Genomic DNA, 124,637 nt, shown 5'->3' with positions numbered 1-124,637 from the left:
ACACACACACCAGCACCCATTTCGTTATCTACCCCCATACACACAGAGCTCTGAAGTCATTTCATTATCTACCCCAACTCCACAAACGCACATCTCTACACCCATTTCATTATCTACCCCTCATGCCCACAGGTCTGCACCCATTTCATTATCTACTCCACCCAAGGACAACCACAGCTCTGCACTCATTTCATTATCTACCCCACCCCAACACCCACAGATCTGCACCCATTTCAACATCTGCCACCCCGATCCACAGCTCAGCACCTGTTTCATTATCTACCCCACCCCTCACATGCACAGCTCTGTACCATTTCATTATCTACCCCACCCTCACACACCCACAAATCAGCACCCATTTCATTATCTACCCCACCTCCAACACACCCACAGCTCTGCACCCTTTTCATTATCTAAGCCACACCCACAACTCAGGACCCATTTCAACATCTACCTCCCACACACCCACAGCTCTTCACCGTTTCATTATCTACCCCCCCACAGCTCCACATCCATTTCATTATTTCTCCCACCCCCAACACTGCACTCATTTCATTATGAACCCCACTCTGCACCCCCACAGCTCTGCATCCATTTAATTATCTATCCCGCCACACACCCAAAGCTCAGCACCCATTTCATTATCTACCCCATCCCCACATGCTCAGCTCTGCACCCATTTGATTATTTACCCCACCCCCAGCATACTCCCAGCTCTGCACCTGTTTCATTATCTACCCCACCCGCACACAACAACAGCTCTATATGCATTTGATTATCTACCCCACCCTCAACACACGCCCAGCTCTACACCCATTTCATTATGAACCACACCCCCCACAGCCAAAACTTTGCACCCATTTCGGTATCTAAGCCACCCCGCACATAGCTCTGCGCCCGTTTCATTATCTACCCCACCCCCAACATACACCCTGAAGGAACAGAAATGGACACCGTGTCAAGTCAAGCACAAGGGTTTGTTACGCACAGCGCTGGTGGAGTGTCACTTTGCTTATTGGGCTCAGAGACACTGCAAAACAATTGATTACAATAGATTATATAGGGGGCTCATTGGGCGGAGAGAAGCGACAGGGTGGGAATTCCCGAGCCCCTGGATAGGTTCTAGCAGCAAAACAAGATAAGCACAATAAGCCAATAGTCTAAAAGATTACATAATGGCACCATCCATGGCTCAGGTTAATATGTTGCTAATACACAGGTAATTTCACTCAAACTATTCCTATTGAAGTGTATAGGTTAAATCCTAATTTTGGGGTCCAGGGGAATGAGGTAGCAGCTCTCCCAGTTGACCAACAGGTAGATTTCTGGAGATTTAAAGCAAACGACAGTGATTAGTATGCAACAATAACAATTGTTTATAGTTTTATAGTTTTACCCTTGCATTGCTGTGAACTAGGATTGGCATCCATGAAGGAGGGTATACCTGTGAAGGGGGAGGATGTCCTATCTCATACTGACATGTTTGGCCTCTCCCTGGACTCTAGTGGGCATGTGGGGCGGGGGGAGTATTCGCTATCTCCTTCCTGCTCTGGGGAGTAGACTTTGAGGCCCTTCTCAACGATTGTGCGTCTGTAACTCACGATAAGGACACCCAATTACGGCTCACCATCTGGCGTTATGCTGACTCCACTCATCTAGTAGAAACAAAGCAAGGTTGTCTCCTGTTTTATTCAGTTTTTCTTAGTTAGTATTGTTCATTGTTAACTAGGCTCCAGATCACGCAGTGGAATTCGGGCCAATGTGAAAAGTTCTTAGCAGAGACTAGTATCAGAGGGGTAGCTGTGTTAGTCTGAATCTGTAAAAAGCAACAGAGGGTCCTGTGGCACCTTTAAGACTAACAGAAGTATTGGAGCATAAGCTTTCGTGGGTGAATGCCCACTTCATCAGACGCAAGACTGATGAAGTGGGCATTCAGTCTGATGAAGTGGGCATTCACCCACGAAAGCTTATGCTCCAATACTTCTGTTAGTCTTAAAGGTGCCACAGGACCCTCTGTTGCCTTTTAGCAGAGACTGTGTTTAAGATTTTCTGTACACATTAAATGGATATTGGCCCTTCACTCCCACAATTCTGCACCTACTTCATAATCTACCCCACCTCACATAACCACAGCTCTGCACCCATTTCATTATCTACCCCTCCACTCAAAAAGCTCTGCACCCATTTCAACATCTCCCTCCACACATGCTCTTCACCCATTTCATTATTTACCCCACCCTCACACACCCACAGCTCAGCACACATTTCATCATCTACCCCCCAAACCCACAGCTCTGCACTCATTTCATTATGTACTACACGCCCAGCTCTGCACCCTTTTAATTATCTAAGCCACCACCCACACATTTTCACCCAATTCATTATCTACCCCCACACCCACAGCTCAGCACCCATTTCATTAGTTACCTCCCAAAACTGTCCCCAACACTGCACCCATTTCATTTACCCCCCCCAAACTCCCCCAGCTTTGGACCCATGTCATTATTTACCCCACCCCAACACACGCCCAGCACTGCACCCATTTCATTATCTGCACCCCCACCCCACCCCCGAGCCCTGAACCCATTTCATTATCTACCCCCGCCCACAACCCTGCACCCATTTCATTATTTACCCCACATACACAGCTCAGCACTGTACCCATTTCATTATCTACCCACCACACCCACAGGTCTGTACCCATTTTATTATCTACCCCTCACACCCACAGCTCTGCACCCATTTCATGATCTGCCCCACCCCCCACACCCACAGCTGTGCATGCATTTCATTATCTACCCCATCCCCAACACACATCCACAACTCTGAACCCATTTCATAATCTACCCCTGTCAGGGTCCCCCCCACCACCACTCTGAACTCTGGGGTACATATGTGGGGACCCGCATGAAAGACCCCATAAGCTTATATTCTACCAGCTTAGGTTAAAAACTCTCCAAGGCATACATTTCTTTCCTTGTCCTTGGACGGTATTGCTGCCACCACCAAGTGATTTGCACAAAAATTCAGGGAAGGGTCACTTGGAATCCCTATCCCCCCAAAATATGCCCCAAGCCCTGCACCCCCTTTCCTGGGGAGGCCTGAGAATAATATACCAACCAGTTGCCTTAGCAATGTGAGCACAGACCAGACCCTTTGTCTTCAGGACACTAAAAATCGATCAGGTTCTTCAAAGAAGAACTTTAAATAAAGAAAAAGTTAAAGAATCACACCTGCAAAATCAGGATGGAAGGTAACTTTACAGGGTAATACAAAGATTTAAAACACAGAGGATTCCCCTCTGGGCTCAGCTTCACAGTTACAAAAACAGGAATGAAACTACCTCTGTAGCATAGGAAAATTCATACAAGCCAAAACAAAAGATAACCTAATGCATTTCCTTGCTATTACTTACCATTTCTGTGGTTTTAGATCTATTATTCCAGGTATATTTTCAGGAGATTTTGTATCTGCTTGATCTCTCCCTCCGTCCGGAGGGGGAACAACAAAGAGAGAGCACAAACAAAACCTCCCCCGCTCCAGATTTGAAAGTATCTTCTTTCCTCATTGGTCCTTCTGGTCAGGTGCCAACTAGGTTATTGAACTGTTTAACCCCTTACAGTTAAGGCAATTCAGTACAGCTGCCAAGGAGGGATTTTATGCTACTCTTTCCTCTATATTTATGACACCCCCCCCCCCAATCACAGACAGTGCTGGACAGCCTGTTCCATACTGGCTGTGATTTCTTCCTGGAGCTCTAGGAGAAAACAGAGTTAATAAGACACATGCACCTCTAGACATACTACTGATTATATAAGAACTAACAGTATTTTCCACATTTTAAGAACGATTTTAACCAGTTGATTCTGGGAAACTTTCACGGGAGAGTGCATCAGCCACTTTGTTAGAAGCCCCTGAAATGTGTTGTATTTTAAAATTAAAATCTTGGAGAACTAAACTCCACCAAAGAAGTTTTTTGTTATTTTCCTTGACGGTATGAAGCCACTTTAGCGCAGCATGGTTGGTTTGCAAGAGGAAACGCCGTCCCCAAACGTATGGGCGTAGCTTCTCCAGAGCATACACAACGGCGTAACATTCCTTCTCTGTGATTGACTGGTGGCTTTCCCTCTGACAGTTTTTTGCTGAGAAACACGACAGGATGGAATTCTTGATCAGGTCCTTCTTGCATTAAAACTGCTCCCACACCATGCTTGGACGCATCTGTGGTTACTAGGAAAGGTTTGTCAAAATCTGGGGCCCTTAGCACAGGGTCAGACATGAGTGTTGCTTTAAGCTGGCTAAAGGCCTTTTGACACTCTTCAGTTCACTGAAGTGTATTTGGCTGTTTCTTTTTGGTCAGGTCTGTCAGTGGGGCAGCAATTTGGCTGTAGTGTGGTACAAATTGCCTGTAATAGCTGGCCAAGCCCAAGAAGGATTGGACCTGTTTCTTTGACTTTGGGACAGGCCACTTTTGGATAGCATTCACTTTGGCCTGTAGGGGGTTGATAGTTCCTTGACCCACCTAGCGTTCAAGGTATGTTACTCTGTTTAGAACTAGTTGACACTTTTTAGCCTTAACAGTTAGTTCTGCCTCCCTTATGCGCTCAAAGACGTTTCGTAGATGCTCCAGGTGTTTTGCCCATGAATCAGAAAATATAGTGGCCACATTGTCAAGGTGGGAGACTGCAGATTCTCCCAATCCCGCTCGGAGACTATCTACAAGTTTCTGGAAGGTGGTGGGTGTATTTCGCAGCCTGAAAGGGAGCACCTTAAATTCATACAGCCCCTTAGGTGTAATGAATCCGCCAAGAAAGGTCAGCCTTCATCTAGCGCAGGGGTCGGCAACCGATGGCATGCAAGCCGATTTTTAATGGCATGCTCCTGCCTGCTGGGGTCCCGGCCACCGGCCCCGCTCAGCCTGCTGCCAGCTGAGCGGGGCCAGCAGCTGGGACCCCAGCAGGCAGCAGCGTGCCATTAAAAATCCTGCCTGGCCCTCTCTTCTCCGCCCCTCCTGCCGGCATTTGCACATGCTTTGCTGACCTCTGTCACTTCCGGCAGGAGGTTGTGTTTCCGGGTTAGCATGTCTGGGAAGCAGCCCCGCCGGTGTGGGCAAGAAGAGGGACCCGGCCCCACAGGAGTTGCAGCACCTGCGAGGTCTGTAAGTGGGTCCCAGCTGCGCCGTGTGCCCACCCATCCCGAACACGACCAGCCCCGCTCCCTGGACTCAGGCAGGCTGCCCCGGGGTTGGAGCCCCGGTGCCAGGATGAGCTCGGCTCTGTACTGCGGCAGGCTGCGTCCCACAGCCCGAACCCAAGCCCAGGGGCTGCGGCTTGCCACCTGCTGGACCCTGGGAACAGCTGGGTCGTGCCTCTTTCACCACCCCAGGTCACTGGACCCCGCTCCCCTCCGGCATCGAGGGCAGAACCCAGAAGTCAGGAGTCCGGAGCCCTAGTCTCCGTCTGACCCCCAGCCCCTCAAACAACTAGAGCCCAGCTGAAAACCTAGGAATCCAGAGTCCTCACTCCCAGCACTCCTCCCCCCGAGCGTCAGACACCAGCCCCTTCCTGGAGCCCAGGAGTCCCAACTCCCACCCTGCTCCCCGCACTACCCCCCCTCACACACCCGCAGCCCTCTGCCCTGACCCCTGCACTCCCCCATGATCCCAGCCCTGACTCCAGCACCCCCACACATACCCAGCCTCCCCACACCCCATGCCCTGACTCCTGCACCCCCTCACACACACCCAGCACCCTGCCCTGACTCCTGCACCCCCACACATACTCAGCCCCCACACACCCCATGCCCTGACTCTTGCACCCCCCACATCCCCACCCCCACCCTAAGCACCACATGGGAGCTCCTGCACCACCCCCTCCCCCACATTCCCACCTGCATCCCTTGCACCAAATGGGAGCTGCCCAAGTAAGCACTCCACACCCAAACCTTCTGCCCCAATCCTGAGTCCCCTCCTTCATTCTAGCTCCTGGCCAGACCCTACACCCCAACCCCCAGCCCTGAGCTCAGTGCACTCCCACCCTCCGCTCAGTGCAGAGAGAGAGGAAGAAAATGGGCTAAAACCAGGGAGAAGGTAGGTACCCACTCTATGTGGGCAGAGCCGGGACCCCAGACCGGCAGTGGGCTGAGCGTCGTGCTCTCTTATTTGTCAGTGTTTGATTTGGCAAAGGGACACATTTCTGTTTAGCCAAAGTGAGCAGAGATGCCTCGTACTTGTGTGAGCAGTGCAGATAACTTCTGCTATGTTTGTGGCGAAGTGGCTTTTGCATCACAAAAGCGCAGCATAACCACTATAGTTAAGAAAGCCTATCACCTTTATTTTGTGTGCAAAATTGGAGATCAGGACAAGAGGTGGGCCCCACACCTCTGCTGCAACACTTCTGCAACAAATCTTCGCCAGTGGTTGAACAGGAAAAGGAAATCTATATCTTTTGCAGTGCCAATGATTTGGAGAGAGCCAACAGATCATACCAGCAATTGTTACTTCTGCATGGTGCCTCCAGTTGGGAAAGGTGTGTCAAAGAAGAAAAAGTGGACTGTGCATTATCCAAACATTCCATCAGCTATACGCCCAGTATCCCACGGAGAAGGACTGCCGGTTCCTGATGCACCAGAATCATTCTCACTTGAGTCAGACGAGGAAGAGGCAAAGGATGAAACTTCTGGTCCTGAACCATCAATGTCACAGGACCCACATTTTCTCCCATCCTCCTCCTCTGAACCACACCTCATAACACAAGGTGAACTGAATGACCTTGTCAGGGATTTGGAACTACCCAAGAGTAAGGCAGAGCTGTTGGGCTCCAGACTACAGCAGTGGAATCTCCTGGCAGGTGATGTTAGGGTTTCCATGTTCCGTGACCGTCAAAAGGATCTTATCCCATTCTTCTTCATGGAAGGTGATCTTGTAGCCTGCAACAACATCGATGGTGTGATGGCAGCCCTCAACATCGTTCACGATCCAGATGAGTGGAGACTGTTCATTGATTCATCGAAGACGAGTCTTAAAGCTGTTTTACTGCATAATGGCAATGTTTTGCCATCAATTCCAGTTGGTCATGCAGTCCATATGAAGGAAACCTATGACAACATGAAACAACTTTTGAGGTGCATAAACTATGACCAACATCAGTGGCAGCTTTGTGGCGATTTGAAGGTTGTTGCTCTCTTGCTTGGTCTGCAGACTGGATACACAAAGTACTGCTGTTTTCTCTGCGAATGGGATAGCCGTGCAAGAGATTGCCACTACATCAAGAAAGATTGGCCACTCCGACAGTCATTGGAGCCTGGGAGGAAAAGTGTTCAGCATCCACCACTTGTTGAATCAAGGAAGATTTTGTTACCACCCTTACACATCAAACTGGGTCTGATGAAGAACTTTGTCAAGGCCATTGACAAAACACAAGCAGCTTTCAAGTACCTCTGTGGAAAATTTCCAAGGTTAAGTGAAGCTAAGATAAAGGAAGGTGTCTTTGTTGGTCCTCAGATTCGTGAACTTCTTCGAGATGATGCATTTGACCATGCACTGCGTGGCAAGGAAAAGATGGCATGGAAAGCCTTCCAGTTAGTGGCAATACATTTTCTCGGAAACAACAAGGCAGACAACTACAGGTTGTTGGTGGAAAACCTCCTCAAGCATACAAAAGCCTTGGTTGCAACATGTCACTAAAGATACATTTTTTGCATTCTCATCTAGATTTTTTTCCACCGAACTGCGGAGCAGTGAGCGACGAGCACGGCGAGCGATTTCACCAGGACATTGCAACAATGGAGAAACGCTATCAGGGCAATGCTTGCAGACTATTGCTGGACAGTGACAAGAGATGCTCCATTTAATGAATACAAGAGACAAGCCAAGAAGCACCGAGTAGACACTGAATAGGACTAAACTATGTACATAATAGTTTTTTGCCTTTTGATTCATAATAAATGTTATTTATATAACCCTTTTGCTGATTTTTAAAGTGTTACATAAACAGGACAGGTGAAATATTATCATGTAAAGCAACCATAAACACATGAAAAGACCCAGGTTTACAATTTATGATTAAAACTCTACTATCTACACAATATACATAGACATAAAATGTAAAAACTTAAATATCTTAGAAACAGTAGCCAATCAGTTGTTTTAATTGTCACATTTGAATTCAGCACATCAAAATACATAATAAATAGCACATTTTATCTCTGAAGCAGATGACTTCTCAAATTGTAGACCAGTGTAATGAAATGGGTGCAGAGCTCTGGGTACATGGAGGTGGGGTAGATAATGAAATGGATGCAGAGCTGTGGGGATGGGGTAGATAATGAATCGGGTTCAGAGCTGTGCCCCAAAATTCATATTCCAAGTGAACTGGTGGATGTGTGCATGGTTTGTGCATAGATTGGGGTGCACTGGCAGAGTTGTGGGGTTCATGATGTTGGGGTGCATTATATCCACCTTATAGTCCATTCATCCAATCCATACTTCTTTAACTTGGTGGCAAGAATACTGTGGGAGACCGTATCAAAAGCTTTGCTAAAGTCAAGGAATAACAAGTCCACTGCTTTCCCCATATCCATAGAGCCAGTTATCTCATCAAAGAAGGCAATTAGGTTAGTCAGGCATCACTTGCCCTTGGTGAATCCATGCTGACTGTTCCTGATCACTTTCCTCTCCTCTCAGTGCTTCAGAATTGATTCCTTGAGGACCTGCTCCATGACTTTGCCAGGAACTGAAGTGAGGCTGACCGGTCTGTAGTTCCCCGGGTTCTCTTTCTTCCCTTTTTAAAATATGGGCACTATATTTGCTTTTTTCCAATCGTCCAGGACCTCCCCCAATCGCCACAAATTTTCAAAGATAATAGCCAATGGCTCTGCAATCACATCAGCCAACTCCCTCAGCATTAGATCTGGACCCATGAACTTGTGCATGTCCAGCTTTTCTAAATAGTCCTTAACCTGTTCTTTTACCACTGAGGGCTGCTCACCTCCTCCCCAGGGCCGGCTCTAGGCATCAGCAAAGCAAGCAGGTGCTTGGGGCGGCAAATTTGCAGAGGCGCAAGAATCCAGCATGAGAGCTGAGAACCAACAGGGATCCCTGGGAGCTGTAGTTCCTTGGTTAGTTCCCTGCCTATAGAGCCAGCCCCGGAGCAGGGAAAGAACTACATTTCCCAGCATTCCCTCAGCCGCAATTAACAGGAAAGGGATGGGAAAGGAGTGTAGAACTGAAACCTCATGCTGCAGCTTGCTGTACATGGTAGGGACAGAGCCAGCTCTAGGTTTTTTGCCGCCCCCCACCTCAGCCCTGGGCTCCCCCTGCACCGCTGTGTTGCCCCAGCCCTGGACTCTCCCTCGCCCACACCCCCTGCTGCCCCAGCTCTGGCCCCCACCTGCACCCCCCTGCTGCTCCAGCCCTGGGCTCTCCCCCCACCCGCATCTCCTGCCACCCAGCCCTGGGCTCTTCTCCCCCCCCCCCCCGCACCTCCTGCTGCCCAGCTCTGGCCCCCACCTGCACCCCCCTGCTGCCCCAGCCCTGGGCTCTCCCCCCACCCGCATCTCCTGCCACCCCAGCCCTGGGCTCTTCTCCCCCACCCCCCGCACCCGCAATTCCTGCTGCCCCAGATCTGGCCCCCACCTGCACCTCCTGCCGCCCCAGCCTGGGCTCTTCCCCCCCCCTGCACCCGCACCCCGCACCTCCTGCCGCCCCAGCCCTGGGCTCTCCCCAAAGAAAGAATTGAGTGGACTAAATGGACATTGCACCTCTCTGTCTGAAGCCTAGCAAGGCAGGTACGTGGATCCCACTAGAATTTAAAATGAAAAGTAAGGGAGGGGAGGCTCTACTAGACTGGGCAGCTTTAGATACAGTACCAGGCACATAGAGGATTTACACTCTGAGCCATGGAAGCAGAAATTGACTTTCCAGATTTAGCTAATATTCAGAAAGGGAATCCAGCACCTGCCTTCCAGATTTGAACACCCTCAAAATTCAGGAGTGCTCAAGCTCAATTTGGGCAGCTGTTACTTCATTTCTCCCAAATCAAATATACTGATCCACTGTAATTTGCTATAGGAAAAAGTAGAATAAATTGAGCAAGAAATGCTTCCAGTGGTTATTAGGACTGAATTGCTATTTTCAACAGCCATTGCTTTTATTATTATTATTTTTTATTAAGTTTTAGTTTTATTTGTTTAAAAGAAGACAGTGATATTGCATTGGCAAATTCCCCATAGAAACAAAGAATGGAACAAAAGAATAATAAGGCACCTCAACTTTTCCTCATTTATGTAGGACAGTCTTAGAATATGCATCCAGATAGCCTTCAATCACACAAGCTGAAAATTGTTCCACTTTACTGCAGTTCTGTAACCATATGGGAACCAATCCTGTCTGTGTTCTGTGCACATCCAACATTCCTGCTGAATGACCCGCCCTGGGAGCGAGTTACCAGTGACCCAGGGCTGGGGTGGCAGGAGGGTGCATGGGTGTGTGTTGGGGGGGCAGCAAAAAAATCTAGAGCCGGCCTTGCTCCTCCCTATACTGTGTTGCCCAGTGCAGCAGTGTGGGAGCTGACTGTCTGTGAAGACCAAGGCAAAAAGACATTACATACTTCAGCTTTTTCCACACGTTGCCTCCCTCATTCAGTAAGGAGCCCACACTTTCCATGACTTTCTTCTTGTTGCTAACATACCTGAAGAAACCCTTCTTGTTACTCTTTTAACAATCTCTTGCTAGCTGCAACTGCAACTGTGATTTGGCCTTTCTGATTTCACTCCTGCATGCCTGAGCAATATTTTTATACTCTCCCTAGTCATCTGTCCATCTTCCACTTCTTGTAAGCTTCTTTTTGTGTTTAAGATCAGCAAGGATTTCACTGTTAAGCCAAGCTGGTTGCCTGCCATATTTGCTATTCTTTCTGCGCAGCGGGATGGTTTGTTCCGTGCTCTCATAGGCTTCTTTAAAATACAGCCAGCGCTCCTGGACTCCTTGCCCCCTCATATTAACCTCCCAGGGGTTCCTGCTCAATCAGTTCCCTAAGGGAGTCTAAGTCGCTTTCTGAAGTCCAGGTCCGTATTTTGCTACTCTCCTTTCTTCCTTTGTCAGGATCCTGAACTCAACCATCTCATGGTCACTGCTGCTGAGGGTGCCACCAACTTCTACTTCCCCTACCAATTCTTCCCAGTTTGTAAGCAGCAGATCAAGAGAGCATGGCCCCTAGTTGGTTCCTCCAGCACTTGTACCAGGAAGTTGTCCCCACACTCTCCAAAAACTTCCTGAATTGTCTGTGCATTGTTGTATTGCTCTCCCAGCAGATGTCAGGGTGATTGAAGTCCCCCATAGAACCAGGGCCTGTGATCTGGAAACTCAGTTAGTTGTCCGGAAAGAAAGTCTTAGTCTACCTCATCTTTCTGATCCGATGGTCTATAGCAACACAAACCCACCATGACACTAACACATTGTTGCTCTCGCCTCTAAACTATAACCCAAAGAATCTCAGAGGCTTTTCTCCGTTTACATACTGGAATCTCTGAGCAATCATACTGCTCTTACATACAATGAAACTCCTCCACCTTTCCTCCCGTATCCTTTCTTTCCTGAACACATATACCCATCCATGACAGTGCTCTAGCCCCACTCTAGCCCCACCAAGTTTCTGTTATTCCAATCACATCATAGTTCCTTGACTGTTATCTGTTATCTACAGCCAGGCATTCAGATAGCATAGAATATGCTTTGAAGAAAAATTCACTGAACGCACTTAAAATCACTTTCTCCAAACAAGAACACTCCACCAGAGATGTAGGGTGCACCATGGAACAGACCACCCAACGGAGAAAACGCTTCAATATAGAGGGGCGGGGGGGGGGGGAACATCTGATCATACACCCCTAGTTGTCAGCTACTGCCCCACACTGGAACCCGTACTGGGTATAGTGACAGACCCAGACCAGTGGGGTACAGGAGTCTGGTAGAGGGCAAATATACTGGTCACTGAATGAGTAGTTTTCTGTTCCCTGAGTGACCAGAGCAGGGGCTGCACTAGAGTAATCAGGAACCTGCTAGAACCAGTTAAGACAGGCAGGCTAATTAGGACACCTGGAGTCAATTAAGAAGAAGCTGCTAGAATCTATTAAGGCAAGCTAATCTGGGCACCTGGGCTTTAAGAAGGAGCTGACTTCAGTTTGTGGGGCGAATGTGAGGAGCTGGGAGCAAGAGGTGCAAGGAGCTGAGAGTGAGAGGGTGTGCTGCTGGAGGACTGAGGAGCACAAGCGTTATCAGACACCAGGAGGAAGGTCCTGTGGTGAGAATAAGGAAGGTGTTTGGAGGAGGCCATGGGGAAGTAGCCCAGGGAGTTGTAGCTGTCATGCAGCAGTTACAGGAGGCACTATAGACAGGTGCAGTCCACAGGGCCCTGGGCTGGAACCCGGAGTAGAGGGCAGGCCTGGGTTCCCCCCAAACCTCCCAATTAACCTGGACTGTGGGTTCTTCCAAAGGGGAAGGTCTCTGGGCTGTTCCCCAACCCACATGGTGAATCTCTGAGGCAGGAAAATCCGCCAATAAGTGCAGGACCCACCAAGATAGAGGAGGAACTTTGTCACAACTGGTGTCAGGGGTGGGATCTTGGTGTGCACAGCACAGCAGAAGAAGGAGGGTGATTTAAAAAAAAAAAAAAAAGGGAGAGGGTTTATTTATTTATTTTTTTCATCACAATGGATGACGTAGTGCGGGCACTGATACAAGCCACAGTGGCCCAGCAGGAGGCTACCCGTGTCCAGGCAGCCACCCAACAGGAGGCAGTGTGGCTGCAGCAAGAGACTAATCGCCTGCTGATGGACCAGGCTGCCCAAGGCCGAGCTATGTTGCGGGAACTGGTAAACCAGGTAAAGACCCTTACAGAGCTGAACCGCGGCCATGATGGGACGCGGCTCATACGGGCCAGCCATTGGCTGCAGAAAATGATGCGGGAGGATGATGTAGAGGCATACCTTCTAGCCTTTGAGAGGACAGCCCTACGGGAGGCCTGGCCTCGAGATCAGTGGTCTGGCATCCTTGCCTCAGTCCTGTGTGGGGAGGCCCAAAAGGCCTACCATGATCTGCCTGAAGAGGCTGCAGCAGACTACCCCCTGCTGAAAGCAGAGATCCTGGCCAGATCTGGGGTAACAACCGCAGTGCGGGCCCAGCGGTATCACGGTTGGAGGTACCAGGAAGACAAAACCCCGCGATCCCAATTGTATAACCTCATCCATCTCGCACGAAAGTGGTTGCAAACAGAGTCCTGGAGTCCGGAAGAGATCCTAGAGGTTCTGGTCATCGACCGATACTTGAAGGGACTACCACCAGACCTTTGTGCCTGGGTAAGCCAGAATGAATCCGCCATCTATGACTAGGTTGTTGCTCTCGTAGAGAGGTAAAGGACAGCGAGGGAGCTGACCCGACCAATTAAGGAAGAGGCACCCCGGGTTAAACTAGCAGCACCAAGCCCTAAACTAGCAGCACCAAGCCCTAATGAAGGCCCATCAGAGGCCACAAAGAGTCGGAGCACTGAGGGAGAAGAGGATCGTGATGTTAGACTGCCCAAACCAAGAGACCGGGGAACGCCTAGGGCTCCATACAGATGTTATGCCTGCGGGGAGTGGGGACACATAGCTGCACAGTGTCCCAATGCGGAGGAGCCTATGCAGTGTAACCTGGGGAACTGGGCAGATCCATGCTCCCTAATCCACCTTGTGGGGGTCTCACTAACCCCACATATGAATACCAGACCAGTGAAACTAAATGGGGTAGGGACCACGGCACTGGTTGATTCTGGGAGTGGTATCACGCTTATCTCAGGGAAGCTTGTGAAGCGTAGTCAGCTGCTGCAGTCTAAATGTATGGGGATAACATGTGTCCATGGGACAGTTAGTTACTACCCCACCATCCCAGTAAAAATCGAGATCCAAGGGAACACTACTGAGGTAACAGCAGGTGTAGTCCCTAAACTCCCATACCCGGTGCTCATAGGGAGGGACTTCCCAGGGTTTGGAAACTTACTCCCAGTAGGGGGATTGGAGAAAGATGGGGACCCTAAAATTGATGAGGCATCCACAGCAGACTGTCAACCCCCAATCTTCTCTGAAATATCCCCAGATTTGTTCTCCACTCCCAGACAGGGTAGAAAGACAAAAAGGGAAAGAAGGACAGCTAAGGCCTTGGGAACCCGAATACTGACCCAAAGCCAGAGGGTCGCTCTTGTAGGTAGGCGGACCCACGCAGCTGAAAAGGAGGCCACACAGGAGGGAGAAGCACCTGAGTCTGACCCCCACCCTAATGCTTCTGAACCAGTAGAGGCAACAGAGACTGGGCCCCTAGCTCTTGGGCAGATTAGCCACAGGAGAGGAAATTTTGGACGGGACCAGGCAGAAGACCCAAGGTATGACAACATTAGGAAGGAGGTGACTGAAATAGATGGGGTCCCCGTGGAAGGGAAAACCCAGGGACCAGGACCCTACTTCATAATGAAGAAGGATCTCTTATACCGGGTTGCACCAGTACAGGAGCAGAAGGTACAGCAGATCCTAGTACCTCAAAAACACCAGAACACTGTATTAAGTCTTACTCATAGTCATCTTTTTGGGGGGCATTTGGGGGTAGAGAAGACCCTGGCACAAGTCCTACGACGGTTCTTCTGGCCCGGAGTACATGAAGAAGTGCAGAAGTACTGTGCCTCCTGCCCGGAGTGTCAGCTGCACAGTCCCCATCCCCACTTGAGGGCACCTTTAGTACCCCTTCCCATCATAGAGGTCCCCTTCGAGCGAATAGCCATGGACCTAGTGGGACCCCTGGAGAAGACGGCTTGGGGCCACCAATATATACTTGTTGTTTTGGACTATGCTACTCGCTACCCAGAAGCCGCTACCCAGAAGCCACACCCCTGCGGAACACGGCCTCTAAAACTATAGCCAAAGAGCTGGTGGGGATCTTTGCCCGAATGGGGCTACCGAAGGAGATATTAACCGACCAAGGAACCCCATTTATGTCGAAGCTAATGAAGGACCTCTGTACGCTGCTCCATATACATACCCTGAGAACTTCGGTCTACCATCCACAGACTGATGGGTTGGTAGAAAGGTTTAACCGAACCCTCAAGGCTATGATAAGGAAGGGGTAAGTCGGGATGGGAAGGATTGGGACACCCTACTACCCTACCTTATGTTCGCTATCCGGGAGGTACCACAGGCCTCAACTGGGTTTTCCCCCTTGGAGTTATTATACGGGTGTCACCCCTGTGGCATACTAGATATCACCAAAGAGATCTGGGAAGAGGAACCGAATGAGGGGAGAAATATAATAGAGCATGTAATGTAGATGCGAGACCGGATAGCCTGGGTTACCCCTATTGTACGGGAACATTTGGAGAAGGCACAGGAGGCCCAGCGAACCCATTACAATCACCAGGCAAAAGTGCGACAGTTCCAACCAGGGGATCGGGTTATGGTGTTGGTACCCACAGCAGAAAGCAAGCTTCTGGCCCAATGGCAGGGGCCCTGTGAGGTGGTTGAACCCGTGGGGGAAGTAACCTACAAGGTGCGGCAGCCAGGACGCAGAAAACAAGAACAGATTTATCACGTTAACCTTCTGAAACCCTGGCATGCACAAGAGGCATGCACAACGGTCCAAAAAGATCTAACCCAGGAAAACAAGCCTTCCAAACAGGTGAGTGTCTCCCGATTTAACACCAGACCAGAAGAATGAGGTGTCTGAGATGATCTTCCGGAACCAAGATGTGTTCTCGACAAAACCGGGTCGAACAACCGAGACATATCACCACATCGTCACGAACCCTGGGGCCAGAGTAACAATGAGGCCCTATCGGGTGCCAGCAGCAAAAAGGGAGGAAATAAAAGCAGAAGTAAAAAAAATGTTGGAGTTGGGGATCATCGAAGAATCCCACAGTCAGTGGTCCAGCCCAATCGTGCTGGTGCCCAAACCTGATGGCACCACAAGATTTTGCAACGACTTCTGGCGACTAAACGAAGTATCCCAGTTCGTCGCGTACCCCATACCTCGCATAGATGAGCTAGTGGACCGTCTGGGTAATGCCCGGTACTTGACTACCCTAGACTTGACAAAGGGGTACTGGCAGATTCCCCTTGTAGAAGACGCAAAAGAAAAGACTGCATTCTCTACACCAGAGGGTCTTTTTCAATATACTGTCCTCCCTTTTGGACTACATGGGGCCCAAGCTACCTTCCAGCGCCTCATGAACAAGCTATTACGCCCGCATAACAGTTATGCTGCTGCCTACTTGGACGATGTGGTCATTCATACCCCAGACTGGGAAACCCACCTAGAGAAGGTGGAGGCAGTCCTCGATACCTTCAGGCGAGCTGGCCTTACAGCAAACCCTGCCAAGTGCGCTGTAGGGTTTACAGAGGCCAAATATCTTGGCTACATTGTGGGAAAAGGTCTGGTAAAACCCCAAGTGAACAAGTTAGAGGCCATCCAAAATTGGCCCCGACCAATTTGCAAGAAACAAGTCCGGGCGTTCCTAGGTGTGGTGGGGTATTACTGACGATTTATCCCCCACTTTGCCACAAGGGCAAGCCCCCTGACAGACCTAGTGAAAGCCCGTGGACCTGATCTGGTGGGATGGTCTGACGCAGCAGAGGAAGCATTCACAGACCTATGGACTGCCCTCTGCAGTAACCCTGTACTGATAGCCCCTGATTTCACCAAGGAGTTTATCCTGCAGACTGATGCATCAGAAGTAGGGTTGGGGGCCATTCTATCACAGATGGTCGGGAGGAGGAACACCCAATTCTATACCTCAGTCGGAAATTCCTTCCAAGGGAACAAAAATATGCAGTGGTGGAGAGAGAATGCCTCGCTGTAAAATGGGCCATGGAAACACTGCGCTACTACCTGCTTGGGCGCAGATTTGTCCTCGTGACCGACCATGTCCCTCTTCAATGGATGCAGCGGAACAAGGAGAACACCACAAGGGTGATCAGATGGTTCTTATCCCTCCAACCTTTCCAGTTCCGTGCGCAACACAGAGCAGGGAGCCATCATGGCCACGCCGATGTTTTGTCACGTGTGCACTGTCTGGCATCCCAAGCTGCCCAACCCCTTGGCGTTGAGCAGGGGGGAGGGATATGTGACAGACCCAGACCAGGGGGGTACAGGAGTCTGGTAGCGGGAAAATATACTGGTCACTGGATGAGTAGTTTTCTGTTCCCTGAGTGACCAGAGCAGGGGCTGCACTAGAGTAATCAGGAACCTGCTAGAACCAGTTAAGGCAGGCAGGCTAATTAGGACACCTGGAGTCAATTAAGAAGAAGCTGCTAGAATCTATTAAGGCAAGCTAATCAGGACACCTGGGCTTTAAAAAGGAGCTGACTTCAGTTTGTGGGGCGAGTGTGAGGAGCTGGGAGCAAGAGGTGCAAGGAGCTGAGAGTGAGAGGGTGTGCTGCTGGAGGACTGAGGAGCACAAGCGTTATCAGACACCAGGAGGAAGGTCCTGTGGTGAGAATAAGGAAGGTGTTTGGAGGAGACCATGGGGAAGTAGCCCAGGGTGTTGTAGCTGTCATGCAGCACTTACAGGAGGCACTATAGACAGCTGCAGTCCACAGGGCCCTGGGCTGGAACCCGGAGTAGAGCGCGGGCCCGGGTTCCCCCCAAACCTCCCAATTAACCTGGACTGTGGGTTCTTCCAGAGGGGAAGGTCTCTGGGCTGTTCCCCAACCCACATGGTGAATCTCTGAGGCAGGAAAATCCGCCAATAAGCGCAGGACCCACCAAATAGAGGAGGAACTTTGTCACAGTATCATTAAGCAATTACAACCCATAATTTATGGGGACCACATCCTGAAAGAAATCTTTCCCAAACCCCCCCTTCTGGCCTTCAAGCAACACCGCATCCTCACCATGCTCATCATCAGAAGCAAGCTCCCCAGGATACACCAACTCAAAGCAGCATCACACCCTGCAACAACAGATGCAAAACCTGCAGATATATCTCCACTGCTGCAATGATCAATACCACCCACAACACACCTTTCAAGATCAAAGGGTCCTACACGTGTCTATCACATGTGTTGTACCTGATCCAGTGCACTAAATTCCCCAACAACTAGGTGGGTGAAGTGAGACAATCAGTAGGCTCTCAAATGAAGTCTCACAAAAAATGATAAAAGATAGGATGTTTTTGTCACTTGGGGGTGAACACTTTTTACAAAACAATTATTACCCGCACACTTTAGAGTACCCTATATTTACACCTCCATGGGCTCAAGGCATAACCCAGTTAATTTAGGCTATGTCTACACTGTACTTTTGTTAACTTTTGTCATTTGGGATGTTTTTTTTCCCCCCACACCCAAGTGACAAAAATTTTTTAATGATGAAAAGCGCCCGGGTGGACAGTGCTTCATTGGTGGGAGTCGCTCTCCCGCCAACGAAGCTACCACCCCTTGTTGCCATCAGGAGAGCTCTCTCCAGGCAATAAAGAGCGGCTACACTGCGTACCTTACGACAATGCGGTTGTAGCGGCACAGCCGTGCCATTGTAAGGTTCATAGTGTAGACATAGCCTTAGGCACCCCTACTTTCCCAGTTCCCAGTGCTTGGGGCAAAAGATGCACCCACCCTTACCCAGTTCCTAGGGCTCAGGGTGTAATCTTTTGTGGGTTTGCAGGGCCTTTTACCAGTGAAAGAGCCTTACACAGTAATATACTTAACCTCCATTTATTAACAGTTACCAAAACACAATACACTTGCTAAGCATACAATGCTCAACATTCCCAATAAGGCAGACTAACTTTTCTTGGTGGCCAGTTAAGATTAGATCGTCCTGGGCTCCAGCTTCTGCACAGTATGATTGGCAGGATGTTGAGGTCTGGCGACTCTGATCTTGGGCTATGTCCTGGAGTTAGGTTCCAAAGAACTTCCTTTTTGACCCCAATTTATCTCGCTAAAACTTGGGGCCTACTTAGCTGTACCTTAACCAATCATTTTAAACTGAAGTACTACAAAACTATTTTTCACCAATCCTAGCCCATTATGAAACGATTCTTTAACCAATCAGATCCCACCACCTTAGCTGATTTAAATTTTGACAAAAACAAATTAAAGAACAGAAAGTGATAACTATAGGTAAACAAATGGAAGTATTACAAATTAAAGAACATACAAAAGCAATCAATGATATCTTTTCAACCAAAACTTCTGGTAAGTGGTTTTGCCAAACAGAGTGTTATCTTGCAAAGTTCTGTTTACACATTTTAAGATTTGTCTGTTTGGTTACTATTGGTGCTATTAGGGCAGAAATGCTTCTTAACAACCCAATATAATATTTTGGTGCAGTTTAGATGGGACATCATGTGACTCCCTGCTTCTTAGCTCATGGCTGCTGCTGCCCTACTATCTTACTGCAGAAAGCCCTTCTCTTGCAACAATCACTCTGTATCTGACCTCTCAGTTCTCATATCAAAGGAAACCTGCAAAACCCCTTGAATAGATGAGCCTGGGAGCTTAAATTCATAACTTAGCTAGACACTAAAAATCATGGACACAATAAAAACACTGGGTTTATGGCTCATTACAACAATTTGTAACCCACTAACCCTCCTCTGTCCTATGACTGCAGAGGTGTTAACTGCACACTTCACTTTGAATAGTCTCTTTGCAACATGTTAACTCCTGATCTGTTCCACCTTGTCTTTAGCTGTGACACTGAAGGCAAGTCTACACTTTAAAGGCTGCATTGGTGTAGCTGCACCACTGTAGCACTTTAGTGAAGACACTCTAAGCCAGTGGTTTTCAAACATTTTTTCTGGCAATCCAATTGAAGAAAATTGTTGATGCCCACAACCGAACAGAGCTGGGGGTAAGGGATTGGAGGGGCTCAGGGCAGGAGCAGAGGATTGGGGCGCAGGCTTACCTCAGGTGGCTCCCAGTCAGCGGCACAACAGGGGTGCTAAGGCAGGCTTCCTGCCTGTCCTGGCATCGCAGACCATGCTGCACCCTGGAAGTGGCCAACAGCAGGTCCGGCTGCTGGACAGAGGTGCTGCTCTTGCCCGCAGGCATTGCCCCCCCAGCTCCGGTGCTCGGGGCGGGGGCAGTGCACGGAGCCCCATGGCCCCCCTGTCAAGGAGCTGGACCTGCTGCCGGCTGCTTCCAGGGTGCAGCATGGTGTCAGAGCAGGTAGGGACTAGCCTGCCTTACCCGGGCAGCACTGCTGACGTGGCAGTGGTGCTGACCAGAGCCACCGCAACCCAGTGTCTTACATTCCACGAATCAGTACTGGGTCGTTTCTCACAGTATGAAAACCACTGCTCTAAACTAACAGGAGAGAGCTCTCCTGTCAGTTTAGTTAATCCACCTCCACACCAACATAGTGCTGTCTACATGCGGGGTTAAGTTGGTATAACTATGTTGCTCGGGGGTATGAAAATGTGGATTTTCACATCCCTGAGCAACATAGTTATACAGATATAGGTCTGTAATGTAGACCAGACCTGCGTACCTTTGCCAGACCTGAAGAAGAGCTCTGTATAAGAGAAAAAGCTTGTCTCTTTCACCAACAGAAGCTGGTCCAATAAACAATATTACCTCATCCATCTTGTCCCTCTAATATGCTGGGACCAACATGGCGACAGCAACACTGCAAATGGTAACTAATTGACATATATGGAAATTATTGTGATGTAAATGGGTATTAAACCAATCAGCAGTGGGAACCCTCAAGAGAAGTGGGGTTAAAAATACAGATAAGGAAAAGACGTGAAAACCATTAGAAATACGTGCAAGCTAAAGTGGGTGTTAGCATAACACAATAGGCATGAGTGCTCAGAGATGCTATGATAAACACATACTGACTCTTGGGTATCTCCACAAAGGATGGTGTGAGGCAGGGATCGGCAACCTTTGGCATGTGGCTCGCCAGGGTAAGCACCCTGGCGGGCCGGGTCGGTTTGTTTACCTGCCGCATCTGCAGGTTCGACTGATCGCGGCTCCCACTGGCCACGGTTCACCATCCCAGGACAATGGGGGCTGCAGGAAGCGGCATGGGCTGAGGGATGTGCTGGCTGCCGCTTCCCACCAGTGGGAGCCATGATCAGCCGAACCTGCGGTCGCAGCAGATAAACAAACCAGCCCGCCCCGCCAGGGTGCTTACCCTGGTGAGCCGCGTGCCAAAGGTTGCCGATCCCTGGTGTAAGTAATGCAAGCGCTGGATATCTGACAGTATCTTTCTATTTTTTGCTCTATTGCAGAGAGTGTATTTTAGGGGGCTGGAGCACATGACTTATGAGGAGAGGCTGAGGGAACTGGGATTGTTTAGTCTGCAGAAGAGAAGAGTGAGGGGGGATTTGATAGATGCTTTCGACTACCTGAAAGGGGATTCCAAAGAGGATGGATCTAGACTGTTCTCAGTGGTACCAGATAACAGAACAAGGAATAATGGTCTCAAGTTGCAATGGAGGAGGTTTAGGTTGGATATTAAGAAAAACTATTTCACTAGGAGGGTGGTGAAGCATTGGAATGGGTTACCTAACAAGGTGGTGGAATATCCTTCCTTAGAGGTTTTTAAGGTCAGGCTTGACAAAGCCCTGGCTGGGATGATTTAGTTGGGGATTGGTCCTGCTTTAAGCAGGGAGTTGGAGTAGATGACCTCCTGAGGTCCCTCCCAACCCTGATATTCTATGATTCTATGATTTTTGCCTGGCTAGGTAATACAATTATTATGTAATCAAAGAGTAGTGTGATGTCCCTGCTGTGTATTTTGGGATCCTCATTGTGATGACAAGTTCTTTACAGTAGCTGATCTTGGGGCTGACCCCTCCCAGACCACTACATTTTAAATCTGGGGAGATTAACAAATTAAGCTGCATACTACCAAAGAAACTGGAGGACTCTCTCTTGAGGTCTCCAAATTAAGACTGGATGCCTTTCTGGAAGATAAACTTTAGTCAAGTTATTGGGCTCTGTAACAGAGTGAAATTTAATGGCCTGTGATTTACAAGGGGTTAGACTAGATCAGGGATCGGCAACCTTTGGCACGCGGCTCGCCAGGCCAAGCACCCTAGCAGCCAGGCCGTTTGTTTACCTGCTGCTCCCTCGGCCCGCGCCGCTTCCCACAGCCCCCATTTGCCTGGGATGGCGGACTGCGGCCAGTGGGAGCCTCAATTGGCCAAACCTGCGGACGCGGCAGGTAAACAAACCGTCCCGGCCTGGCCCGCCAGGATGCTTACCCTGGCGAGCCGCATGCCAAAGGTTGCCAATCCCTGGACTAGATGATTCCCACTAGATGGTCCCTTCTAGCCTTAACCTCTACGAACTAGGAATATTATCAAAGCACTATACAACAGTGTTAAAAACCATATTCAAACCACGCTGGGTTTCTGTTTAATATGTCTCAGTTTACATCACTTGCTGTATTTGTAGTGTGAAGTGGGTTTTACAGCAGGGATTAAAAATCATACTGTTCCAAGATCTAAGACTGGCCACATTCGGCCCAAGACCAGTGCTCAAGCAGTGCTGCTGCTGTGAGTGCCCAGTGACTGGTTTAAGGTCTAATACCTTAATATCTCAGGTCTTGAAGGCAAGAAGTTGAAATGTGACATGCAAATCATTAAATTAAATTTCCTTTTAAACTTCGTTAACGACAAAAAAAGTAAAAACTATGTTTACTGCACTGAGTTTGGTTAATATTTTGGAATAAATCCTCAAGGGACCTCATCAGTTATTTATGTGAAAGTTAACTGAGTAACCGATAAGAGACTGATAATAAGTATATTATTCAGAGAGGCAGACAGTTACATCCTTTGAGGGACAGAGATAATGTAGCTACATATACTTGAGCCTGAAAGGCAAGGCCATTGCCTCCTTCACAATACCAGCAGTTCTTTATTCCATATGAATTTGAAATGCAACATTAAAACTACTAATTTAAGTAGGTACTCACTGGGAGTGGGATTTCAAAGCAGTTGAAGGACAAAGGTAATTAGCCAGTTTTACTATTAGTTCCGATTCTAAAAGGTGCCAAACATCCTCAATTCCCACTGAAATTAATGGGAGTTGTGACTGCTCAGCATCTGCACTTTAAATTAGCTTTATCAACAATACTGTATTATTTCCCAGTAGTCAACTAGACTCCTGTTGACACTATTGGCCCACCATTGCTATCACCATGAATTTTCAGATTTAAATAGCTGAAATCATGAAATGTGCTATTTAAAAAATCCTATTACTGTGAAATTGACCGTGAATTTGGTAGGGCCCTAGACATAGTTTATTGCACTGTTTTTTAAAAATGGCCATGCAAAAATCAAAGTTGGGAGGTTTTTCGTTTGTGAATCAGATCACTTCTGAGAATGGAAATGACTTCCATTCCTTGTTCTGTTTGCAACACGATTACGTTATCTCTGTGGACAACAAAGAATCGTGCTAAAACTTTAGCCTTTCACTTCTGGAAATGAAGATTTTATATATTGTCTTAGATGTCAAGTATTTGGTACTCTTAACTGTATCCTTAGTGAACATTCATCCAAAAAAGTCTAGTACAGTCAGGGCCTTAGATAGAGACTTGTACTGCTACATAACCTCCAGATCATCTATCTCTAAGCCTTCATATCATTAGTTAATAACTGCTTTTTCCTTTCGAGTTCATAATCTTTTACAGTTTCTGCCAATCTCATTACTTCAATGCTCTTCACTCCCAGGTGGATGTTTCTGAATGTTGTTAGAGTATCTACATCAGGGACTTCCAAATGATCATGGTATTTCAAGATGTCCTAAATATTTTGTTGCTAACTTCTACTACAGTAGCCTCAGCTTGAGACTGACATGTACTAGCAGTTTTTAAACTTATCAACAGTCTCATAGAACCCAGGCCTAACTTTCCTGATGCTCATACGTATATGTTGACACTCAAGAGGCATACTATCACCAGCTGATGTTGGAGAGCTGGCAGTCCACGTAGAATATGGACGCTTTCTTTTCCCCTTAGATGAAAAATCTGGAACACCTTCATCCTCCTCCTCTTCTACAACATATGATTCATTTACACTCATACCTTCATCTGACTTCTCATCAGTTTTGTAAGTCTCTTCTTTGACTTCACTTGCTTCTTTTTTTTCTGTAATTTTTCTCAAGTGCTCCAGGCACTGTAGTTTTCTTCTTCCCATCATCTTAATTTCTTTCTTGTCCATGAAATCTTTATGGTACATTTTTCTTTCACTTCTTTGGTTTTCAAGAAATTTCCACTCAACGTCTGTCATTTTTATACCACTGTATTGTTCCAGCTCATTTCTTATCACTGTGTCTGTACAAAATATGTCAAAGAGCTGTTCTGAACTCCTGTTGAATGTGTCGGCCTTCTCTGTAAATGACTGATTTTGTCTCTGCTTTCTGGTTTGATAGAGTTTTGTGAATTCCTCATACATTTTGAGAATATTCTTCTTTATATTTTTTGTTGCTATGGTGTGTAAGTTGCAAAACAACCAGTGTTCCTGCAGAAGTTCAGCAAGCAATTGGGCTGCATCTTCTTTTGATCGTTGTGCTTGCCCAGCTCTTTTGGGTTGCAACAGATACAACATGTTCTGAATGACATCCTTATTTGTAGGCAGAATTCCTTGGGAAAATTCTGATGACTCTACATAGTCAACGTTTCCTAGAGTTTTCTTTGCTTTAGACCCCGTATCCAACGATTCCATCACTACTTTCTTATTGTCTTGTAATTCTGACAACCTGAAAGTAAGATGAAACTCAAAATTACAATTTTTGCAGCAAGAACAAACATCAGAACAGTCTGAGAAAAGGACAAAGTTTACATGAAAAAAGACATTCTAAGATATTCTAGTATACACAGATACTGTTGGATATCTACCTTCGTAGATCAGTCCATCTAGATGTCCGCACAATGAAACTGTCCTGCTAGTCTGTATAACTTCTTTATAGAACGTTAATATTTATTATTTGGTTAGTTTTGTCATTTTTTTGACTGAATTTCTTAAATATTAGCTTTTCAATATTACAAATGCTCAATCCATTGTGCTTCAACTTCTGAAACACAAAGAAAGAGTGTGTTCACACTAGCCACTCTGAAACAGTCTAAGCTTTACCCTGCATCCGCACTAGGGCTGCCTTAAACTGATGCAGGTGTAGTGAATGGGCTGTCATCTCAAAGAAGATCCAACCTCCTCACCCCACCCTTTAAAATGCATCCTGGCCACATCATCCAACAACTGCCCCTAAAGTATCCAATCCCCCTATACAGCTCAAAATACCTACAGGATCTGGTGCTGAACACTCTCAAGTGACACTGTTGAATCCTTTGCAAAAAATTATTCATCATCATCAAAAGATAATGTTGCTCTGTTGGATCTGAACAGCTCTGACAAAGCAGAGCCCTAATGAGGGATGATTGGCACTTTCTTTTGGCCCTGGGGGGGCCCAATGGAGGGGGGTGAGGCAGCTGTCAATGGAATCCAAGCATCCGCATTATTTGGTTCATCAGCTATAAGTCATGATTTGGCACCTGTACTAGCAGCTGGTGAGCCACAGTTGGCTCAGTTTGGGACATCTGGTAGCCAGGACAAGTGGTATGACAGAAGTGGGGGCAGGGCATTTCAGGGATGAGGATTAATAGGGTGGTTCATGGGCAGAGGAGAACATTTGACAGAAGGCCATTGCTAGGAGGGGGACCCCAGAGGGAAATGTGTCAGAAGTTCACAGTTAGCTTAGAATGTGTCTATGCAGGAACCATTAGTTGAGCATTTGGAGGGAGTAATCATGAGTGCGGCACCATTTCTGAGGAGGGGACTCTGAGGAAGTAGCGGTTTGAAAGGGGACTCTTAGCTGTCAAACTAAGGAGGTTCACTGGCTGAAGGGCCTGTCAGCTCTAAGCTGTCAGTCAGTAATGCACAATTGTGCCAATGTACATGCTGGATTGATCTCCAATTGACTGAAGTATTATCCCTAAAATTCCAGGCAGAGTGAGCACCAATTGTTACATAACACTGGTTGAAGCACTTTTGTACATGGACACAAGGTGCTTTTCATTTGATTAAGGGGGAACAATCTACATTAACCCTGGTACATTTTTCTAAAGGTGACAAAACCCGTTTGCGGGTTCGGGTTGCCAGTTTTCTACTCACACAAAACCAAATAGCCTTGCCCTCCCCCACCCCTCCTCCAAGGCTTTGCTCCCACTCACTCCATCCCCCATCCCTCGGTCGCTCACTCTCCCTACCCTCACTCACTCGCCCATTTTCACTGGGCTGGGTCAGGGGGTTGGGGTGTGGGAGGGGGTGAGGGCTCCGTCTGGGGATGCAAGCTCCGGGGTGGGGCTGGAGATGAGGGGTTTGGAGTGCAGGAGGGGGATCCAGGCTGGTGAGGGAGGGAGCCAAGGGGTTCGGAATATGGGAGGGGCCTCTGGGATGAGGCAGGGGGTTGGGGTGTGGAAGGAGGTATGGGCTCTGGGCTGAGGGTGCAGGTTCCGGGGTGGGGCCAGAAATGAGGGGTTCAGGGTGTGGGAGGGGGCTCCGGGCTGGGGTGCAGTGGGGGTGAGGGCTCTGGTTTGGGGCTGGGGATTTAAGGTGCAGGTCATAGACTTTAGGGTCAGAAGGGACCATTATGATCGTCTAGTCCAGGGGAGGGCAACCAACGGCACGTGTGCCAAACACGGCACGCGAGCTGATTTTGAGTGGCACACTGCCTGCCTGGTGAGAGGAGGAGGAGGAGGGGCGGAGGAGCCAGAAAGCGCCACGCTGGGGGAAGAAGCGGGGGAGGGGGGAAGCTTGGCTGCCGCAGGACCAAACTTTTGCCTCCTGCCCCCACAGGGGAGAGTGGTGGGGGGTCCCAACGACCCACCCCACTCAGCCCCACTGCTCTCCCTTGCAGCAGCAAAGCTTCCCCCTCCCCCGCTTCTTCCCACAGCTTGGTGCGTTCCGGCCCCTCCTCCTCCTCCCCCGCCCCCCCCCCCCGGCGATGGCCCTTGCGAGGGGGAGGGGGAGCAGAGCCGAGCGCAGCGTGCTCCCTGCTCCGTAGAGCAGGCAGAGAGGGGTAGGGACGGGCCTTAGGGAATGGGGTGGAACAGGGCATATTCCTCCCAGCCCCCTGCCATGAGCCACTCAGGGCAGGGGGCTGGGAGAACCCCCAAGAGCCGAGCACCCCAGCCTTCTGCCTTGCATCCCCACACCTCCCCCAGCCCTCTGCCCTGAACCCCCCCACACCCAGCCTTGTGCCCTGCACCCCCACACACCCCAGCCCTCTGCCCTGACCTCGAGTTGCCCCCTACACCCAGCCTTCTGCCCTGCACCCCCACACACACCAGCCCTCTGCCCTGACCTCGAGTCGCCCCCCCCACACCCAGCCTTCTGCCCTGCACCCCCACACCTCAGCCCTCTGCCCTGACCTCGAGTCACCCCCAACACCCAGCCTTCTGCCCTGCACCCCCACACCTCCCCCAGCCCTCTGCCCTGACCTCCCCCCACACGCAGCCTTCTGCCCTGCACCTGCACACCCCCCCAGACTTATAGAGAGAGACCTTCTAAAAAACTTTAACATGTATTACCGGCATGCAAAACCTTAAATTAAAGTGAATAAATGAAGACTCGGCACACCACTTCTGAAAGGTTGCTGACCCCTGGTCTAGTCTGACCTCCTGCACAACACAGGCCACAGAATCTAACCCACCTACTCCTGCAGCAAACCCCTAACCTATGTCTAAGCCATTAAAGTCCTCAAATTATGGTTTAAAAACTTCAAGGTGCAGAGAATCCTCCAGTAAGTGACCCGCTGCCCACGCTGCAAAGGAAGGCGAAAACCCCTCAGGGCCTCTGCCAATCTCCCATGGAGGAAAATTCCTTCCCAACTCCAAATATGGCGATCAGCTAAACCCTGGGCATGTGGGCAAGATTCACGAGCCAGACACCCAGGAAAGAATTCTCTGTAGTAACTCAGATTCTACCCCATCTAACATCCCATCACAGGCCATTGGGCATATTTACCACTAATAGTCAAAGATCAATTAATTGCCAAAATTAGGTTCTTTCTCATACCATCCCCTCCATAAACTTATCAAGCTTAGTCTTGAAGCCAGATATGTCTTTTGCTCCCACTACTCCCCTTGGAAGGCTGTTCCAGAACTTCACTCCTCTGATGGTTAGAAACCTTCGTCTAATTTCAATTCTAAACTTCCTGATGGCCAGTTTATATCCATTTGTTCTTGTGTCCACATTGGTATTGAGCTTAAATAATTCCTCTCCCTCCCTGGTATTTATCCCAATGACATATTTATAAAGAGCAATCATATCTCCCCTCAGCCTTCTTTTGGTGAGGCTAAACAAGCAAAGCTCTTTGAGTCTCCTTTCATAAGACAGGTTTTCTATTCCTCAGATCATCCTAGTAGCCCTTCTCTGTACCTGCTCCAGTTTGAATTCATCCTTCTTAAAAACGGGAGAACAGAACTGCACACAGTATTCCAGATGAGGTCTCACCAGTGCCAGGTGGGAGCTCCAGGCTGGGATTGAGGGCAGGAAGGGGATCAGGGCTGGGGCAGGGGGGTTCAGGAGTACTGGGTCTGGGCGGCGCTTACCTCAGGCAGCTCCCAGAAGCAACGGCATGTCCCCCCTCTGGCTCCTAAGCGGAGGCATGGACAGGCAGTTCTGCGCATTGCCCCATCCGCAGGCACCGCCCCCGCAGCTCCCATTGGCCACAGTTCCCAGCCAATGGGAGCTGAGGAACTGGCGCTTGGGGCGGGGGCAGCGCACGGAGCCACTTTGTTGCCACTATGCCTAGAAGTCAGAGGGGGAACATGCCACTGCTTCTGGGAGCTGCACGGAGCCGTGGAGGCAGGGATCCTGCCTTAGCTCTGCTGCGCTGCTGACTGGACTTTTAACAGCCCGGTCAGCAGGGTCCCTTTTCAACCAGGCATTCCAGTTGAAAACCAGACACCTAGCAACCCTAGTGTGGGGGCTGGGAGGGAAGATTGAAAGGGTCAACTACCCTGGCTTTGGTGGAGCCAGGAGTGTAAGTAGGACCCCCCTTGCTACACAAACATTGTTAGCAACTACTGCAATTTTAGTTCAAGTTTTGTGCCTTTTGATGTCCATAAAGTCCCAGCTCCCGGACTCTGGTGATTCCACGAGAACCTGCATTCATTACACACCAAGAACTGTTCTAGAGTGCAACATGCAGAGAAAATCTGCCAGTGTAACAGGAACGCACAAAACCCCAACATCCAGGGGGAAAACAAACTTATTTGTTACTAACATCCAGCTCCTGACTCCTGAGCTCAGAAACCTGGGAACTGGCCCTACGAGAGATTCGGGGGGGGGGGGGGAGGGAAGAATATGGCCCAGGGCCTCTGGAGGCGGGACTCAGGGCAGCCCCATGTTCCTGCCACCCAAAACCTGCCCAGCGCGGCCCTGACACGTCTCCCCCCCAGCTGCTCAGCCCGAACCCCGGAGGACGCTGCTGGCTCTAAGTGTTACAGCCCCCGAGGTTCCTAGGCCCGAGCCGTGTGTCCCTGACCCACCCCGGGCCAGCCCTTCAGCGGATCTCACCGCCATCTTGAAGGGGGCTCTGTGGAGTTTGCGCAGCTCTGGGGAGAGAGGGCCGAGAGCAGGGTTACCTGCGCCATCTTGGAGAGGGGCAGCGCGGGAGCAGCAACACTCCCTTCCTGGAGTTCCGTCCTAGCCTGGCCTCTCTATGGCCTAAACCGGAACTGCTACTCTTGCTGCGTCTGCCCGTCTTGTCTTTCCGCCCGGCCCGACTCTATGACCGGGGTGGATAGCGCGTCTAGTCCAACGTGCGCGAGCTCGGGGTGGGGAAGGGAACGAGTAATAACGGCCTCCTGCGGCAGCTTTTACCCACCCCTGCGATCAGCTCGGCCCAGGCCGCCTTCGGCGTGGGGCGCAGGTAAGGGGGAGAGCAGCCCCTGCCCCAGACAAGGCGATGATTGGTCGGTGCCTGGGTATTAACTGTTGGTAACCAATAGCCACGCCCCAGGCACTGACCAATCAACTCACTGTTGATTCGTCAGTGCCTGGGTATTAGTACTGGTAACCAATGGCTGAAGGACAAAGAGCTGATTGGTTGGTGCTTGGGTATTAATAGTTGGTAACCAGTTGCTGCTGCCTAAGGGCCAGTGTGCTGATTGGCCTGTGCCTGAGTATTAGTGCTGGTAACCAATGGCTGTCCTCTGAAGCATTGGGTGGGAGGGTTCCAGTGGTACCGCCTGATGAGCCAGTGTTGAGCTGGTGTCTGAAGGAGCAGGTGAATGGGAGGAGTTGGACTGAATGAACTGCCCCTGAGATAGGAGCAAGGACTTGCTGCTTCAGGTCTTAAGAGTGGGCTCAGCTGGGCACATGCAGCTCTCCTCTCCCTCACTACACTGTGCTCAGACCCGGTCTGAGGGCAGGATTTAACCACTAGTAGCCATATGGCTCATTGCAGCAGCAATAGCGGTGGTTGGTATCAGTATAGGTGCCGACTCCATGGGTGCTACAGGGTTGACTCTGGCGCCGACTCTGTGGGTGCACTGTTCCTATTTAACATGTGAGCAATCAGAGAGTTCTCTTCTGATCAGGGCTATCAAACGACTAAAAAAAATGATCACAATCGCAAGATTAAAAAAATAGTTACAATTAATCGCAGCTTTAATTGCACTGTTAAACAGTAATAGAATACCAATGTAAGTTTATTATAAATATTTTGGATGTTTTACTACATTTTCAAATATATTGATTTAAATTACAACATGGGATACAAAGGTACAGTGCTCTCTTTATTCTATTATTTTTTATTACAAATATTTGCACTGTAAAAAAATAAAAGAAATAGTATTAAGGTTTAAGAATCTGAAGTGCCTTCCAAAATCTGAGAGAGCTGAAGTGTGGAATATATTGTCAGAAGTCTTAAAAGAGCAACACTCCAATACAGAAACTAAAGAACCCAAATCATCAACAAAGAAAATCAACCTTCGGTTGGTGGCATCTGACTCAGATGGTGAAAATGAAGGTGCATAAGTCCACGCTGCTTTGGATTGTTATCGAGCAGATCCTGTCATCAGCATGGAATCATGTCCTCTGGAATGGTGGTCGAAGCATGAAGGGGCATGGGCCGCGGGTATAATAATGTAGATTAATGAAATCATGGTGGAATTCCTCAAGGGCTTCTTTTCCATGGGTCCAGATGATGAAGATGTCATCAATGTAGCGCAAGTAGAGTAGGGGCGTTAGGGGACGAGAGCTAAGGAAGCGTTGTTCTAAGTCAGACTTAGATCTCTATCAAGCATTCTTAAAACTACAATACCCACCTGCTGAAGTGAAAAACTGACAGAGCCAGACGAGTACCTAGAAGTCACCTCCTACAAGACTGGCCCAACAAAGAAAATAACAGAACACCACTAGCTGTCACCTTCAGCCCCCAACTAAAACCTCTCCAGCGCATCATCAGAGATCTACAACCTATGCTCAAAGATGATCCTTTACTCTCACAGATCTTGGGAGACAGACCTGTCCTCGCTTACAGACAACCCCCCAAACTAAAGCAAATACTCACCAGCACCACACATCACTGAACAAAAACACTGACCCAGGAACCTATCCTTGTAACAAAGCCCGATGCCAACTCTGTCCACATATCTATTCAAGTGACATCATCATAGGACCTAATCACATCAGCCATACCATCAGGGGCTCGTTCACCTGCACATCTACCAATGTGATATATGCCATCATGTGCCAGCAATGCCCCTCTGCCATGTACATTGGCCAAACCGGACAGTCTCTCCGCAAAAGAATTAATGGACACAAATCTGACATCAGGAATCATAATACTCAAAAACCAGTGGGAGAACACTTTAACCTGTCTGGTCATTCTATGACAGACCTGCGGGTGGCTATTTTACAACAGAAAAACTTCAAAAACAGACTCCAACGAGAGACTGCTGAGCTGGAATTGATATGCAAACTAGATACAATCAACTCAGGATTGAATAAGGACTGGGAATGGCTGAGCCATTACAAACATTGAATCTGTCTCCCCTTGTAAGTATTCTCACACTTCTTATCAAACTGTCTGTACTGAGCTAGCTTGATTATCACTTCAAAAGTTTTTTTTTTTCTCTTACTTAATTGGCCTCTCAGAGTTGGTAAGACAACTCCCACCTGTTCATGCTCTCTGTATGTGTGTATATATATATCCTCAATATATGTTTCACTCTATATGCATCCGAAGAAGTGGGCTGTAGTCCACGAAAGCTTATGCTCTAATAAATTTGTTAGTCTCTAAGGTGCCACAAGTACTCCTGTTCTTTTTGCGGATACAGACTAACACGGCTGCTACTCTGAAACCTTAAAAATATAGTTTAGCCTTCTGTATAGAATGAGAAGACATCCTTATTTGTTTGAACTCTGGTGCTTAGGTAGGTATTGCGCTGCCCCACACCACAGACAAGGCTGCTACAGAGTGAAGGATCAGTGGATCGCAGAGTTTCGTAGAAAGTCTCAAAGAATTGTGGGAAAGAATCACAACCACTTTAGAAGGTGAGGATATTTTCACAGATGATATAGGAGAGATGTAGAATGAGAGGGAAGAGAAAGGGTTCCTGATAAAAACCTCCCCAGTCCTTTCTACTAGAGCATTCCTGAATATACACACCATGTGCAAAGTATAAACAAACCTCTGAACCCTTTTATTAAAACTTCACTGGAACGGAGAGGCATAAATAGTAGGCAGAAATGTTACTGTAGAAATACGTTTACTAGGTTACTAGAGAGAATCACCATTCAGCATTTCACCATCTCATCAAGAATTCAGTGATTACTATAAGTTCACATAGAAACTAAAAAATGTTTAGGGAAGAATGAGACAAACTATAGACACTTGTGTTTTATGTAGAAATCATAATATGATCAGGAAACTCGTGTGTGTGTTTGTCAAGCTTAAACTTTTACTGTTCATACTGATCTTGTATATAGATTTCTGCAGAATGGACGGGGACCAAGTGGAAAAAATGGTGCTAACAAAAGATGGGAGAAAAACTGCTGTGGATAAGGAGTGTGATGGAGAAGAAAAAAAATCAGTGGAAAGGTGAGTGAGTGGCTTCTCTATTTTTCCTGGTTTGGAGGGGCGGGGGGGGGGGGAGTGGGAAAGAGAGCATTTTTATAAAACTTAGAAGGTTGAAATTTTTCTGAGTTGCTGGGAAATGTATTCTTAAAATTCATAAGAACAGTAACAGGTCTTAGGCCTAGATATTCGTGTAGGTCATGATTAAGACTCAGCTCAAAATGTCTGACTTAAGATCCAGGTGTGATCTCTTCTGACATGGTGATGGTCAGGGCTGGGATCTCTCTGTTTTTTTGTTTTTTTTTGGAGGGGGGGGAGGTGATCATTCTGCTCTAGTGCTGTGATCTTATTTGAGAGGGGAGGAGGTTAATGCTTGCTCCACATGAAACCTGGTTAAAGCATTACTTTAGTGTAAAGAAGAGCTGTGCTCTCTGATGGAGATGTAACATTCATTGTTTGATCCTGCTGACAGCTGACTCTCTTCCTCCTCTCCTATTCTAACTCTCTCTCTCTGCTTCCTTACCTACAGCAAGGTTTACATGGATTACAATGCAACCACCCCAATGGCACCAGAGGTGATCCAAACTGTAACAGAGGCCATGCATGAGGCCTGGGGTAACCCCAGCAGTTCTTACACAGCAGGTAAGAGCAGCTCTTGAAGGAAGGGAAAGAGGTAATCTCAGGAAGGAGAGGGGCAGTTGGGTTCACAGGCAGTCCTGATCATTATGAATAGAACATTCCACTAGCCGCATAGGCGCCGACTCCGTGGGTGCTCCGGGGCTAGAGCACCCACGGGGAAAAATGGTGGATGCTTAGCATCCACTGGCAGCTCCCTGCCCCACCCCCCCGGCCCAGCTCACCTCCGCTTCTGTTCCGTCTCCTCCCCTGAGCACACCACCACATCCTGTTTCTCCCTCATCCCTCCCAGCCCTGTGCCACAAAACAGCTGTTTCGCGCGGCAAGCGTGGGAGGGAGAGAGGAGGAGGAGGAACGCGGCACGCTTGGGGAAGGAGGGGACGGAGTTGGGGTGGGGCTGGGGGCGGGGGGGTTTGAGCACCCACGGGTGCCAACAAAAGTTGGCGCCTGTGACTAGCCGGAAACCTCTTTGAGATTACTCGTGTGCAAATGTTTGCAGGATTAAAGCCTATTATTGTAGCAAATTCATAGTTACAAATCTGAGCATATGCAGACATGAATTTGAATGCTTTATCCATTCTAACATATGTAAGATTTATGTTCACATTTGGCTAGTGGTACATGCTACATTGAAGCTTACAGTTAGGGACGTCTGGAAGACAAGAATTCCATTTAGTGAAAAATTTCAAAGTTTCGATATTTGCTTCCATTCCAGGGCAGAATGAAACCAAGACTGTTCTAAGTGTTTTGTGGGGAGAAAAAAACAGAGAAAGAGAGAATAGCCAGAATAGTGAAAAGCCTCCAAAGCAGGAATTTGACATTGGGTCTGCCACAACCCTGATAAGTGCCCTAAACACCAGGGTATTGGCTGTCTGGCGTGGGTTGGTTCTCTCTCTCTCTGGCTTTCATCAGAAATTCCATCTTGGACCTGAGAAACCTTCCTGTCACAATTTATATGCTTCCACGACAGGTTTCAGTTTTGATAAATCAGCATTTTCTGACAAAAAAATCTTTTATTGAAAAGTTTCTGACCGACTCTAATTGGAGCCATGCCAAATGTAAATGTTCTGCCATTTTTTAGTTATTTGCCAACAAAAACTTAGAATGTAAGCTTTTCAGGGTGGGAACTGCCTAGCACAATGGAGACCCTAGATGCTAATGCAATGCAAATAAATAATCATACTAATAATTAGTAATAAAGGCTGGACACTTTTTAAAAAGCTGGTGCAGTGTAATTTAACCCACTCCTCTAAATCAAAAATGGCAGAGCTGATTGAATTCAATCACCCTAAAGAGAATTTCACCGTGGACTGAGGCCAAGAGTGATGAGTTTCATATAAAAATTAAAGTTTTTGACAGTCTTCATGAACAGTAGAAAAAAGGGTCATAAAAAAAAAACCTCACCTCAAAAGTCCAGGATTTTCAAAAATGGGTGCCTAAAGATAACCAAATATAGATTTACGAGCCTATCTAAATAAACGTCCTGACTCTCAAAAAACAAACAAAGAACAGTGCTTTCAGCAAGTCTCATTGGTGCTCAGCACTATTAAAAGTCAGGCCACTTATTTAGGTGCCTTAATATGGACTTCAGAGTCTAAACTTTAGGCATCCACTATTGAAAATCTTGGCCCCTAGCTACAGAGTTCATGACCCAGTTAAATTAATAAAAATAAACTTCTGAATAAAAGGAAACTTTCTTACTTTTTCAGATTGGAAAATCAGAGAGTTACAGCCTCTGTTTGGGTGTTCAGTGGAGGTGCTGTTAGGATACCCCTTAGTGAGAAATATAAAGTTCAGGAGGACATTTAAACTTCAGCTGAAAAAAACCAAACCAACTTTCAAGAAGAGTTCCAGGGAAACTCTGCTACTGTGCTAGCTGGCTCTGACTCTGATACAGTCTAGATACCTCCTTTGTCTTTTCTCTCCTTGCTCCTGTCTGCTAACTGATTCTGTTTGAACTGTGATTTATTTTTAGTTCGTTTATATTTTCAGCTATTGAGCAACTGCACTGAACTTGCATGAGGTGGGGGGAAGAGCTTCCTCATAAGTCCCGTGATGGATACATGGGCAAGTGCACATATGAAAGGAATATGTCGGTAGAAAGAAGTACATGCAATTTCAGGAGACAATCCTTTCTTGCTGAGTTCAGGTTCTAACTGTAAATTATGGGGATTTCCAGTGTTTGTAATTGGGAATAGCTTATGTCATCTGTAGGAAAGTGATTTTTGTTTGCTATCACTGTCACCCAAGGACACTCTCTTCTAAACACTTTATTACTTCTCCTTGACCTTTTAATCTTGTAGAGAGAAAATCAAATAAATATGGACAAGAATCCACCTCATACATTAAATCAAACATCTGTGGAAATACATTAAATCCCTTTTAAATGAACCTCTGGTACAGAAATAAACATTCAGTGTTGCATCCTTTCTACAATTTTCTACTGTAAATATGTAATAAAAACAACTTGATCAACTGTGTACATTGATCCTGCAGGTAGAAAGGCCAAGGAGATCATAAATAAAGCTCGGGAGAGCCTGGCCCGGATGGTGGGAGGAAGGCCCCAGGATATCATTTTCACCTCAGGGGGCACAGAGGTGAGCCTCATCCTCCCTGAACAGGACAAGTGCTTATATTATGGTGTTTGAGAGAATAGACAGTAACGGCTCCTCTACATGTGGTGATGCACCTTGCGGAGGGGTGGGGAGTGGCATACTTTCTTAAGTGCACTAAAGTGCTCATTAATTGATCCATGTAGAAAGTGCTGGTGCACAATAATGGTTCTGTAGTACAGTTTAACATTGTACTGTTTCAAACAGCACTGCGTGCTTTTACAAAGACCAATTAATGCCAACTTAACATATAAAATGATGGAGTCTAAATTGGCTGTTACCACTCAAAAAAGAGATCTTGGAATCATTGTGGATAGTTCTCTGAAAACATCCACTCAATGTGCAGCAGCAGTCAAAAAAGCAAATAGAATGTTGGGCATCATTAAAAAAGGGATAGATAATAAGACAGAAAATATCATATTGCCTCTATATAAATCCATGGTACGCCCACATCTTGAATACTGCATGCAGATGTGGTCACCCCATCTCAAAAAAGATATATTGGAATTGGAAAAGATTCAGAAAAGGGCAAAAAAAATGATTAGGGGTATGGAACGGCTTCTGTATGAAGAATAAGACTGGGACTTTTCAGCTTGGAAAATAGACGACTAAGGGGGTATATGATAGAGGTCTATAAAATCATGACTGGTGTGGAGAAAGTAAATAAGGAAGTGTTGTTTACTCCTTCTCATAACACAAGAACTAGGGGCCACCAAATGAAATTAAGGGGCAGCAGGTTTAAAACAAACAAAAGGAAGTATTTTTTCCACACAATGCACAGTCAACCCATGGAACTCCTTGCCAGAGGATGTTGTGAAGGCCAAGACTATAACAGGGTTCAAAAAAGAACAAAATAAATTTATGGAGGATAGGTCCATCAATGGCAATTAGCCAGGATGGGCAGGGCTGGTGTCCCTAGCCTCTGTTTGCCAGAAGCTGGGAATGGGCGACTGGTGATGGATCACTTGATGATTACCTGTTCTGTTCATTCCCACTGGGACACCTGGCATTGGCCACTGTCAGAAGACAGGATACTGGGCTCGATGGACCTTTGGTCTGACCCAGTATGGCCATTCTTATGTTTTTATGTAATGCACAACACATTAGTACACTTGAGAAATGCCGCCCCCACCCCCAATAGAGTTCATTACCCCATTGCATAAACAAGCCCCAAAACAATAACAAACATCTAATCATAGAAGATTAGGGTTGGAAGAGACCTCAAGAGGTCATCTAGTCCAAGCCCCTGCTCAAAGCAGGACCAACGCCAACTAAATCATCCCAGCCTGGACTTTGTCAAGCCGGGCCTTAAAAACCTCTAAGGATGGAGATTCCACCACTTCCCTCGGTAACCCGTTCCAGTGCTTCCCACCCTCCTAGTGAAATAGTTTCCCCTAATATCCAACCTAGACCTCCCCCACTGCAACTTGAGACCATTGTTCCTTGTTTTGTTATTTGCCACCACTGAGAACAGCCTAGCTCCATCCTCTTTGGAATCCCCCTTCAGGTAGTTGAAAGCAGCTATCAAATCCCCCCTCTCTTCTCTTCTGCAGACTAAATATGCCAGTTCCCTCAGCCTCTCCTCATAAGTCATGGGCCCCAGGCCCCTAATCATTTTCATTGCCCTCCGCTGGACTCTCTCCAATTTGTCCACATCTGTAGTGGGGGGCCCAAAACTATACGCAATACTCCCCCCCTGCTCCAGGCCAATGGGGGCTGCGGGAAGCGGCACGGGCCAAGGGATGTGCTGGCCGTGGCTTCCCGCTGCCCCCATTGACCTGGAGCGGCAAACCGCGGCCAGTGGGAGCTGCGATCGGCCGAACCTGCGGACGCGGCAGGTAAACAAACTGGCCCGGCCTGCCAGGGTGCTTACCCTGGCGAGCCGTGTGCCAGAGGTTGCCGACTCCTGTTCTAGGGTGACCAGATGTCTCGATTTTATAGGGACAGTCCCGATATTCGGCGCTTTTTGTTATATAGGTGCCTATTACCCCCCACCCCCGTCACCCTACCCTTTTCCTTATTTATAACTTGTAAATGGGACATGTTTTGAAATGAGACCCTGGAGTGAAAACTGTTACCTAGAGATGATGAACACAAATGACCCCTCCTCTCACAATCTGAAGATGACCCAACGCCCCTGGTTAAAGGACCTGTTAGAGGAGTTCATTTCCCATTGACATTTTCAGTCTGTCCTAACGGTTATGTTTTCACAAAAAGCATTTTAATTTGTTACTTGCATGCAGATAAGTGAGAAATTGAAAGTAAGGGATTCTGCGCCCTACCCAGTGCCCTTGGTTATACCCTGCTCTGGCGATTTCCCTCTTACCTCTCTGCAGGCAAATAATTTAGTTATCCACACGGCACTGAGGCATTTTAGAGAGAGTCAGGTGCTGGGACAGGATGGGCCTGGTGAGGATCACAAAAGGGCTCATTTCATTACATCTAATGTGGAACATGACTCGGTCCGTTTGCCATTGGAGCACCTTGTGAAAGAGCACATGGCAGGTGAGTACATGTGGATTGCAAGGGAGTGTCATTGATATATACTCCCCACCTGCAGGCCCTCTGTTGAGCTGCTTTTCACAGGAGCTTTTGTTTCAAAATAATAAATACAAGTCTCCTTTCTTTGCACACTGGACTTTTCCCAGTGCATGAAATGGAAGGTTCAGAATGGGGTGCTGGCAAAAGCAATCTCAAGCAGTGTAGTCACTGCAGTTATTTTGTCAGATGATTATGATCAGGGTCCTGCAGGGAGCACAGAGTTTGAGGTGCTGATGGTAACACCAAGGTAATTTTCTCTTTTTTTAAACTACAGTGGAAAAGTCCAATGTTTTGTGCTGTTTTCTCCATCCCTCAGTGAAGGGTACATTGCATCTCCCTAACCCTCTGACCTGACCAAGTGTTGCTTTCCCTGGTCAGTAAATGTAGTATTTTAGTGGCAGCTCTGAAGGCTTTAGCTCAACAATCTGGGCCTCTTGCCCCCTTTTCTCTTTGTCCTCTCTATCCTGCATCTGCTGTGTATGGTCAGGAAGGCAAGCAGCCACGAGTTCTGGAAGGACATTCCTCATGTGGCCACTAGCTGGTGTTATAGCATGTGTATTTCACCCATTGCTTAAAAGCTGGGGGCATTATCCTCACATCTAGTCAAGTGTCTCCTTCCTCAAGCTATGACAAGACCCTGAGTAGTTTCTGACATTCCACCCACCTTCCCTGCGCAATATGCAAGCACAGTTTTATCAAGCCAACTGCTAGACTATACTCTTAAGTTCTTGTTGTTGTCTATGAGGTATTAGTCTGTATGATGAATCTAATTGCTTGTGTCTTGCCATGCAGAAGCCACCTTTGTCCCAGTGTCCAAGATCACTGGGCAAGTGGAAGTTGATGATATCATTGCAGCAATCCGTCCAACCACGTGCCTGGTTTCCATCATGCTGGCCAATAATGAGACTGGGGTAATCATGGTTAGTTGGTCCCTGGGTTTTATTTACCATGGATTGGAGGGAAGGGGGATCAAGTCTGTGCTACATACTCTGTTTAACATTTGTTATTTTGGCATCTTCTGTGCATTGAGGTGTTTCCCCTGCCTGGTCTTTTGTCCTGGTCTCTCTTTCCCTATCTCTCTTTTATTTTCTCCCTCTTTGTAACCCCTTTCTCATATCCCTATCTTCTTCTTTGCGCCTTTTCTCCCCTTTTGTCTGTCAGCCTAAAACAGTGGTTCCCAGATTGTGGTAGCTGGAGCATTTTTTGGTGGCCTTCAAAGATTTGGCTGGTCACTTGCTGCTGGCTTCTCCTCCGCTGGCTACACTTCACGTTAGACAAACACCTGTCAGGGTTGGTTTAGGTATACTTAATCCTGGCTCAACCAGAGGATGGACTAGATAACGTCTTGATCCTTCCAGTCCTACATTTCTATGATTCTTTTATTACAAAAGTATTTAAGGTCATTTTTCCATGCAAGCTCTTTCTTTAGGGGGATGTTATGTAATAGTGAATGGAGGGAAGGTGGCCTGCAGGATAGTGAATAGGAAGGGAGGCAGTCACAAATGGGAGGGGAGGTGTTCATGAGACATTCTAACAAGATGTGTTACACAGTGTGAAGAGTTTGAGACCCCAGTCACCTGAGACAGTGTTCTCTCCCGCCAGCCCATCTCAGAGCTCAGCCAGCAGATTCAGATCCTGAATCAGAACAGAATGGCATTAGGCCTGCCCAGGATTTTGATGCACACAGACGCAGCCCAGATGATAGGGAAGGGCCGAGTGGATGGGCAGGATCTGGGAGTGGATTATCTCACCATTGTGGGACACAAGGTATGCCTCTGTTCCCTTTGGATTTCTCTCTTCATCTCACACTGGAGCTGTCCATATATTTAAATCACCTTTCAATACAAGAACCTTCTCTTCTGAATTATTGAATCTTCTGAGTAGAATTCTTCCTATTCTCTGCCTTAGGTCTGGCCAAAGAATGGCTGCTGATAGAAAGCGGTTTTCTAATTTTTTACAAAAGGGAAAGGAAAAGCCAACTTTCTTAGTATAAGTCCGGAGGACAAAAAACATCCTTCAGAGAAGTCTGCATCAGGGCTAGAACATGTTACCCCAACCAATATTGTGGCAGGGGCTTTGGGAATCCAAATGCTGTCCACACGCTCTCTGCTTTTCTGACTCCAAACAAGACATATGGGTGAATGTTCTTCTCTTGTCAAGGTAGTAACTCAGGATTTGGGTTGATCTACTTGTGTATGGCTCACATACAGAGCATCCTCATCTCCCTGTGGCACAGAGAGAGAGGGAATAAGGCAGTCCAGCTAGTCACTCTTTCTACTTTGGAGGATTTAGTGCATTAGACTTTTGTTCAAGTATTAAAGCTTCTCACTAGATGGCACTCTCGAGATAGTCTTTACTGTACCCAGCTGTCTTTTGTACGTGTGTATATATACAATGTGTGCACAGAAGGTGGTACAGTGATGTGCGGACATGGACAATGGACAGCCAGTTATACAGTACTTTACTTTTCTTAAACACTCTGTAACCCTATGACAGACTTGTGTCTGCATAACTATCCTCAGAGCAAGATGGTACAAAAGATGAGAGGGTTCCATGGTTCCTAGGCCATCAGTAAGATGAAGATGGAGGATAAGGCTTTTCTTCTTGATCTGGAGGTATCCTGTTGGCAAAAGAACCACAATGAAGGAGGAACCGGAGTTCGCAACAGTAGAGAATTGACTAGGACTGTGCAGGGCTGTTGTGAGGACTAACTGGAGAGAGATAGTAAATTGTTTGGAATGGAAAAGAATAGAGTATAGGGTATGTGCTGAGTATTATTATTATAAATTGTTGGGAAAGTGAAAGTCGGATCAGAAGGATCAGAATCAGAACGGGTAGAATCCAGAAACCCTCTCCAAGAGGTGCAAAATGAAGTGGGGAGGGGGAATTACGAAGTTTCCTTGAATTCTCTCTTAGAGGTGGTGTTTTTCATTGCAGTTCTATGCCCCACGGATTGGAGCACTGTACGTTCGAGGGCCTGGGGTCACTACTCCTCTGCATCCCATGCTCTTTGGAGGGGGACAGGAGTGGAATTTTCGTCCTGGGTAAGGTGGATGGTCAGATGGGTGAGCAGATGTTTCACTGGGTCCGTACATTTAGAGAACTGGTTAAGCGAGCAGATGGCTGTACTATTTAGTGAATGCACCCTGTGAGTGCTGTGGAGTACTCACTTCCATTGGTCTTTCTGGGGGGACAAGTTGTAAGATGCTTAGAGAAAAAATGAGTTAGTTTGTTAATTGCACTGAAGATGTCAAGTGTCATATAAATACTAAATACAAAATTGTAAGCATTGAAGGCCATCCAGAATTCCATCACTGTGCTCCATGCCACAGTTAGAGCCTCACAGCATCAATGGGGCTAGAACCCAGAACCTCCTGATCCAGCACTTGAGCTGAGAAACTCTGTTACTTGTTAGTTGTGTGGGGCCTGATGTTCAGCTGAGCAATTCTAATCCCTTCCAGTAGAGGGCAAAATGTCAGGTACATGTAGCTACATCCTGCATGAAAGGAAGGCTGCATCCACCCTCAGGACGGTATGTACCTACACAGAGCTGTGAAAGGGGAGCTGCCGGAGCCTTTCCCCACTGCCTCTTCCCTCCCAGATCCTTTTCCTGCTGCTGGAGCCTTTAACTGTGGAGAGAAAAGGTGCTTGTGGAGGGCTGCTGGTGGCTTTCTCTGCTTAAACAAAAGGCTCAGAGCCCTTCCCCATTGCCTTTCCCACTGTTGGAGCCTTTCACTGCAACAGGGAGGTAACGGGACACTACACTGCTAAATACAACAATGTAGACCTGGGAGGCACTGCTTGGGCATGTAAAAAAGAGCCACCGTGGCTTAACAACCATGTAAAAGAAGCAGTGAGAGATAAAAAGACTTCCTTTAAAAAGTGGAAGTCAAATCCTAGTGAGGCAAATAGAAAGGAGCATAAACATTGCCAATTAAGTGCAAGAATGTAATAAGAAAAGCCAAAGAGGAGTTTGAAGAATAGCTAGCCCAAAACTCCAAAGGTAATAACAAAATGTTTTTTAAGTACATCAGAAGCAGGAAGCCTGCTAAACAACCAGTGGGGCCCCTTGAGGATCGAGATACAAAAGGAGCGCTTAAAGACGATAAAGTCATTGCAGAGAAACTAAATGGATTCTTTGCTTCAGTCTTCACAGCTGAGGATGTTAGGGAGATTCCCAAACCTTAGCCAGCTTGTGTAGGTGACAAATCTGAGGAACTGTCACAGATTGAAGTGTCACTAGAGGAGGTTTTGGAATTAATTGATAAACTTAATATTAACAAGTCACCGGGAGCAGATGACATTCACCCAAGAGTTCTGAAAGAACTCAAATGTGAAGTTGCGGAACTATTAACTAAGGTTTGTAACCTGTCCTTTAAATCGGCTTCTGTACCCAATGACTGGAAGTTAGCTAATGTAACACCAATATTTAAAAAGGGCTCTAGAGGTGATCCCGGCAATTACAGACCGGTAAGCCTAACGTTGGTACCGGGCAAATTAGTCGAAACAATAGTTAAGAATAAAATTGTCAGACACATAGAAAAACATAAACTGTTGAGCAATAGACAACATGGTTTCTGTAAAGGGAAATCATGTCTTACTAATCTATTAGAGTTCTTTGAAGGGGTCAACAAATATGTGGACAAGGGGGATCCAGTGGACATAGTGTACTTAGATTTCCAGAAAGCCTTTGACAAGGTCCCTCACCAAAGGCTCTTACATAAATTAAGTTGTCATGGGATAAAAGGGAAGGTCCTTTTATGGATTGAAAACTGGTTAAAAGATAGGGAACAAAGGGTAGGAATTAATGGTAAATTCTCTGAATGGAGAGGGGTAACTAGTGGTGTTCCCCAAGGGTCAGTCCTCGGACCAATCCTATTCAACTAGGCATAAATGATCTGGAGAAAGGGGTAAACAGTGAGGTGGCAAAGTTTGCAGACGATACTAAACTGCTCAAGATAGTTAAGACCAAAGCAGACTGTGACAAACTTCAAAAAGATCTCACAAAACTAAGTGATTGTGCAACAAAATGGCAAATGAAATTTAATGTGGATAAATGTAAAGTAATGCACATTGGAAAAAATAACCCCAACTTTACATACAATATGAAGGGGGCTAATTTAGTTACAACAAGTCAGGAAAAAGATCTTGGAGTCATCGTGAATAGTTCTCTGAAGATTCATAGATTCATAGATTCTAGGACTGGAAGGGACCTCGAGAGGTCATCCAGTCCAGTCCCCTGCCCGCATGGCAGGACCAAATACTGTCTAGACTATCCCTGATAGACATTTATCTAACCTACTCTTAAATATCTCCAGAGATGGAGATTCCACAACCTCCCTAGGCAATTTATTCCAGTGTTTAACCACCCTGACAGTTAGGAACTTTTTCCTAATGTCCAACCTAGACCTCCCTTGCTGCAGTTTAAACCCATTGCTTCTGGTTCTATCCTTAGAGGCTAAAGTGAACAAGTTTTCTCCCTCCTCCTTATGACACCCTTTTAAATACCTGAAAACTGCTATCATGTCCCCTCTCAGTCTTCTCTTTTCCAAACTAAACAAACCCAATTCTTTCAGCCTTCCTTCATAGGTCATGTTCTCAAGACCTTTAATCATTCTTGTTGCTCTTCTCTGGACCCTTTCCAATTTCTCCACATCTTTTTTAAAATGCGGTGCCCAGAACTGGACACAATACTCCAGCTGAGGCCTAACCAGAGCAGAGTAGAGCGGAAGAATGACTTCTCGTGTCTTGCTCACAACACACCTGTTAATACATCCCAGAATCATGTTTGCTTTTTTTGCAACAGCATCACACTGTTGACTCATATTTAGCTTGTGGTCCACTATAACCCCTAGATCCCTTTCTGCCGTACTCCTTCCTAGACAGTCTCTTCCCATTCTGTATGTGTGAAACTGATTTTTCCTTCCTAAGTGGAGCACTTTGCATTTGTCTTTGCTAAACTTCATCCTGTTTACCTCAGACCATTTCTCCAATTTGTCCAGATCATTTTGAATTATGACCCTGTCCTCCAAAGCACTTGCAATCCCTCCCAGTTTGGTATCATCCGCAAACTTAATAAGCATACTTTCTATACCAATATCTAAGTCGTTGATGAAGATATTGAACAGCACCGGTCCCAAAACAGACCCCTGCGGTACCCCACTCGTTATGCCTTTCCAGCAGGATTGGGAACCATTAATAACAACTCTCTGAGTACGGTTATCCAGCCAGTTATGCACCCACCTTATAGTAGCCCCATCTAAATTGTATTTGCCTAGTTTATCAATAAGAATATCATGCGAGACTGTATCAAATGCCTTACTAAAGTCTAGGTATACCACATCCACAGCTTCACCCTTATCCACAAGGCTCGTTATCCTATCAAAGAAAGCTATCAGATTGGTTTGGCATGATTTGTTCTTCACAAATCCATGCTGGCTGTTCCCTATCACCTTACCACCTTCCAAGTGTTTGCAGATGATTTCCTTAATTACTTGCTCCATTATCTTCCCTGGCACAGAAGTTAAACTAACTGGTCTGTAGTTTCCTGGGTTGTTTTTATTTCCCTTTTTATAGATGGGCACTAAATTTGCCCTTTTCCAGTCTTCTGGAATCTCTCCCATCTCCCATGTCCACGCAGTGTGCAGAGGCGGTCAAAAAAGCAGACACGATGTTAGGAATCATTAAAAAGGGGATAGAGAATAAGACTGAGAATATGTTATTGCCCTTATATAAATTGATGGTACGCCCACATCTCGAATACTGCATACAGATGTGGTCTCCTCATCTCAAAAAAGATATACTGGCACTAGAAAAGGTTCAGAGAAGGGCAACTAAAATGATTAGGGGTTTGGAACGTGTCCCATATGAGGAGAGATTAAAGAGGCTAGGACTCTTCAGCTTGAAAAAGAGGAGACTAAGGGGGGATATGATAGAGATATATAAAATCATGAGTGATGTGGAGAAAGTGGATAATGAAAAGTTATTTACTTATTCCCATAATACAAGAACTAGGGGTCACCAAATGAAATTAATAGGCAGCAGGTTTAAAACAAATTCAAGGAAGTTCTTCTTCACGCAGCGCACAGTCAACTTGTAGAACTCCTTACCTGAAGAGGTTGTGAAGGCTAGGACTATAACAGCGTTTAAAAGAGAACTGGATAAATTCATGGTGGTTAAGTCCATTAATGGCTATTAGCCAGGATGGGTAAGGAATGGTGTCCCTAGCCTCTGTTTGTCAAAGGATGGAGATGGATGGCAGGAGAGAGATCACTTGATCATTGCCTGTTAGGTCCACTCCCTCTGGGGCAACTGGCATTGGCCACTGTCGGTAGACAGGATACTGGGCTAGATGGACCTTTGGTCTGACCCAGTACGGCCGTTCTTATGTTCTTATGTAGATATCCTTGTAGGTATACACCCTAGGATTCAGGAGTGTAGGGCACTCTGCTTGCCTAAGCTGTGCCTCAGCATCTACATTGCTGTTTATACCTGTGCTAGCTGGGCATGTGGTGTCTGTACTCTACATGCCACCGCATCAGTAGATGTACCCTAAAAGTCTACATGGTTGGAAGTCTCTCCCCATTGGAAGGAACAGTCTGATCAGCCAGCCAGATTTAGGGTATAATTAGATTGATAATTGAACACATTTCATTTTATTCCCAGCCTGTCTCTCCTGTAAGAACTGTACAAAGGACAGTAAGGTTTCTTGTGGGTGTGGGAGAAGAACTCTGCTGCTGGCATATACACATTGGGGTCTGTTATGCTCTTGACTAAATGCATTCTGAATACAGTATCAATGACTTTGTGTAAGCCACATGTCAAATTTCTTGGGGTCACAAAGAGAAGACCATTTTGAAGTTCTCCTGGATTCCTAAAAGCCATCTGCAGACATCTCAGTGACAGCTTCAAGCTAGTCACTGATTTTTGCAGCCAGAGGTAGAGTTTTCCATGTAGAAAAAGGCAACATCGATTCTCTTGACTAACTGAAAAATATCAGTTTCCTTTACCACAGCTTTGAACAAATAGGGAGTTAAGCACCTAACTGGCCACTTGTGCACACAGTTGTTTGTTGTGGTAATTACCCCACATGTTGCCTTGCAGTTGTGCTCACATTACTTGTGTATGCAAGTGGGGCTACTGCCTTTTAAAAATGGGGCTCTCGGCACCCATTGATTTCCTGGGGAAGATGGAAATAAATAATTTCTGTACAAATGCTTCTCTTTCAGGACAGAGAATACGCCAATGATTGCTGGCCTTGGCAAGGTGAGTTCAGAAGGAATCAAGGGAGAAAAAAGAGTGTGAGTCAAACATTAATGGTGCCTGATAGATAAGTAACTAACTTTTCTGCTGTGCTCCAAGCTCTTTAAAAAAAAACCCTAACTAAAAAAGAAAAGTCAACTTGTAGTAAAACAAGACTGCAGTGTAAACCCTTGTTTTCTGTTATTAGCCACAGGAAATTTTTCAAAGTGGTTCTGGGAGATTTAGCTGAATATCTTCCCATGCCAGTAATGGGAGTCACCCAGCTAAATCTGCACAGTGCTTTGAGGATCTTGGGATAAGTGTGTATTTCACAGGAAGAGGGGAAAGTTGTGTGTGGTGGATATGAGTCTTAGAGTACAGACACTACATGCCCAGCTAGCACAGTTATAACCAGCAATGTAGATGCTGAGGCACAGCTTAGGCAAGCAGAGTGCCCTACACTCCTGAATCCTAGGGTGTATACTTACAAGGCTATCTATATGCCCAAGCAGTGCCTCCCACGACTGCATTGTTATTTTTAGCAGTGTAGTCTTGATCTTGAAAAATGGCCTCTGTAATTCATGAAAGATCTGTAATAAAGCACAGCATGATCTGCTATTCCTTCTACTTCCCCCTCCTTTCCCCTTCTGTGACCTATACAGTTCTGTTCCCCAGCACTCATGTCAAGGTTTGGGGGAAGACTGCTACAACATGTTTGCATTCACTTGTGGAGTAATAGCACATTTGAAAACTATATCACCAAGAAGAGATTTTTTTTTAAAGAGGCCAAAACTACATAGTGGTTTCTGGTGTATGGAGCTCTGATTAGGAAAAGTTAGAGCTAGGGGACTTCCCCGCCCCCTGTGGATCTCTATACCAAGTTTGTGAGACAGGCTGGGGAAAACTAAGAGCCCATGCATGGTTTGATATCCGGGAAGCATTCTTCAGAGCAGGTGAACAAACTGCATAGTGCCTAGCACTGGTTTGGCAAGTCACCAGGAATCTGAAGGCTGCACCAAATTGTCCTATAAATATGCCAAACTAAGGCCAGGACTTTGTAAGGCGCTTAGCTCCTGTTTAGGCATCGAAATAAGGGAACAGATTTTCGAAGTGCTCAGTATGCCGAATGCAGAGCTGTTGTGAAATCTGGCCCCACACCACAGAAATGTGCTGGTACCTGGGTTCTAAAAGTGCCCCTTGGAGGAGAAATGCTGTGAGGGCCCAGAGCATGTGGACTTTGGGCTTCATTTCACCAGACTAGGATTTGTGCCCACTGATGGTACCAGCATCCCCCTCGAGGTGGCTTTCTTCTCCGGATTGGGGGCTAGGCACCTTAAGAACATAAAAACGGCCATACTAGGTTAGACCAAAGGTCCATCTAGCCCAGTATCCTGTCTTCCGACAGTGGCCAATGCAAATTCCACCTTGGTGGAATTAGTTCATATATGAGCCCTTCCACCCCCAAGTGTGCCTCCTATTAGATCAGAAAAGTTGGCTTATATACAGGTACATGAGGCAGAGGAAATGATTCCATTCGGATTGGTTGTTAGTACTTGTACAACCATATCCATAGTTCCTGGTAAAGGTAAAACATACGCCTACCTTGACTTAGACTCAGAAGCTAAGAGTGGATGACACTCAATGATTGCCTGTTCTGTTCATTCCCTCTGAAGCACCTGGCATTGGCCACTATCGGAAGACAGGATACTGGGCTAGATGGACCATTGGTCTGATTCAGTATGGCTGTTTTTATGGTACATTTCCAGGGGATTATTGTTCTTCTCACATGATTGTGACCAGGTCTTGTTTTACAGTTGCTGAGAAATATAGCGTCCGATTTGTTTTTTTCTCTGCACTCAGGCTGCTGAGCTGGTGAACAAGAACTGTGAGGATTATGAGGCTCACATGAAGGAGGTTCGGGATTACTTGGAGAAGAGGCTAGAAGTGAGCATACCTCGTTCCTATCACGTTTATGCCCCTGCTGGAGTCCCTGATCTCTAGGCAGTCTGTACAGCAAGCTTCTTAGAGGAGGAGAAGAAAAGAGCATGTTTTTCAAGAGCACCAGCAATTTGGAAGGACTGTGACAAAAGCATCTGGCAGGGAGACACACAGCGCACACCATCAGTGGGCACTGAAATGGGGGGAGGAAGTAGTTGAGATGTAGCAAGCTGAGCAGGGGAGTGCATATGTGATCACAAAGAAAGAGGGAGGAGGAAATGGACTGAGAAGGGTAGGTGGTCACACACTACATGGGCCAGGTAAGTACCTAGATCAGGGGTGGGCAAACTTTTTGACCCGAGGGCCACATCGGAGTTCTAAAACTGTATGAAGGGCCGGGTAGGGAAGGCTGTGCCTCCCCAAACAGCCTGGCCCCTGCCTCCTATCCGTCCCCTCCCACTTTCCACCCCCTGACTGCCCGCCTCAGAAGCCTCTTCCCATCCTACCCCCCCGCTCCTTGTCCCCGACCACCCCCTCCTGGGACAACCGCCCCCCAGGACTCCCACCCCCATCCAACCCCCCCGCTCCCTGTCCCCTGACTTCCCCGACCCCTATCCACAGCCCCGTCTCCTGACTGCCTCCCCCCCCGAACCTCCACCCCATCCAACCACTCCCTGTTCCCTGACTGCCCTCCAGGACCCCCGCTCCCCACCCACGACCGCTCTCCCAGAACCTCTGCCCCATCCAGCCCCCTGACTCCCACCCCCTTACTATGCCGCTCAGAGCGGCAGGAGCTCGCAGCCTTGCCACCCAGCCAGAGCCAGCTACGCCGGCTGCGCTGCCTGGCAGGAGCGGCGGGCTAGAGCACTGGCGGCGCGGCGCTGTGGGAGAGGGGGAAGAGCTGGGGAGAGGCCAGGGGCTAGTCTCCCCGGCCGGGTGCTCAGGGGCCGGGCAGAACGGTCCCGCGGGCCGTAGTTTGGCCACCTGTGACCTAGAGAATAGATAAAAAAAGGGGTGAAATGGGACTCCCCTCCCCCCTTTCAGATTGTTCAGTTCCTCAGCCAACACTGGCCCTCCCCAGATTTCTTGTAGAAGGAAGTGGCAACCCTTCTCACTGGCTTTCTGTTTGTGGCCATGACTCCTGATTCGGTGGCGTGCGTCCCCACTATTCAGAGATGCTGGATGTTGTTTTGCCTCTGATGCCCCTAACTTGTAGTCCTTCTGTATTGGCCCTTAGGGCCCTCTGAAGGGGTGCAGGAATCTTGGGGAGGCAGGATTGGCCAGGTCACTTCCACAACATGCTACTCACCCACCCTGGAACTCTCCCTGCAGCAGGGCCTCTTGCAATGGCGGTGGGAGTGTAGAGTCAGCAGAGCAGGGTCTGCAGCTTCCTTAGTGTCCTACACTGGTTTATTTCCTGTGGGGGCCTTGGAGCCTCCTTGCACCAGTGTAGCCAGAGCAAAGTGTCCATGGTACAGTGGTGAATTCCCCAGAAACAGTCTAGAGCTGTTTGTCCCAGCCTGCCAGCTCAGTGTTCAAATTACCAATCAGCCTGGGCTGTGTAAGTGTCAAGTCCCAGGAGGTCTCCCCAAAGCCCTAGTGGTGCGTGGGGATGAAGGCTTATAGGGGCTCTAGGGTGTGTTCCTCCTGCCCAGTTTCATCCTACCCAGGGCAGAGCAGTTTGCATTCATGGAGCTGTTAATGTTTATTTTATTTTCCAGGCTTCGTTTGGAAAGCAGAGACTCCACTTTAACAGTCAATTTCCAGGTGCCAAGCGGCTCTGCAACACTTGTAACTTTTCTGTTTGGGGGCCAGGGCTGCAAGGTATCTCTCTTCTATCCTAGCAACGGTCATCCTTTACATCTCTGTCTGGGCCCCCAATTCCCCTTCACTCTAGCCCGCTGCTTCTCCTCCTGTGCTATCAGACTCTGAAGAAGACATATTGCATGGCCACCTCTGCCATGGAGCAGGATGCCAGAAGACCTGCACAAGCCTGAGAGCAGCAGCTCATTGATCTTGCAGGAGGATACCAGGCACAGGGCTGAATCACCAGAGTCCCCTCATCTGTGGAGAAGCATGTCAGGCCTGCCAGGGCCAGGCATGGACCTCTTACCCTGAGCAGAGAGGAAAATGACCCTGCCAAAACATTGCTCAGAGGTTGTGCTGAAAGGGTTGTTTGAAGTGTAGGTTGGTCATTTGTGTATGGGAGGTTTAAAGAAGGGTCCCTGTGCTGTCATTCAGCTTGGTAAGTATTCTGTGCTGAGCGGGGCCTGTGCTTTGTCTCTTCTGCAGGGCGGATGGTGCTGTCTCACTGCAAGACTCTACTCGCCAGTGTTGGTGCTGCATGCCATTCGGAGAAGGGTGACCAGTAAGCAATCTATGTTGTGATACTGAGTCATTCTCCTGGGAGGAGAGAGGTCAAGTTGAAGGGGACTGAGTTTGCACCTTTATGAAATAGTTTCTCATAAACAATTGCTCCTTCAAACAGCTCCTTTGGGATCACACAAGAAGATTAGTGCTTTCCACATGGTCCCAAGTAACCCCCAGGAGTAGGTTGAGGATGTACAGTAAACTATTGAGTCACTGAGTAACAGGGATTAGTGTGACATTGGGTAGTTTCTCACTGAATAGACAGGGCAGTGAGGTGCTCAGGTGGTGACTCGCTCTCCTGCTGTTGTGTGCCATGTCACAGATGGTATGCAGAGAGCACGTGGAAAGCAGGGAAGCTGACCTGAGGAGCTCAGCATTTGCAGGGTCAGAATGAGAGCGGTCAGAATGAGAGCAGTCAGACTGGAAAGATAGGGCACCTCATGACCAGCTGAACCATGAGGCTAGAAGATTTCAGATTGTTCAGAGCTCAAAATTTGAGTAAGAAACCTTGGTGTTTTCATAGAATCATAGAGCTCGAATACCCTGAGTGTCTTTATTTTTAGTGCTATAGACTGCCATGTGGAAGATGGGTTTGATCCCAGTTTGTGGCATGGGTCACTGGCTTACTCCTGGCTGGCTGAAATACTGCAGGCCAAAAGTACTGTGAAATCAGCATGTTTAGCTCCAGTAGGCAGAGGCAAGGGCAAGTATTTCACATGATTGTCTTGACACCTCCATCTGATTAGATTGAACAGCACTGACCAACTTCTAGAAGAATCCAGTGCCTTTCAGCCAGAATGAGGGGGAGAGCATATAATCTGCTTGGAGGAGGGGACTGCCACTGCTCAGACAATTATACTTGTTTTCATTATCATAGTAAATTTTACAGGAGAGGAATGTGTTTTCTTGATGTTTAAAGGGTTAAACCCTGCTTTCATTATGTTGTTTTCCAGGCCCTCCTCTATACTGCTCAGCTGTGGGATTCCCTATGAAGTTGCTCAGAATGCCCTGCGGCTCAGTGTGGGGCGGGACACCACCAAGGAGGATGTGGACGTGATAGTGGAAGATCTGAAGCAGTCTGTGGCTCAGCTAGAACAGAACAGAGTCACTTAGAGATCAGGGATCAGGACGGGGAACTGAGAGGAGAGATTTCCTTGAAAGAAACAGATTCCTGGGGCGTGATTCTCCCCTGCCCTGTACCTGGTGTGTCATTTATTGGGTGTGACAAGCTGTCCAGTCAGAACAGTAATGTTTTACACCTTCCTTGGCTTGGTGTAAATGACTGCAGAAGGTGCAGGGCAACGGAGAATCAGACGTTTAGACTCTTCCCATTCCTGAAGAACTGGCTGTCCTGTGCTGGGAGGACTGCAGCTGTTATTACATGTACATTCCTTTAGGACATCGGAGTGTGGCAAGTAATATCACTGCGTATGTTTGAGGAACTTTTGAATGCTCACTTGTTCTACTGAGCAGTTAAAAACTCTGGGTTTGGGGACTGCATTTGGGTTGGGGGGGTGTTAATGTATTCAGGTGTGCTTGTATCCAGGGGAGCGGCTGTAATTGTGCACAGGTGTGCCTGGGCTAGCACAGAGGAATGAGAGTAGGAGTTTGCATTCAGGAGCACTCTATGAGGGATTAGGAAGGCATGTATGTGTTCCTGGGATACCTGTATTTGCACATAGGAGGCTGTGTCAGAATGCCTACATTTATGCATAGGGTGGTGTATGTATGTCTTAAGGGCGCCAATCTTAGAATGTGTGTGTGCAGTCAGGAGGTAGTTGGGCTAGTGTACAGGATGTGTGTGCATTCAGAGGAAGAGTGAGCATGCATTTTGTCACATCTGGCCAGTCCCACCTTTCTGAGCATCAGAATTGTAGAATCTGTGATGTGCACACACTCTACATGCACATAGTTATGAGCATTAAAGATCTTCGCTTTAACTTCCCCATGAAGGAAACAGGCTTTCCAGGACTAATGGAAATTAGGAAAACTTTTGTTTCAAATCAGTGTCTTTCCAGGAAAGGAGGTTGCCAAACAAGGCTGTTAAAGACATCTCTCAAAGGCAGGAATATAACATTTACTGTACCACATTAGATCCTTGGTACCTTGGCTGGTACCTTGCCTCCGACTGGCCAATACCTGATGTTTCAGAGGATTTGTTGGTACTGAAGGAATTAGAATACTACTTTTAAGTGTTCCTCTAACTCTTTTCTGATCGTCCTTATGGCACCTGCACTGGTTACTCTTGTTGGTGTTGACTGTGCATTCTTCCTATTACTTCTCCTGCCAGAGAGCAGGTCCTGCATTCAGCTGTGAATTCTTTGAAGGGAATGCATTGTCTGCTCCTATGGAGAACAGAACTTGGCCAGTCAGGTGGCTCTTCTATTCCGACTGCTAATCAATGGATTAGAAATAAAATGATAACGCAGTAACTCATCAGGGGGGCAGGGTGAAGTGAGGAGATGGGGAAGGACTAATACGTCTGTGTTCTCACAGATAGTAAAAGTTAACCCTGTTAAACTGAAACGTAATTAAAAGCGCATTTTCCTTCAGAAGTTTCTGTTTTATGTTGGGGACCCAGGAGTTCATGGGACAGTTAGGCTGGCAAGTACCATGGTGAAAGGAGGTGGAAGAGACAACTCTGATTGAGAGCATTTCAAAGGCTGCCATGTCTCTTCACATATGATGACATGATAAGGGTCTGGGGAAAGTATGCATGCCTTTCCAGGTGTGGATAGATGTTTGGCTGCATGTGTGTTCCCTCTGTGTGCCACCCCAGCATGGCAGACCTCAAGTGAACTGCCCAATGACCACAAGATCCATTAAGAGACAAAGGCACCCAGCCAGGTTTATTGTCGACGAAGCATGATACTACTATCCCGCAGACTCTACCAGACCGCTAATAAATGTATGCCCGTAACAATGGACTAGCTCAGTGAATGGCAGGACTTTCCGTTCCTCCCTTGGCCAGACAAAGATACTCCCTCTGAGATACATCTTTATACCCTGATACAAACAAGTTACTACTGCCCCTCTGACATAGTTACTGTAGTTACTGCCCCCTGACGTGGCTAGTTATCACTCATCCTTGTACATAAAGGTTCGATTAAAACATCTCTATTACATACTGTCATCCTGACCTTATCTTTTAGGAGGGATCACTGGGTTCCTGTTATCCTTGGGGAAAGTTTTTGTACCATCCTTGCTATCAGGATGTTCAGGTACCACTTGATATTGGGATGTGTTCACATGAGTATTCTGTGACTAGCATTCCTTAGGAATGTGCATTTCTGCAATATTAGCCCTGTTCTTGCCAGATTCTGTGAACCGGTCCTGCCTCATACCAGGCCTCTGATACAAGGACTTACATCTCAGGCTCTCTTCCTACTACACTAGGTACCACATTTCAGCTTACAGCCACCAACATTTTTTAGAGGGATAACATGAAGCGAGGGTGGCTGTTTCCATGCAACTGGGGATATTAATGGGCAAAGATCCCTTCTGAGCCATATACTCTCCCTTCGGAATTGCTGTGAGATGACTATGAATTGGACATAAATCAGCCATACACGAATGTATCCATTCCAACATGCAGCAGCAGCCATAAACCTCCATGCAAGTTGTGTTTGAATGTAAGATTCCACACAGACTCCTCCTAAACCGCTTAATTACAAAATTAGACTGGAATGAAGTATTTACCGAGTGACTACAGATTAGATCTGAGCATCCTGATAACATTTATCCCCCTGTGCTAATAACATTACTGGTGTCCTGTTTAATTACTATGATTTTATAACCTTGTGACAGAAATCATAGAAACTTTGTGAAACTGTGCAATATGTTAAAAAAGCCGCCCCCATTCCTAAGGCTGCTCCTTGCTGCTGTGGAGTTCTGTGTCAAATACTACAGGGCCATAGTTGCACTCTGGGTGCCTGATTTTGCTGCTATTGAAATCAGTGGCCAAACTTCCATTGACTTCATTTGATCAGGATTGGGGTCAGGAAGGAGCTGTAAGGAAAGGTAAATGTAAATGCTAGTAAGTGCTGAGTGCCCCTTGCCATTTGAAGGGCTAAACCTATAACTACAGTTACTGGATTTTTTTTCATGTCACCTTTAAGAGCAGAATGTAGCTATAAATATCTGCTTATGTTTTTTAAAAATGGCCTCTTTTGGTACCACAATCTTGATTTCTGTCCCTTGAACCATAGGTTTTTTGACATTTGAATTAATTTCACACTAGTGACACATGTAATTAATCCAAAACATGGCTACAAAAAGTGCCCTCCTTGATTATCAATAAACAAACACCGAGAGAAATCCAAGACCCTTAGTCAAGGTGTGGAATGGTCTCATGTGAGATCAAACTTGGAAAACAAATAATTAAGGGAGGGAACAAGATGTCTTGGAGAAATGAGCCTACTGCCTTTCGCTGCTAGATGCCTGGTCTGAATGCAACCCTGGTTGCTCTATGCCATGCCCTGCATACAATGTGATTACACAGTGTTGTCAGTTTGGCTTGCGCGTGCATGTGTTCTTTCAGCATGCTGTTCCAGCTCTGCTCAGACAGCTGGTTTAGCAGACCTCAATAGTACTACCCAGTGTTGATAAGTGCTGAAGGCTGGGACATTATTGCTTTGGTAATGTGGTTTGGGCTGCCCAGTGCTTCTATCCTTGAAGCTTTAGTGCTATTAATAGATAGTGCAGCATGTTAATTCGTCAGACCTTGGTGTTGCTGTGATGGGTTCAGTCACAGAGACTCCCCTCAAGACTGTCACTCGATGAGCTGGGATACCACTGAGAACAACCCTCCTGCCAGAACAGGTGCCCCTCCACTCCTGTCTTGCTGAGTTAGACACTCCAGTCAGCTCCAGCACAGACCCAGAGGTTGGGCCATGCCTCTCTGCAGTTCATTGAAATTGAGAGTCACTCAGCCCAGGAGTCCCTCAGTTAACAGGCACTTTTCCAGCACCCAGTGTTCAGCCTTTTTGGGAGTCTGAACCCCAAATAGATCCACTTTACTCTGTTGAGGGATGTGATCATTCCCCTCTATGCAACATTAGTGAAGTCTCATCTGAAGTACTGTGTTCAGTTTTGGGCCCCACACTACAAGACGGATGTGGAAAAATTGGAAAGAGTCCAGCGGAGGGCAACAAAAATGATTAGGGGTCTGGAGCACATGACTTATGAGGAGAGACTGAGGGAACTGGGATTGTTTAGTCTGCAGAAGAGAAGAATGAGGGGGGATTTGATAGCTGCTTTCAACTACCTGAAAAGGGTTTCCAAAGAGGATGGATCTAGACTGTTCTCAGTGGTAGCAGATGACAGAACAAGGTCTCAAGTTGCAGTGGGGGAGGTTTAGGTTGGATATTAGGAAAAACTTATTCACGAGGAAGGTGGTGAAACATTGGAATGGGTTACCTAAGGAGGTGGTGGAATCTCCTTCCTTAGAGGTTTTTAAGGTCAGGCTTGACAAAACCCTGGCTGGGATGATTTAGTTGGGGATTGGTCCTGCTTTGAGCAGGGGGTTGGACTAGATGACCTCCTGAGGTCCCTTCCAACCCTGATATTCTATGATTCTATAGGGTAAATTCATAAATTGTCAGCCCTCTATAACACTGATAGAGGTATGCACAGCTTTTTTCCCCCTCCCCCCCCCCCCATTAATCACTTACTCTGGGTTAATTAATAAACAAAAGTATTTTATAAAGTATAAAAAGTATGATTTAAGTTGTTTCAAGGAATAACATACAGAAAAAAGCAACAGAGTCCTGTGGCACCTTTAAGACTAACAGATGTATTGCAGCATAAGCTTTCGTGGGTGAGTACCCACTTCGTCAGGTGCCACAGGACTCTCTGTTGCTTTTTACAGATCCAGACTAACACGGCTACTACTCTGATACTAGACAGAAAAAAGTAAGTCACCAAGCAAAATAAAGCAAAAACACGCAAGTCTAAGCCTAATACATTAAGAAACTGATTACAGGTAATATTTCACCCTCAGAGATGTTCCAATAAACTTCTTTCACAGACTAGACTCCTTCCTAGTCTGGGCCCAATCCTTTCCCTGGTACAGTCTTTGTTAGTTCCAGCAGACATCTCAGGTGGTAAGCAGGGGTTTTCTCATGACTGACAGCCCCTTTTGTCCTGCTCCACCCCCTTTTATAGCTTTGGCACAATCTTTTGTCATGCTTGTCCCCAGCCCCACCTCATCAGTGGAAAAGTACAAGGATTAAGATGGATTCCAGTATCATGTGACATGGTCACATGTCACTGTAAGACCCCTAGTCTCCATTCTTCCTGGATTGGCCCACACGTACACAGGAAAGCTTGCAGGTAAATAAACCATTTACAACCAACTGTCCTAGTTAATGGGAGCTATCAAGATCCTATACTATCATTAATGGCCCACACTTTGCATAATTACAATAGGACCTCAGAGTTATACTTCATATTTCTAGCTTCAGATACAAGAAGGATACATGCATACAAATAGGAGGAATAGATTCAGTGGTTTATAACCTTTTTTATGATACCTTACAAGAGACCTTTTGCATAAAACATATTCCAGTTACATCATATTAACACTCATAAGCATATTTCCATAAAACAAATGGAGTGCAATGTCACAGTTACTTATAAAGAAAGACTACAGGCACAGTTCAGTGACATAAGCACTAAGCCAGGTTTATTGGTGTCAAGACACGGTCCTAGCATGCTGGCTCCCTTATAATAATGGAGATATCCCATCTCCTAGAACTGGAAGGGATCTTGAAAGGTCATCAAGTCCAGCCCCCTGCCTTCACTAGCAGGACCAAGTACTGATTTTGCCCCAGATCCCCAAGTGGCCCCCTCAAGGATTGAACTCCCAACCCTGGGTTTAGCAGGCCAATGCTCAAACCACTGAGCTATCCCTCCCCCCCTTGTTACAGGTACGCTAAGACGTGAGTGCCTCGTGGCAAGGAATGGCTCAGTCAGCAGCTGGACTATCTGCTGCTCCTTTGACCAAACAAAGAATTAAGGCGAAGTATCCCTTCTAAAACAAACTAAGACTAAAACAAACAACTAACATATACAATTTCCATACTACCTTATGTATCTCATAACATCTGTTTGTTACCACCCCTTGTTCCTGATTTCTTAGACAAAACATCCCTATTCATTATTTTGTCAAACCATCTTATCTTGTATTAGATTGGGGTGTATCTGTACTAACTAGAATATATTTACATAAATATCTACGGCCTAGTACACTAGCAACAACTTTGCCAAGTTCATGTACTGCACAGTGAACTTGAAAGCATCTGCTTTAATACATGGTCTGATTTTGGTTCACGGTCTCTGGTTCAGGCCTCAGATCTTGCACCAGGACCAGTGCTCCAGGCTCTCTTTATTAGATGTGGCCATGCAAATAGCCACATAAGTGTAGATATTTTAAAGTTGCTGCATAATTATGCTTTAGGTTTTATCTTTGGACACGATCCCCAACTAGTGTAAATGAACACATCTCTACTGAAGCTAATAGAGTTATATCAATTTACACCAGCTTAGGATCTGGCCCTGTAGCTTTATGAGTAGCTTGAAGTAAACATACTGCCTTCCTGGTATGAAATCTCCATGGCAGTTGCTTGCCAGATGGCTGATTTGAAAACCAAAGCCATGAGGTGTCAACTGGGTTATGGCACATTCAGAGCAGTTCAATAGGAAAATAGTTTTTCAGTGGATGAGAATATTGTTGGGAGAGTTTGTAACTCATGAGTCTACCCATATGTTCTGTTAACAATTTGGGACCCAGGGGTTTGTTATATGTTTATTTACAATAACTGTTTAGTTGAGCTTTAACATAGTTTGGGACTGAATGCAAAATTGGGGAGCAAAGCTAGGAAAAGCTTTGTCTATGTAGCAATTCCCCATACAGTTTTGGATCTTATTTGTTCCCAGCTGAGTATGTTTGCTATAATGCAGGTTGCTCGATGGTTAACTCCATTTCCCACCCCAGCTTAGCCCCATCTGCTTTACATATGCCCCCAGCTGTACCTTCTCGGGTAACCAGAGACAGGCTACTTCTGCTCTGCACATAAATCAAGAGACTCAGAGAGAGAGAGGATGGAGCTTCCCATGGAATTTTAGCCACCAAGGAAGGGGATTTGACAAGATTAGAGCAGCTGCACACAGATGGCACTCTGGGCTGGGACATCACAGACTCCTTGGGAGTCGGCCTGGTCCACCATGCCGCAACAGCGAGGAGCTTGGAGTGCCTGAAGTTCCTGGTACTGCAAGCCAAGATTCCAGGGAAACAGAACCAACAACAGTGTGATTCCAGCACACAGTGCAGCATCCATGGGGAACCTAGCAGAGCTGCAGTGGCTGATCAGGGATGGCAGGTACAACTTACAGGTAGGTGATTGGTGGGGAGAATCGGGTTTCAGGAGCACGGGAGCAAGATAGGGGTTTGTTTTAGGGTAATGGCTCGTGTGGCTCTAGTGCTTTACCCAAGGAGCTGTAGGGCAGAGTGAGCAGTGTTCTAAACAGAGTGGGTCAGTAGCACATCTGTACAGTCCTTCAGTTTGAGTTGGCATTGGCGTTTCACCCCAGCACCAGCATGGTGGTCTCTTGTCTCTTTGCAGCATCTTGCTACCAGCACCGGGGAGGAGTTATTGTTATATTACAGTTAAAATTCTCTTTAAGACACTTTTGAGTATGAGAGTTGAATCTAATTTGCTGCCATCTCTTACTGCTTCTAACTTTTCTGAAACTTAATGAATCCAGAAGCTCAGGGTACCTTTATTTCTCAGGCAACTAATGTTCTATTTAAATAAACATACTTGACTACCTTTGCACCGAGAACACACCAGGACAACATGGCAGAGCAAAATGGTACATCCTGCTTTTTTTCTCTTTACTCTTCTGGGCCTAGACACTGGCCCAGATCAGAAGACATCAGATCTGACCATTCCCACCCAGGAATCTTAGGGATGGTAGAATCCAGAACCAGCACCCTGATTTGGGCTTGTCCCTGTCATTTGCCTGAATTGTAACCCCAAATCTAAATCTGCCCAGCATAGGGTAAAGCTTGGATCTGAATCTGAGCTCTAGTTCAGGCCCATCGCCAGTTCTGGTGCAGGTGCTTCTTGGGAAGAATGCTGTTTGTTTATTCAGTATGTACTGACATTGTGATGTAAAGCGTGAGTGACACAGAGGAAGCCATTTGCAGGGCACAAGAAGTTTCACTGGTCCTGCAAAACCCAGGAACTATGCTACAAATTCTTGAGTGTTTTCTGCAGGCCCCTTATCTCTTAACCATTGACTGATATAGAGCTCTTCTGTAGCAGATATTTAGGGGTGGTTTATAGAGAGTGTTACACTTGGTCAATCATGCAGAGGGCCACTAAGCCAGGGCGAGAGACTGCCACAGAGTCAGCGGGCGACACACTGGAACTACTCCATATGAAGCCAGTCAGGACTCTGAGGGAGCATGCCTCCTCTCTCTGAGCATACTGTTGCCAGGACAAGAAGCTTACACAGAAGCTTGAGGAAGCCAGAGGGCCCTGCACCCCAATTCCGCAGTCAGACAGGATCACAGCGTAGGACAGAACTTATTAGCACAGAAATCAGTGACTTTCAGCCAAGTCCATCTTGGGAAGTCCTGGGCTAGAAGCCCTAGACTCCCCCTCTTCCAGTGCCCCCAAGCAGACTGCCAGCTTCCAGCAACCTGACCTCAGACACTCCGTTGTTCCTCCTCCTTGTTTTTATCTCGCTTCCTGGGCAAAGAGTCACCTGGTTATCACCTAGTTGCATCCCCCTCCTATGTCTCAGGTTACAAAGAGCACTGGTCATAGCATATGTATTAGTGCAAAACAATAAAACTCACATTGGCTCAAGAGTAAGACTCACATACAACATGACAAAGTGGGGATTTCCCCTTGTTACATCTCTCCTCCCTTTGAGACTGAACTGAACGGAGTCACTTTAGCCAATGGCCTGGGGAAGTTCGGGCCCCCGTCTCCGGTACAGAGCATTAGCTATAACATTTGCACTCCCTTTAACATGGACCACCTCCATCTCATACTCCTGGAGGGACGGAGTCCACCTCAGAAGCTTGACATTGGCCCCTTGCATCTGGTGCAACCATGGCAGGGCAAGTAGTCAGTGCACACAGTGAAGTGGCGTCCAAATAGATCTGGCAGCAGCCTTTTAAGAGCCCACCCCAGGGCCAGGCATTCCTTCTCTATGATCACATAACTCTGCTCCCGGGGCAGCAACTTCCTGCTCAGGTACATGATGGGGTGTTTCTCCCCCTTTGCATCAGTGTGCATTGGCGCCACACCCAGCCCTGTGTCTGAGGCATCAGTGAACACCATAAAGGGCTTGTCAAAGTCTGGGTTTCCCAGCACCAGGCCTGTGACCAGATCCTCCTTCAGTGCGCAGAGAGTCCTCTGGCACTGCCTCATCCAGACCAGCTTGTCTGGCTTACCCTGCTTGCATAGCTCAGTGATGGGAGCCGACACAGAACTAATGTAGGGCACAAACCTCCGGTAAGCCCCTCCATCCCAATAAAGGCGTGGGCCTGTTTCTTAGTCTGAGGAGCAGGCCAATCTCTGATTGCCTCCACCTTGGCTGAATCTGCCATCCCCACCTTGCACTTGCCAGCTTTTACTGTCAGCCCTGCATCCTGGAGGTGACCCAGACCCCTCTTCATCTATGACACATGGTCCTCCTAGGTCTGGCTAGCGACACAAATATCATCAATGTCCACTAGAGTAAAACTCTCCATCCCTCTCAGTAAATGATCCCCCTGGTGCTGTCAGGTGACCAGCACCTCCTTGAGGCCGAAAGGTAGGACCAGGGATTTGTACAGCCCCAAAGGGGTAACAAAAGCAGGTTTCAACCTGGCATCTGGATCCAAAGGCACCTGCCAGAAGCCTTTGGTGAGATCCCTGGTCGGGGGTAGTGAGTCCCCCCAACTTGTCAAGGATCTCATCAGGCCTAGGCATGGGGCAGGCCTCAGACATGGTGATGGCATTGAGCTTCCGATAGGCCACACAGAATCGGATTGACCCATCTTTCCTGGGGACCAGCACCACAGAAGAGGTCCTGGAGCTGGTGGATGGCTGGATCACCCCTAAAACCAGCATGTCTCTGATCTCTCTCTCCAGGGCCTGGGCTGTGTTCCCAGTTACTCTGAATGGGGAACACCTGGATTAGAGGGCTGGCTCCCATCTCCACCCAGTGGACAGCTCAATTATTGAGCCCAGGCTGGTTGGAAAACAGCTGTTGGTATGAATCTCTGCCTGCTGGGCAGGGGTTAGCTAGTCAGAGAAGGGAATTAATTCCAGCAAGGGGCTGGCTCCTGTCTGAGGGAAGAGACCCACCAGTGGCTCTTCCCCCTTCTCCCACTGGCCATACACAGCCAGTACCAGCCTCTCCCTGTCACAGTACGGCTCCATCATGTTGACCTGGTACCCTTGGTGGCTGTGAGCCCGGCTGGGCAGTTCCACCACATTGTTCTCCTCATTCAGCTGCTTGATGACCTTGAAGGGCCTCTGCCAGGCAGCTTACAGCTTATTCTTCCTCACCGGGATGAGAACCCTTCCCAGGTGCCATAGGCTGAGCGGTCATACCAGACCTTCTGCCTCCCTTGGGCCCTGGCTAGGTTCTCCCTGGCCAGACCCATGAGCTCAGCGAGCTTTTCTCAGAAAGTCAGTACATACTCCACCACTGATTCTCCATTGGGGGAGGCCTTCCCCTACCATCCATCCTTCACCAAGTCCAGGGCCACCTTCTGAAAAGGCTCCTCTATGACAGGCAGGTGTCTCAAGGCTGCTTTACCCTTGTTCCGGGCCTTTTGCACCTCTGGACAAGGCAGCCCTGGTTGGCAGCTGTCCCGCCCTGGCTGTGGTTCCCCATACTCTGCTGGGGTTTCTGATCCCCCTGGGCTCAGCTTTGTCCCTGCTGTCCCAGTGAGGGCAGGCAGCAAGCCCACTGCTTTGCTCACAGCATCAGAGCTAGTGTGAGCCGCCTCCCCCCTGTGCAGGGGGATGGGAAGTATGTCTCTGTCCCACTCAACTGCAGGGCTCTGGTTACAGACAAGCAGGTATCCTGAGCTTAGCAGCTCCTCCGCCCTGCCAGCCAGGTCATTTGCATTTTCACTGACCGCTTCAGTCTCAGCTGATTGGTTTCCTGGATTCAAATTCAAATCCTCGGCCATTACAGGAGCAAAGCCTGGATCCCCTGGATGGGTCCTTCTGCCTCTCAGCTCAGCCACCACCAGTTCATGCTGCCACTGTCTTTCCCGCTGTTCTGCTTCATGCCTTCCTTTTCTCTCATGGTCCTCTGATTCCTTCAATCTTAGCTCCAATCCCATCCATCTCAGATCCACTGATGGGAAACCCAGAGGAGACCCCCTGCTGGTTGGAAGTGTCAGGGACGCCCGGCTGCTCCCAGCCTCTCTCATGGCCCCAGCTGGGTCAGAAGCCAATGCGGGCCCGGGGGCTGCCTGGCTGCTCCCAGCCTCTCTCATGCCCCCAGCTGGGTCAGGACACAATGTGGGCCCTGGGGCTGCCTGGCCGCTCCCAGCCTCTCTCATGCCCCCAGCTGGGTCAGGAACCAGCTCCTTAGAGCGATCATTCTCCTCCAACTGAACAATTAGCTGTGCCTTGGTGAGCTTTCCAATGTGCAGCTCCCCCCACCCCCCACACAGCTCTATAATGTCCTTTTTAAGGAGATAGTTATAGGATATCTCCACACTGTTCCCAAGTGGTCACGGATTCACAGGTCTGTGCTCTCTCAGCTCCCCTCGGTCCCTGGGAGGAAACCCTTCAGTGCAACAGCCCTTCTCGGGGTCCAATCTCTCTTGGGGTTAAGCCATAGGCTCCTCCACCTACTGGAACAGTGCCTCTTGGAGCCTTCAGCACACCCGTCTCTCACTAATTCCCCTTCTTCTACTGCAGGACACTCTGTCCATGGGGTGCAGTTTATCCCACGATTGCCACCAGTTGTCATGGAGTCACCGGGCGACACTCTGGAATTACTCCATATGAAGTCAGTCTGGGGGAGCATGCCTCCTCTCTCTGAGCATATTGTCGCCAGGGCAAGAAGCTTACATAGCTTCGATCTTCCTGAGTCTGGCCTCGGAGCATCCCCTTCCACACCGTGTGATTCCTGTAGTGAGTCCACCCAGGCAGGGCTCCTGGGGAAGCCAGAGGACCCTGCACCACAACTCTGCAGTCAGATGTGACTCTCAGCCAGCTGGTAGAACAGAAGGTTTATTAGTTGACAGGAACACAGTGTAGGACATAACTTGTTAGCACAGAAATCAGTGACTTTCAGTCAAGTCCATCTTGGGGAGTCCTGGGCCAGAAGCCCTGGAATCCTCCTCTTCCAATGCCCCCAGGCAGGCTGCCAGCTTCCAGCTGGCCCAACCTCAGACCCCCCGTTGCTCCTCCTCCTTGTCTTTGTTTCGCCGGGCAAAGAGTCACCTGGTCATCACCTGGCTACATCTCCCTCCTGGGTCTCAGGTTACGAAGGGCACCAGTCATAGCATATGTGCAGGCAGCTGGAGCAGCCTCACCTGCCCCAGAGGTCTCAGCCAATGTCACACATCCTTATTCCTACCACCAAGGCATTGGTGCAGCACACAGGGAAACTGCGGCGCACACAGTATTCATGCAAAACAGTAAGACTCACATAGAACATAATAAGGGAAAATCCTCGCTTCATTACAGAGAGAAAACCATGGGAAGAGTGTAAATAGGGTGAGGAGAATTAGAGCTGAATCCAGAATATCAAGGCTGTTTAGAGGCAGCACGATGGGAAGGATGAGCAGCTCAGTGCGCTTGCATTTTGTTCCGAGCCAAGGGCTCTGGAGATAATACCGAATTGTGTAATTGTTTTGAGCAGACTCCCAAATCCCTCCACTCCCCCCAAACAGCTTATTGACAAAAAGTTTTGCCAATAATCTTGCAGGGACTTTCAGTATTGAAGAAAATGAGGTGTAGCAAGTGTCAAAGCAAAGTAACTTTTTATACTGTATTTTTATAACTGAATTTGTTCAGAACTAATAGTATCACTGTTGTGACCATGTTTAGTTGGGGGCTGCAATGTCTCATAACGAGCTGCTAATGCAGGTCAGTGTCACTATTCATCAACAAAGAGCAGAGTGCTCTTTCTCTGAGACCCACTTTATAAGAGTCCTCTCATGATATGCCCATCTCCTCTAATATTGTGACAGATTTTTGTTACCAATCTTCCTGAGCATCAGTTGATCAGGCTGACGCCACAGGATCGTTTGGGGAGGGGATGACGAAACGCATCAAGTGTCTAGATTGTAAAGCTTTATTGATAAAATAATAAAATAACAGCAGAGAGTGCTGGGACTGTTCCCACATCACTCAGGGGAAGAAAGAAAGCGTTACTGCCCCCAGGCCCTAACCCACTTTCATACTCACACCCGCACTACCCAGACTGGCCAAGTCTAGGTGTAATGTCAGAAGAAGGGGGGGAGGGGAGTGGAGCGGGAGTGGGTAGCAGCTGGCCTTGGGCTGGAGTTCTCTTATCGTCGGACTGAGCTTGTTAATTGCAGTGTCGAGTTAACCTGTTCTCTGCTTTTTTCTTTTTCTTCTCCCCCCTTTTCGGCCTCTTGTAACCTACAAAGAAACCTTCCACTCTCCACTCACACACCTTTAACCCTCCCCAAAATGCTTTGTGATGCTTGCAACAGCGTTAGCAATATACAGTGCTGATCTGCCTTCCCAGGGTCTCCCTAAGGGGAGGAGGCCATTGCGTTGTGACAATGTCCCAGTCTCCACCTTTCCTGCAGTGTTTTCAGTTGGCCCTGTCCAAAGGCTCCACTCATCATAATTTGTAAACCAGCATCAAAATGCAAAGAAAACTTACAAATAAAAAGCAAAAATCTACAGTAAGGCTGAGATATAAACAAGTAAAAGCAAAGACCAATAACTAACCTTCTCCTAATTGAAATTGAAGCCCATATATAGCCCGCTGCTGGGTCTCAAAGCAGTGGGCACAACACTTCATAGACCATAGGCCCTACCGCAACCCCTGTTGTGAGCCTCAGGTCCCTTCGGGTATGTCTAAACTGCAGTAAAACACCCATGTCTGGCCTGTCCCAGCAGACTTGGGCTCGCGGGGCTCTGGTTGCAGGGCTCCAGCCTGAGCCTGAATGTCTACACCACAATTCAGGACCGGATTTAGGGGCAGGCAACCCAGGTGACTGCTTGGGGTGCCAGGCTTGGGGGCACTAGGTTCAGGGTGCTGTGCATGAATAAATACAGATTTAAAGATCCTAGTGTGTCAAGTTATCATCTTATATGACAGGGATAAATCATGCATGCAAATTGTGCATCATAGTCATGAAATAGGCTACAAATGCAATAAAAAATAAGGTATTCAAAAGTTTAACAAATGGGGGGGGCTCCATTTGGTCTAGGGCCAGCTCTGCCACAATTTTACAGCTCCGCAGCCCTAGCCCCGCAAGCCCAAGTCAGCTGACATGGGCCAGCCGTGGTGTTTTACTGCAGTGTAGACCATGGGTGGGCAAACTTTTTGGCCTGAGGGCCACATCGAGGTTCTAAAACTGTATGGAGGGCTGGGTAGGGAAGGCTGTGCCCCCCCAAACAGCCTGGCCCCTGCCCCCTATCTGCCCCCTCCCACTTCCTGCCCCCTGATTGCTCCCCTCAGAACCTCCTACCCATCCAACCCACCCTGCTCCTTGTCCCCTGACTGCCCCGCCCCCTATCCACACCCCTGCCCCCTGACAGCCCCCCCGCGGACTCTCATGCCTATCCAACCCCCTGTTCCCTGACTGCTCCCCCCCAGAACCTCTGCCCCATCCAACCACCCCCTGTTCCCTGACTGCCCTCCGGGACCCCCTGCCCCTTATCCAACCCCCCGCTCCCGTCCCCTGACCGCCCTCCCAGAACCTCTGCCCCATCCAGCCCCCCCCGATCCCTCCCCCTTACCATGCCGCTCAGAGTGTCAGGAGCTCGCAGCCCTGCCATCCGGCCAGAGCCAGCCACTCCGCCTGCACTGCCCAGCAGGAGCGGTGGGCTAGAGCACTGGCGGCGTGGTACTGCGGGTGAGGGGGAACAGCTGGGGAGAGGCCGGGGGCTAGCCTCCCAGGACAGGAGCTCAAGGGCCAGGCAGGACAGTCCCACAGTCCGGATGTGGCCCACAGGCTGTAGTTTGCCCATCTCTAGTGTAGACAGACCCTTCGTCATTATGTCAGATCCCCTCCCCTGACAGCTTTCTGCTAAATTTGACTGATAGGCTTCCACTGAACAGGAAACAGTACCCAGCTTACCAACTGCAAACTAGATGAGACTGGCAGAAAACTTGGCTTCTCTCAGGCCTGGTCTACACTATGAGTTTAGTTCGAATTTAGCAGCGTTAGATCGATTTAACCCTGCACCCATCCACACGACGAAGCCATTTTTGTCGACTTAAAGGGCTCTTAAAATCCATTTCTGTACTCCTCCCTGACGAGGGGATTAGTGCTGAAATCGACCTTGCTGGATCGAATTTGGGGTAGTGTGGACGCAATTCAATGGTATTGGCCCCCGGGAGCTATCCCAGAGTGCTCCATTGTGACCGCTCTGGACAGCACTCTCAACTCAGATGCACTGGCCAGGTAGACAGGAAAAGCCCCACGAACTTTTGAATTTCATTTCCTGTTTGGCCAGCGTGGTGAGCACAGAGGTGACTGTGCTGATCTCATCAGCAGAGGTGACCATGGAGTCCCAGAATTGCAAAAGAGCTCCAGCTGGACCGAACGGGAGGTACTGGATCTGGTCACTGTATGGGGAGAGGAATCCGTGCTATCAGAACTCTGTTCCAAAAGACGACATGCCCAAATATTTGAAAAAAATCTCCAAGGGCATGAAGGACAGAGGCTATAACAGGGACCTGCAGCAGTGCCACATGAAACTTAAGGAGCTCAGGCAAGCCTACCAAAGAACCAGAGAGGCAAACAGCCGCTCTGGGTCAGAGCCCCAGACATGCTGCTTCTATGATGAGCTGCATGCCATTCTAGGGGGTGCCCCTACAACTACCCCACCCCTGTGTGTGGACTCTGTCAATGGATTCTCATGCAACAGGGATGTGGATTTTGGGGACGAAGAAGATGAGGAGGAGGAGGAGGAGGAGAAGGAGGTTGAAGATAGCACACAGCAAGCAAGTGGAGACATTTTTCCCGACAGCCAGGAACTGTTTATCACCCTGGAGCCAGTACCCTCCCAACCCACTGAAGGCGGGCTCCCGGACCTTGAAGGCGGAGAAGGGACCTCTGGTGAGTATACCTTTGTAAATATAATACATGGTTTAAAAGCAAGCGTGTTTAATGATTAATTTGCCCTGGATACTTGGGCTGGATTTGCGGCCAGTACAGCTACTGGAAAAGTCTGTTAACGTGTATGGGGATGGGGCGGAAATCCTCCAGGGACATCTCAATGAAGCTCTCCTGGATGTACTCCCAAAGCCTTTGCAAAAGGTTTCTGGGGAGAGCAGCCTTATTCCGTCCTCCATGGTAGGACACTTTACCACGCCAGCCCAGTAGCACGTAGTCTGGAATCATTGCATAACAAAGCATGGCAGCGTATGGTCCCGGTGTTTGCTGGCATTCAAGCAACATCTGTTCTTTATCTCTCTGTGTTATCCTGAGGAGAGTGATATCATTCATGGTCACCTGGTTGAAATAGGGGAATTTTATTAAGGGGACATTCAGAGATGGCTGTTCCTGTTGGGCTGTTTGCCTGTGGCTGAACAGAAATCATCCCTGCTGTTAGCCACGCAGTGGGGGGAGGGGTGAAGCGATCATCCCAGAGAATTGTGTGTGTGTGTGGGGGGGAGGTTAGTTGGGTTTGTGCTGCACATTAACCCTAAAACCACAGTCCATCCTTTTAAATGGCCAACCCATTTTAAATGGCCAACCCAACAGGTGCTTGGTATGAGAAATGAGGGCGCTGCTGTTTGAAACCATTCACACATGTTATTAAGGTTAAAGAAACCAAAAGACAGTGGCTTACCATATCTGTCTGCAAACTGAATTCTGTTGCCTGACGGCCCTGCGTGTGTGATCTCTCACACCAAACTGGCAGGCCCTCAATATAAGAGGCAAAATGTGACCTTGTAAAGAAAGCACACGTGCTATGTAATGTTAACAGCTTGGTTCATCGTGAAAGAGTCTACCCATTGTTCTCTAAAATGTGTCTTTTTAAATACTACTCTCCCTTTTTTTCCTCCCACAGCTGCAAATGTTTCAATGCTCCCCCTATCATCTCTGTCCCAGAGGCTAGCGAAGATTAGAAGGCGAAAAAAATGCACCCGTGATTAAATGTTTTCTGAGCTCATGCAGTCCTCCCACACTGACAGAGCCCAGCAGAATACGTGGAGGCAGACACTGTCAGAGTGCAGGAAAGCACAAAATGAACACAAGGACAGGTGGCAGGAGCAAGAGGAGAGGTGGTGGGAGCAAGATGATAGGTGGTTTCAGCGTGATGAGAGGAGGCAGGAAGCAATGCTGAGGCTACTGGAGGATCAAACTGATATGCTCCGGCGTATGGTTGTGGTGCAGGAAAGGCAGCAGGAGCACAGACCGCCGCTGTAGCCCCTGTGTAACCAACCGCCCTCCTCCCCAAGTTCCATAGCCTCCTCACCCAGACGCCCAAGAATGTGGTGGGGGGGCCTCTGGGTACCTAACCACTCCATCCCAGAGGACTGCCCAAGCAACAGAAGGCTGACATTCAATAAATTTTGAAGTGTCCTTCCCTCCTCCACCACCCCACTCAGTGCTTCCCTCCTCCCCCACCCCTCCCGGGCTACCTTGGCAGTTATCACCCCATTTGTGTGATGAATTAATAAAGAATGCATGAATTTGAAACAACAATGACTTTATTGCCTCTGCAAGCAGTGATCAAAGGGGAGAGGGGAGGGCGGTTGGCTTACAGGGAAGTAGAGTCATCCAAGGGGACGGGTTTTCATCAAGGAGAAACAAACAGAACTTTCAAACCATAGCCTGGCCAGTCATGAAACTGGTTTTCACAACCTCCCACCTTGCCATAAATGTCTCCCCCTTACTCTCACAGATATTGTGGAGCACACAGCAAGCAGCAATAACAATGGGAATATTGGTTTTGCTGAGATCTAACCGAGTCAGTAAACTGCGCCAGCGCGCTTTTAAACATCCAAATGCACATTCTACCACCATTCTGCACTTGCTCAGCCTATAGTTGAACAGCTCCTCACTACTGTCCAGGGTGCCTGTGTATGGCTTCATGAGCTATGGCATTAAGGGGTAGACTGGGTCCCCAAGGATAACTATAGGCATTTCAACATCCCCAACGGTTATATTCTGGTCTGGAAAGTAAGTCCCTTGCTGCAGCCATTCACACAGACCAGAGTTCCTAAAGATGCAAGCGTCATGTACCTTTCCCGGCCATCCCACATTGAAGTTGGTGAAATGTCCCTTGTGATCCACCAGTGCTTGCAGCACCATTGAAAAGTACCCCTTTCGATTTATGTACTGGCTGCCTTGGTGCTCCGGTCCCAAGATAGGGATATGCATTCCGTCTATCATCTCACCACAGTTAGGGAACCCCATTGCAGCAAAGCCGTCCACTATGACCTGCACATTTCCCAGAGTCACTACCCTTGATAGCAGCAGCTCAGTGATCGCATTGGCTGCTTGGATCACAGCAGCCCCCACAATAGATTTGCCCACTCCAAATTGATTCCCGACTGACCGGTAGCTGTCTGGCGTTGCAAGCTTCCACAGGGCTATCGCCACTTGCTTGTGAACTGTGAGGGCTGTTCTCATCTTGGTATTCTTGCGCTTCAGGGCACGGGAAAGCAAGTCAAAGTTCCATGAAAGTGCCCTTACGCATGCGAAAGTTTTGCAGCCACTGGGAACCATCCCAGAGCTGCAACACTATGCGGTCCCACCAGTCTGTGCTTGTTTCCTGGGCCCAGAATCGGCATTCCACGGCATGAACCTGCCCCATTACCACCATGGGCCCGTGCTTTGAGAGAAGTTTGTGTCCATGTCCTCATCACTCTCGTCATCGCGCTGCCGTTGCTTCCTTGCCTGCTTTTGAAGTTTCTGGTGCAGCATATACTGCAGGATAATGCGCGTGATATTTACAGTGCTCATAACTGCCGCAGTGATCTGAGCGGGCTCCATGCTTGCCATGGTATGGCGTCTGCAGGAGAGCAGAGTGGCAGCGGAAGCGGTCGTTCGATGACGACAGTTTGCAGTCCTACTGCACCGTCTGCTGCCAGCAGCACCCAGGACACAACAGTGGCGGCTGAGCTGAGCGGGCTGCATGCTTGCCGTGGTATGGCATCTGCGCAGAAAAAAGGCGCGAAACAATTGTGTGCCGTTGTTCTCACGGAGGAGGGGGCGACTAACGACATGGCTTACAGGGTTGGCTTACAGGGAATTAAAATCAACAAAGGGGGCGGGTTTGCATCAAGGAGAAACACATACAACTGTCACACCGAAGCCTGGCCAGTCATGAAACTGGTTTTCAAAGCCTCTGTGATGCGCAGCATGCCTTTCTGTGCTCTTCTAATCGCAAACAGCCTAGTCAGCAAACAGCACCAGAGAGCTTTTAAACGTCCAAAGTCACATTCTACCACCATTCTGCACTTGCTCAGCCTATAGTTGAACTGCTCCTTACTACTGTCCAGGCTTGATGAGCCATGGGAGTAAGGGGTAGACTGGGGTAGGTACGACCTCGCGGTGCTGCCAGCTGGGAGAGCAGCCTGAGGCAGAAGCTCGCATGATATTCCAGGCAGGACTGAATCTCCATGAGATGAAACTTAAAGAAGAGAATGACCTGGAGTCACTCCCATTTATGTCCAGGCGCGGTCTGCCAGGAGCACTGAGGTCTGCCAGGAGCACCCATGTCTGCCCAAGGACCGTAAGCTGTCTAAAATCCTACCTGCCACATGAGGCCACAACAGGGGTACCCCTAACTCACCCAGCAATATCGTCAGTTTATCCAGCTACACACTCAACCCAGCAGAAGAGTCTGTCCTATCTCGGGGACTCTCTTTTTGCCCCAGCACCCCCACGAACATGATACAGTTCTGTGGTGATCTGGAAGCCTACTTTCGCTGCCTCCGACTCAAAGAATACTTTCAAGATAACACTGAACAGCGCACTGATACACAGATACCCTCCCACCAACAACACAGGAAGAAGAACTCCACATGGACTCCTCCTGAGGGTCGAAATGACAGTATGGACCTATACATAGAATGCTTCCGCCGACGTGCACAGGCAGAAATTGTGAAAAACAACATTGCTTGCCTCATAACCTAAGTCGTGCAGAACGCAATGCCATCCACAGCCTCATAAACCACCCTGACATTATCATCAAAGAGGCTGATAAAGGAGGTGCTGTTGTCATCATGAATAGGTCTGACTACCAAAAGGAGGCTGCCAGACAACTCTCCAAGACCAAATTCTACAGGCCACTTCCCTCAGATCCCACTGAGGAATACACTAAGAAACTGCACCATCTACTCAGGACACTCCCTACACTAACACAGGAACAAATCAACATACCCTTAGAGCCCCGACCGGGGTTATTCTATCTACTACCCAAGATCCATCAAACCTGGAAATCCTGGACGCCCCTGCCACCACTGCGAATAGGAAACGTAGGGTAGTGGTGGTCGGAGACTCTCTGCTGAGGGGGACGGAGGCGCCCATCTGTCGCCCTGACATTTCATCTCGGGAGGTATGCTGCCTGCTGGGAGCCCGTATCTGAAATGTTACGGAGGCATTGTCGAGGATTATCCAGCCCTCTGACTACTACCCCATGCTACTCATCCATGGGTGGGCACAAATGATACTGTGCAGATCAAGAGTGACTACAAGGCTCTGGGAGTACGAGTGAAGGAGTTTGGAGCGCAGGTGGTATTCTCTTCGATTCTTCCTGCCAAAGGTAGGGGCCCGGGCAGAGACAGATGCATCATGGAGGTGAATGCCTGACTGCGAAGATGGTGTCGCCAGGAGGGCTTTGGCTTCCTAGACCACGGGATGCTATTTGAGGAAGGACTGCTAGGCAGAGATGGCATTCACCTTTCGAGGAGGGGAAAGACCCTATTTGGACACAGACTGGCTAACCTAGTGAGGAGGGCTTTAAACTAGGTTTGACGGGGACAGGTGAGCAAAGCCCACAGGTAGGTGGGGAACATGGAGACCTGGGAGATGGGTCGGAAACGAGAGGGAGTGTGGGCTATATTGGCAGAGAGAAAGGAGGATCAGGAAAAAACTGGGAGGAAAGATCAAACCAGTATCTTAGATGCCTATATACAAATGCGAGAAGTATGGGTAATAAGCAGGAAGAACTGGAAGTGCTAATAAATAAAAACAACTATGACATTGTTGGTATCACTGAAACTTGGTGGGATAATACACATGATTGGAATTTTGGTGTGGATGGGTACAGCTTGCTCAGGAAGGATAGACAGGGGAAAAAGGGAGGAGGTGTTGCCTTATATATTAAAAATGTACACACTTGGACTGAGGTAGAGATAGACATAGGAGATGGAAGTGTTGAGAGTCTCTGGGTTAGGCTAAAAGGGGTAAAAAACAAGGGTGATGTCATGCTAGGAGTCTACTACAGGCCTAACCAGGTGGAAGAGGTGGATGAGGCTTTTTTTAAACAACTAACAAAATCATCCAAAGCCCAAGATTTGGTGGTGATGGGGGACTTCAACTATCTGGATATATGTTGGGAAAATAACACAGCGGGGCACAGACTATCCAACAAATTCTTGGACTGCATTGCAGACAACTTTTTATTTCAGAAGATTGAAAAAGCTACTGGGGGGAAGCTGTTCTAGACTTGATTTTAACAAATAGGGAGGAACTTGTTGAGAATTTGAAAGTAGAAGGCAGCTTGGGTGAAAGTGATCATGAAATCATAGAGTTTGCAATTCTAAGGAAGGGTAGAAGGGAGAACAGCAAAATAGAGACAATGGATTTCAGGAAGGCAGATTTTGGTAAGCTCAGAGAGTTGATAGGTAAGGTCCCATGGGAATCAAGACTGAGGGGAAAAACAGCTGAGGAGAGTTGGCAGTTTTTCAAAGGGATACTATTAAGGGCCCAAAAGCAAGCTATTCTGCTGGTTAGGAAAGATAGAAAATGTGGCAAAAGACCACCTTGGCTTAACCACGAGATCTTGCATGATCTAAAAAATAAAAAGGAGTCATATAAAAAATGGAAACTAGGACAAATTACAAAGGATGAATATAGGCAAACAACACAGGAATGCAGGGGTAAGATTAGAAAGGCAAAGGCACAAAATGAGCTCAAACTAGCTACAGGAATAAAGGGAAACAAGAAGACTTTTTATCAATACATTAGAAGCAAGAGGAAGACCAAAGACAGGGTAGGCCCACTGCTTAGTGAAGAGGGAGAAACAGTAACAGGAAACTTGGAAATAGCAGAGATGCTTAATGACTTCTTTGTTTCGGTCTTCACCGAGAAGTCTGAAGGAATGCCTAACATAATGAATGCTAATGGGAAGGCGGTAGGTTTAGCAGATAAAATAAAAAAAGAACAAGTTAAAAATCACTTAGAAAAGTTAGATGCCTGCAAGTCACCAGGGCCTGATGAAATGCATCCTAGAATACTCAAGGAGCTAATAGAGGAGGTATCTGAGCCTCTAGCTATTATATTTGGAAAATCATGGGAGATGGGAGAGATTCCAGAAGACTGGAAAAGGGCAAATATAGTGCCCATCTATAAAAATGGAAATAAAAACAACCCAGGAAACTACAGACCAGTTAGTTTAACTTCTGTGCCAGGGAAGATAATGGAGCAAGTAATTAAGGAAATCATCTGCAAACACTTGGAAGGTGGTAAGGTGATAGGGAACAGCCAGCATGGATTTGTAAAGAACAAATCATGTCAAACCAATCTGATAGCTTTCTTTTATAGGATAACGAGTCTTGTGGATAAGGGAGAAGCTGTGGATGTGGTATACCTAGACTTTAGTAAGGCATTTGATACGGTCTCGCATGATATTCTTATCGATAAACTAGGCAAATACAATTTAGATGGGGCTACTATAAGGTGGGTGAATAACTGGCTGGATAACCGTACTCAGAGAGTTGTTATTAATGGTTCCCAATCCTGTTGGAAAGGCATAACGAGTGGGGTACCGCAGGGGTCTGTTTTGGGACCGACTCTGTTCAATATCTTCATTAGCGACTTAGATATTGGCATAGAAAGTATGCTTATTAAGTTTGCGGATGATACCAAACTGGGAGGGATTGCAACTGCTTTGGAGGACAGGGTCATAATTCAAAATGATCTGGACAAATTGGAGAAATGGTCTGAGTTAAACAGGATGAAGTTTAACAAAGACAAATGCAAAGTGCTCCACTTACGAAGAAAAAATCAGTTTCACACATACAGAATGGGAAGAGACTGTCTAGGAAGGAGTACGGCAGAAAGGGATCTAGGGGTTATAGTGGACCACAAGCTAAATATGAGTCAACAGTGTGATACTGTTGCAAAAAAAGCAAACATGATTCTGGGATGTATTAACAGGTGTGTTGTGAGCAAGACACGAGAAGTCATTCTTCTGCTCTACTCTGCTCTGGTTAGGCCTCAGCTGGAGTATTGTGTCCAGTTCTGGGCACCGCATTTCAAGAAAGATGTGGAGAAATTGGAAAGGGTCCAGAGAAGAGCAACAAGAATGATTAAAGGTCTTGAGAACATGACCTATGAAGGAAGGCTGAAAGAATTGGGTTTGTTTAGTTTGGAAAAGAGAAGACTGAGAGGGGACATGATAGCAGTTTTCAGGTATCTAAAAGGGTGTCATAAGGAGGAGGGAAAAAACTTGTTCACCTTAGCCTCTAAGGATAGAACAAGAAGCAATGGGCTTAAACTGCAGCAAGGGAGGTCTAGGTTGGACATTAGGAAAAAGTTCCTAACTGTCAGGGTGGTTAAACACTGGAATAAATTGCCTAGGGAGGTTGTGGAATCTCCATCTCTGGAGATATTTAAGAGTAGGTTAGATAAATGTCTATCAGGGATGGTCTAGACCGTATTTGGTCCTGCCATGTGGGCAGGGGACTGGACTGGATGACCTCTCGAGGTCCCTTCCAGTCCTAGAATCTATGAATCATCTCAGGCATTGGCACTCTCACTGAAGGACTGTCTGGATATGTGGACTCCCTACTCAGACCCTACGCCACCAGCACTCCCAGCTATCTCTGTGACACCACTGATTTCATGAGAAAACTATAATGCATTGGTGACCTCCCAGAAAACACCATCCTAGCCACCATGGATGTAGAGGCTCTCTACACAAACATCCCACACACAGATGGAATACAAGCTTTCAGGAACAGTATCCCTGATGATGACACAGCACAACTTGTTGCTGAGCTCTGTGACTTTATCCTCACGCACAATTATTTCAAATTTGGTGACAATGTATACCTCCAGACCAGTGGCACCGCTATGGGCACCCGCATGGCCCCACAATATGTCAACATTTTTATGGCTGACCTGGAACAACGCTTCCTCAGCTCTCGTCCACTCACGCCCCTTCTCTACCTACGCTACATTGATGACATCTTCATCGTCTGGACCCATGGGAAGGAGACCCTGGAAGAATTCCACCATGATTTCAACAGCTTCCACCCCACCATCAACCCCAGCCTGGACCAATCTACATGGGAGGTCCACTTCCTAGACACCACAGTACAAATAAGCGATAGCCACGTTAACACCAGCCTATACCAAAAACCCATCGACCGCTACACCTACCTTCATGCCTCCAGCTTCCACCCCGGACACACCACATGATCCATTGTCTACAGCCAAGCTCTGAGGTACAACCGCATCTGCTCCAACCCCTCAGACAGAGACCAACACCTACAAGATCTTCACCAAGCATTCTCAAAACTACGATACCCACACAAGGAAATAGGGAAACAAATCAACAGAGCCAGACGTGTACCCAGAAGCCTCCTGCTACAAGACAGGCCCAAAAAAGAAACTAACAGAACTCCACTGGCCATCACCTACAGTCCTCAGCTTAAACCTCTCCAACGCATCATCGGTGATCTACAACCCATCCCGGACAATGATCCCTCACTTTCACAGACCTTGGGAGGCAGGCCAGTCCTCGCCCACAGACAACCCGCCAACCTTAAGCATATTCTCACCAGCAACTACGCACCGCACCATAACAACTCTAACTCAGGAACCAACCCATGCAACAAACCTCGATGCCAACTCTGCCCACATATCTACACCAGCAACACCATCGCAGGATCTAACCAGATCAGCTACAACATCACCGGCTCATTCACCTGCACGTCCACCAATGTTATATATGCCATCATGTGCCAGCAATGCCCCTCTGCTATGTACATTGGCCAAACTGGACAGTCACTACGCAAGAGGATAAATGGACACAAGTCAGATATCAGGAACGGCAATATACAAAAACCTGTAGGTGAACACTTCAACCTCCCTGGCCACACAATAGCAGATGTAAAGGTAGCCATCTTACAGCAAAAAAACTTCAGGACCAGACTTCAAAGAGGAACTGCTGAGCTCCAGTTCATTTGCAAATTTGACACCATCAGATCAGGATTAAACAAAGACTGTGAATGGCTATCCAACTACAGAAGCAGTTTCTCCTCCCTTGGTGTTCACACCTCAACTGCTATCAGAGCACCTCACCCTCCCTGATGTGGTGTGCTGTCTACCGGGCGCAAAGATACGGGATGTGGACCTGCGGTTGAAAAGGATACTAAAAGGAGCAGGTAAGAACCCCTTGATAATCCTTCATGTAGGAATGAATGACACGGCTAGGTTCTCGTTAGAGAGAATCAAGGGAGATTATGCCAGGCTGGGGAAGACACTCAAGGAAATCGAGGCTCAGATCATCTTTAGTGGGATTCTGCCTGTTCCTAGAGAAGGGCAGCAAAGGGCTGACAGGATTGTGAGAATAAATAGTTGGCTAAGGGAGTGGTGCTATAAGGAGGGCTTTGGGATGTATGGCCACGGGGACAGACAACTGTTCTCACGGGATGGACTTCACCTGAGTAGGGAAGGAAATAGACTTCTGGGAGGGAGGCTGGCTCATCTCATCAAAAGAGCTTTAAACTAGGAAGTTGGGGGAGACGGTTGGGAGATGTACAGTTAATCTCCACGCCAGATTCCAACATTGAAAAGGTGAGTGATGAGATAAGAAGAGATATAGCCGGGGGGATGGGATTGGACATAAGAAGGAGAGGGGGAATGAACAGTAAGGGGTCCATAACAAATTGCATAACTAATGGGAGACAGGCTAAACGGCATACATTAGGATATTTATACACCAATGCGAGAAGCCTAGGTAACAAAATGGAGGAATTGGAGCTCCTGGTCCGAGAAATGAAACCGGATATCGAAGGAATAACTGAAACGTGGTGGAACGGTAGTCATGACTGGAGTACAGGTATGGAAGGGTATGTGCTGTTTCGGAAAGATAGGAACAAAGGTAAAGGTGTGCGGGGGTGGCATTGTATGTCAATAATGAGGTAAGCTGTAAAGAAATAATAACTGATGGAATGGATAAGACAGAGTCCGTCTGGGCAATACTCACACTGGGTAAAAGAACTACTAGAGCCTCCCCTGGGATAGTGCTTGGGGTGTGCTATAGACCGCCGGGATCTACCCAGGATATGGATAAAGAACTATTTAATTAGGGTTACCATTCGTCCGGATTCCCCTGGACATTTTCGGCTTTTTTCAGTTAAAAATAGCGTCCGGGGGGAATTTGTCAATGTCCGGACTTCCCCCGCCCCCCATGCAGAGCGTGCGGGGCTTACAGGGTAGCCGGCCGGATGGTGCCACTCGCATGGGCTCCGGCAGCCAGAACCCTTCCTTCACTTCCCCCCTCCTCTCCCCTGCAACTTGACACCACTCCCCTCCTCTCCCTCCCTCCCCCCGCCCTGCATTCACAGATCGCCGGCAGTCGCCTCGGCCTCCGGCAGTCTGGAGCTCCGACCCTGCTCCCCTCCCCCGCTGCCGAGCGCGCTGCTCTGCAGCACAGTAAGGGGGCTGGGGGTCAGAGAAGCGGCAGGGAGGTTCTGGGTTGGGGGGGGGTAGTCAAGAGACAGGGAGCAGGGTTGGATGGGTCAGGAGTTCAGGGGGGGGCTGTCTGGGGGTTCGGGGTGTAAGGTTTTGGGCAGTCAGAGTACAGGTGGGGGGGTTTCAGGAGGGGGCAGTTAGGGGACAAGGCACAGGGAGGCTTAGGTAGGGGGTGGGGTGCTGGAGGGCAGTTAGGAGCAGGGGTCCCAGGAGGGGGCAGTCAGGGGACAAGGAGCGAGGGGGGGTGTTTGGGAGTTCTGGGAGGGGCTGTCAGGGGGCAGGAGTGGGGAGAGGGATCGGAGCAGTCAGGAGACAGGGAGCAGAGGGGTTTAGATGGGTCGGGAGTTTTTGGGGGGGCTGTCAGGGGGTGGGGAGTGGTTGGATGGGGCGTGGGAGTCCCAGGGGTCTGTCTGGGGGTGGGGGTGTGGATAAGGGTTGGGGCAGTCAGGGGACAGGTAGGGGGTAGAGTCCTAGGAGGCCAGTTAGGATGTGGGGAAGGTCTCAGGAGGGGGCAGTCAGGGGACAAGGAGCAGGGAGGCTTAGGTAGGGGGTGGAGTCCTGGGGGGCAGTTAGGGGCAGGGGTCCCAGGAGGGGGCAGTCAGGGGACAAGGCGTGGGGGGAGGTTGGGGGTTCTGAGGGGGCAGGAAGTGGGAGGGAGTGGAAGGGGCAGGGGCGGGGCTAGGGCAGGACAGGGGCGGGGCTAGGGCGGGGCTCCTCCCGTCCTCTTTTTTGATTGTTGAAATATGGTAACCCTAATTTAATGTGTTTAGGGAAGTAAATACTAATAAGAACTGTGTAATTATGGGGGACTTTAACTTCCCAGATATAGATTGGGGAACAAATGCTAGTAGCAATAATAGAGCTCAGATGTTCCTAGATGTGCTTGCTGATCAATTCCTTCATCAAGTAGTAGCTGAACCGACGAGGGGGGAGGCCATTTTGGATTTGGTTTTGGTGAGTAGTGAGGACCTCGTTGAGGAAATGGTTGTGGGGGACAACCTTGGCTCGAGTGATCATGAGCTAATTCGGTTTAAACTAAATGGAAAGATTAACAGAATTAAATCGAAGACTAGGGTTTACAATTTTAAAAAGGCTAATTTTAATAAATTAAGAGGACTGGTAAGGGAAGTGGATTGGGGAAACATATTAATGGATCTAAAGGCAGAAAATGCCTGGGATTATTTTAAGTTAAAGCTGCAGGAGCTGTTGGAGGCCTGTATCCCGAAAAAGGGAAAATGGTTAGTAAGCAAGAGATTTAGACCAAGCTGGATGAGCGACCGTCTCAAAGGGGCGATTAGGAAAAAACAGAAAGCGTACAAAGAGTGGAAGAGGGGAGGGATCAGTAAGGAAACTTACCTTATTGAGGTCAGAGCATGTAGAGATGGAGTGAGAAAGGCCAAAAGCCGTGTAGAGTTGGACCTTGCGAGGGGAATTAAAACCAATAGTAAGAGGTTTTATAGCCATATAAATAGGAAGAAAGCAAAGAAAGAAGAAGTGGGACCGCTGAAGACTATAGCTGGAGTGGAGATTAAGGATAATCTAGGCATGGCAAAATATCTAAACGAATATTTTGCATCAGTGTTCAATGAGGCCAATGAAGGGATTAGGAATATTGGCAGCGTGACAGAAGGGGATACAGGAGGGGGGATTACCATATCCGAGGTAGAAACCAAACTTGAACACCTTAACGGGACTAAGTCGGGCGGACCGGATGATCTTCATCCAAGAATATTGAAGGAACTGGCGCGAGAAATAGCAGGCCCCTTAGCGATAATTTTTAATGAATCTTTAAACTCGGGGGTGGTACCGTTGGACTGGAGAATAGCTAATGTGGTTCCTATTTTCAAGAAAGGGAAAAAAAGTGACCCGAGTAACTACAGGCCTGTCAGTTTAACATCTGTAGTGTGCAAGGTCCTGGAGAAAATTCTGAAGGAGAAAGTAGTTAAGGACCTTGAGGTCAAGGGCAATTGCGACAAATTACAACATGGTTTTACCAAAGGCAGATCGTGCCAAACCAATCTGATCTCCTTCTTTGAGAAAGTAACAGACTTATTAGATAAGGGAAATGCGGTGGACCTAATATACCTCGATTTCAGTAAAGCGTTTGATACTGTACCACACTAGCAATTATTGGTTAAATTGGAAAAGATGGGGATCGATATGAAAATCCAGAGGTGGATAAGGAACTGGTTAATGGGGAGACTGCAGCGGGTCGTATTGAAAGGTGAACTGTCAGGTTGGAGGGAGGTCACCAGTGGAGTTCCTCAAGGTTCGGTTTTGGGACCGATTTTATTTAATCTATTTATTACTGACCTCGGAACCAATTGTAGGAGTGGGCTGATAAAGTTTGCGGATGACACAAAGTTGGGAGGTATTGCCAATTCGGAGGAGGATCGGGATATTCTGCAGGGAGACTTGAATGACCTTGTAAATTGGAGTAACAGAAATAGGATGAAATTTAATAGTGAAAAGTGTAAGGTGATGCATTTAGGGATGACTAACAACAATTTTAGTTACAAGCTGGGGACGCATCAGTTAGAAGTAACGGAGGAGGAGAAAGACCTCGGAGTCCTGGTAGACCGCAGGATGACTATGAGTCGACAATGTGACGTGGCGGTGAAAAAAGCCAATGCGGTCTTGGGATGCATTAGGCGAGGTATATCTAGTAGGGATAAGGAGGTGCTGCTTCTGTTGTACAAGGCACTGGTGAGACCTCATTTGGAGTACTGTGTGCAGTTCTGGTCTCCCATGTTTAAAAAAGATGAACTCAAACTGGAACGGGTACAGAGAAGGGCCACTAGGATGATCAGAGGAATGGAAAACCTGTCGTATGAAAGGAGACTCGAGGAGCTCGGGTTGTTTAGCCTAACCAAACGAAGGCTGAGGGGGGATATGATTGCTCTCTTTAAATATATCAGAGGAATAAATACCAGGGAGGGAGAGGAATTATTTCAGCTCAGTACTAATGTGGACACGAGAACGAATGAATATAAACTGGCCGTGGGGAAGTTTAGGCTTGAAATTAGACGAAGGTTTCTGACTGTCAGAGGGGTGAAATATTGGAACAGCCTTCCGAGGGAAACGGTGGGGGCGAAGGACCTGTCTGGTTTTAAGATTAAGCTAGATAAGTTTATGGAGTGATGGTTTAATGGGATAACATGATTTTAGTCAAATGAACAGCGTGCCATCGCTGGTAAATAGTATCAATGGCCAATGAGGGTCTGTCTGGAGAATCTTGCCTACATGCTCGGGGTTCTACTGATCGCCATATTTGGGGTCGGGAAGGAATTTTCCTCCAGGGTAGATTGGCAGAGGCCCTGGAGGGTTTTCGCCTTCCTCCGCAGCATGGGGCAGGGGTCACTAGCTGGAGGATTCTCTGCTACTTGAAGTCTCTAAACCACAGGATTTGGGGACTTCAACAGCAGAGTCAAGGGAAAGGGGTTGGGACGGCTTTGTGGCCTGCATCATGCGGGAGGTCAGACTAGATGATCATAATGGTCCCTTCTGACCTTAAAGTCTATGAGTCTATGAGTCTATGAACTAACCTCGTTATCTCCATACTGATTTATACCTGCCTCTGGAAATTTCCATTACTTGTATCTGAAGAAGTGAGGTTCTTACCCACGAAAGCTTATGCTCCCAATACTTCTTTTAATCTTAAAGGTGCCACAGGACCCTCTGTTGCTTTTTTCATGTCTGCCCAGGCGCCCCCGACTGACCTCACCAAGATCGGCCAGGAGCACCCAGGAGACAATGACGACAGCTAGCAGTCGTACTGCACCATCTGCTGCCGCGAAGGCAAGGAGCTGCTGCTGTGTAGCAATGCAGTACCGCGTCTGCCAGCAGCACCCAGGAGACGTACGGTGACGGTGAGCTGAGCGGGCTCCATGCTTGCCGTGGTATGCTGTCTGCACGGGTAACCCAAGAAAAAAGGCAAGAAACGATTGTTTGCCGTTGCTTTCAGGGAGGGAGGGAGGGAGAGAGGGAGGGGGGCCTGATGACATGTACCCAAAACCACCCGTGACAATGTTTTTGCCCCATCAGGCATTGGGAGCTCAACCCAGCATTCCAATGGGCGGAGGAGACTGCGGGAACTGTGGGATAGCTACCCACAGTGCAAGGCTCCAAAAGTCGACGCTAGCCTCAGTACTGTGGACACACTCCGCCGTCTTAATGCGCTTAGTGGGGACACACACAATCGACTGTATCAAATCGATTTCTAAAAAATCGACTTCTATAAAATCGACCTAATTTCACAGTGTAGACATACCCTCAGAGAATCCCCTTGGCTCACCTTTGTGTCTGAGCAGGAATTAGTGTCAAGAACAACCAGGTACTTACCTGTTAAGTCCACCAGTTGGGTGATAAGTATCAGTTTGCCATGGTGCAAACCTAGATGACAAATTGGGTAATTCAGGATCATTGTTTTGCAGCCAATATATTTCTCTGTTTTCTCTTTCTCTTTGTGCATACAGGACTGAGGAAGAAGAGGCAGAAGGAAAGGCTTCTAGGTGGATTCTAGCATAAAGCTAGTATCTTATGACACACTATGTGGACAAATAGCATTCTTCCTGAGAAACAGCTGCATCAGAACTAAAGATAGGCCTAAGCCATGAGGAAAATCCATGCTAAAAATGTTGGGCTTACTTGTGTCTCTAGGTCAGGGGTCGGCAACCTTTCCGAAGCGATGTGCCAAGTCTTCATTTATTCACTCTAATTTAAGGTTTCACGTGCCAGTAATACATTTTAACGTTTTTACGTCTCTTTCTATAAGTCTATAATATATAACTAAATTATTGTTGTATGTAAAGTAAATAAGATTTTAAAGTGTTTAAGAAGCGTCATTTAAAATTAAATTAAAATGCAGAGCCCCCAGGACTGGTGGCCAGGACCCGGGCAGAGTGAGTGCCACTGAAAATCAGCTCATGTGCCACCTTCGGCACGCATGCCAGAGGTTGCCTACCCCTGCTCTAGGTCATGGTAAAGGGCAGTGCATGGCTTCCCCATCCCAAGAGCATCCCCGGGAAGGGGTTGTGGCTCAGGAAGCCACAGCCTCCTATCCTGTTCTCACCTTGTTCCAGGGAGATAGTTGTTTGCTCTTGGCTGCCAACAGCAAATTACTGCCCCATCCTGACTCAGCATTGCTGGCTGGTGTGTTGTGGAGAAATAACTAAGGTTCATTCTCCACCAGTCTGTCCTTCGGAGGTAGGTAGGTGTGCAGTTCTCCTCACTACTGTACATCCAGACCCAAGGTCTGAGTAGCAGGGGTTTGGGAGTTCTTACTTGCCTGTATGCCCCTGCACAGGTGCAGTCCCAGTCACAGCCAGTCCTTTGTGACCACAGGACACTCCTGACCAAGGTCTGCATTGTACCTGATACTCACAAGCTGCCCCACCCCAGAGGAAGCGGGAGAGGGATTTTGTTTCAGGGACGCACAATGCTCCCATAGTTCCCTGCTAGGCTGGAGGGTGTGCAGGCTGCCCCAGTGCCTCAGGAGCAGTCCCTCAATTCCCCAGCATGTCAGGCAGATAGAGTGAGTCATGGCCCTGCCTCCTCTCAGCCCCTCTGAGGCAATAGGTATGTCCCAGCCGAGCCCCTGGAGTTCTGCTCTCCCTCTCTCTGCAGGAGCAGGGTGCCTCGGGGTCCTCTCTATTGCACTTGGCTGCTTGTTTTGGCCATGCAGAGGCTGTGCAGTGGTTGCTGCAGGCAGGCTATGATGCAGCCATGGAGATGCACAAAGGAGCAGTGTCAGCACACTATGCAGCAACCAAGGAGGACCTGACCTGCCTCAAGCTGCTGGTCGCTGCAGACCTAAGGTAAGAAGAAACCCAGTATACTGTGCAACACAGAGCTCTCTGCACACAGCAGTTCTGAAGTCAGGCATTTCCTGCTTCCCCTACCTACAGGGACAGCTGGGGACTCCCCTGTCATCTGGGATCCCCCAATGGCATAAAGTCAGCATAGCTCACTCCATATTATCCCCTCCACCTCCCCTGATAAGGGGCCTTCCAGATTGCGCCAGAGGCAAGGCTAAGATAGGAGGGAGTGTGGCTGAAACATGTTGTGTTCTGACAATTCTGAATGGGCAGAAGGGTTCCTAGGAGATTGTTCCAGCCAGCGTAAGTTAGAGCCGCTGAGAGGCTTCCACCTGTTCCCTTGGACTGTTCCACGCCTGGCACATGTCCTGGCTTCTTGGCAGTGAGGTTTCCACAGGATTTTTCCAGCCTAAACTTTCCTTTTTTTAATTTCATCTCATCATGCCTGTTTCTAACCTGGAGGTCACAAGGGGCTTTCTAGCCAGCAGGAAGGCAGGAAAAGGTGATCAATAGGGGTCAGAGGATCAATAGCAATGCAAAGAAGGAAAAAGATGCACCAGCCACTAGGGAGAGGGACAGGCTGTTTGAGATCCTCCATGGGAAGGTGGAGCTTGTGTTGAATTCCATAGTCTACCTTTGGCCCCCCAGTCCCTGCGTGGGGTGCTGGGAGCAGGCAGGTAGTGGTTTACGTTGGCTTCCTGCAAGGAGACCAGTCAAGGGACAGTAGCAGAGGTCCCAGCCCATCTCCTCAGCACCCTCGCTCCCGCTTTCCTCCTCCTGACTTGTTGAACTCTGTGCTGCTATGGTCTCTGAAGTGTCCATGGTGGTCTTCGGAGTGGAGGTGGGGTCGACCCCAAGTATCGTGTCCAGCTCTTTGTAGAAACAGCAGGTCGTGGGAGCAGCAGTTTGCCTCCCACGCTTTGTGGTAGGCATTCCGCAGCTCCTTCACTTTAAGCACTGTATCCCGGTCATGGCCCCTTTCCATCATGGCCCTTGATATCTGCCCATAGGTATTGTAATTCCTACAGCTGGAGCGCAGCTGGTACTGGACTGCTTCCTCTCCCCAAACACTGATGAGGTCCAGCACCTCACCATTGCTCCATGCTGGGGATCGCCTGGCATGTGGAGGCATGGTTACCTGGAAAGATGCACTGAGATCACTCCATGCCTTGCTGAGCAAACAGGAAGGGGAATTTCAAAATTCCCAAAGAATGTAAAGGGCGGGTCTGGCGGTTGGTCACCTGAGGGCAGGGCAGTAGAGTTCAAAGTGATGACCAGGGTGGTTAGCACAGGCATTGTGGGACACTTCTGGAGGCCGATCAGAGCGCATTAATAGACCAGGGCGTCCACACTGGCACCGTGGCGCTCCAGCCAGGGCGCAGCAAACTTTATGCTTCTCGTGGAAGTGGATTACCAGGAGCGCTCCAGACGTCAAGTCCAGGTGCTCTATGTGCCTTGCCAGTGTGGACATCTCAGGAGTTAGGGTGCCTGGGGCTGATTTAATGCACTCTAACTTGCAAGTGTAGACAAGGCCTAAGATAGGACAGAACATGCCCAAGTGTGTCAGTGGTGTGGGGTTACCTTGGTGTCTTGTTACCAAGCAGCTACATGTTACAAGTGTTTGTGCTGTCCGTGAATATGAAATCCCCCCGCCCTTCTCCCCTTTCCCCTGCAGAGATGTGCAAGCTCACAGTGCCCTGACACCTCCCAGCAGAGTTCTGTACAGGGTTCTCCCCTGGGGACCCTGCTGCACTCTGCCTCGCACCAAGAGGTTGGCATTCACCTGGGAACCTGGGTCCAGAATCCACCTAGGAAAGGATTGCTGTTGAGGCAAAGGGGCTTATAATGAATTACATATTCCTGGAGCCCTGGACATCAATCACAATTCAATACAAAAGGTTTCACTAACAGAACATTAAGGCCGCGGACTCAGTCACTGAGGAATTAGGCCATGAGCCTGTCTGAGTTCTGGGAGAGGATTTGGATTGCATTTTATTTCGTCTGACCCTTCTCCCATCTACACTGGAGCAGAGAAGGCGAAAGAGCTCAGACACCAAACGTCCCAGCTAGCACTGACTCCAGCAATGAATTTCACAGCCTTGAAGCCCTATCAGGCAGCGAGGGCATGATCCAAAGCTCACAGAAGTCCCTAGGAGTCTTTCCATTGATTTCAATGGGCTGTGGATCAGGCTACTCGAAAGCATGGCTGTATTGATGCCTGTATTGGTGGCCTCTTGATACCCGAGGCAGTTGCTAATGGCTTATGCTCTGTCAGCACCATGCTCATCAGTCCAATGGGTTCCAATCTATCTGATAATTTTCCCAGGGATTAGATTTCCAATTACCAAGGGGCAGCCACTTCAACCTTCACCCCTGTAACAATTCCCTTCAGGAGCCCTCGGTCTCCTGTTCCACACAGCATCTACCCTGGACCTTCACTCCCGATAGCCACCAGCACTTAAGCTGTTAAGTGTGCTTCCCCGTGGACAGAGCAGAGCGGATACAGGACTGGCAGGTGATGGCAAGGGTCAGCTCAGCCCTGCAGTTAGGGAGGTCAGAGGTAGGGCTGTGAGATGACGGCTGGGGGGATTTGGACATAGAATGAGGGATAGATGAGAGAGGGATGGCAGTGGTGAGATGCCAGGGGTGTGCTGTGTAGGAGTGAAGTTAGACCTGCAGTAGATATCCTTTTCCCGTCAGATGAGGAGAAGTACAGTACCCAGGTCTATAGTCCCAAGAAAATCATTGCAAGTCTGCCATCTGCTGGCACCAATATAATTTATACTCCCCATAGATACCAATATTGTGAGCAAAACCATTAGGTGAGATTAAAAAAAAAAAAAAAAAAAAAAAAAAAAGCCTAAGGGAGCTCAATCCTCAAATTCCATTGGAATTCATGGACAGTGACACCAAGAGAGAGCATGGGCCACTGTTTGGGGCACTAGCCTAGGACTTGGGAGAACCTGGATTTGATTCCCTGCTCTGCCAGGCAGTCTGTGGCAAGTCACTCAGCCTCTCTGTGCCTCAGTTCCCCACCTGTATAATGGGAAAACAGCCCTGCTCTGCCTCACAGGGGTGTTGTGAGGACCAGTGAGTGCATTAAAAAAGATTGGGAGGCCCTCAGATACTATAGGAATGAGGGCTAGATATGGGCCTAAGAGCACCTTTAGAAATCCCAGCCATTTTCCATCTCTCATGCTCTGGTCGTAGTGAGCTCTCTCCTTCCACACATTTATCGTTTTGTCTACAACAAAAATAAGGCCTTTCTGAATACGTCCAGTTTTAAGGCTCTAGGGGCTAAGCGATGGCCCTGGGCAATGATGCTTGTAATGTTTCCCATAGGTCTGAGTGCCTCTGCATCTCACCTATTCCCCATCCATTAAAGGGGAACAGCACTGGAGTGGCCTCCCCATTGTCCCATCCCTCCCACATACAGGTCTGCAAAAAGTTGCCTCAGGGAGCTGCTCAGAGGGGGTGATAGACTAGGGCTGCCTGAGTGGCCAGGAAGCTCCAGCGAACCTGCTCGGGGTTTGGAGGTTTTAAAAGACCACAATAGCAGGTGAGTTTTCCTTGGTGTTGCAGGGCAAGTACACCCCATCCCTTTTTGGGGCGGGGCAACGGTGCCATGATTAAGTCCTCCTGCCTGCCCTTAGCCTCAGGGCAGTACAGCCCAATGGCTAGAGCAGGGGTCTCAAACTCAAATGACCATGAGGGCTAGTTTGAGGGGGATGGGGTTGGGGGGGTGCCCATGAGGACTAGTTCATTGGCCCGAGGGCCGCATCACTGACACCCCCCCCCCCTCGCTGCCCCCAGCCCTGTCCCCACTCCACCCCTTCCATGAGACCCTGCCCCTGCCCCGCCTCTTCCCACCACTTCCCTGCCCCCATTCCAACCCCTTCCCAAAAGTCCACATCCCAACTCCGCCGGGGCAGGAGGGGTGTGGCAGGGGCTCAGGGCAGGGAGTTGAGGTGCAGGGTGCGACAGAGGGCTCAGGGCAGGGAGTTGGGGTGTGGGGTGCAGGAGGGGTGAGGGGTGCGGCAGGCGGTTGGGGTGCAGGGTGCGGCAGGGAGCTCAGGGCAGGGGGTTAGGGTTTGGGGTGCAGGGGGGTGAGGGGTGCGGCAGGGGGTCAGGGTGCAGCAGGGGGCTCAGGGCAGGGAGTTGGGGTGCAGGGTGCAGGAGGGAGTGCGGGGTGTGGCAGAGGGTTGGGGTTCAGGCAGGGGCTCAGGGCAGGGAGTTGGGGTGCGGCAAGGGGTTGGGGTTCAGGCAGGGGGCTCAGGGCAGGGAGTTGGGGTGCAGCAGACAAGGGGCTCAGGGCAGGGAGTTGGGGCGCAGCAGGGGGTTGGGGGTGCAGGCAGGGGGCTCAGGGCAGGGGGTTGGGGTGCAGAAGGGGTGTGGGATGCAGCAGGGGGCTCAGGGCAGGAGGTTGGGGTGCAGAAGGGGTGTGGGATGCAGCAGGGGGCTCAGAGGATTCAGGGGGCCTGGGGCAAAGCAATTTCGGGGGCCCCTTCCATAAAAAAAGTTGCAATACTATAGTAACATGTATTTGGAAATGTAAAAAATAACTAGTGAAATACATTCAAAAATTAATTTGTAATAATTTGAAAATACACTAAATACATTATTTAAAAACATTAAATGCTTTAATGGTATGTATACATTTGCAATTACATAATGGGCTGTTGCTGGGTGATGGTGATGGTTGGTGCCAATGGGCTGTTGCTGCCTGGGGGTGGTGCTGCTGTTGCCCAGGGCTGGGTTGGGAGCTGGGCTCTGGGTTGGGGGGTGCCCGGCTCAGCGGGGATGGGCTCAGAGCTGGGGGTCAGGGCTGTGGGGGGATGGGGTCAGTGGGTGCCCGGCCTCGGCCCCTTACCATGCTGCTTACTCCCTCTCCCGGACAGCGCTGCAGCAGCGTGGTGTTTCCAGTGGGGTCTGAGTTCCCGCCGGTCGGCCGCAGTTTGCAACCCCCCCCCCTTACTAAGTGAGACGCCGGGGGATGGGGGAAGACGGAGGCAGGGGGAGCCTCCAACATACTCGTGGGGGCCCCTGTGGGGCCAAGGGCAAATTGCCCCACTTGCCCCCCCCGGGCGGCCCTGGTGGGATGCAGCAGGGGTCTCAGGGCAGGGGGTTGCGGTGTAGAAGGGATTTGGGATGTAGCAGGGGGCTCAGGGCAGGGGGTTGGGGTGCAAAAGGGGTGTGGGATGCAGCAGGGGGCTCAGGGAAGGGAATTGGGCTGTAGGATGTGGCAGGGGGCTCAGGGCAGGGGTTTGGGGTGCAAGCAGGGGGCTCAGGGCAGGGAGCTGGGGGGCGGGGTGCAGGAGGGCTTCGGGCTCTGGCCCGGAGCCGCTTACCTAAAGCGGTTCCGGGGTTGCAGCGGCGCACACCATGGCCAGGGCAGGCTGCTTGCCTGCCCTGGCCCCAGCCCTGCGCCACTCCGCGAAGCAGCTGGAACCATGTCCCTTCAGCCCCGGGGGGAGGGGGACACAGGGCTCCGCGTGCTGCTTTCCGCTCCTCCGGGTACCTCCCCCGAAGCTCCCACTGGCCACGTTTCCCCATTCCCAGCCAATGGGAGCTGCGGGTGGGGGGGGGGGGGCGGTGCCTGGAAACCGAGCCCTCTGCTCTCCCCCTCTCCCCCCGGCCGCAGGGACGTGATGCCAGCCACTTCAGGGAGCTGCGCGGGGCTTGAGGCAGGCAATCCCGCGGGTGTAGTTTGCCCACCCCTGGCCTGGAGGTAGGCCAGGGGGGTGCGCGGGCCGCTTAGCGGGCTGCAGGAAATAGCCCCGCAAGCCCCATGTTGAGACCCCTGAGCTAAAGTCAATGTGTTTGCCCTTGTCGTCAGGGAAGTATGGCCTAATAACCAGTCTATACATAGAATCATAGAATATCAGGGTTGGAAAGGACCTCAGGAGGTCATCTAGTCCAACCCCCTGCTCAAAGCAGGGAGGCAAGAAGCCCGGGGGAACAGCTGGGCTCCCAGTTGGGAGCTGCATGGAGCTGAGAGCCCTGGATCTCAGGCCTCTTTCTCCTCCCGCCCCCCCACACCACCACCCTTTTTCAGTCAGCGGAAGTGCTCCTGGTGAGGACACGCACCACCGACAGAAGGAGGGTCGTGTGGGTATCAGCCACCACAGTAATTACTGCGGTGGCTGTAAGTTAACTTAACCTAGGTCGACTTAAGATTGTAGTTTAGACAGGCCCATAAGTCTGAGGCTACTGCTCTAACCCTGAGCCCTCCTTTCCCTCTAATGTACCTCCTGGCCCTATCTGCTATGTATTATTATTGTTACCGAGAGCTAGAACAATGCTAACCAATCAGATTCCATGTTAGCAGTTTATCTGCTGACATCCAGTTCTGGGGCGCGCCAAACATCATGGGTTCCTGGCCCCCAGAGGCTCCGAGGCACTACCACCATACAAACAAGTAACAGTACCGACTTCTTATACACCACTGCTCATCAGTAGTTCTTACAAAGCATTTTACAGTATATTGTGCAGCTAGAGAAACTAAGGCATACAGCTGCAATGTAACTTGTCCCAGGTCATCCAGCAGGCCAGGGGTGAAGCTAGGAACAGAGCCCAGATCTGTGAGTCCTACTTGGGTGATCTATCCACTAGGCAATGCTGCTTGGTTAAATACATAATAATATCAAAATATATTGACAAAGAGGGTATTTGATAGCCTTCAACTACCTGAAGGGGGGTTCCAAAGAGGTTGGAGCTAAGCTCTTCAAAGTGGTGGCATATGACAGAACAAGGAGCAATGGTCTCAAGTTGAGTGGGGGAGGTCTAGGTTGGATATTAGGAAAAACTATATCACTAGGAGGGTGGTGAAACACTGGAATGGGTTACCTAGGGAGGTGGTGGAATCTCCATCCCTAGAGGTTTTTAAGGCCCGGCTTGACAAAGCCCTGGCTGGGATGATTTGGTTGGTCCTGCTTTGAGCAGGGGGTTGGACTAGATGACCTCCTGAGGTCTCTTCCAACCCTAATCTATGATTCTATGAAGAGGTAAATTTTGGCCGCATATTCACCTTAGTCACTATTTACCTTCTGGATCGAGATACTATCAAAAGGGCTAAATACTGGAATCTGATTCTGTTGCCTCCCCTCCCCACCCCCCACACACACCTTGTTATTTGAAATATAATTTTAGATAGCTCTGTAGATAGCTCTTTTTGGTCCTTAGAAACATGGTCCAAAATAACCCTGGCTACGGGATAATACTGCTACACCACTAAAAGGAAGCAGAAAGCTGATAAGGCCAGGAATGCATTAGCCAAAGATGTTTTCCCCATCCCTCCATGTCCCCACTTGCTGTTTTCATGGGGTTTATTTAATATTTTACACAGTGGTTAAATGAACTGTGTCAGCAGTCAGTAGCTTGATGCTACTGCAAGGGAAGAGGATAGAGGCGTCAAAATGGAGAGTCCCATTGATTTCCATCTCCTCTCTAACCTTTAGATACTGCTTGTACCATGTGCAGTACCATGATGGGGAGCACCGAGTTGCCATGAATGGGACCCAGGCTTCAGGAGGATGCAGCATGACCCTCCCCAAGAGGGTCCATCTCTGAGAGCCAGCATCAGCCCATATTTAACCCACCACCTGTTCTTCTTGCACAGGCAACTTTCACCGACATTGGCCTCGCCACACAGGATGCCAAGGGAGGCACTGCACTGCACTGCAGCCAGAAGCGGCCATACTGTCATTCTGGACAGACTTCTCCTAATAGAGATTGAGATAGTGAAGGACCACTGGAGAGGAACGACCTGCACGATGCTGCTTAGAATGGGCAGCTGGAGGTAAGATATGGGGTTAGGGAACAAGAGGGCTTGCTTAGAGACCATCCAAACTCCTGGGCTGTTAGGGACCCAGGGGAAGGAGGGGTGTGTGTGGCGGGGGGTTACTTTGTTCTGAAACTTTTTTCCTTTCTGGAAATAGATGAGTAATGCACTCCCAAGTATCCTGGGGCTTCCCTGATTTTCAGGGCGTCTCCCTGGCCTGTCTAGACTGGAGGTGGTGGCCCTGCCATAACTTGAGTGAACTGATTGCCAATTAACAGGTGTTAACTAACATGATGTCAACACTGATCTAGACATTCCACATAAACATTCAGGATCTGAGTTAGTTAACATGTGTTAATTGGCAAGCAGCTAACTCTCTAGTTACAGTAGAACCAAAAAGGCTAGTCTAGACAAGGCCTCTGAACAGAAAGAGTTTTTTTTTTTTTTATTATGCATATTTCTCAAGTGTCTTACTAAAAAACCTCCCAATGTCCAAACTTCCTAAAGGATTTAAAGGGGACAGCTGGGATTTTATCACAGGGGGAACAGAAATTGGGCCTTTTCTGAGACCCCAAAATCTTGAGTCTCTGAAATAAATCCAGTGAGAGGACAGTTGTGCTCCCGTAATGAGAGGACAAGGGGAACGGGGTAAATCTGTCAAGTGAAATTTGGATTAAGTAAGGTTAGCTTGGAACATTAAGAAAGTTTAATACAAGTATTGGAGATGATGTAAAACGAGAGGCAGCCTAAGGAAGTGAAAAGCAGCATTGCTGGCCCAGGCATTCAAAAATCAAGTCAGGCTCCAAAAAATGAGTGACGTAATAACTCACGAGATTTAAAGTATGCATTTGCCTTCAAGTCTTTGAACCTTTGAACCACAAGGGCAAGAAATTAACATTTTAAAATAATGGAAGCTGGGAGTTTCACATAATCACATGATTCCGGGAGCTGGGGCTTTAAGAAGAAAAAGCCCAAATATCACAAGACGTGCTAAAAACACAAGAGTTGGCAATGCTGGGAAATGGGGACAAGAGAACAAAAACACAAATACAGTTGCTTCATGTGCTAGAGGCAGGAGAGCTCACCGGAGGGAAAAAATGTAAAAAAAAAAAAAAAGCTGCAGGCTGTCTGAGTGGCTAGAATGCTCAGCTGCCATATTTCTGTCTCCTCGCTGTGACTTCTGTGCAGCAGCTTGGGGTGTGGCATTGCCTGCACTCAGCACCTCCTGTTGTTCTGCGGCAACACGTCTGGCCTGGCTTTCGCAAGAAGAGTGTTGATAGGCCCTTGAGGAAGCCATTGCAGTAGTCCTCGGCTCATCACAAGACACTGAGATTTGCAGTATGTTAAAGGCTGCTGTAACAATTTTTGTGGCACTTGCCACTTTGCACAGTGATACTGTGTGACCTATTTGTCTGGTCAGAGAAATGCACAGCAGTGGCAACCCTACCTGCTCAGTCCTGAACTAGAAGGATAGCAACAATGACTTAGGGTCTGAAGGTAAACCTAGGAAGAGGCTCAAGGCTCGGAGAAGGGCCTGGGGAACCTAGAGGGGCAGGTGTAAGAAGGCAACACCAAACACCTCCGTCTGTGACTCATTTCAGGGATTTTGTGCATCACACATATCCCCGTGGCATTCCTGAGTGTTCCTTCAGGGCAGCAAGAGAGTGTTACAATAAAGGGAATGTCTGGGTGAAATCACTGATCAGAGTGCCCAGTTCATGCCTGAGTCTTGTTCTTGTCCTGCATTTCGAGAGCTGTATCAGCTCGGGCTGGCTTCTTGCTGAATCCCAATAAATAGGATTGGCCTGGTCAGCACTTGAGCTGATATTTTTGAAGGCAGACCCTGTGGAAGATGCAGTATGCCCCCTGGTGGTCACCATTGTTTATTCCAATTGAAGGGATCAGGTGGACTTAACAGAACTAAGCAGAGGGCACTGGCAGAAATGTGTTTCGAGTCCCTCCTAGGTTCTGGGCACTATGTACATCTATGATGTTGTTATTTATCTGTTTGCAGTGCTGTCAGACTTTGATTTCCCACCGACTAGACCCAAGTCTCTGGGATGGGGATGGCTGCACTGTGAGGGACCTGGTGGAATACAATGGACATAGGAAGTGTGCTCGGTACCTGCAGGATATGGAGAAGCTGGTAATAAACGATCTTTCATTACTATCACAAACTCACAAGGAGTTTGCATTCCTTCTGGGTCACTGGAAATGGGGAAGGGGTGTGTGTGATCCAGACAGGTGCCCTGCAACCTTACTGTATGACTTCTTTAGGAGCATCAGATGCTCTGACAAGGGCAGGGATAAACACAAACTAAACAGTTGCTAACCTCGTCTCTCAGGAAGGGAACAACATTACAGCAGGGACCATGTCACTGAGTCTTTGAACACTGTTCAGTCAGGGTGACAGGGTGGGGTGACAGCGTTGGGCCTGGGGACAGGGGAGGGTGGCTGCAGAGACCCAGGGGGATGAGGGGTGCATGAACAGGGGCAGACATGCCTGACTGAATGGGAGAGGCTTGGGGTCAGCCAGGATCTGCATGGGGGAGGATTCCTAACACCCTAACAATCCCCCCCCCCCAAAGAAAAACTGCCCACCGACACACAACACCCTCCAGGTTCACTCCTAGGGTCTTTCCCTCTCCCTCAGCTCTTCTGTTAACCCTGACTCCCACAAGCCTGTGCACTGCTTTTCACAGGTACAGGAAATACAGTTCTGTATTGTAATTTAAATGAATTACACAAAGTTCTGTATTAATATGCCTCGTAAGGAATCTATTTGTCAAAATTTTTTTTACTATAACCTTTTTTTTTTTGGTCTGTATTGTTACGGACATACTTGCTGGCAGATATTTTGAAATAAATTACCAAAATAATTGATACTGGTATGATTATATTGTGTTATTTTGACAAAATATGCAAAATTTTGCAGAATTTTCAAATATTGTTAATTTTTTTGGTAGAGAATTCCCCCAGAAGTAAGAGCTGCTCAGATTGTGGGACATCCACAGTGTTAGGTTGTCAGACTCCCTGAATGCTGCAAAAAGACGAGGAGGACAGCCTCTATGCCCATGGCACAATTGGAGTGAAACCTCAGAGTGACTTGTCCACTACACAGGCTTGTCCTTTGCACTTCATTGTGTCCAACCTCCAGGCTTTTCAATGACATTTTCATTATTTTTCATATTATTTACAAATCTCCAAAGAAAATTAACTCAAATAATATCATGGGCTCAAGTGATCCATTTGGGTCTAAGGTAATCATAGAATATCTGGATTGGAAGGGACCTCAGGAGGTCATCTAGTCCAACCCACTGCTCAAAGCAGGACCAATCCCCAGATAGATTTTACCCCAGTTCCCTAAATGGCCCTCTCAAGGATTGAACTCACAACCCTGGGTTTAGCAGTCCAATGCTCAAACCACTGAGCTATCCCTCTCCCCAAAATTAATGGAGATATCCTATCTCCTAGAACTGGAGATCATCACTGAGTCTAGGGCTCATCCTCAAACCCAGCACACAGTCCATGTGCCAGCATCAGAGGGGGACCAGTTTTAGAAGCAATCACCGTCTATGGAATTCTGCTCACAGAAGGGTCTGGGAGTCTTCCCCTGTGGCCATTAATGAGTAAAATTGTTCATTTTAGTAAGTATATTTTAACCTGCACATGAAGCTGATATTGGAGTTAAACTTGGAGTTTCTATATTGATCAATTTCTGAATAATGACTCTCTTTTTTTTAAAGGAACCATAAAGGGCAAGGGGTGGGGGAGGAATGACCCTTCATGGTCTTGTTTAAATTATGCCTTTTTGAATTAAATTCTGCATAACTTAACAAGGAAGGAGGATGGAGCTGGTGGGGTTGTTTCTAAAGATAAGCAAATTGTATTGGCTGTGTTGATAGTAAGCATGGGAAAGGTTTTCTACACAACAAACACTGGGGTGTGTGTGTGGAGTGGTGATCCATAGCACCCCATCAAGGTGCAAGATTGTGAACGGGTCCACCTCCAATACAGAGAGGGAAAGGGGACTTAATACAATAACAATGTACTAGCCCTGAAAGCTGTATGGGTTTTTCCTGCCTCTTTCTTTTCCCCATCTCTCTCCTCCTCCTCCCCCCACAAGCTCCAAATCTTTCTTTTTCCTCAGGGTTTCCTCACATCTCCTTGTACAGATTTCCTCTTCAGCCCCTCTTTTCATCTCCACCCTGGAGCATTAGCACATTGGCTGGGTTTGGCATGCATGTGGACACCTGTCTCCTTGTCTCCCTCCTGAGCCGCCACCTGGCATCTTTGCATAGCCAGAGACAGGTGCTTGTGCGGGGGCCTGAGCCAAAGCCCAGGGAAGTCAATGGAACGACTCACATGGACTTTGGGTCAGCCCTGCGCAGCACAAGATCCAGGAGGCAGGATTTGCTCAGAGAGGGAGACAGTCTGCCTCCTTCCCAACACATGCTGGAACCCACATTGTCAGCCAGGGCTCTCAGGGTACCCCATTGTGCCTGGGGGTTGCAAGAGCTGTCACAGGTGGAGTCTAGCATATTTGAGGTCATATGGCTGATTTTTCAGCTTATTTTAATGGTTATTTGAGCCCCAAAACATGTTTTGTTCCCTGTTTGGTTGCCCCCAAAAGGGAAAATACTGTCTGAGGCTGAGTCTATATCAATTTCAACCCATGAGATATCTCCCTTCCTCTCTCCCAGGATTTAGAGAATATCCCCCCTCCTTCCTCCCTATGCAGCTCTTTAATCTGGAAGCAGCATTTTTGGGTGGGGCTGGAAATGTGAGTGGCCTGGCAGTGGGAATTCTGACAAAGCCTGCTCTCGCAAGATATGGTGCATGGATGAAATCAGTGCTTACAGTGAGGCTGTCTGAGGGTGAACTGGGAAGTGGAGCTGAGTTTTCATCCCAGCCACTGCTAGCCTGTAGGTGAGGAAAGAAATGAAGGGAGCCTCAATGGGTTGTGAATGGATGGGGTTTGGGGAACTCCTGTTTATGATCTATGCATAGCATGTTTGCAGTGACCCCAGTGCGTGGGGAGACAGAGATGTGCCATGGAGATAGAAAGGGAGGGGTGATACAATAAAGAGAAAATGAGGAATGGGTGTGGGGGAGTTTGGGTGGCAAGGACATTGGGTTTTGGCATAACCCCCATCACCTGCAAGGCAAGGGAAAGGACCCAAATAGTCATGCTCTGCACGTGGGGAGGAGTAACGAATTGCCTCCTGGACAAAGGAGTGGGAAGACTGCAAAGGAGACAGGTCTCCCGGAGGGAGAAGAGTCCTGAGCTAGGGCCAACAAGGGTAAGGGAGTTGAAGTTGAACCCCAGAGAAGCAGAGAACCTTTTATGTGGAATTGAATCCCGGAAGGGGACCAAACTCTTGTGTGACATGGCCAGAGAGCTGAGTCACAGGAAACCCAGTGAGGGACTCCAGAGGAGGGACCAGCTGGTGCTGAGGATTGCAGTCAAGGAAGTGGCCACTAGAGGGAGTGTGAGGCAAAGTCCCCGCAACGCTGTGCTCAGGCACAAGGGAGCACCCTAGAGGTAAGGCTTACCTCTTACAGGGTGTTGCCTCAGGATACAGGACAGTTTGATAGCAAAGAGGGGTTTACACCTTGGAGATGTATGGATGGATCAGTTAGTGGGGAGGAGTTTGATTAGGGACATTTGCCACTTTGTGTGTGGGGGCGTGCAATGACCTTTGTGTGGGGGGTGTGCAATGACCTTTCCTCCCCACCCTGGCCACCCATTAGGATTCCAGTCTCTGTCCTCTGACACCCCAGTCCCTTCCATCTCTCCCCCCGGGGCACCACTAGCCCCAGCCATGAAATGGCAATGCGCCAGTCACATGTTTACTGTCCTCACTACCAGCATGGGCCAGGGGAAGATGGCAGTGCCTACCTCCTAGGTGAACTTGCTGCCCCACCTGGTACCCAGTCACAGAAATTCCATGTCCTCTCCCTCTCTTGGCTTGCTATTAATAGATGGGAACACTTTTGTCTCTGTCCCTGGCCAGAGGCAGGGGATGGGATGGCTGGGTAGACATCTGCTGGTGCATATTCCATCTATCACTGCCTCAGATGGTGATACAGGTACCCAGGAAGCCATGCTGATACAGAGCTGATAAGGAGCCTTTCTGGAGGAGTTGGTGTCACAATGGAGGGTGAAAATGCTCAGCTAAAGCTCTCGTTTTGCACAGGTTTCCATGGGCTCTGCCCTTATGCAGCAGGAGAGAATGGCAGCTGCAGAATTGGCATTATGATCTCACAGCAGGCGACCTGAGAAGCCAGGTCTGAAATCCTGATCGGGCTCTCAGGTTTCCTCTAAATATTTCCCTGAACAAAGTTTGGTAAATACTTGCCATGGCCCAAGATTTGTAGTGGGCACTTCTGAAACCGGAGCCCTCTGTCACTGCTGAATTTCGAGCTGAAATATTGATAGGAAAAATCTCTCCACCAAACTCTCCAACACTGACTGATTAACACTGTGCTGTCCACATGCCCCTGCCTCGGCCTGGCTTCAAGGACTCTGGCTCACTGTAGCTTTCCTCCTCTTCTCCCTCTTGCTCACGCTCTATAACAACAAACCACAAAGCATTGCATTTGATCCAAGACTGGCTTGCCCAACTCCTATTTTCATCAGGTTGTGCTGATTCCTTCGCTCTAGAGCCCTTCCTGCTGGCTGGGGGTCATTCCTTACAGCGTAACCAGGGGAGTGAGCTGCCTTACCTCAGACACACCTCAATAGTGCTTTGTAAATTGGCCAGTAGGAGGCACCTTTCCAACAAAGAGTCACCTTCCAGTCTCCTCTTCACCTGGCCACACAGAGCTGATGCATGTTACTCTTACAATGCAGTGCATCGGACAAAGGCTCTCTCCGAGCTGCAATTGGAAAACAAAACACTTTGTTAGCAAGAATTAAGATTGAAAGTGAAGTCCAGTGAAAACGCAAAACACAAGGGCCTTTACTTCTACCCCAAACACTGGAGAGTCTGGTAATGAATGGGTTAGGTCTCCAGCCAGTCTCCTCAAGCCATTTGGGCAGTGTGAAGGGCTGTGGAACTCTGGCTTGTAATGAGGAACTAGCTTCGTCCTTAATAACTATGGAAACATTCCATAATAAACAGATGTTTCTTCTTCGAGTAGTGTCCCTGTAGGTGCTCCACTGTATGTGTGCTTGCCTCCCTGCGTTGCTGATTGGAGAACTTTGGTAGCAGTGTCCATTGGGCCCACAGATGCACTGTTTCTCCTCATGCTGTGTCACAAGGCAAGCTGGCGCATGTGGACTAACTCGCCTCAGTTCCCTCTGAATCACCCTGGCTAGAGATGGAGCCTCTTGCAGTCCATTTGGATCATTGCTCTATTTGCATTTATATAGTTAGTTAGTCTGTTAGTATAGTATAGTTATAGTTTTAGTCTTTACCCCTTTTGTTCTTCACCCAAAACAATTTAAAAAAAATATTTTTCCACTTTTCTTCCTCCCCCTGCAGTGGGGTATGCCCAGTTCACTGGGCTTCAAGAAGTGCCTCACTTGCAAGGAGGCGATCCTGATTGCAGACAAGCATTCCCAGTGCATTCGCTGTATCGGGGAAGACAACATCCAGCAGAACTGTGGTCTCTGCCAGCAATTCTGGCCACAATCCCATAAGGACAGAGAGCTCCAGCAGAAGATTATCTTCATGGGGGCATCTCTCAGGCCCTCACAGGACCTGCGCTATGAGTCAACTGGCAAACATGAGTCTTCCCCACAGACCCCTACTTCTAAAGGCTTTGGGTCAAAGAAACAGATTGCTCACCCCTCTCACAAGCTATCTAAGAAGAGAGCAGGAAGTCCCCATAATGAGCCCTGAGATAGCCGTAAGTGGTCTCCGTCTTGCTCGGTATCTTCAATCCCGTTGGCACTGAGACCATCTCAGTCCAGTATCCATGGCTCATGTAAACTGGCAGCAGCTGGTACCACTGACATTTCCATGGACTCGATGGGCACGGGCACCGAGTCATCAGCAATGAGGCACAGGAGTAAGCACTCTGCTAAAAAGGCACTGTCGGTATGCAAGTCTTCATCAATACCATCACTGATGCTTCATCCAGCACCAGAACAGCCAGTACAGACAAGATCCTCATCCTCCCCAGCACCGACAGACACAGGGACTGTTGGCACTGGTGGAATTCCGCCACTCCAGGGAAATCCGCATACCAGACATACTGGAGTCCCCACTTCTTGGTACCGGAACCTCCACACCGAGCTTCTGCTTGGCATGGGAATCATCACTGCTGCCATGCCATGCTCCCCCACTCGCTAGTGAGAATTCAGACAGCGAACCAGAGGAGGTGGCGTCACAGTACTCCTCTCAGGCTCTATATGGTACTCAGTACGAACAAGGCCCAGGCCCACAGATGGCCCTGCCACTGCCATCCTGGTACAGCCATCCATGGGCAACACCACCAGGCTCTATGCCACCACCACCCCCAGTGGTCTTACTGGGACCCATGGGCAGCATATCACCAACTTGTCTCTCGGGCTCCCAGCCTCGTCCAAGAACACTTGAGGCATAGCCCTCAGCCACAACATCCAGAGCTTCGGAACCTTCACAAGAGATCATGGAGGAAGAGGCAGGTGGTGCCGAGAAAGAAGTGATGCCAAGGACCATATCCTCCTTCCCCTCCATCTTTGGCAGACAACTTTCATATCTTCCAGGAGTTGGCAAAGAGAGTTGCAGACACTCTCCAAATACCACTGGAAGAAGTCAAGAACACTCATCATTGACTCCTTGACATCCTCCATTCTTCTTTCTCCTCAAAGATAGCCTTCCCTATGCACTAAATCAATGAGTCTATGGAATTGGTGCATCTCCCACAACTTTACTCTGTCTGCAGCTTACCTCAGTCTCAGTCTTACCTCAGTCTCAGTCACAAATTCCCACATGAACACGAGTGGGAGATAGATCCGACAGTACTTCATGAAGTATTCAGACAATGGGGGACACCCTCCAGAGACCTGTTCACCACTCACCTGAACAAAGAAGTGTTCATGATACTGCTCCAGAGTGGGGATGGGTCAGCATTCCCTTGGCATTGACCCTAATGGGGAAATGGGATCCTGGGAGGAAGCACAAGCAGGAGAGCGCAAGAGGGGAGGACTCCTGTCTCATGCTAAGAAAGAGGGACGATCGATGAGTTATCTTAAGTGCCTATACACAAATGCAAGAAGCCTGGGAAACAAGCAGGGAGAACTGGAAGTCCTGGCACAGTCAGGGAACTATGATGTGATTGGAATAACAGAGACTTGGTGGGATAACTCACATGACTGGAGTACTGTCATGGATGGATATAAACTGTTCAGGAAGGACAGGCAGGGCAGAAAAGGTGGGAGAGTTGCGTTGTATGTAAGAGAGGAGTATGACTGCTCAGAGCTCCGGTATGAAACTGCAGAAAAACCTGAGAGTCTCTGGATAAAGTTGAGAAGTGTGAGCAACAAGGGTGATGTCGTGGTGGGAGTCTGCTATAGACCACCAGACCAGGGGGATGAGGTGGACGAGGCTTTCTTCTGGCAACTAGCAGAAGTTGCTAGATCTCAGGCCCTGGTTCTCATGGGTGACTTTAATCACCCTGATATCTGCTGGGAGAGCAATACAGCGGTGCACAGGCAATCCAGGAAATTTTTGGATAGTGTAGGGGACAATTTCCTGGTGCAAGTGCTGGAGGAACCAACTAGGGGCAAAGCTTTTCTTGACCTGCTACTCACAAACAGGGAAGAACTAGTAGGGGAAGCAAAAGTGGATGGGAACCTGGGAGGCAGTGACCATGAGATGGTCGAGTTCAGGATCCTGACACAAGGAAGAAAGGAGAGCAGCAGAATACGGACCCTGGACTTCAGAAAAGAAGACTTTGACTCCCTCAGGGAACAGATGGGCAGGATCCCCTGGGAGAATAACATGAAAGGCAAAGGGGTCCAGGAGAGCTGGCTGTATTTTAAAGAATCCTTATTGAGGTTGCAGGAACAAACCATCCCGATGTGTAAATGTTAGATTTACAGAAAGAATAGTAAATATGGCAGGCGACCAGCTTGGCTAAACAGTGAAATCCTTGCTGATCTTAAACGCAAAAAAGAAGCTTACAAGAAGTGGAAGATTGGACAAATGACCAGGGAGGAGTATAAAAATATTGCTCAGGCGTGCAGGAGTGAAATTAGGAAGACCAAATCACACTTGGAGTTGCAGTTAGCAAGAGATGTTAAGAGTAACAAGAAGGGTTTCTTCAGGTATGTTAGCAACAAGAAGAAAATCAAGGAAAGTGTGGGCCCCTTACTGAATGAGGGAGGCAACCTAGTGACCGAGGATGTGGAAATAGCTAATGTACTCAATGATTTTTTTGCCTCTGTCTTCACGCACAAGGTCAGCTCCCAGATTGCTGCACTGGGCAGTACAGCATGGGGAGAAGGTGACCAAACCTCTGTGGAGAAAGAAGTGGTTCGGGACTATTTAGAAAAACTGGACGTGCACAAGTCCATGGGGCCAGATGCGCTGCATCCGAGGGTGCTAAAGGAGTTGGCGGGTGAGATTGCAGAGCCATTAGCCATTATTTTTGAAAACTCATGGCGATCGGGGGAGGTCCCAGATGACTGGAAAAAGGCTAATGTAGTGCCCATCTTTAAAAAAGGGAAGAAGGAGGATCCGGGGAACTACAGGCCAGTCAGCCTCACCTCAGTCCCTGGAAAAATCATGGAGCAGGTCCTCAAGGAATCAATTATGAAACATTTAGAGGAGAGGAAAGTGATCAGGAACAGTCAGCATGGATTCACGAAGGGGAAGTCGTGCCTGACTAACCTAATTGCCTTCTATGATGAGATAACTGGCTCTGTGGATGAGGGGAAAGCAGTGGATGTGTTATTCCTTGACTTTAGCAAAGCTTTTGATACGGTCTCCCACAGTATTCTTGCCGCCAAGTTAAAGAAGTATGGGCTGGATGAATGGACTGTAAGGTGGATAGAAAGCTGGCTAGATCGTCGGGCTCAACAGGTAGTGATCAATGGCTCCATGTCTAGTTGGCAGCCGGTTTCAAGCGGAGTGCCCCAAGGGTCGGTCCTGGGGCCGGTTTTGTTTAATATCTTTATTAATGATCTGGAGGATGGTGTGGACTGCACTCTCAGCAAGTTTGCAGATGACACTAAACTAGGAGGCGTGGTAGATACACTAGAGAGTAGGGATCGGATACAGAGGGACCTAGACAAATTAGAGGATTGGGCTGAAAAAAACCTGATGAGGTTCAACAAGGACAAGTGCAGAGTCCTGCACTTAGGACGGAAGAATCCCATGCACTGCTACAGACTAGGGACCGAATGGCTAGGTAGCAGTTCTGCAGAAAAGGACCTAGGGGTCACAGTGGACGAGAAGCTGGATATGAGTCAACAGTGTGCTCTTGTTGCCAAGAAGGCTAACGGCATTTTGGGCTGTATAAGTAGGGGCATTGCCAGCAGATCGAGGAACGTGATCGTTCCCCTTTATTCGACATTGGTGAGGCCTCATCTGGAATACTGTGTCCAGTTTTGGGCCCCACACTACAAGAAGGATGTGGAAAAATTGGAAAGAGTCCAGCGGAGGGCAACAAAAATGATTAGGGGTCTGGAGCACATGACTTATGAGGAGAGGCTGAGGGAACTGGGATTGTTTAGTCTCCAGAAGAGAAGAATGAGGGGGGATTTGATAGCAGCCTTCAACTACCTGAAGGGGGGTTCCAAAGAGGATGGAGCTCGGCTGTTCTCAGTGGTGGCAGATGACAGAACAAGGAGCAATGGTCTCAAGTTGCAGTGGGGGAGGTCCAGGTTGGATATCAGGAAAAACTATTTCACTAGGAGGGTGGTGAAACACTGGAATGCGTTACCTAGGGAGGTGGTGGAGTCTCCTTCCTTGGAGGTTTTTAAGGCCCGGCTTGACAAAGCCCTGGCTGGGATGATTTAGCTGGGAATTGGTCCTGCTTTGAGCAGGGGGTTGGACTAGATGACCTCTTGAGGTCCCTTCCAACTCTGATATTCTATGATTCTATGATTCTATGATTCTAAAGAGACTGGGTCTATCTCTAAGCTCTCTCAGGGTCCACCTAGCAGCTATTACAGCTTTTCACCTGTGATGGGTTTGGTCACAGAGACCCCCTTGGGACTGTCACCTGACATGCTGAGATTACCTCTGAGCCCATTTTCCCTGGCAGCTTGGGACTCCAGAACCATGCCTTGTTGAGCCAGACACGCTAGCCTACTGCAACCCAGACCCAGAGTCTGGTCCATGCTCACAAAGCTGCAGACTTTAACCAAAAACTACTCAGCAGGTTACTTGCCTCCAGCACCCAGACACCCAGCTCCCAATGGGATCCAAACCCCAAATAAATCCGGTTTACTCTGTATAATGCTTATACGGGGTAAACTCATAAATTGTCCGCCCTCTATAACACTGATAGAGAGATATGCACAGCTGTTTGCTCCACCAGGTATTAATCACTTACTCTGGGTTCATTAATAAACAAAAGTGATTTTAAGTATAAAAAGTAGGATTTAAGTGGTTTCAAGTAATAAAAGACAGAACAAAGTAAGTTACCAAGCAAAATAAAACAAAACACACAAGTCTAAGCCTAATACATTAAGAAACAGATTACAGGTAAATCTCACCCTCAGAGATGTTCCAATAAGCTTCTTTCACAGACTAGACTCCTTCCTAGCCTGGGCCCAATCCTTTCCCGTGGTACAGTCCTTGTTAGTTATGGCAGGCATCTTAGGTGAAAAGCAGGGGCTTTCTCATTACTGGAACCCCCTTTGTTCTCTTTCACTCCCTTTTATAGCTTTGGCACAAGGCGGGAATCTTTTGTCTCTCTGGATCCCCACCCCTCCATCTAAATGGAAAAGCACCAGGTTTCAGATGGATTCCACCATTCTTCCTGCGCTAGTTTACACGAACACAGGAAGACTTGCAAGTAAACAGAGCCATTTACAACCAATTGTCCTAGTCAATGGGAGCCATCAAGATTCTAAACCATCATCAATGACCCACACTTTGCATAATTACAATAGTACCTCAGAGTTATATGTTATATTTCTAGCTTCAGATACAAGAATGATACATACATACAAATAGAATGAACACACTCAGTAGATTATAAGCTTTGTAATGATACCTTACAAGAGACCTTTTGCATAAAGCATATACCAGTTACATCATATTTACACTCATAAGCATATTTCCATAAAACATTATGGAGTGCAATGTCACATCACCAACCTGTTGAAGGATAATCAGTGCTGTCACACCCAACCACTAAGAAGTATCTCTTCCTGCAACCTCGACTCCCTACTCCCTCATGGGACCTCAACCTGGTACTGAAAGGATTGACTAGGCCCTTTGAACCATTGGCCACCTGTTCACTGATGTATCTATCAATGAAAATGGTTTTCCTGATAGCGATTACCTCGGCCAGGAGAATAGGAGCTCTGATGGCGCATCCTCCTCCCCGCCCCCTGTTATTCTTTCCAGACAAGATTACAATGAGACCACATCCAAAGTGCATCCCTAAGGTAACCTCCCCATTTCACATGAATCAATCAATTCACTCTCCAGTCTTCTACACCAAGCCTCACCAAGACAATAGGGAGGTTATACTACATACCCTAGACGTCAGGAGATCCATGCCCTTCTCCCTTGATAGGACAAAGGCCTTCCGGAAGTCCCCTAGACTTTTCACCTCTGTCGTGGAAAGATCCAAGGGCTCAGCAATATCAGCTCAAAGACTCTTTTAAGTGGGTCTTGATGTGCATCAGACAGTGCTACCAAATTCTTAATGTGACCTCCCCTGCTCTGACTCGAGCTGTACATGTTCCACAAGATTGAGCTCCTCATCTGTCACCTTCTTCAAGGATGCCCCATCACAGAACCAGGGCTCTCACATTGTTCCCTAAGGCTCCTGTTGGAAAAAGCTGTGTTTGAACGAGCTTTGAGCTTCCCCATAGCCGGTACTTGTACAGCACACATTGCTTTCTGATGAGAGTGGTTGTGACTGGAGGAGACTGTAACTCCTCCACAGCTTATCCCATTCATTACAACACTTCCAGCGGGGAGACTCTGTACCGAGGTTCTGTGCAGAAGAGGTTCTCAAAGTGTGGGGCACAGATCACACCAGTGGACCACAGAGTCTTTCCTGTTGGTCTGCAGAATGAAATATTTGGAGGACCAGCAGTAAGCTGAGGGGAGGGCGAGTGGTTAAATCCCTTTTGAAAATGAGATTTTGGCTCCTAAATCAATTAAGTGTTGCAGCATGGAGTACAGCAATGCCTAAATACCTCTAAAATGTCCCTATCAGAGATAGACCCAGGCACAGGAGGGAAGTGTGAGGGGAAATCAGCTAAGTAGTGTTAGTGCCCCAGGCCCAACTCTCAGGATACTTCTCTAAGTTTGGTGCAAAAATTCATATAAAGGTAACATTATGGGTAAGGTTTTAGATGTACAGGGCCAGCTCCCCAGCTGAAATAAATCAGGGTAGCTCTATTGAAACCAGTGTAACTATGCTGATTTACATCACCAAAGAGCTGCACAACAAACATCAAAAATTACACGTCAAAAATTTCATAGTCAGATACAAACATTAAGTACCTAAATCTATATTTAAGCTTGTAAATAAGTGGTTTTTCAGAGGCAGCTGCAGATCCCACAGACTTCAATAAGAGTTTATAGACTTTAAGGCCAGAAGAGACTATCATGATCATCTAGTCTGACCTCCTGCACATCGCAGACCACATAACCTCACCCACCCACTCCTGTAATAGACATCTAACCTTTGGCTGAGTTACTGAAGTCCTCAAATCATGATTTAAAAACTTCAAGTTACACAGAATCCACCATTTACACGAGTTTAAACCTGCAAGTGACCCATGCCCCACAATGCAGAGGAAAGCGAAAAAAAGCCAGGATCTCTGCCAATCTGAGCTGGGGAAAAATTCCTTCCCGACCCAAAATATGGCGATAAATTAGACCCTGAGCATGTGGACGAGATCCACCAGCCAGGCACCTGGGAAAGAATTCTCTGTAGTAACTCAGAGTCCTCCTCATCTAATGTTCCATAACCAGCCACTGGAGATATTTGCTAATTGTTGTCATAGAGAGGCCATATACCCTTGTAGACAACCTCCCATACCATCCTCTCCATAAACTTAAGTTATCAGGCTCAGTCTTGAAACAAGTTAGGTTTTTCCCCCAGCTCCAGAACTTCACTCCTGTAATGGTAAGAAACCTTCATCTAATTTCAAGCCTAAGCTTGTTGATGGCCAGCTTATATCCATTTGTTCTTCTTCAAGTGATGTCCCTATGGATGTTCCACAGTACATGCGGCAGTGCCCCCTGCGCCTGGGATTGGAGATTTTCATCAGCAGTGCTTGTCAGACCGCGCATGCGCACCTCCCCCATCTCACGCCATGAGCAGGACATATATATAGCATTGTGTGGTCTGACCACCCCCCAGTTTCTTCTCTACTGCCTTGGGTCTGGGACAGAGTCCGCAGCCGAGCCCGCTTCTCCTTTTGCCCTGTTAGATAGTGCCTTACCTGTTACCTTTTATTATAGTTTAATAGTTGATTCCTCCCTTTTTGTCCTCTCCTTATAAAAATTAAATCCGCTTTTACACCTTCTTACCCTTTCCATTAGTTTGTAGGTTTTCATTTTCCCACTTCCTGCCCTTCCCAACTGGGAAGCTTTTTCCAGCCATCCTTATGCCCAGATCTCCTGGGTTTAAGAGGTGCATTTCCTGCCAGATATTCTTCCTGGTAACAGACGCTCAGCCACTGTGCATTCACTTCCTGGGAGAGGGACACGTCCCCCAAAAGTGTGCTCACTGCCACAACCTCACTACCAGGGCCAGAAAAGATAGGGACATTCAGTTGCAACTTCTCCTCATGGAGAAATCACTGCATCCAGCATCGGACCCTGCATGGCTCTCACGCTCTGCTAAGTCGGCCTTCCTAAGGAGGTACAAACCACCCTCATAGACCTACCCTTTGAGGACCCCAAATTATTTGCTGAATGTATGGATGAATCCCGACACTCCCTTAATGATTTCCAAGCAACTATCCACTCTCTCAGCATGTACACACCAGCACTGAAGAGACGCCTAGGGATATACCAACTTCCCCCATGATTCCGACCACCACAATACACTCCCCAGAAGCAATATGATACCCAGTGCTGTCGCCAGAAGCCCTCTACCAAACATAGGCATATGACTCCTCAAGGGGCTACCTCTCACATGCTGTCAACCAAACAACAATTTTGAAGGTGTGGTCAAGGCCCTGAGAAGCCTCCCCCTGTTCCAGTCACATCAACCATCTCCGACATCCCAGCAGTTTGGTGACCGCTTAGCCCTTTCTTTCCATCATGGTGGCTGATTACCTTGAACAAGTGGGCTCTAGAGATCATCAAGGAAGGACACTCCATCCCTTTCCTATCTATCCCACCCTGCCACACCTTCCTCCCCATCCCTTTTCAGGGACCCTTCTCATGAACCCATCCTACGAAAAGAAATAAATCACCTTCTGCAACTGGTAGCCATAGAACAGGTCCCCTCCCAGCACAGAGGGAAGGGGTTTTACTCCCATTTTCTGGTCCAAAAGAAATCCAGTGGGTGGAGACCAATCCTGGACCTTTGAAACCTAAACAAGTTCATCAAACTGCAACACTTCAAGATGGTTACCCTCTCCATAATTATCCCAGCACTGGACCAGGGGGACTGGTTCTAGGCCCTTGACCTCCAAGACACATATTTTTCATATCAAAATACATCCTGCCTACAGATGGTTTCTCCAGTTCATAATGGGGACTGATCACTATCAGTCAAAGGTACTACCCTTCGGACTGTTGACAGCACCTCACGTGTTTTCCAAAGTCCTTGAGGTAGTTGCTGCCTACCTATCAAAAGAGGGCATTGTCATCTTTCCATACTTCAATGACTATCTTCTCAAGGCCTCATCTGAAACCAATGCCCTTCACACTGTTTGAATAATAATGAACTTTTTCTCAAGCCTTGGCCTTCACATAAACTTGGAGAAATCTACACTGACACCAGTGCAACACCTGGAGTTTATCGGGGCACAACTGAATGCAATACAAGCCAGAGCCTTCCTCCCAGCTCACAGATTTTTGACTACAGTTGATCTTGTATCCACAGTGAGAACCTACCCCAAAATCTAAGCCAGGACATGTGTCATGGATATAGGGGGAAGAGTAGCAAACTTTATGTATCCTTGTCAGCTGCACTGGATTGCCTTACCTGTAAAGGGTTAAGCAGTTCAAATAACCTAGTTGGCGCCTGACCAGAAGGACCAATGAGAAAAGAAGATACTTTCAAATCTGCGGGGGGGAAGGATTTGTTTTTGTTCTGTGTGTTGTTCCCTCTCTGGATGGAGGGAGAAGCCAAGCAGGTACAATATCTCCTAAAAATATATCTGGAATAATCCATCTGAAACCACAGAAACTGTGAGTAGGGCAAAGAAATGCATTAGGTTATCTTTTGTTTTGGCTTGTGAATTTTCCTATGCTACAGAGGTCGTTTTAGTCCTGTTTTTGTACTGTGAAGCTGAGCCCAGAGGGAAATACTCTGTGTTTTAAATCTTTTTATTACCCAGTAAAGTTACCTTCCATCCTGATTTTTCAGGTGTGATTCTTTTATTTTTTTCTTTATAAATAAAGTTCTTCTTTAAGAACCTGATCGATTTTCAGTGTCCTGAAGACAAAGGGTCTGGTCTGTGCTCACATTGCTAAGGCAACTGGTTGGTATATTATTTTTAAGTCTCCCCAGGAAAGGGGGTGAAGAGGTTTGGGGGATATTTTGGGAGAATAGGGATTCCAAGTGACCCTTCCCTGAATTTTTGTGTAAATCACTTGGTGGTGGCAGCAATACCATCCAAGGACAAGGAAAGGAATTTTTGCCTTGGAGAAGTTTTAACCTAAGCTGGTAGAATATAAGCTTAGGGGGTCTTTCATGCAGGTCCCTACATCTGTACCCCAGAGTTCAGCGTGGTGGAGGGAACCGTGACAACATGTCTCCACATAGCAGTGGCCATGTTCATGGTCAAGTTCACCCGGTTACACATGCAGTGTCTTCAGGAGTGACTAAGTGCAGTCTATGTACCTCAGAGACACAGCATGCACAAACTCCTATCCATGACTATGACAGTCAAGGACTCACTACTCTGGTGGACACAGCCCTCGAACATATGTGTCAGGGTTCCTTTCCTTCAACCAGCACCGTCCATGATTCTAACAACCAATGCCTCCTAAATTGGTTTGGGAGTGCACCTTCACACTCATACAGTGCAGGGCATATGGTCCTTAACCAAATCCATTCTGCACATCAACCTCCTAGAGCTACGAGCAGTCTGCAATGCCTGCCGACACTTTCTCCCACTGATCACACATTGCACCAGAGTCATGATGGACAATATCGCCTGCATGTTCTACGTCAACAGGCAGGGCAGAGCGAGGTCCCACTCTCTATGCTCGGAGGCACTGAAATTATGGAATTGATGTATCCAACATAGCATCACCATCTCAGCTACATACCTCCCTGGACACCAGAACACCACTGCAAACTCCTTGAGCAGGAGATTTTCCCACGATCATGAGTGGGAACTAGATACGCAAGCCCTTCACTACATCTTCAACTGCTGGGGATTCCCCACCATAGACATCTTTGCCACACCAGAGAACACCTGTTGCCCTCAATTCTGCTCGAGAGTGGGCCTGGGACATGGATCCCTAGGAGATGCATTCCTCATCACATGGGATGCGCCGCTACTCTATGTCTTTCCTCCCTTCCCATTTCTGTTCTGAGTACTCCACAAGATACAAGGGGATTGAGCCCATGTCATCCTTATAGCTCTGACACGGCCATGACAGATATGGTAGACTTATCTCATTCGCATGAAGGTTTGCCCTCTGATCTCTCTCCATTCCACTCCGTGACTCCTTTCACAGGACATGGATTGCATCCTTCATCCCAATCCACAAGTGCTCCACCTGAAAGCATGACTACTTCATGGTTCTTGGATTCAGAAATAACCTGTTCAGAAATAATTAAACAAGTACTCTTGAATAGCAGAGGCGACATGACTAGATGCACTTACCTCCACAAATGGATTAGATTCCAATCCTGGTGCGTCTCCCATCAAGTCGAGACAATGAGCACTCCACTGACACTTATCTTGGACTATATTTTACACCTTAAATGATCAGGGTTATCCACAAGCTCAATTTGTGTGCATTTGGCAGCCATCACGACTTTTCATGATCAAATAGATGGCCACTCCGTCTTCACCCACCTACTCACAAAATATTTCTTGAAGGGCCTCCAAAATCTTTACGCACACATACTGGACCTGACCCTGGCCTCATCCTACACTCTTACTAGACCTTAATTCGAAGCAATGACAACATGTTCTTACATTCATTTATCTATGAAAACATCATTCTTTGTTGCTATCACCTCTGCTCGAGAGATTGGCAAAATTGGAGTCCTTATGACATGGCCCTTGTACACAATTTTTCATAAGGACAAGGTTACACTACATCAGGGGTCAGCAACCTTTCAGAAGTGGTGTGCCGAGTCTTCATTTATTCACTTTAATTTAAGGTTTCATGTGCCGGTAATACATTTTAATGTTTTTTAGAAGGTCTTTCTCTATAAGTCTATATATTATATAACTAAACTATTGTTGTATTGTAAAATAAACAAGGTTTTAAAAATGTTTAAGAAGCTTCATTTACAATTAAATTAAAAAGTTGATCTTATGCCACCGTCCCGCTCAGCCCGCTGCTGGTCTGGGGTTCTGTTCACCTAGGCCAGCAGCGGGCTGAGCGGGACCTGCGGCTGGGACCCTGTCTGGCAAGGGTCTGGCAGCCAGAACCACAGACTGGCAGTGGGCTGTGCGGGGCCGGTGGCTGGGACCCCAGACCGGCAGTGGACTGAGTGGCTCAGCCCGTTGCTACTCAGGGGTTCCATCCGGCGGCTCCTGCCAGCCGGGATCCCAGCTGCCAGACCCGCTCAGCCCGCTGCCGTCTGGGGTCCCGGCCCTGCCCACATACAGTGGGTACCTACCTTCTCCCTGGTTCTGGCCCATTCTCTCCGGCAGGCAGCAGCGTGCCATTAAAAATCAGCTCGCATGCCGTCTTTGGCACACGTGCCATAGGTTGCCGACCCCTGCACTACATCAACATCCCAAGATTTTACCCAAGGTACCATCCTCTTTCCATCCATACCAACCTATCCACCTTCCTTGCTTTTTTCCAAAGCCACACAGCAACCAACAGGAGGCAGCATTGCACACCCTGGACATCAGACAAGCATTAGCTTTCTACCTGGACAGAACTAAACCTTTCCAAAAATTGCACGATTATTCCTCTACCAACTACACAATCAACAACCACCTCCTGAAACACATTCCACCCATTTGCTCTCTACCGCAATTGCCTTTCTCAATAATGTCCCCATTGCTGACATTTGCAAAGTGGCCACATGGGCATCAGCAGACATTTTTAGCCATCACTATGCCTAGGTTGGATATTAGGAAACACTATTTCACTAGGAGGGTGGTGAAGCACTGGAATGGGTTACCTAGGAAGGTGATGGAATCTCCATCCTTAGAGGTTTTTAAGGCCCGGCTTGACAAAGCCCTGGCTGGGATGGTTTAGTTGGTGTTGGTCCTGCTTTGAGCAGGGTGTTGGACTGGATGACCTCCTGAGGTCTCTTCCAACCCTAATATTCTATGGTTCTATGACTCTATGTTCAGTCCGACGGATGCTATTGATGAAGATCTCTGATCCCAGGTGCAGGGGGCAGTGCCGCTCCTACAGTGAAGCACCCACAGGGACACAGCTCGAAGAACCTCAGTTACTGCACAGGCTGAGTAACCCTCTCATCTTGTGCCAACATTGCCCTTAACTTAAATAACTCCTCTGGTGTTTATCCCTCTGATGTACTTATATAGAGCAATCATATCTTGCCTCAGCCTTCCTTTAGACAGGCTAAACAATCCAAGCTCCTTAAGGCAGGTGCTCAGCATCTTTGAAAATCACGTCATTTGTTTAGATGCCAGCCTTTAGGAACATAAGTTTCAAAATGTTGGCTGTGGTTCCCCGTCAGCCCCTCTGATCATACCACTAGCATTTTGTGGAACATGTTTTTATTCACAGTGTGTTTGTTGTGCTGGAATGATGGACCAGTTGAGCTGTGCAGGCTCCTGGAGGGGACTCTGACTGTCTCACTCCTCAGTGTAAATGGATAGTTACTGGTATCACTGTTGCTGTCACTGTCCCAAAAAGTATTGGACAGCACACCAGTGTAAATATTGGGCCATCCTTCCTTGGCCAAGCTCCCAACTGAGTAAGGACGACAGGATGGGGCCCAAGGAGTTGGAGATTGGGGTACCAGCCAGGGCCGGCTCTAGGTTTTTTGCTGCCCCAAGCAAAAAAAATTTTTGGCTGCCCCCCCCAGCCCTGAGCTTCCCCCAGGCCCACCAGTGGCCCCCACACACACCTTCTGACGCCCCAGCACTGGCCTCTCTCTCCTCCCCCCACCCACACCCCCTACTGCCCCAGCACTGGGTCCCCCCCAAACGTGGGATCCGCTACCAGCACACGGCGGTCGAGCCCTGGCCCAGCCACGACTCTGTCCCCATGCGGGTGGAGCTGCTGGGCAGCGCGGAGCGGGAGTACTTCCAGGTGGCGGTGCAGCTGTGAGGCAGCACGGAGAACACAGCCCCCTCCCTGGGCTTTGCGGCGCTGCTGGTGGCCGATCAGTTCGTGCTCACCACCCTCACCCCCGACATGCTGGCGGCCGAGGACCTGGAGAGCCCCTTGGACCTGCTCCTCTTCAGCCTCACCATGCCCTGGCCCAGCCCCGGCGGGCGGGAAGGCGAGGATCTCCAGCTGCGGGGCTACCTGCTCAGCACCGACGAGCCCAGCTGGCCGCTCACCTCCTCACACACTCCAGGAGTCCCTCTCGCCGCTGCCGCAGCCTGGGCTTGGCTCCAGGGGACCCCGCTTCCCTCCCTCCCCGGCTCCTCACACACTCTGGGCAGGGCCGCCCAGAGGATTCAGGGGGCCTGGGGCAAAGCAATTTCGGGGGCCCCTTCCATAAAAAAAAGTTGCAATACTATAGTAACATGTATTTGGAAATGTAAAAAATAACTAGTGAAATACATTCAAAAATTAATTTGTAATAATTTGAAAATACACTAAATACATTATTTAAAAACATTAAATGCTTTAATGGTATGTATACATTTGCAATTACATAATAGGCTGTTGCTGGGTGATGGTGAGGGTTGGTGCCAATGGGCTGTCGCTGCCTGGGGGTGGTGCTGCTGTTGCCCAGGGCTGGGTCAGGAGCTGGGCTCTGGGTTGGGGGGTGCCTGGCTCACAGGGGCTGGACTCAGGGCTGTGGGGAGATGGGGTCAGAGGGTGTCCGGCTCAGAGGGGCTGGGCTCAGAGCTGAGGGTCAGGGCTGTGAGAGGGATGGTGTCAGGGGGTCCGGCTCAGAGGGGCTGGGCTTGGAGCTGGGGGTCTGGTCTGTGGGGGGGATGGGGCCGGGGGGGTGCCCGGCTCAGAGGGGCTGGGCTCAGAGCTGGGGGTCAGGGCTATGGGGGGATGGGGTCACGAGGTGCCCGGCTCAGAGGAGCTGGGCTCAGAGCTGGGGGTCAGGGCTGTGGGGGATGGGGTCGGGGGGGTGCCCGGCCTCGGCCCCTTACCATGCCGCTTACCCCCTCTCCCAGACAGCGCTGCCGCGGTGTGGTGTCTCCAGAGGGGCCTGTGTTCCCGCCGCTCAGCCGCAGCTCGCAGCCCCGCCCCCTTACCAGCTGAGACCCTGGGGGATGGGGGAAGACGGAGGTGGGGGAGCCTCTGACATACTCATGGGGGCCCCTGCGGGGCCCAGGGCAAATTGCCCCACTTGCCCCGCCCCCTCTGAGCAGCCCTGACTCTGGGAACCCCTCTCGCCGCCGCCGCAGCCCGGGCTGTGGCCGTGGCAGTGAGAGGAGCTCCTGGAGTGAGTGAGGAGCCGGGGAGGGAGGGAAGCGGGGCCCGGGATGCAGGGAGGGAGGAGGGGTCCTGCTGCCGCTGCCTCTCCAAGTCTCCCCAGGGCGGCGCGGTGTTTCCCTGAGTGGGCTGTGCAGAGCGCTGCCGGGCTGGGCAGGGGGCGCGGATCCCAGCTCGTGCGCTGACAGGGCGAGTGGCTGGGCCAGGGCCGGCTCCCAGCAATGTCGCCCCAAGCAAAAAAATTAAAAATAAAAATAAAAAAACGGGGGGGGGGGCGGATGGCACCCCCGCCCCATTGCTGCATTGTTACTAAAGATCACAAAGTCTGGGCATGAGAAGTGCCAACCACTGGTGCCACACACACATCTGTGGTGGTTTTGCTTGTAGGTTTGAGGGCATTTGTCTCCATTTACCCCATCCTGTACTACTTGGAAGCACCAGCAATAATAATAAATAATAACAATATCTAGGTCTTGTCTAATGCTGTGAACCTGCATGTGACTGGAATGTCTGGGCCAGCAGCTACTGGCATGTACTCTGTAAATGTAGGGTGGAGTGAAGAGAGCTTCCAAAGCAGCAGTTCAGGTAGCTCAGCAACAGGCTGCAGAGCTGTGCATTGGCAGGTAGCTGCTGTGTGGCTGTTGTGCCCTGCTCTCTGGCCTTGCTGTAATTAGACCCGCAGGACATATGTGTCTGTGTGTACTGACAGGATTGTTCACCAGCCTCCTGTGCTAGAATTACATGTTCTTTTCAGTACCTTTGGCACCCTCTTCCCTCCTGTTTCCTCTTTGCTGGTGCTGTCTTTGTTCCACTCTGTGCCATTTATTTCTTGTGTATTTATAAAGCCTTCTCAGCCAGCCCTCAGGCACCATCCCTTACCATCATGTCTGAACTGGCAGACTGTGGCACGAGGTGGTTTGGGTGCCAGCTGCAGCCAGCTTTCCTATGCTATTCCCTAGAACAGCTCCTTCCAGGAGCAATGTGTATAGTGGGGGTGCTGAGAGCCATTGAACCAAACTGTAAACCCTGGATATAATGGAAACCACTTCAAGCTAGGGGGTGCTGCAGCACCCCCCACACCCTTAGTTCCAGCACCTATGGCTCCTTCAGGCTGAGAATTTGGGACTAGAGTTACAGTGAATGGCCTACTCCCTAGCATGCCCCCTGCTGGGATGGCTGAGGCCCTGGCCTTTTCATAAGATTTCTAATCCTGATGTCTAATGCACCGCTCACCCTTCATAGAATCATAGAATATCAGGGTTGGAAGGGACCTCAAGAGGTCATCTAGTCCAACCCCCTGCTCAAAGCAGGACCAATTCCCAACTAAATCATCCCAGCCAGGGCTTTGTCAAGCCGGGCCTTAAAAACCTCCAAGGAAGGAGACTCCACCACCTCCCTAGGTAACGCATTCCAGTGCTTCACCAACCTCCTAGTGAAATAGTGTTTCCTAATATCCAACCTGGACCTCCCCCACTGCAACTTGAGACCATTGCTCCTTGTTCTGTCATCTGCCACCACTGAGAACAGCCGAGCTCCATCCTCTTTGGAACCCCCCTTCAGGTAGTTGAAGGCTGCTATCAAATCCCCCCTCATTCTTCTCTTCTGGAGACTAAACAATCCCAGTTCCCTCAGCCTCTCCTCATAAGTCATGTGCTCCAGACCCCTAATCATTTTTGTTGCCCTCCGCTGGACTCTTTCCAATTTTTCCACATCCTTCTTGTAGTGTGGGGCCCAAAACTGGACACAGTATTCCAGATGAGGCCTCACCAATGTCGAATAAAGGGGAACGATCACGTTCCTCGATCTGCTGGCAATGCCCCTACTTATACAGCCCAAAATGCCGTTAGCCTTCTTGGCAACAAGAGCACACTGTTGACTCATATCTAGCTTCTCGTCCACTGTGATCCCTAGGTCCTTTTCTGCAGAACTGCTACCTAGCCATTCGGTCCCTAGTCTGTAGCAGTGCATGGGATTCTTCCGTCCTAAGTGCAGAACTCTGCACTTGTCTTGTTGAACCTCATCAGGTTTTTTTTGGCCCAATCCTCTAATTTGTCTAGGTCCCTCTGTATCCAATCCCTACCCTCTAGTGTATCTACCACGCCTCCTAGTTTAGTGTCATCTGCAAACTTGCTGAGAGTGCAGTCCACACCATCCTCCAGATCATTAATAAAGATATTAAACAAAACCGGCCCCAGGACCGACCCTTGGGGCACTCCGCTTGAAACCGGCTGCCAACTAGACATGGAGCCATTGATCACTACCCGTTGAGCCCGACGATCTAACCAGCTTTCTATCCACCTTGCAGTCCATTCATCCAGCCCATACTTCTTTAACTTGGCAGCAAGAATACTGTGGGAGACCGTATCAAACTCTTTGCTAAAGTCAAGGAATAACACATCCACTGCTTTCCCCTCATCCACAGAGCCAGTTATCTCATCATAGAAGGCAATTAGGTTAGTTAGGCACGACTTCCCCTTGGTGAATCCATGCTGACTGTTCCTGATCACTTTCCTCTCCTCTAAGTGTTTCATAATTGATTTCTTGAGGACCTGCTCCATGATTTTTCCGGGGACTGAGGTGAGGCTGACTGGCCTGTAGTTCCCCGGATCCTCCTTCTTCCCTTTTTTAAAGATGGGCACTACATTAGCCTTTTTCCAGTCATCTGGGACCTCCCCCGATCGCCATGAGTTTTCAAAAATAATGGCTAATGGCTCTGCAATCTCATCCACCAACTCCTTTAGCACCCTCGGATGCAGTGCATCCGGCCCCATGGACTTGTACACGTCCAGTTTTTCTAAATAGTCCTGAACCACTTCCTTCTCCACAGAGGGCTGGTCACCTTCTCCCCATACTGTGCTGCCGAGTGCAGCAGTCTGGGAGCTGACCCTGTTCGTGAAGACAGAGGCAAAAAAAGCATTGAGTACATTAGCTATTTCCACATCCTCGGTCACTAGGTTGCCTCCCTCATTCAGTAAGGGGCCCACACTTTCCTTGACTTTCTTCTTGTTGCTAACATACCTGAAGAAACCCTTCTTGTTACTCTTAACATCTCTTGCTAGCTGCAACTCCAAGTGTGATTTGGCCTTCCTGATTTCACTCCTGCATGCCTGAGCAATATTTGTATGCTCCTCCCTGGTCATTTGTCCAACCTTCCACTTCTTGTAAGTTTCTTTTTTGCATTTAAGATCAGCAAGGATTTCACTGTTTAGCCAAGCTGGTTGTCTGCCATATTTACTGTTCTTTCTACACATCGGGATGGTTTGTTCCTGCAACCGCAATAAGGATTCTTTAAAATACAACCAGCTCTCCTGGACTCCTTTGCCCTTCATGTTATTCTCCCAGGGGATCCTGCCCATCTGTTCCCTGAGGGAGTCAAAGTCTTCTTTTCTGAAGTCCAGGGTCCGTATTCTGCTGCTCTCCTTTCTTCCTTGTGTCAGTATCCTGAACTCGACCATCTCATGGTCACTGCCTCCCAGGTTCCCATCCACTTTTGCTTCCTCTACTAATTCTTCCCTGTTTGTGAGCAGCAGGTCAAGAAAAGCTCTGCCCCTAGTTGGTTCCTCCAGCACTTGCACCAGGAAATTGTCCCCTACACTTTCCAAAAACTTCCTGGATTGTCTATGCACCGCTGTATTGCTCTCCCAGCAGATATCAGGGTGATTAAAGTCACCCATGAGAACCAGGGCCTGAGATCTAGCAACTTCTGCTAGTTGCCAGAAGAAAGCCTCGTCCACCTCATCCCCCTGGTCTGGTGGTCTATAGCAGACTCCGACCACGACATCACCCTTGCTGCTCACACTTCTCAACTTTATCCAGAGACTCTCAGGTTTTTCTGCAGTTTCATACCAGAGCTCTGAGCAGTCATACTCCTCTCTTACATACAACGCAACCCCCCACCTTTTCTGCCCTGCCTGTCCTTCCTGAACAGTTTATATCCATCCATGACAGTACTCCAGTCATGTGAATTATCCCACCAAGTCTCTGTTATTCCAATCACATCATAGTTCCCTGACTGTGCCAGGACTTCCAGTTCTCCCTGCTTGTTTCCCAGGCTTCTTGCATTTGTGTATAGGCACTTAAGATAACTCATCCATCGTCCCTCTTTCTCAGCATGAGACAGGAGTCCTCCCCTCTTGCGCTCTACTGCTTGTGCTTCCTCCCAGAATCCCATTTCCCCACTTACCTCAGGGCTTTGGTCTCCTTCCCCCAGTGAACCTAGTTTAAAGCCCTCCTCACTAGGTTAGCCAGCCTGCTGGCGAAGATGCTCTTCCCTCTCTTCGTTAGGTGGAGCCCGTCTCTGCCTAGCACTCCTCCTTCTTGGAACACCAACCCATGGTCAAAGAATCCAAAGCCTTCTCTCCGACACCACCTGCGTAGCCATTCGTTGACTTCCACGATTCGACGGTCTCTACCCAGGCCTTTTCCTTGCACAGGGAGGATGGACGAGAACACCACTTGCGCCTCAAACTCCTTTATCCTTCTTCCCAGAGCCACGTAGTCTGCAGTGATCCGCTCAAGGTCATTCTTGGCAGTATCACTGGTGCCCACATGGAGAAGCAGGAAGGGGTAGCGATCTGAGGGCTTGATGAGTCTCGGCAGTCTCTCCATCACATCGTGTATCCTAGCTCCTGGCAAGCAGCAGACCTCTCGGTTTTCCCGGTCGGGTCGGCAGATAGATGACTCAGTCCCCCTGAGGAGGGAGTCCCTGACCACCACCACCCTCCTCCTCCTCTTGGGAGTGGTGGTCGTGGAACCCCCATCCCTGGGAGAGTGCATCTTTTGCTTTCCAATTGGTGGAGTCTCCTTCTGCTCCCTTCCCTCAGATGGGTCATCTAGTCCACTCTCCGCATTAGTACCTGTAGAGAGAACATGGAAACGATTGCTCACCTGTATCTCCATTGCTGGTGCATGGACGCTCCTCTTTCTCCTTCTGGAGGTCACATGCTGCCAAACCTCTTCACAATCCTTCTGTCCCTGCTGCGCCTGCTCTGAATCTTCAGAACATTGTGGCCGTAGAAGCATCTCCTGACGTCTGTCCAGGAAATCTTCATTTTCCCTTATGCAACGCAGAGTCAACACTCGTTTCTCCAGCCCTCGAACCTTCTCTTCCAATATGGAGACCAGCTTGCACTTTGTACAGACAAAGTCGCTTCTGTCCTGTGGAAGAAAGACAAACATGGCACAACCTGTGCAGGTTACAACAGCTGATCGCTCACCTTCCATATCACCGTCCTCTTAAGAGCTTCTAGCGTATTTTCTCTAGTGCTATTAGTGGTTCCAGACTGGAATATGAATGAAAGATCTGGTGGTTGGGAGGAAGGAAGGGAGCATTAAGCCATCATTTACACTCCTTCACTCCTGGAGCTGGCAAGGGGCACAGCCAGAGGGGGGCAATCCAGGCCTCAGCATAAATTAGAACAGTCTCCAGGCTATAGTAAGAACATGAGAAAGGCCCTACTGGGTCAGACCAATGGTCCATCTAGCCCAGTATCCTATCTTCCGACAGTGGCCGGTGCCGGATGCTTCAAAGGGAATGAACAGAACAGGCAATCATTGAGTGATCCATCCTGCTGTCTAGTCCTAGGAGCTGACAGTCAGAGGTTTAGGGACATCTAAAGTATGAGGTTGTGTCCCTGACCATCTTGGCTAATAGCCATTGATAGACCTATCCTCCATGAACTTATCTAGTTATTTTTTGAACCCTGTTATAGTCTTGGCTTTCACAACATCCCCTGGCAATGAGTTCCACAGGTTGACTGTGCATTGTGTGAAGAAATACTTCCTTTTGTTTGTTTTAAACCTGCTGCCTATTAATTTCATTGGGTGACCCCTAGTTCTTGTGTTATGAGAAGGAGTAAATAGCACTTCCTTATTTACTTTCTCCACACCAGTCATGATTGTATAGATCCTGTCATATCACCCCTTAGTCATCTCTTTTCCAAGCTGAAAAGTACCAGTCTTATTAATCTCTCCTCATACGGAAGCTGTTCCACACCTCTAGTCATTTCTGTTGCCCTTCCCTGTACCTTTTCCAGTTCTAACATATCTTTTTGGAGATCAGGCCATTCCAGCAGCCAGGAAGCAGCTGGGGTGAAGGGATAGCCTAGCCATGCCGCCATTGGCCTGGCCACTTCCCCTTGTGTGGGGGGTGAGAAGGAATGTATAAGAGCAGGAAGGTGCCTCTAAGCCACCCAAAGATTTCTCCAAACAGGGAGCATGCTCAGGAATCTGGAGCCATGTGCTTTCCAGCTGCTTGAACAGCACAAGGCAGCTGGGACTTGGATCTGGCCCCTCATCTCAAACCACCCTTGTTCTTTACATATTCTCTTTGATGTAGTGTGAACATCCCAATCTCTGTGATTGAAGAACACCACTCCTGCTAATATACTAAGAGTTCTATGCAAAGGGAGTGGAGGAGAGTCTTCTGTTAGAATAATGCTGTTAGAAAAAAGCATTAACTTGTGGCAGGGAGGAGAGAGGTTGGTACCTGAATCTGTAATTGAATCTCAGCATGCTGATAATTGCTCCGAGTGCTTTGATCTCATGGGTCATGATTGTACCCTAACCTCTCGATTGAATTACACATTTGTAACCTATCTCTGCACATCTATTATATCCATGTATAATGTATGGAGGCCTGGAGAAGAGGCACAGAGTAGCAGTAACAAAAGGCAAACACTGTAGGACAGTGATAATGCCGATTTCACTATTGTCCTGGGCCATGGGGGAGATTTTCAAAGGCACAAATGGGAGTCAACACTCATTGACTTTCAATGGGAGCTGGGTGCCTAACTTCCTTGCGTTCTTTTGAAAATGCCAACCAGCGCATACAACCCTCTGATGAAATAGCAATGGATACAGTTCCAGAAAGATGGGAGCCTTGTAAGGGGCTGATCCTGCCAGCATTCACACATGTGAGTAATGTGATGCAGGGAAGAGCTCTCCTTGAAGTCAATATGGCTACTTCCGTGAGTGTAGTTACTCCCGTGTGTATGTAGGAGGAGGACTCAGGTAAGCAGGTAGCTCCAGTTCAGTGAGCATTGTTAGGGGAAAGCCCCTCCAAGAATCCTGCACTTAGGGGGACAGGGAATAAAAGCAGTTTTGTCTCGAAGGGCGTGATTCGACTCCAACTGATATCATTCTGTACGTTCTATTGTATTGGCAAAACGCCCACTGATGGCAGTCTGAGCAAAGCTGGACCTGGCATTACTCAGATAGGCAAATATCATGCCGAGTTAAATTTCCAGATACAGACATGCCAGCTCTGATTTCCTAAGTGTGTGTCATTTGGTTACAGGTGTTCTCCAAGTTCTTGTGTTAACCTATAATAATAGCCTCATTTTAGGGGGTTGGGTTCTGAAGCGGCAAATTGGCAGGCAACGTCTTTCTAAAAGGCATACTGGAGTTCAACAAGCAGCTATGGGCTTGATGCACAAGTTACTGGGTGAGGTTCTCTGGCCTGGGTCAGACTAGATGATCATAATGGTCTCATCTGATCTTAACACCTGAGAATCTGTCAAAAAGCAGCATAACTTCCATCTCTGATGGGTATTTTCAGTGCAAAGCAAGAGAGGTAGAACCTCTGTGGTGAAGCAGAGAAAGAGAGAGGGGCCATAGGAAGAACATTGTTACCCTTATTCTAACAAAGTTCCTTGTTCAGTATTAGAAGAAAGTGACTCTGATTCTTTTCCATTGTTACCTGCCAGCATTGGTCTTGGCTTTCTGCAGCATATGTTCGGAGGGCAGCTCATTCCTTCCTTAGGACAAAATTATGCTCCTGCAAGTGCGAGATGCTCTTCAGGGGGAGCAGAGCAGCAATAGGGAAGTCTCTCCCCTATCCTGCATCTGTAGGGCAGGATGGCTCAGGGGGCTAAGAGACCAACATCCTGCAACACTCTTCACCGCTGCAACACTCTTCACCATGTGTTCCTCCTTTGTGCCAACTGCCAGAGACGGAGGGTAGCCCCCAGACTGTCCACTGGGGGCTACCCTCCGTAGCCAGGTGAACATGCCCTGCAAAGGCTCTGGAATGATGAGGAGTGTAACTATACTGCAGATCAAGAGAACCTTCCTCTCAGCTTCCATCCATACTGCCAGAGAGCTCAAACATTTCATCAATCCCAAGTGCCTATAGCCTGCAACAGAACCCAGCAAAAAGCATCATGGATCTGCTCCCCTTCTAAATCCACCAAGCAACCAGAGTTGAGCACATTCAAGCAGTCCTGGTTATGCTGAAGGAGTCTCAACCCAACACCTGTGAATCCGACCCGTTCCTTTCCTGGCTGGTGAAAGTTATAAGTAAGGCTCCGATTTAGTCACGAGTCACGGGCAATAAACAAAAAGCCTGTCCATGACTTTTACTAAAAATACCCCCTAATTAAGTCTTAGGGACTGGGGGGAAGCACTCCCAAAGACAAAGCTGTTCCTGGGAGGGAGGCTTCAGTGGATGCTGCTGCTCCT

The 124,637-nt window shown here is 48.4% G+C and overlaps 2 protein-coding genes and 2 long non-coding RNA genes across 18 annotated transcripts; 3 read left to right on the top strand and 1 right to left on the bottom strand.

Moving 5' to 3' along the window:
- Positions 1 to 18,710: 18,710 nt before the first annotated feature.
- Positions 18,711 to 29,748, bottom strand: LOC101938354 (uncharacterized). 4 transcript variants are annotated; one of them, XM_005311333.5, is made up of 2 exons: positions 29,618 to 29,748; positions 18,711 to 24,729 (listed from the first exon to the last, which is right to left on the bottom strand). In XM_005311333.5, the coding sequence occupies exon 2, from the start codon at positions 24,693 to 24,695 to the stop codon at positions 23,832 to 23,834; it is 864 nt and encodes a 287-aa protein (XP_005311390.1). In that variant the 5' UTR covers positions 24,696 to 24,729; positions 29,618 to 29,748; the 3' UTR covers positions 18,711 to 23,831. The 4 variants fall into 4 exon arrangements, with proteins under 4 accessions (XP_005311390.1, XP_005311391.2, XP_008173636.1 ...); XM_005311334.4 differs by having other exon boundaries at positions 29,550 to 29,670; XM_008175414.4 differs by having other exon boundaries at positions 28,407 to 29,622.
- Positions 29,749 to 29,762: 14 nt separating this feature from the next.
- On the top strand, positions 29,763 to 53,947 carry SCLY (selenocysteine lyase). 12 transcript variants are annotated; one of them, XM_024111886.3, is made up of 14 exons: positions 29,767 to 29,904; positions 32,414 to 32,534; positions 32,970 to 33,081; positions 33,587 to 33,699; positions 36,190 to 36,290; positions 38,642 to 38,810; positions 39,639 to 39,766; positions 40,449 to 40,613; positions 41,784 to 41,890; positions 47,075 to 47,111; positions 48,948 to 49,031; positions 50,747 to 50,849; positions 51,318 to 51,393; positions 52,349 to 53,947. In XM_024111886.3, the coding sequence occupies exons 3-14, from the start codon at positions 32,981 to 32,983 to the stop codon at positions 52,506 to 52,508; spliced, it is 1,344 nt and encodes a 447-aa protein (XP_023967654.1). In that variant the 5' UTR covers positions 29,767 to 29,904; positions 32,414 to 32,534; positions 32,970 to 32,980; the 3' UTR covers positions 52,509 to 53,947. The 12 variants fall into 12 exon arrangements, with proteins under 12 accessions (XP_023967653.2, XP_005311386.2, XP_042714701.2 ...); XM_005311331.4 differs by lacking the exon at positions 29,767 to 29,904 and adding an exon at positions 30,046 to 32,036; XM_024111885.3 differs by lacking the exon at positions 32,414 to 32,534 and having other exon boundaries at positions 29,763 to 29,904; positions 39,639 to 39,757.
- A 3,280-nt stretch (positions 53,948 to 57,227) lies between these two features.
- On the top strand, positions 57,228 to 71,139 carry LOC135973353 (uncharacterized). Its single transcript, XR_010590157.1, has 3 exons — positions 57,228 to 59,789; positions 68,507 to 68,697; positions 69,656 to 71,139. It is a non-coding gene; the product is annotated as an uncharacterized LOC135973353 (long non-coding RNA).
- Positions 71,140 to 91,572: 20,433 nt separating this feature from the next.
- On the top strand, positions 91,573 to 95,910 carry LOC135973354 (uncharacterized). Its single transcript, XR_010590158.1, has 2 exons — positions 91,573 to 93,138; positions 95,135 to 95,910. It is a non-coding gene; the product is annotated as an uncharacterized LOC135973354 (long non-coding RNA).
- Positions 95,911 to 124,637: the final 28,727 nt, after the last annotated feature.

This window comes from Chrysemys picta, chromosome 9, assembly GCF_011386835.1.
Source record: "Chrysemys picta bellii isolate R12L10 chromosome 9, ASM1138683v2, whole genome shotgun sequence".
NCBI classification, from domain to species: Eukaryota; Metazoa; Chordata; order Testudines; family Emydidae; genus Chrysemys; species Chrysemys picta.
Note: the sequence above shows the minus strand (reverse complement) of the source record. Positions and strands in the feature narration are given on the sequence as shown.

Bases quoted from the DNA above. Each gene is read 5' to 3' on its own strand.
- SCLY (XM_005311329.4), top strand. From the start codon at position 29,763: ATGACCGGGGTGGATAGCGCGTCTAGTCCAACGTGCGCGAGCTCGGGG. The intron at 33,082-33,586 runs GTGAGTGAGTGG...CCTTACCTACAG, and splicing joins GAAAAAAAATCAGTGGAAAG to CAAGGTTTACATGGATTACA. The intron at 38,811-39,638 runs GTGAGTACATGT...CTTGCCATGCAG, and splicing joins TGTGAAAGAGCACATGGCAG to AAGCCACCTTTGTCCCAGTG.
- LOC101938354 (XM_005311334.4), bottom strand. From the start codon at position 29,626: ATGGCGCAGGTAACCCTGCTCTCGGCCCTCTCTCCCCAGAGCTGCGCA. The intron at 24,730-29,549 runs GTGAGATCCGCT...TCTTACTTTCAG, and splicing joins GAGCCCCCTTCAAGATGGCG to GTTGTCAGAATTACAAGACA.